Source organism: Carettochelys insculpta, chromosome 3 (assembly GCF_033958435.1).
Source record: "Carettochelys insculpta isolate YL-2023 chromosome 3, ASM3395843v1, whole genome shotgun sequence".
Taxonomy (NCBI): Eukaryota; Metazoa; Chordata; order Testudines; family Carettochelyidae; genus Carettochelys; species Carettochelys insculpta.
The window spans coordinates 163015267-163159445 of NC_134139.1; the positions used below are offsets into that span (position 1 = coordinate 163015267).

Consider the following 144179-nt stretch of genomic DNA (forward strand, 5'->3'; position numbering starts at 1 on the left):
CTATGGTAGATAGGTCTGCTGCTCTCAGCCATGTGGCTAGCCCAGATTCCCGCCGATTTTATATTTTTACCAGAAACCATGGCCAATGCAGATACTTGCTGCACATCCAGAAAATTAAAGACTCTCCAGTGTACAGCTGTGGTCACCCAGAGCAGACCATGGAATATATAACAACTCAAAGTCTGCATCACAAATACAAAGGCAGCATCAGTGCAATACACTCTGCTATGCCAGATGCAAAGATCATCTTAGACATCTAAATGTAAAATTATAGTTGTGGTTCTACATTTACATCAACCAGAAGAAGATTTTTACAATCAGATATGACAGTCTAGAACTATGATAAACAGACAGTGCCTGGTATCGATCAATGAACACACACAGGTGCGGGGAAGGGAGTATAGTTTTAACATTTTTTTCCATTTGGGAAAGGTTTTGTACATGGAAATAAATATAAAACTCAACATACATTTTATTATGACATATATACAACAGGCTGGCTGTCAAGATTGCTCAGAAAGACAGTTTGCCACTCTGTTGATTATCTCTGACTGTTAATGGACCATAAGAATCTCAGCTGAATGAACTGGTGAGGGATTTCTTGACTGATACATTGCTCTGCAGGCTCTGAAAACATAGAGTGTACATTTATTTAATAGTGCAGTCACAGGGCTTTTCGGTGGTATCCTGGTTCCTGTGAAATCATTGGCAAAACCCCCACTGACTTCAGTAGAACCAGTTCAACCCATTTATTTGCAATGCACATTATGAGATAAAAGCATCACCTTTACTGTACATAATGTCCTTTCTTCTATACTGTTTTTATATGTGTTTAATCCCATTTTCTTTATATTCTGATTGATAGTCTCCAGTCACTGCAAGCCAGCTATATGAAAGAAACTATTCTGTATGTCTTGACATAGCTTTGACATATGTCTGCAACCTTAGGCCATCTAGGCCTATCTTTTGACAATATTCCTCTTTGATCACTTTCTCTCAATTTAATTATGAAATTTCAGGCAACACCCAACCACTTCAGTTCTCCCCACCTTTTCCCTCTGATCCCATTTTGTGTGGACCAATGCATCATTTTACTTTGTGTATTAAATTGACAAAAATTTGTGCACTTGATAAAGTTAATGTGTACTTTTGTTGCCACTTTGTAAAATATAGCACAGTACATCTTTCACTCTGGGTACTTGCGTAAAACAGCTGTGAGTCTCTGATCTCTGACAGGGTGTAGAAGTGGGTATCAGAAGGACTAATTCAGTCACTGGGATAAACTGTATAGCATTTTGAACACAACTCCAAAGCTAGTGTCAAAGTGTGTGGAAAGTAACTCTCTTGTCTAGAATGCTTATATCCTAGGATCACAGATGTGTAACTCTGTCAAATTACCTGGTCTTTAGAAGAACCACCAAGACTATTCCCAGGATGAGTATTATGCAAGAGGTATATGCAATAATATAGATTGTTTCACCTAGGAATAATAATAAAAAAACACAGAAAATTACACAAAAACCACAGAAAATTACACAAGTGTATTTTAGTGATAGTGATTCTTTCTTCTGCTGTTGCAAAAGCTTTCACATCGTTTCACATCCCATCAGAGCTGCAGTTCATTTGCAAATTTGACACCATCAACCAAGGATTGAACAGAGACTGGGAGTGGCTGGCCCATTACAAAAACAGTTTCTCTGCTTTTAATGTTCACACTTCCAGATTAGCTACTGATAATAGACCACATCCTCCCTGACTGAACTGACCTGATTTCTCTTCTCTTGGGGTGCGTCTACACTAGCAAGTACATTCAAAATTAGGATTGGAAGACCGAGACCAAGTTCTTTTGAAAGAACTTGGCACCTTTTTGAAATTAACTTTGAAAGAGCTCCCACATTCTTTAGAAGTTGGTCCTCCACTCCCGGGATGGGAAAAGGGCCCTCTTTTGAAGGACAATTTTGAAAGACAGCAAGTATATATGCTTTGCAGCCTGCTCTTTCGAAAGAGCAGGTCCTCCATGGCTGCAATCAGCTGGCAGGCAACGGCACTTCTCACAGCACAAGCAGAGGTCTATGGCTCCAGCATCCTGCCACCTTTCAGCACACAGGCTCCCAGAAGCCCTCAGGCAGGAAGCTGGGAGCGTGCAGGCAGCAGGGAGCCCACGCTGCTGCCCGCACAGCTCCCAGCCATGACTCCCCAGGGGAAGCTGCAGCACCTCCGGCACCATGGCCAGCAGCCGGGACTCCTGCCCACCCCAGGGGCTGTCCAGAGACCAGGGGGAGTCCTCCCAGGAGGGGAGCCAGCCCCCCAAATGTCAGGCCCCCTTCTGGACAGAGGCCTAGCTGCAGGATCTCCTTGCCCAGTGGGAAGACGAGGAGGTCCTGCAGCAGATGGGGGTTGGGTGTCAAAACGCACCCGCCTTTGAGCACCTGGCCAAGGGCCTCACCGGCCAGGGTCACCCCACCCGGACCCTGGACCAGGTGAGGTCGAAAGTGAAGGAGCTCCGGCAGGCATATTGTTGGGCTCAGGATATGGCCAGGTGGTCAGGGGCAGCGCCCACCAGCTGTCCCTACTACCAAGAACTGGACCGCCTCCTTGGGCCAAGGAGGTGGGACCCCTGGCCATGTAAGTGGATAGTGCCGATCCCCCAACTGAGCCAGAGGAGATGGGAATGGGGACTGCGGGGGAGGACACCAGAGATGACGAGGGCTTAAGCAAGGGGGCACTTGGCATTGACATCCTCTTGGGCCCATCCAGCCTGGCCCCCTCCGACCACACCTTGCCCGAGTTCCTGGAGGGACCCACAGGTATGTCTCGTGCATGCTGGTGTCTGCAGGGCTGGGGGAGGGGATGCTCAGTCCCACCTGGGGTGGCTGCAGGCCACCCGCAGGGACATCAGCCCCAGGGCACAGGCAGGCCAAACGGCCCCACCGCCTTGGCCTCACAGAGCTGACGTGTGGCACCCAGCACCATGCAGGCCAGACAGTACCACAGGCTGCCGGGCTGCGGAGGGACTGAGGGAGGCAGAGGAGAGCCAGCACTCCCACAACCCAGATGGGAAACCCTGGATGTGGTCCCTGCAGGACCACTGGGATGGGGTGGGTAGGACGGGGGGGGTGGGTTCAGGGGGTCGTTCACTAGGACTAATGGCCCATTCTTCTCCCCTTTTGTCTTCACAGCTCCAGTAGCCAGCAGACAGACCAGCCCCACGACGGGCCCAGGGAGCCCAATGACCGAGGGGAGGGGGAGCAGCCCAGGCGTTAGGGCCAGCATGGGGCCATTGCTGGTCCCTCTGGCAGTGCCACCAGGCCGGGGAGGAGGAGGCAGGGGACATGGCCCACACGGCTGCCCTCAGGGCGCTGATGGGCATTGTGCAGGAGTGGCTTGCCATGGAGCGGCAGGCATGGGACTGGGTGGGGTCCAACTTGGACGCCCTTACCCAGGCCGCGGTCGGCCACCTGGCCCCTGCCACTGCTCCATCACGGGTCACTCTCGCACCCACACCCCATTTCCCCCCCCCACTGTCCCCCATGCCCTCCTCACCCATGCATCCCCCGCAGCACTTCCCCCCTGCCCCAATCCCACAGCCCCCTTCCCCCCACAACACACCCCCAAGGAGGCTGACCTGGAGGCCCTGCTCCCTCCCCACCTTCCTCTGGTAAGCCTCATCCACCTGGCCCACAGCCTGCTGGCCAGGGCTGGTCAGGTGGAGGCTGAACCCCCGGCCCCCACTCCCCCCATGCCGAGCCCGGCACAGGCGCAGGGACCATGCTTGTGTCATGCCCCTACCTCCCTATGCTACCGGCGCTGGCCCAGCCCCAGTGGGGCCCCTGGACCTGAGGAGGAAGGGGTGGGTGTGGGCAATGGGGCTACTGGCCATCGAGCCCCCTGGAGGGGAGAGGCCCCCCCTACCCCAGCCCCCCGTCTACCCTCTCATGTAAATAGTTCTCCCCATTTACCCTCCCCCCACATGTATATAGTTTCCCCCTAGTAAACGAGGGGCACAGTTTTGTTAAGTAAATAGTTTATTTTTATGGTTTAACCTGTGTCTCCCATGCATGTGTGTGTGTGCTCAGGGTGCGGGTGGGGGAGTGTGCAGGGTGGGGTCCTGGCTCAGCTGAGAGTGCCTGGTGTATAGCCGCATCAGCCAGGGCTGCAGGGGGTAGGCAGCATCTGCCCCGCTGCAGGATGGCATCGTCATATCCCCAATGGGGAGCTCCCACCGGGGTATGAAGGTTCCTTCGGCCATAAGACTTCCCAGCCCTGAGTTCCTGAAGATCCTTGTGTCGTGGGCGCAGCCGGACCAGTCCACGTAGATGTCCATGAACCTGCTGTTGACGTTGAGCAGGGCCTGCAGGACCACCGAGTGGTAGCCCTTGCAATTCACGTAGGCCCTGGAGCTGTACTCCAGGGCCCGGATGGCAATGTGGGTGCCATCCAGGGCCCCAAAGCAGCTGGGGAAGCCCAGCTCCTGGAATCCCCGGATGGCATCGTCCAAGTCCCCGATGCGAACCAGCTGCCTCAAGAGCACGTTGTCGATCGCCCAGATGACCTGCAGGGCATGGGGGGGGGTGCTCGTGAGCGTGGCGTGGAGTGCGGCTTGCCCACCCATGCCCATCCCCACCCCTGGCCCCGGGGTGCCCACCCTTCTCCCGACCGTACCTGTCACCAGGCTGCCCCCGCCCCCTGCATGCAGTCTAGGTGTGAGCTGGGCACGGCTTACCTTGATGAGGATGGCCCCAATGGTGGCTTTGCCCAACCCGAACTGGTGGCCGATGGATTGGTAACTGTCCGGGGTGGCCAGCTTCCATAGGGCAATGGCCACCCTTTTGTGCAGGAGGAGCACTGGCCTCAGGTGTGTGTCCTGGTGCTGGAGGACTGGGGAGAGCCAGTGGCGCAGCTCCAGGAATGTCCCCTTGGTCATTCTGAAGTTCTGTAGCCACCGGTTGTCACCCCAGTCCTCCAGCACCAGCTGGTCCCACCAATCGCTGCTTGTGGGGAAGCTCCATAGGCGGTGGATGACCTGGGGAACCAGCTGGGGATGTTGTGCCCTGAGGATGGCGTCCAGGAAGGTGGCTATTGTGATAGCCTCCCAGATCTGCTGCAGCACAGCAGCCAGGACCATGGCCAGGGTGCTGGCCATGGTTGCGATGGAGGGGGTGCTGCTCGGGGTCCATGGGGGCCTGGGATGCCACCTCTGCGCTCTCTCTCTCTCTTGTGCTGCCCGGGGACAGGGTTGCTGGCCCTCAGCATGTGCAGGCTGAGGTTTGGGGGGGCGCCCTTTAAGGGGATGAGGGGCAGTGGCCCTGGAAGGGCTCGTGCGCCATGCCTGCCTGTGGCACTTCCTGTCCCTGCTCTTTCGAAAGAGCACCCTGGCGTGTGTGGACGCTCTCTTTTGAAATTGTGCTGGGGGCCTTTCGAAAGAACAGACCAAACCTTCGGTTGCCACTGGTGTGTGTGAATGCTCCGTTTTGAAAGAGCATTTTTCGAAGTTCTCTTTCAAAAGACGTTCTTTTGAAACAGAACAGTAGTGTAGACGCAGCCTTGATGTTCACAGCTCCACATAATGGGCCACATCCTCTGTGACTGATCAGACTTTGTTAACTCTGGCCCTCCCCTCGACTGAGACTCCTTCTTTAAACCCTCCTCTGGAGCTGCCCCCCCTCTGCCCTGCCCTCCCCGCCACTCATGGGTGTTACACTGGGCTAAGTGCTGCCTTAAAAAAAAAATCCAGGCTACCCAGAGCCTCGGCTAGACACAGTTTTTGTTTAGGGTATAAACTGAAAGAACACATACACTTTTTCATAAAGACACTTTACACAGACATCAGTTTGGGAAATAGATATGCAATAAGGAAATAAAAGGGTACAGTAATAGGGGAAACAAGTTGTTTTAAAGGAATATTGGGTTTGATTTCCACACAGAGGTCTCATGGGATCTCCCTACTCACTTTCTACAGTCTTGGTTCCCAAAACATCTGCTTTGTTTATGAACCGTGTCAATAGCTAGTTCATCTGGACTCTCACCACTGCAGAGCTACACATTAGGGAGTGACGATACCTCTGCACATTAATAGCAAAATAATATTAATTTGTCAATCACAAGTTTTATTGTTTCCCAAACAGATCAGATTTCTGCTTTCTTAACTTCCCCTTTTTACTAAACACCCTTTGCATTGCATTGCATTGCATTGCATTGCATTACACCCTCCATAGTTTTGGTAGGCCCCATGTTTTCAGGCAGATTGCCTCAGAGGCTCACAGAAGCCCTCAGTTCAGGCACTTTCTCTAGGGCACTTACTTGCTGTTTGTTGATCTACTGTCATCATTAGCCAGCATGGAGAAAAGTGGGAAACCAAATTCCATAGTCTCTGTGGCCCCTCCAGGTGGTATAGCACAAGCCAAACCTCTTTATCAAAACCAGTCCTGTTCCCATGCAGTAAAGGGGAGAAGATGGTGGGTGGAGCCTGGGCCTGTTCTGTTCTCTGTGCTCCAGACCAGGGACCTTGTGAAAGCAACTGCCAACAAACATCTCCAACAGCTGCATGACAGCTTTGATTCCCTGGGCTATTTCCCCAAAGCCCTTCCTGGCACGTTCCTTACCCACTGGCTTTTCTCTCTGGGACCAGCTTGTGCTTGCTCCTCTCAAATACGCCCCAGCACCTTCTCTCCTCAGTTCCTTGCTCACACTGAGCAACCAGAAGGGGAACCCTTTATAAGCTGTCTCAACTGGTTCGTAATTGGCCTCAGGTGTTCTGATCAGCCTCGGGTGACCATATTGCCCTGTCCCAAATACTGTACAGGGAGATATGTGGGGGAGGGGTGGCTCCTCCTGGCTCCCCCAAGCCACCGGCCCTCCCCGAGTCCTGGGGAAGCGACAGCCCCCTAGTGCTTCCCAAGCCCTGGGGAAGCAGCAACCACCAGTCGTCCTCTGAAGCCATGCTTCCCTGAGGCCTGGGGAAGAGACCTGTGTGCTCTCCAGCCAGCTGCTGCTGGTGGAAAAGGTCAGCGGGGGAAGGGCCCAAACAAGAGACAATTAATCCCTTTTAAAAAATAAGTCAGGATGCCTTTTGTCGTCCCAAATACGGGACCATCCCACCAAATATGGGATGGATGGTCACGCTACATTAGCCTGACTCACTTGCCTCTGGCAACCTCCTAATCAGCTCCAGCTGCTTTCATTGTCTTGATTACCCTGATTGATTCTGTCAAGTTCCTGCTAGTTCCAGCCTAGCCTCTGTTAGCTTACCCTGGGAACAGGGACCCATTTAATCTGGGGCTAATATACTTCCCTTCTACTACTCTCCCATAGCCCTCTGGCCTGACTGTGTCACAGCCTCCAAAGTTCTGAATTGAGCCAAGTAAATTTTGTCTTCACACATGAACAGTTTAAATTCAGACATATTGGGTGACAGACATTCTAGCTCCATTGACATCAACGGGAAAACTCCCATCGACTCCAGTGGGGCAGTGATTTCACACATTATGTACAATGATAGCTTGGTAAAAACTCATCAACAAAGTTTTGTTTGCTGTTGCAATTGCTTTTTAAGGAATATGGGGTTAAATGCATATGTTTGAATAGTAACAGCATGTGTAATATATATATATGGAGCAAGAAAACTCACCTTCTTTTATCACCACAGAAGAGTTAAAAGTTTAGTACAAGTTAGCTAAGAAAATTAACAGGGGTACAGTACCACGAATTTACATATAAAATTACTGCAATCACTTTGGTATGAAAGAATCATTCTCATATTCTTTTATAAGCCCCACACTTGTACTGCTCTTAGCACCTGGGGAGAGACTTCGATGTGCAGGTGTAATGTCTCAAACAGAGTTGCTGACTTGCAAATTCACTCTAGGGGAACAGTCCCCAAAGTGCACCATATGGCTGAGATGCTGGAAATGTAAAAACTGCCCATGCTGGTGATAACAAGTATTGTGTGGTGGCTGAAGAGGAGTGTGTCTGGTATGGACCCAAGGAGTGTTGTTTTAAGTGGCCTACGTTCTGTTTCACATCTAAATTTCCTGTGGTGCTAAATGGAAAAAATGTTATATATTTACTAGTCTTTAGAATATTAAAAACAAAGTTAAAGGCAGATGAAGCTTATAATGTATGATTTCATCCTGGAGGTAATCATCCAGCCCTGATATATACTTTAAGCCTCCTATTAATGGTGTCCAAAGATTACAGCTAATGTGGTCTTGAAAATGTGTTGCCGGGTAGGAAACTTACAAAAGAAACCAGAAAAAAATGTGAAATGCAGTGCAAATGAAATCAATGCAACCAATATAAAAAAGAAAAATATCAGTGGAATGTAGGTCTTGCTTGACAGGAATTACTGGACATAGGGCAAGGTCTCATTTTTAGGAGGCAGGATTAGGGAGGTGAATGGATCAGTAAGCTGGAAGCAGAATGCACTAGCTAAGGTAAGCAGGAACAACTAAGAAGCCATACATAATGGATAAGAAAGCCATAGATTTAAAAAGCCTGAAATGTACAGTGACATATAGAGTAAGTCATGGGCAGTGAGGGTACAGAACATGCTACACAGGGGGTCCTAGAGTAACCAAGCCAATCCCAAAATGTGTGACGCAATGTAATGTGTAACTGCACATGAAGGAAGAAGTTTGCTGTGTAATGCAGTATGGCTGTGTCTACACTACCTCCCCACTCCAAAGGGAGGGTGGTAAGTATGGTATTAGAAGATTATTAATGAAGTGCTGTGCTGCATATGGAGCACTTCATTAAGTTAATTCTCCCCTGTGGCAACTTTGAAGTGTTAAACTATGAAGTGCTGGCTCGTGTGTAGCCGTGGCTCACCCGACTGTACTTCGAAGTGCCTGGGCAATTTTGAGGAGTAAAGGGACTTCTACTCAGGCACTTTGAAGTACCGGCGGGTGAGCCGCAGCTACACACCAGCCAGCACTTTGAAGTTTAACACTTTGAAGTTGCCCCAGGAGAGAATTAGCTTAATGAAGTGCTGCATATGCAGCAGAGCACTTAATTAATAATCTTCTGACACCCTACTTACCATCCCCCCCTTCAGAGTAGGGAGGTAGTGTAGACAAGAATGCCTTGCTTATACACATCTCCTACACTTGAGTATGACAAACTCACACAGTGTGGCTTTGCTGTAAACCAAGTAAACATGTGATGAGACTGGAGTTAAACTGAATTCTTGAGCCTTAGCATGACTGGGGACAGAGAAATAGCTCAGTGGTTTGAGCATTGCCCTGCTAGACTTATGGTTGTGAGCTCAATCCCTGAGGGGATCATTTAGGGATCTGAGGCAAATGGGAGGGGGGAAGGATGGTGCCTGGCCCTGGCAAGTGGACTGGACTCCATGACCTCCTAAGGTCCCCTCCAATTCCATGAGATATGAAAGGTGGGGCTAGAAAAAGTGGTGAAGATATGCCCAATTTGTTTCAACTGAGGTCTAGGGTCTAAAATCTGGAAAAAGGGGAGGGTCACTGAGTCCAACCATCCGCTACTCATTTTAAGCCTATCAGTGTGAGCCCAAGTCCATTGATGCAGGCTCTGCAGCTATATTACAGTCTGTACTGAAACACAGATGAATGAAATTAGTGCTACTATTCAAGGTCTGGTACAAAGCCCCTTGAAGTCAATTGCAAGATTTTCATTTATTTCAATAAGCTTTTAATCAGGCCCCCAGTTGGTTACTGATTTTCTTCTTGTTGCTGTAACACAGAGAAGGGAACAGCTCACATCTGCTAGGGCAAATTTCTTCAAGAGCAAGCAGTAAAAGTCTGTGACAGTTTTTAATCAGCAGAAATTGCAGGGTTCTTGTCTCTGCTCCACAGATATTTGTATGGTTTATATAGCAAATGTGTCTGGACTCTATCAGACATAGTTTTGTTTTAATCAGAGGATTTCTTATTTTATTTTGGTCAACATAGTTGTTTGATCTCATGTTTAGAATCTGGGGTAGCAATTTATCGTTACCACTACTTTACATAAAAAGTAGCTTGTTCAGTGACATTTGATCAATACCTCTGACTTCATTGTAGATGTGCAGGTGCTTCCCATATGTTGACATAGGATCAGATCCCCAGCCAAAAGAACATGCAAGAATATCCACTACAACATGACTACCAGCTCCCTGCCGAGGCTAATTTTAAAAAGACACCCTATAATTTATGCTACCATGTCTCCTAGAACCTATGACAACAACAGCAGTACCTAATTATTATGGAGCTCTTTTCATCCAAGAATCTTGACAGACTTAATGTAGTTAAGTATTAGGCCCATTTTATAGACGGGCAAACTAAGGAATAGAAAGATATGATGACTTAATAAGACTATACAGCAAGTCAGTGCCAGAACCAGAAATAAAGCTTGGTCTTATGCTTCTCTACTGCACAGTGTTTTATGAATGAAATTTCCAAGACTATATCTGTAAAAATCATGATTCATGAAGTTATTTGCTCCAACTCACCATTAAATAAAGAGTGTAACCTTGCTATGGGAAGCTTTTCTCCTGGCATATCAGTATGTATCAGCTGATAGTCTGTCTTTCCCCTTGAAATCTGATCTGAAAAGAGGAAAGAATGTTTTGATACAAGTACACTGTTTTGTACAGTAGTCCTAATGGAAATTAGCCACTGTTTATGAGAGACGGCTGTTAAATAATATTGTCCCTATTAAGCTAAATTATTGCTATGGCATTGTATGTCTAAGGTATAGAGGGTTGTAAGTGACTTATAGGACTTTAAGTTCTCTGCCTCCGAGATGCATATATTCCATTTGGATAGAAACAAGCCAATCAATTGCAAGGTTATTCATGTGAGTGGGAGCATGCCGTCAGGGGAGATCAGAAATGGGAGTGGGTTTTAAACAGCTTACTAAATAAGGGAAAATTCTGCTCTCCAAACCCATCTCCTGACTCTTGCACCTTCTGAAAACTGTCAGTCTTGGAAGGAGCAATCTCACACATCTATAAGAAAAGATGTATATCGCAGTCAATGGGCTCAGTGCAAGCCCCGAGATGTATCAGAATGAATCAGGCAGATGTTAACACAACAACAGTGTCTAAAGGAGCTGCTGGAGCAGGCTAAGGAGCTAAGCTAATTTTCCTGGGAGGCATATAAACAGTCTGAATGGCATAGAAGAAGAGTGACTTTGGCAAAGCCTAGAAAATAATTAAAATAACATTTACATAAATTTAAACGAATCTACTGCTACTATCTCCATCAGATGTGATTAAGAGGAAGTGTACAAATTTAAAATTAAAATATGGTATTTTTCTAAATTTTCAGTTTTGACATTGAGAGATGTGTTTCCTCCAATCACTTTATAGTATTGATCCTTGCTGGCACTAATTGCTATGTTCCTTATGACACTGAAGTGATCATTTACAGCTCCTATACCTTTCATCCTGATCCTGAGACTGGCAGATAGGCCCACTGACAAGGGGTGGCAAAGGGAGTAGTTGCCCTGGGTCCCCTCTGAAGTGCCAGGAGCGCTGCTTCACTGCTCTGTGTGACTGTGGGGGGGCCCAGTGCTGGGCTACCAGTGGCACGAAGGGTGACTTCCTTTGGCTCCGCCCCTTCTGCCTTTGTCCCCTCCCCTTCCACCCTTGTCCCCATCCCTTCCAGGTGTGCGGATCCAGGCCCTGCTTCCCACTTTGAGGCCCATGGTGCTGTCAGCCCTGCTGCTAGTAGAGGGTGTAATCCTGCAGATGGATCCTATGTGTGACCACGCACAATCTTATAAACAAATAGGCCACCACATGGGCTGCCTGGCCATCGGTGTGGGTCCCTTTTACATAATAGGGCTATAACAGCATCTATTGCTCTCCTCCATTCTCACTACATCTAAAGCCAAAGATTCCTTTGTTGCTCCTGGGCAATTATTTATTACAAAAAACTCATTGTAAATAATTAACAATAACAAAAGTTATTTGGGATCCACTCACTGATCAAGCACTGAACAGACAGCAGCATGAGTTTCAACAATCAATATCTCCATAATTCCCTGACTGAGAATTTAATATGGCTGCTTAACCATTTAAAATATAATCATAAAACTAGCCCTCTTTGATTTAACATTGCAACTGCTGGAGGTACGGGAAAGGTGGGGGCGAAGGGGTTTATCAATCAGTAACAAACAAATCCCAAAGAACCCATTTCTGCTTAGCTAACATGGAAATATTGTTATAATATAGCTCCAAGGTGGTGGCTGTTCACATCCTTTCAATTTTGTTAATTAAATTTCCATGGAGGTTTTATCCTGATTGTAAAGGAAATGCTACAGGGAACGGCAGAAGGTGATGGGGTGATATTTGGGCCATACTGATTATTGTTGTAAGCCAGGGATTGACCTTTTGTGTGTGTGCGTGCGTGCGCGTGCGCACGCGTGCACATGCACATGGCTTGCACACTGTGGCTATGATCATCGCCGGGAGACTCTGGGTGCTACCACAAAACAAATTATCAGTAATTAGTATAATACTCAGGACCAAGTTATAATTATGAATTTATCAGTCTCTCAGGACTTCTTTTCTTGGGGGTTATATAACTCACTGTAAAATCTTGCTACAGCCTGATACTTAGAACTGAAGGTATATGCCTCAGGCAGTGTTTTCACAACTGTATTTTGTTAGGTAGCCCTACAGTCTTATGAGCAAAAATTAAAATCAAAAGTTTTGTACTTTTCTGCATTATCATCCCTGCTGCTGTAACTCAATTTCAGCCAACAGTTTAAATGAAATCCTGGATCCAGCTAGTCAGGCTTTTAAAATTATCTTTTTAAAATTCAATTAGAAAAGAAGAGCCTTCAGTTTGAAATGCAGAAGAGTTACTACTTCTCGTTAAATATTCTATTTTATAATGTCATTATGTACACAGGGCTGGCCTGTATGCACATGCATATGAACACTTCACTGATGGCTTTTGGTCCAGTGTATCAATAATTTCCCAGTTAAAATACATTCCAACAATAATGTTTTGTTTTTAAAAATATAAAAATAGCTGGTCACATGACTGGATTAATGGTTCTGAGGGAATGAACACAGCACACTGAGCTAAATCGTGAAATTCCTATTTAGGACCTGACTTTGATGCCTTTTCTTGTGTTGTGTGGGATTTTACACTTCTAGAAGCCCCATCGAAACCATGAACTTACTTCTTATGGAATGAATTTACCTCACTGTTCAACATGAGAAAAGGGATCAGAAGCTGGCCCTCAATTTTTATTCAGCCTGCACTAGGCTCAGTTGCCACTGAATCAAACCCTGACCACTGCAGGCCTATTGCTGTCACACACAGTGGCACTCATGAATTGTCAGACAAGTGCACTTGGGATGCAGATTGGCTCCCAGCTAAGCTGTGGGGACCCTCATAGCCCCAGATGGTGACACTCATCAACTCCTTGACATATTGTATCCCTCGCTCTTCGCACACTGAATTCCACAGAGTCCACTATTAACTTTGCATGCAGAAGCCCTTTCCCGGTAAGATGCAGGTACTTAAATATAGGGAAGATAATACCTTGGAAAAACCAATTAGATATCGATCAAATTAGGGTCCAACAAGATGGATGCATTTGAATTCAGCTGGGTTGTGTAGATGGTTCTGAGAATTATCTGCAACAATTTCTATATAAGGTTGATGTTTAACAGACAAATCATAATATCACAGGGCCACACTGAGCCAATTTTAATGGAAATTTCCTGTATTAAGGACAAATTAAAAGTCTGTATCACTTTTGTAATAAAAAATGGGAGTCAGTGTACAACTTTGTATGTATTGCTTTCTAGAGATGAGGATGGTAGAATGATGGTAATCAGTGGGCCACAGTAATAACATTGTATAAATTCACAGGAATGACAGAGTAGACTCTGGGTGGGCAGTGGCTTTATGTTTACTCAACAGAAAAAATAGAGTCAAATAGAGTACAATTTTAAGTGTATCACACTGTAGCACAGAATCTCTATTGATGTTATTCTGTGCTTAAATATTAAGTATAAAGCAACAGGAACGAGAGGCTGAAAAAACACAAAACCCTGATAATATTGGCGGGTTTTAGCTATCACTGGATTAAAGGTTACATATCACATCAAGGTAGGATTCAGAGATAAAATCTGTAGATACTATTTGACTGTTTCTTGAAGCATCTAGTCCTGGAATTCACAAGGGGAGAGGCAATTTTAATTTAGTCCTAAATGGAGTGCAGAATTGGTTCAAGAGATCCATATAGCTGAAACATTTGTCTGTAATGGTCATAATTTAATTAAATGTAACTTTGTCGGGGCTTACCAAGGAAAACCACCATAATAGCATTTCATTTCAAACAGGGGAACAGCACAAAAATGAAGGTACTATTTAAATAGAAATTAAAAGGAATAGTAGCAAGAGAAAAATGTCTGCAATTGGTATGGAAACTATTTTAAAGAACCATATCAGAGGTTCAAACTAAATGTAAACACCACATTTTAGAAAAGTAAGAGGACCAAAAAACCAGTGCCATGGCTAAAAAGCAGAGTAAGAGAGGTGATTATCCTTTAGAATTTGTAAGTCAAATCCTAATGAGGAAAACAGTGGCAAAGCAAGTATAAAAATATATTTAGATGAGCCAAAAAAAAAAAAAAAAGGAATCTGAAGAACAACTAGCAAAAGATACAAAGTGGTCACGAAATGAAATTAATGGCTAGAAGTTTCAAAACTAACAAAAGAAAGCTTTTCTTCATCAAGCGCTTAGGTAGGCCTGTAGAACTCCTTGCCTGGGGAGGTTGGGAAGACCAAGACTTTAACAGCATTCAGAAAAGAACTAGATAAATTCATGGAGGTTAGGTCCTTCAGCGGGTATTAGCTAGGATTGGTAGGAATGGTGTCCATGGCCTCTGTTTGTTAGAGGTTGAAAATGGATGTCAGGAGAGGGTTTGCTTTCCTGATTACCTGTTCTGTTCACTCTTTCTGGGGCATCAGGCATTGGCCTCTGTCAGAAGACGGGATACTGGGCTAGATGGATCATTGGCCTCTGTCGGAAGATTTGATACTGGGCTAGATGGACCTTTGGTCTGACCTAGGGCAGCCATTCTTACGTTCTTATGAGGACAGGTCCATCAATTGCTAGTAGCATAAGGTGATGAGGGATCCAACCCCATGTTTGGACTACCAGAAGCTGAGAGTGGACAACAGGGGATGGATCACTTAATAATTGTCCTCTTCTGTTCATTCCCGCTAAAGCATCGGGCAAAGGCCACTATTAAAAGTCAGGATACTGGATTAGATGACCTATTGGTCTCACCTACTATGGCCATTCTTATGTTCTTAAACTTATGCTCAGAAATGAAATAAGAAGAAAATCTTTGAATGTCTTGACTCAAAAAGGCATCACATATAGGACTCATCCTTCATTTTTTTGTTGAGAAACTATTTGAAGCAAGCAAGCTAGCTAGCTACATTACCATAAAAACTTCCTGTGGAATTCATTACAGTTTCAAAAGCTACTTGAGCTACACTTAAAATCCTCAGCTGGGTTCCTGTTATGTAAATGCTCTCAGAAATGCACTTCTAGACAAGTCCCTAGCATTTTCACAAAAGATTTTACAATGTGACAAAACAACAGACGGTAACAAGGTAATCTTCCACAAGGTAATCTTATGCACCGAAAAGCATAAACAGAACCTCCGCAGTGACCTCCAGCAGAAATGCTTGAGAACATGTCTCATATTTATAATGTCATGGTTAGAAACATTTGCCTTCATGGTGATTCCACTGACTTCAGTTCACCATTGCAATTCATAACTTAACTAATCACTTTGAATAGAAATTTTTAATGTTTGTAGAGGCCAAAGACCACCACTCTGCACAGCCATTTTATCTGGACAATTGCATCCCAGATACAACTTCACTGAAATCAACAGTGTGATGCTGGTGATAAATTTGGCACAATGAAATATTTTATTTAGTTCATAGACCTAACTCACTTAATTGATTTTGTTGTATGGTGCAAGTACGCCAATATCTTACAGTGCATTTTTCCTTCATATCACTTACTGAAGCAGGACTTGCTGTGAAGCATGTGATGGAAGAGTTTGCATAAAGACTGTTCAGCTACTGGGACATTGTTACAGTTGCATTCTACTCGAAGCATGGTGCCCCAGTTGTCAATGTAAGCTGCTCTGCAGTCAGTGCTTCCAGAACAAGTCAGACCATCCTCAATTAACATTTCAAGGCAAGTTTTATCATCATAGCATCTTTTTGTCACATGTGTCCAGCATGTTGACTGAAATACTTCATATTTTTTCCTAGAGGAAACATAGGAAACATACAAGAAAAATGGAGATATGTTATTAAGAGAACTTGAGGGAAAGCAACATAGAAAAATGAACACAAGAGAAGTTAATGTCATGATTACCAGCATTATATTAGTAAAAGACATTTTTAATCAGAAATTTCCCTGTGAACGCTGAATATAAGTCTGGTAGGCAGTCACTTTCTATATAAGAGCAAGAGGAGACAATAATAAAAACAAGGGTGTTTTCATGACATGAAAGGCTCTACACAAAAAGATATCTGTGACTCACTCAGGTATGTTTCAGGGTTTGATGTCTCCTGAAGCCCCTTTCCTGTTAGAACCTGTATTATTCCAAATGCAGGCTGATAATGGGTTCATAAGCCCTGCTGGTTATCTGACTACACCCTGGAAATGTCAGGTTATCAATAGGCTTGATAGAGCACAAAAATCCCTCATCTCTATCGAATTTTTTTAAAGGTATAATGGTACAGAACTGTGTCACTACGCCAAAATTCTGCTCTCCTTGAACTTGATGTAATACCATTAACTGAGGAAAGAATATGGGCTTCAGAAATTAATTTCTCTAAAGATCAATTTACTAACAGCAGAGAGCTTTCAGAATGGAACAATAAGTGGTGAAAGTAACAATTATCTAAGGAGACATCCAGAGAAGACAGCTTGTAGCAAGTAAAGTTATCAGGCTGGACACCATAATGAAACCAAAGCACATAAATTTCTAATGGATGTGGCAGGTGTGTAAAACCATATGTCTGGACAGAACAAACACTGAATGGGACGGATATCAGATAAAGACTACCTAATCCACACAGCAAAACATTTTACAGGCTAAAAGAACAACTAAAACAACTCAACCAAGAGCTATAATAACTATAAAACCACATTAAAAGAGAGTTAGCAGTGATCAAATTAAATGAGGAGTGAGTAGGACTAACTTTGTTGCTTTTTCTCACTTCAATGATCCCATTAGGCAGTTTATTTAATATGTTGACGAGAATAAAACTAGTCCATAATGTGCCATTATTTAGCAACTTATAATTTAGCTATTTGCTTTTTTTCTAATCAAGTTGTATTATATTAAATATTAATGGATTTGACAGAGAAGGGGTTGCTGGATCATTAATCTGTTAAAATATGGTATTCCATGCAGCTGAAGACTATTGTATTACTCAAGCACTGATGTCACAGGGCTGTTAAAAATAGCATGTCTGGAAAATGATAGATTTATAAGGTTCAGTGTAGGCCCCAATTACACAACGCTTACGTTATACAATGGAAGGTTTCTGTCAAAGTAAGTGCCAAGTTTGTTCAGGCTCTTTATTTATAGAAACAGCTGAATACAATTCATAATGTAATTTGATATCTATTTCTACTGACAGTTAATGTTTGCAAACCATTAATATTCAAAGAGTAATGGGTAATTCAACAAGTCTCTACTAAATATGGTTTCCAATTAGACTTTAGTCTCCAACACACAATTCAACCTAGTGTAAAGAAGTGCAACCTTCAGTAACATCAATTTGAATAGAGCTTGCTTATGCCCGTACTGAATGGGATCATTGGTCTCTTTAGTGGTTTAATTTACAGCAAGCTTAATATATAAGACACATTTCAGGTCTTGTCCAATACTGCTAGAATGACCTAATTAAAAACGGAAGTGAGCCAGATGCCCACTAAATAATGGTTAGATTTAAGTGGAACTGTATTTACAGACCAATCCTATTTCTTATTTAGCTATTTTGTAAAGCAAAATTAAATAAAATCCAAAAGCTGGTTCACTCTCCGTGAGTTTGATTGTTTATTAATGCACTGGACTTTTCTCACTTATAGGGGGCTGTCATCCCATGCAGTCAGTTTGAAGGAGAAAAGGACAAAAATAAAAGTGAAAATGTTTTCTTATTTAAACCATTCTCCTTTTGTGACAATTGGGTGCAAAGGATCAGATTACTGGGTTAACGGATAATTAATTTCACCAGACAAGCTTTGCCCCGTCAGCTGCATGCTTCATGCAAACTATGTGAAGGCAAAAGGGCATTTCCCAGGATAAAGCTGAAGTGAGTGAGGTTGAAAATCTCTAATTTTTTGCTGTGAGTGATCATAGACAAGTATAAAACCAAGACTGCATTTTCAGGACTCAAGTTTAGAAAGAACCTTGGTTTTTTACTTGTAAAATGAAAGCAGCTGATATGGAACTTTTTAAGACTGATAAGGAATGGAACCTACAATGTTATTTTTATAATCCTTGTTTGAACTGATCCATGTTTTCAGGAATTGCTAAAGTCTGGGCCATGTGACAAAGAATATATTAAGGATTCTTTTTTTAGGATAAAAGTGAAAATCCACATAAATATTGTAGTGAACTGGCTAATCTATATGTTTTGCTGTTTCCTTTCCTGGCCAGAATCAGAACTTCTCAGCTGTGTGTCATACTTCCTGTATTATTAACTGAGATTTCTCTTAAGCTCATGTGCATTTTCATAGGATGGTCTGAGTTCCAAGTTCTTTCAATGTGACATTCTGTGCCCATTGTGTATAGTGCCAAGATAACCAGTGATTTCTTTCAATGGGAAAATTAAAGGACGGCAAACTCTTCCGAGTAAACTCCTATGAAGTTCAGAAAAAGATTTCTTTGTGGGCATGTTTGTTCTCAAACACCAGCAATGCCATCAATTGACTTTACTGAAGAAAATTCATATCTGTATAAAGAGTTGTCAGTGACAAGCATGTTACCAGGCAAAAGCTGAACAAATTAATAAATCTTTTACTGACCTGCACAATTCATCATCTTGGCACCTGCGAATTACATTTAGACATGAAGGTGGGGGAACTATGTTGACTGAGCATGGCTTGCCATGAAGAAGTTCTTTGGCTTGTTGACAGGATTCGTCAGGCTGTGTGCAGTCACAAAATGTCAACATCTGGGCAACATTAAAGGGCATATTCTGATAGAAGAACCTTATGGCTGTTTGGCACTGTTCCATGTTGCACTGCTTTCTAGTTACTGAACAAACTTTGAGGTATAGAGATAACTGTTTATTACATACTTCATCTTCAATGCATTCCTTGTTTACATCAAAACAGGTTCCATTCTCTGTATACTCTAAAAGGAATAGTGCATATTTTTAATAATGTACATAAAACTAAATGTAAAGATCAATTTAGTGACTTCTTTTTGTGTTTCTGGAGTTGCATTCAAGTCAATGTGAGTCACCTGTGCAAATAGTTGCAGGATCAAGTCTTCATTATACAAGAAAAAGTTATAAAAATTAGAGGTGATCCAAAAATGAATATGTTATGATAACTTGCACTTATTCTTAGACTCAGATTTGACACTAGACATTTATTTTTTGAAATTTTCAGATTATTTGTTTAATTTTGTAGAGGACAAAACCAGAAGACTTGCTATTGGCTTCAATGGGATCTGGATTTTTTTTTTGTGTGAACTTCTGTATTCTCATATGAACAGAAATCTACCTGAAAATCTTGGGGGTTCATTAAATCTCTCATTTTAAGTAAATTTATTAAATATTATTTAATCTATATGCAGCTATATTACCCACTATCACTGACTGAAAGAAAAACAATAATTAGGTTTAAAATAAATTCAAATTTACCGCGTTTGGAAAGAGCAGATAAGTTCCATTGTAATTTAGTTTCCATGTTAATATTATCTAGAAGAAAAAAAACATACAGAAAATATATATCTATATCTATATCTATCTATATATAGCATTGATATATTACACTTCAACTTGGTTGTGAGCTTTAATGCAAAACTTCATTGGCAGCATTGCTAGCATAACCTTCAGATAAAGTTAAAGAGAAAAAATGAATTAGTTGTGTCAAACAGGCTTGTCAATTTGCTTACAAACTGTAAAAACTTTATGATAGTTATTTAGAGATATTAAAGCGAATGTGCAGAGGATCTTTCTTTATTGATACTATCAACATCACACTTCTTGAATATATAGCTAAAAAGTTTGGTATCTCAATGAGAACTGTTGGATGCTCAGCATCTCTCATAATCAAGCCTCTTTGGAGTAAAGATAACCATGATAACCTCAATTTATGAATATATACACACATTTTTAAAGTACTGACTTAATAATGCATGTATTTCAATGCAAAACTACATACATTATTATTAATTGTTATTATTATTTAGTAGCAGCAGTAGAGATGGTAGTTACAGGTTCATCAGGAAAAGTTGATTCTCTAGACAGAATTATTTCACTAAAATGTGAAGAAATTTTCACTGTAACACAGTGCACCAAGATGCACAGCTCCACAAAAGGAAGCCTGCCAGCCCACACAGCCATGACTGTCTTGGAGCTAATGGATTCAGAGTAGCTCTTCTAGATGGACAGCCCCAGGGCTGAGGACCCTGGTGATAAAAGGTGCCTGTCTCTACGACAGCTCCCCCAGTGCCAGAGCTTCCAGGAACTCAGCTGTATAGCTGCAAGTCCTGGGAATCCTGATCAGGGGTGGATTAAGAACAGGTAGGGCCCTAGGACAAGTCACAAGAGGCCCTCCCCACTATATTCAAATATTAATGTATCATCATTATTTATGTTTTAAAATCCATTCACGCTTGTTATTACTCATGATGCATAATAAAATTACACTTAATGGTAAAATATGATTGAAATGACACATTTCACATTTCTTTTGTTCCAGTAAAGCAAATTGTTTAAGCAAAATGGAGTTGTGGAACCTTGGGGCCCTTCGCCCCTGGAAGGCTGGGGCAACTGTTCCTTTTGCCTTTATTTTAAACCACCACTGACCCTGATTCCCAGAACAGTCCTCACACAGGGAGCTACTTTGGAGCCACAGACTCTCGTAACCCAGAAGCAGCTGAGTAAAAGTCATTTTCTTGTCAGTTTTACTGCAGCTCTTGCTAGAATGTCAATTTCACTCAGCCAGGGGAGCAATGTTGTGGAAGCATGAAGAAGTGTTTCTGAAACAATTATTTTAGGTTTCTCATTCCTAGTCTCATTCATTAGTTTCATCTGAACTGAAATTTTTCTCATATTTTATTTCAGCCATCCAATGAAAAACCAAAAAAGATTATTCAGTTAGTTCTAGTAGTAGCAGTGGCTCTGAAAGGCACCATTCGGGACCAGAATTATCGTGTAGTAGGTGCCATACAAACAGAGAGGTGGCTGTGTTAGTCTGTATCTTCACAAAACAGAGAAGCAGTCCTGTAGCACCTTAAAGACGGACAAAATAATTTATTAGGTGATGAGCTTTCATTGGACAGGCCCATTTCTTCAGGACTACATATTATTCAAACTGATTTCACTTGCCACTTAACATTTAAATTATTCACATGCATCTCATCATGTTCCCAACATTCAGCTGTAAATAAGTAATAAAATATACCAACAGTCACACAGACGTGATAATACTGGATTAAAGTTAGTATAGAAAGACACAGTTTTACACATCTTTTGTATGATAATAAAACATATTTTAACTTTTAAACGTATTTCCAAGTAGTACTCACCTGGATGAATGTCCTGATTTTTCTCATCGTCATAGTCTTCTTCGCTAGTGGCAGAAGCTTGAGTATCCTGTGCATATTGTAAACAGGTATTATTAAAGATACTTTTCCATATTTTAGCACATTTTTTTTGAATTGGTTCTGAACACCTGCAGTTCCCTAGCACTGTTTTTTTCATTTCCTGCCATGCTGACAAACAGTGTTGCCTAGCCTCTGGGAGACTGCATTTTGCTGCCTCTGTTCGGCATAGTCTTTGGAAGTTCTTATACATCATAAAGCAGTTGTGGTCTTCTCGGCACCTTTGCTTTGCAATACCACAATCATTTTCAGATTTCCTGGTGTGTTGCAGGCCTTTGGGTTTTGAGTGTGACGTGAAGTTTAATTGACTATCCAGGCTTAAAGAAGGCTCCAATTGCCCTGTACAGACAGATTTTGACAAAGACTTATGTTAGAAAAACCATGTTAGGTTAAAACCTACAAATTCTTTTATAGCTATATCTAAAGAAGTTTATTGACAAAGTTAATTCTCCTCAGAATCAGTACAACAAATGGAATTATACAACACTGATTATGGCTTAAGTAATTTGGATGATCCCTATGGCAGTTGGTCAATAGCATGCAAATTACATACTCATTTAAATTTCTTGCAGATTATTAAGTCGTCTTCATGTTTAGTACATTCCCAAAAGTTTGCATAATATAAACTGTGCTCTCACTGAAATTACTGCAGAGGGACTGCACCTGTTGACCTGTGCAGCTCCCTTTCAGTTCTAGTATTCTGTGATTCTGTGTCATGATGGAATTATGGTCTATGGACAAAATTCAGCCCAGACACAACTCCAGTGATTTCATATAAATTGCAGTAGGGAGCAGTCTGGCACCAAATAATTATTCAAGAAGGTACAATCATCCTCCTATTTGAGTGAGGCAAAACAATTATCAGTTTCAAAGGAGTCAGGAACAGGTCTTAAGTATCAGGGTATCTGTGTTAGTCTGTATCCACAAAAACAATGAGAAGTCCTGTGACACCTTATAGACTAACAGATTTATTGGAGAATGAGCTTTTGTGGCCATAGACCCATTTCATCAGATGCATATAGTGGCATCTGATGAAATGGGTCTTTGCCCATGAAAGCTTATGCTGCAACAAATCTGTTAGACTTTAAGGTGCCACAAGACTTCTCATTGTTTTTATCAGGCCTTAGATTTCCAATACTGTTACCCTGAGTAAGGAATGCAAGATCAGGCCCTTAAAATTTACTTTATTATCTGATTTGATTTGACATGACATGTGTCAGAGCCTATAGACTTTATTCAAGAGTATTCTCTCCGGCTGCATCTACATGGGCTGTGCTCCTGGCAGCATGAGGCAAAGGAGGAGTCTTGAAAATGCAAATGGACGCTCATGTGCATATTAGTGTGACTAATTTGTGTAGTCATATGAGATTACCCTGCCAGCAGAGGCTGCTGTGGGCAGAAAACAAGCCATGTAGACATGGTTCTGCTGGAGACACCTCCCTGTGTCAACAGCCGCTTATGCCTGTAAAATATCAGGCATAAGGAGCTGCTGACAAATGGGGTTTTAGCCAGCAGAACCACATCTACACAGCTTGTTTTCTGCTGATAGCAGCCTCTGCTGGTAGGGCGATCTGGCATGACTATGTAAATTAGCCATATGAATCTGCAAATGAACGTCCATTTGCATTTTCAAGAGCCATCCTTTGCATCATGCTGCCAGCAGCACTGTTCTGTGCTGATGCGGCCACTGTCTCCATATCTTATTCATATGGTTTTTCTGGCGTTGTTTTTAAAATAGCAACTGAACCTAGTTTTCATATATACTTGGGAATGTGAATACGGTAGAATCTCAGAGTTTATAAACATCTCAGGTGTTGTTCCTAATTCTGCAACATTGGTAACTCTGAAAAAAAATTCATAATAGCAGTTCTTTCAAAAGTTAACAACTGAACAATGACTTTATACAGCTTTGAAACTCTACTATGCAGAAGAAGAATGCTGCTTTACCCTTTTCTAATCATTTACATGCAACACAACACTGTTCTGCTGATGCTTGATTGTGTACTTCCTGTTCCAAAAGAGGAGGGCGGTTGAGTAGTCAGTTCATAACGCTGGTGTTAGTAACTGTGAGGTTCTACTGTATTTTAGAAAAGGCAAAATAACATTAAAAATTCTGTTGGGAGATTTTTAGATTTCAGATTCACATATAAGAACTGGAAATGATAACAGACTTCTTTCTGATGAGGGATTACATTCTATCTTCAGACATAGCTAAAATTCCCTTTCCATTATATTGTACTATTATCTCATCAGTTTACCTTTTTTAGTGGTACACTGTTTCCCAAGCAACATTTTGACACTACACAATTCCTCTTTCATGCAGATACAATCCTTAAATTGTGGGTACTGGTCAGCTAGGAATTGGATGGTTGTATTACAGCCAACTGAATCTTTTGCCTTGCAGCTGTTACCTAGGTTTGTCATCAAGAATATAACTATGTTAATACTTATGCAACCAGGCTACATAGGACAAGCCAACTGCAGTCCAATAAGGGAAAAGAGGGGTTTGTTTCTAAATATATCAATTCACAATGCTAATGTCATCCTGGGGATGACATGATGAAGGTATGGGCACAATTCTGCTTCCATTCACCTTGATGCTTATTTTTGATGCCAAAATGCCTGTTATAAAGTCTCATTTTGAGAGCATACAATCTGTTTGTAACAGCTACTACTGACAGAAATTGAGCATACTCTACCATATTTTTGGCTTCCAAATGTAGTACACTTACTGGGTCAGATTCACTACAGTGATACTAAGCCAGCAAAACTTTCTGGTCTGTATTCCAACAACAGGAAAACCAACAGTGACAGAGGGCACAGTGGGACAAAGCAGAGGCAATTTGAGGTCACACTAGGAATAGAGGACAGGCACTGTAGGGCAACTATGTAGGTTAAATTTAGCATTAGGGACAGCAGCCCTGGAATGAGAGGGTACAACGCTTTACCTCAGTATTTCTGCTGTTCAGACTCCAGTCAAATTAAAAGTCTCTGGTTAAAAATATCCAGCTTGTGATGGACTCCAGCCAGAAGCAGGCCCTGACCCATACCTTTCCTTAAGGTAAATCTCCCTCAGACATAGGAGACTTATGGCCAGATAAAGATGCACCTAACTATATAGTTGCATTTACAAAAAGCACATTATCAGGGTTGGTGCTGTTATTTCAAAATAACTACCTTTGAGTCTACACAATGCAACTGCTATTTTGAAATAATTTGGAAATAGTAGTTGACTTATTTCAACATTGGCAGACTTAATTGAGCACAAAATAGTGCCTATTTTGAATAGCTATTTTGAAACAGGTTCTGTTAAGACAGGGAATAGAGTCTACTTCTAAATATGCCATAGTGTGTCCAACAGCTCTATTTTGAAATAGGCTTTATAGCTACATCTATACTAGCCTCTTCCTTTCGGAAGGGGCATGGTAACGAGAGAGTCTGGAAGATGCTAATATTGATGGCAGTGCCTCATTACAAAATGGCAGCCGCGCATGATTCGAAAGTACTGCTTTCAGAATGCACACCACCCATGTAGACATGGAACTTTCAAACGGAACCCCCGGACTTCGAAAGTCCCTTTTTCCTATTTGGTTTTAAGAAGAAGGGGCTTTCAAAGTCCGGGAAGTCCTTTCGAAAGGCCCCTGTTTACACTGGCAGTGTGCTTTCCACAAACGACACTTTCAGATCACGCACAGCTGCCATTCTGCTAATGAGGCACTGCATATTCATGGCAGCACCTCATTAGCATCTTCTGAACTCCCTCATTGCCATGCCCTTTCCAAAAGGAAGGGGCTAGTGTAGAAGTAGCTTTTGTATGCAGATGCTGTATTTTGAAAGAGTTAAGTGCTATTTTCAAATGCATTTTTGTGTACAGCTGTGTTATTTTAAATCAAGGCTGCTGTGTGGACATACCCTCAGAGATCTATCTCACAAGCTGGTGTCTGCACAGCCAATTGTGCTTGTCAGAAACAACTGAAGAGTGAGTGAAAAAGGTGGGATTTACAGATGCAGAAAACCCAGCCTGCTGACTAGCTAGCTCTCAACTATAAAATTTCCTACCAGAAGTACTAGGTATGTTGGCATGGCATTGCCACACCTAGCAGTAAATGTGAAATCCATGTTATAGCTTTCTAAGAATAATGACCATGAAACTAAAGTAACTACAAATCTGGGCTCTTGGATGGCCAGGAGAGAGTTAAAGGAGAGCACTTGGCACATTTTTAATAATTCCATAAGGCACTCAGCTACCACGAGGATGAGAGCAAAAGTAGATAGAGCTACCAAATATTGGGGCAAAATTCTGGTTCTAATGAAGTTAAAACTCATGTGGCACGAACAGATTAAGACAGGTTTGACTAACATGCTAGATCATGTACTAAGCAAGCAAGTTTCTACTCTCAATGTTATTGTGTTTATACAGGTTGTTGATTCAGCTGTGTGATGAGTGTCAGAATATACTGATGTTATTATTTAATTCTTGTTCCTTCTATCACTGATCAGCTGAAGATAACACAGTCCAACTATTATATATAGCTCAAGGTCACTTAGAAAAATAATTTCTGATTTAAAATGTAAACATCAGTACATCTCTGGAACCTACTCATGATTTAGCTTTTTACACACATACACATGCACAGACACACCACACACAAAAACAAAATTTGTGCAGACTGGAAGACTTCTGAAAAATAGTGGAAGCTGATACTTTCTAGGTGATAATAGGTCCCCTGGCCACAGTCAGAATTCCACCATTGTCAATGGGAGTTTTATTAGAAAAGGAAGGACAAAATATGAACCTGAATCTAGTTCACCAAGAAATTCCCTAATGCCTCATGTGTTATGTCATTGGTAGGGCTAAGTGTTTGCACTCGCTCATAGCTTTACTATTTATCAGCACTCAAAGTCACTCCAAACTCATGACAATACAGCCTTGATAGTACATTGCCCCATCATTTAATCTCTTTCTCCTTAACCGCTATGCTTGAAGAGCTAACACTGAATAGTCCTACAGAGGAAGTAAGGTTTTAAGATAGATTTACAAAGAAATATATTGTTGACTGACTCCGAAGAAATTTTATGTGTTGGGTTCAGGAAGGTAATAGGCAGCTTGAGAACTTTTTGATCTGGGTCATTAAAAAGTTTCAGGTTTGCTGTACAACAGATATTAGGCTGAGTTTCAGGCAAAATGTATTACCAGTGGTATTCAGACGAGTATTACCTGAGTCACCCCCAGTTACAAAGTAGACATATTTTATTAATATAAGCTGTATCTAGAACAAAGTTGCATGGAGCTCTGGCTGTACTGACCAAAATTGGTCAAAATGGTAACTATTTTTCACCAAAATATTTCTCCACATTTTAAAAAACAATTGTTTGGTTTTTTACTGAAAATATCAAATGTTTTGAATCAAAGTAAAATGTTCCACCAAAGTTTTGATTTAAAACATCATTCTTTATTGAAAATATTTTCAAACAATCTTGTGACTGGGTTTAATATGAATGTTTCATGTATATAAACAACCTGTAATAAGTATTAAACTGTTTATAAAATGATTGTCTATGCCTTAAGGCAGTAGATATAGATGGTAACACTGGTTTCCTGCTTTCACGTAGGTGAAAATCTGTGTTATGCATCAAGCAATTGAAGGAAGATCAGTCATATTCAGCACCTGCAATTTATTGTGTTATCATTCCCTAGAAATGATTCATTTTGACATGTTGGTGAAAGCTAACTGAACAGCCTTAATATGACACCTCTGCATATTTCTTTCAGGCATGTCAGAATATATTTATTTCATATTCCAATATTCAAAATTATTCTAGGTAACAATTATATTGCCCGAAGTGTACTACTGCATGATTGCTGAATTACAGAAGATTTTATTTTATTAGAAAATGATACCCAAGTTTAGAACGTTAAGGGGTAAATTCTGGAATTGCTACTTAGTTTTCACTCAGGTGTTAACTTGGCAGAATTCCCTGTTGATTTAACTTTCTGAGCTCTGAAACTGCAATCAGTGCATTAAAAATGAGTCTCCATAAGTGAAACTGAAGCCAGAATTTGATCCATACTAAGGACTTAAAAATTGTAGATCTGATTCTGAAATCCCTAGGCTTGTCATTATCTTTGATTCTGCTGTCACAGGCATGATTTTTTACAACTGTGAAAGCTCCTTGTACCAACAGAATCACTCCAGTTCTACATTCCTGTGAGACCAGAATTAGATACAAAATAAATTTATATAATATGGGCAAAGACTTTTGTTGTATTTATATCAATCAAAAATCATTGCAATATACACAGTATCTGTTACCTGAAACGTTACAGGCAACTTCAATGACTTTCCAGACACTTTCACATCCATTTGCAGCACGAATGCAGGGCTCTCTCAGGTGCAGACAGTCGGTGGTCTGGGAAGCAGATGTGTTTTTAAAGTATACAACTAATACTGTAAAAGTAGATAATGATTAATTAGTACTACAGGTTAATATTTCCCTCCTTTCATTCGTGCTATAAATTGTACAGTGCAATTTATTGCAGTTTGTATGTCACGACAAATGAACAAGTTAGCTTTTTGTTATGTAGCAATATACAACATTTCCTATTGTTTTTTTAATCACAAAACAATTATGATCAAGCAAAATTTGCACTGATACAACTCCCGGGTGTTAAGCTAGATCCAATGGGAGCTCTCAGGGTAAATCCAGAGTTGTGTCATTTCAGATTTGTGCTAGCAGAAGTTGAGCCAGGATCTTTTGTCTGGCCCAATGAAAAAAATGTTACATAAGCTTTCAAGCACCACTTTTTTAGTCAATTCATCAGTCCCTAGCCATACAGAAATGGAAAGGCATTGCAGTCCTCATGTAACACACACATCTACTGGATGTGGTTCATGTTCCCACGTAGTGGCACCTAGACCATGTGCATAGTGAAAGAATGAGTCTCCTTTACAGCCTAGGCTGAGAGCCATGTGGATTTAAGTTAAACTGTATAGGCTCATGCACTATGCTCTAGAACAGTGTTTCTTAAACTATGTTCCATGGAACACTGGTGTCCATGAACAACTCACAGGTGTGTCACGAGTGTCTGATGCTTTTTGGGTATCATACACCGATGGTGTATGTTTTCTGTTATTAAAACCAGATACTATGTTACTTCTTTGTTGCTATGATACCTGATTAATGTACTCCATTTTGCTTTTGCTGTATATGTTGCTGCTTGGGGCTTTTTTGGTCTAACAAAACATTTTTGAAGAACATTTTCATAGGTGTTTTGCATAAAAATATTATTGTTTGGTGTTCTGCAGTCTTGCAGGCTGTTTTTACACAGGCCACTGGCATGGTAATACACGGCCTGAAATATGCTAATGAGGCATGGATGCAAATTCCCCATGCCTCATTAGCATACAGCCACATGATTTGGAGTCCGGAAGACCATTCTTCCAGACTCCAAAACACTGTTTAGAAGTGTGGCTCCCGGGGGGGTCTTCCAGCAGGAAGTCCTTCTTCCGGAGGCCCCTTCTTCCCAAAAAAATTTGAAGAAAGTGGCCTGTGTAGAAACGGCCAAAACGTTTAGGAACACTGTTCCAGAGCTCCCAGGTTCAAGTCCTCCTGTGGGCAATTACACCTAAACAAAGGGATTTCCCTTCCACTGCAGTTTGCTAAAGCCAGATGGCACAGGATAAGCACATCAAGCAATACTAAAGATTTTTTGACAGCTGTGGAACTGGAAGATAATACAGTGTATTTTATTACATAAATTGTTTCCTTCTACTGTATTTACATTTTGGGGGGAATGCATGAATTTGGGGTAGAAACAAAATTTCAAATTATTTTTCTACATCATCAAATGCACTGAACTTTAAGCCCCTTTTGAACTGCAAAACTGAAGACAGGAGTCAATTACATGGTAGAGACTTATATCTAAATGTCTCTGGTGGCTTATCTTATCAACAGGAAATTAGATTGGCCTTGGTGGAGTAGAGACAACTCTGAGCTAATGCTTTAATCAGCATTCCTATGGAAAAATGTCCTTTACTATCATAATATGTTTTAATTTTTTCTATTAAATTAACATTCAGACATTAATTTAGGGCCTGATTGGGTAAGTGGCTCAGCACTTCCTGCAAGTGGTTACACTAGCAGTTAGCAGAAGATCACAGACTACTGGTCATTCCAGGTGACATTCATGGAATCTCTATGGGCATTCCAAGGGTGCTGGATGCTCCTTAATCTCAAACTGAAAAGGCCAATGAATGACTTTAACACATTTAACATGAAACAACCAGTCCTGTAGCACCTAAAAGACTAACAAATTTATTCATTAGTTATTGAACTTTGTGAGTAAGATCCACGTCATCAGGTTGGAGCAGATAAGAATTGCTCCTATCTGAAGAAGTGGGTTTTACCCATGAAAGCCCATTACCTAATAAATAAATTTTTAGTCTTTAAGGTGCTACAGGACTTCTTATTTTTGTGAAGTGACAAACTAACACAGCTACCCCTCTGAGACATTTAACATGGATCTGTAAGAGAACAATTTTAAACAACTGCTACTGTTTAGCAGTAATGCCATGTATTGTGGAAACGGTGCATTGCTGTGAGACATTGTTATTACTATAGGGAATGTGTGGGCTTACAAGAGTATTAATATTTAACTTGTCACCACTGGTGGGTGTACCAACATTTACTATCTCATTAGTGACATCACATACATTTCTCTTAAGCTAATTGAGCTTGTATGGAAAAAAAGAATAATTGAGCACTTACATACAACCTTCCCAGCTCCTGGATCCAATCTGAGCTCAAAGCCAAACAACTAGTTATCCTCAGTACTGCCCATCTTTCTGCAGCTGTAATTCAGCCACAAGGAACTCAAGCCTGGCCTTGGGACAAGGAGGACAATGCCACTTCCCCGAGGAATAACTTCAACTTACATATGTACAGGTGTGGTCATGGGACCTGGCTTTTTATTAGTATTGCACTTGTGAAGTCTTTCACCCCTGTGCATTTAGACCTATTTCTGAGCTGAAAGCATTTGGCACACACTTGGACAGTGTAAGCCAGTGGAGAACCATTGTCACAGAAATGTCCTCTGGTAAGGGAGGTGTGGAGTAACTCTGTTGAGTTCTACACCACTGAAGCTCCATGAACACAGGCACTGTATCTTTAATGTCCCTCTTGCAGATTTAGCTCTTCAAAACCCTTCCTTGCCCATGAACAATGGGAGCTGGGACTTGGGGAGCAGCCAGTTACTCTCTTCTAGGTCCTACTAAACTGAGCTGTCCTTTGAAAATCAAAATCTACACAGCCATTCATCCTCTCAAGGGGCTTTGACATGTCTAAAAACATGGCAGTGGCTCTAGATTACCTCTTGACTCCACTGTACTATGAAATGTTAGACCCAGTAACAGCAAAGCATTGATATGCAACAGACCCAACTAATTGTATTAATTTGCCTAGGCCACATCTATACTGAACTGCCTTTCTGGAAGGGGCATGCTAATGAGTGAAGGGGAACTGTCAAATAAGGCACAGATTTAAATATCTCATGCCTCATTGGCATATTCCTCCTAGAACTCACTTCTGGAAGAGCCTTTTCCAGGAGCAAAAGCTGCCGGGTAGACAGGGTTCTTTCAGAAGGAACTCCCCCTTCTGCAAATGTTTGAGGAATAAGAGTTCTTTCAGAAGTGGGGTTTATTTCTGATCAAACCTCATCTGCACAGCAGATTTTGCTTCTGGAAAAGGCTCTTCCAGAAGTGAGATCTCATGGGAATATGCCAATGAGGCATGAGATATTTAAATCTGTGCTTTATTTGAATGTTCTCCTTTGCTCATTAGCATGCCCCTTCCAGAAGGCCAGTGCAGTGTAGACTCTGCAGTAGACATTTGCACAGCCTGCTGTGATTGTTATAGTTAATAATGGACTCCAGATATTTTGAATATTTAGGGAGAATGTCCCACTAACAACCACTTCTCTTAGTGAACCAAGTGAGAGGGGGGTCTATCTGGAGGTAGGTTACAACTAATGCAATTAATATTATGAATATCACATTAGCACATAAAGATCTCAAACAAAATCCATATGTATTTCATTGTGCCTGCATATAGTAACAGGAGCTCTCAGCCCTGAAGAACTTATAATTTAAACAAACTGCAAGAGAGAGGAAATAGTATCATCTCCAACTTCAAGACTGGAAACTGAGTCATGGAAAAATTAAATTATTTGCTAAAGGTCACAGGTGAAATCTCTGGCAGATTTATGAATCAAGCCTAGATCTCCTGCATCCTTTTCCAGTACCTCAGCGATACAAACATTTAGACATGGGAAAAGTAACATAGACTACACAGTGAGAAAGAAGCCATCGAAATCTTAGCAGGACTTTTGAAAGGAGGAGATCTAAGGCTGAAGAAACTAACTGAAATGATGTTATAAGCAGCAGACTACAAAGTTAGTGGCTTTGAGGTACTGAAGGCTGAAAATGAGCAGGAACAAAGAGTTAAATGTATAGGAACAGAATGTCCTCTTACTCTTGTCCATGAGCATGTCATATACCGGCTTTATTGATTTCCCTTGGTCCATTCCAGTCCCAAGGGAAATGTCAATAACTCTTCTTACAGTACTACCTGCACTTATGTTTTCCACTCAGCAAACAAGGGACTGTTTGCTTAGACAAAGGTTCCCATTTGTAGGTCTTCTTGATGGCTGACTTTCTTATCAATGCTCATGCTAGCTCACAGAACAACACTCTTATTCCTGTTTACTGACTTGAGCTTATTACCAGGGATTAGCCCAATCATGATTATGTGCCGTATTCTGCAAAGAGCAGCCCCAGCGATCACACTGGAGTGTGAAGTGAGCACCTGTTCATCCACACCTTGCCGTTTTCCAGCAGCAGCAGCAGCAGCAGCAAAGACAAATAACAGAGACATCAGGCATCCCTAATGGTGCATGTGAAGAATTAAGCTCACTTCACTGAAGGCTAGTACATGCGCCGAGAGGGTGAATCTGACCACACTTCCCACCCCGGAAAGGCTCGAACACAGACACACAGCTCTGCGCCACGCTGGTGTGGGGCTCGGTGGCTATTCAAGTCCCCCTCAAGTTTTGATACTCTGTTATTGTCCTCCTGCTGCTAGCAAATAACGGCCTGACTAGCTGCCTGCACGCAGAGTGAGGACCAGGGATGAGAACGGTAAAAGTACGTTTAACAAAAGAGCCAGGCTGCTCCCCTCTAAAGGCTGCCCAAGCGCACAGGCGTGCGGGGACCGTCCCGTGTGCTAAAGGGAGAGGCAGCGGCCAGCCTAGGGAGGAGGTGATCAGAGGAGGGGGGCTGTATACACCCAAATGAGGTGCACAATACTGTCAGGGGCCTCGGCGGAGCATTGCTGGCCAAGGGAGGGGTTAATTTCTGGGCAAGCTATGCCCACAGGCAAGCTGTGCACTCTGCAGGGGAGTGCCAGCCAGGTGTGCCCCAGCCAGGTGTGTCCCAGCCAAGGGAGAACCAGCCAGGTGCATCCCTCTCAGGTGTGTGCCAGCCAGGGGAGGTCCCGGTGGAGCCTGCGGGTGAGGAGCAGAACCAGGCTGGCTGTCAGCCCAGGGAACTTACCGAGGAACAGCAGCGCGCTCATTGTGCGCGTCGGGGCCGAGCCCAGCAGATCGCAGGTGGCCGCCAGGCGCCCGCTCCGCTCTCCGGCAGTTTTCAGCACCGCTGTGACTGAACAGCACCCGGCTGCCAGCCTGGGCCGGCGATTGGGCGGCGGGGCCCCGCCAGCAGAGCGCACCGAGCCCAGCCCCCTTTGGGCTCCGGCCGCCCAGCGCCGCAGGTGCGGGCGGGGGCGGGCGGCTCAGCCTGCCTCCTGATCAGCCGCGGGGCCACGCGGCTGGGCTGCGCTCCGGCTCCGCCCCATGCCCGGGGCTGGCTGTGCTAACGGGGGCGGGGGACCGGGCAAAGGAACCGGCTGGGCAGCGCGGAAAGAAATGGGAAAGCCCTGCAGCCAGCAGGTTAGGGGACCCCCCAGCAGCAGCGTGTGTTGCCCTGTGTGTGCGCGCGCGTGCGTGCCTGTGTGTTGCCCTGTGTGTATGTGCGTGGCGGGGGGCGGGATTACCAGTGCGGCCAGCCTACACGACCCTCAGGGCTGGGCAAGACCTCTTTCCGCTTTCCCTTTCCTTCGGCTGCTTTGATGCCGGCGCAGAACGCAGCCGGCCTGGGAGGAAGAGACTTGGCAAAGTTTGGGTTAAGCTGCTGTGCTGCCTGGCTGACGTGAAATGCACCAGCGGCACTTTAGGGCAGTGGTTCCCCAGCTTTTTGCATTCAAGCCCTCTTTTGATTTTTGAGAAACCCTCATGTCCCCCACCTCTTCTCTACCATCGTCCAACCCCCTTGTGCCAAACATTCAATTCATAACTTAAAATAAACACAAAAACTTGATATAAAATGTTATTTGAAATTAAAAATAAGCACAAATAGTTTTTCTTGGCCCCTTGTGGGTGCCTGGGGCAGCCCCAGCTGCCTGAGCCCCATGCCACCCAGCAGAGCTGCCCACACCAGCCGCCCACCCACCTGAGACCTGTGCTGCCTGAGCTGCCCACCTGAGCCCCACACTGCTGGGGCCAGCCACCTGCCTGCCAGCCAGCCACCAGGACCAGCCACCCACGCACCTGCTGGCTGCCCACCCCAGCCACCCACCCAAGCTCCATGCTGCCAGGGCCAGCTGCCCACCCACCATCCTGAGCTGCCCAAGCCCTGAGCTGCCGAGGCCGGCCACCAGCCTAAGCCAGCCAAGCCCTGCAATGCTGGGGCCAGGCATCCAAGTCCCACAAGCTGGCCGCCTGCCCGAGCCACTCCCCTCCCACAAAGCCAGGCACCACCAGCCCCCGCTGCACTTACCCCATCCCCCTCACCTGAGCCAGACACCCCCAGCCCCACATCTAACTCCATCCTCCTCCTCCTCCCCCCAACCCACACTCACTCACCTCTGCAGAACGCAGCTAGCTCCACATGGGTCTTTGCTGGCTGCCTGCTTTTTATAGCAGCTGCACCAGGTCACCCACTTAAAAAGGCAGGGGCTGCGAGACAGAAGCAAAGTTCAGCTCTTTCTTCAGGTTGGGGGGGGATGATAGGTGGGGCTGGGTTGCTTCATGCCCCCCCCAAGCAGGTGCACCCCCCAGTTTGGGAAACCATGGAGGGGTAGCTCAGTGGTTTGAGCATTTGCCCGTTAAACCCAGGGTTGTGAGTTTAACCTGTGAGGGGCCGTTTAGGGATCTGGGGCAAATAGATTAAAAAATAAATGTGTCAGGGCTGGTGGTAGGTCCTGCTGTGAGGGCAGGGGACTGGACCCGATGACCTCTGAGGGTCCCTTCCAGCTCTGTGAGGTAGGTATATCTCCACTGGCTGCTCTTCAGGTAACACGACTACTGTTACAGAGACATGACATATATGTTGTAAAATGCCCTTGATGGCACCTCTTGGCTTCAATCTGTAGCATGTGCCTTGTAACCCCAGTGCTATGGCAGCTCATGTCTCTGAGCTCTGTGGAGGTTCTTCGGGCACTACGACCAACCTCACAGTTAAGAGAGGCTTCTTAATGTGTGGGAGGCATCTGGTCCTTCTGTGAGCAAGGAGTCAGGAGACAAGGGGTAAGGAAAACTTTAATGGAACCGTTTTCCACCAAAGATTGGGGTTCAAAACATGTCACATGTTCCATCATTTCGTGTCTGCTGTGAATCTGAACAAAAACTACATTTTGAAATTCTCTGATACCTGTGTGCTGGGTACTTGCTGTCAGATGCCCCCAACAGCGGCAGTATGCGTGGGAGGTAGTTCACAGCCTAGTTCCCTATCTTCAAGCCTACCAGTATAGTTCTCATGTTCTGCAGCTCCTGAGCTCAGCCTACAGCTGTAGCTGAGAACTTTGCTAAAGTTTTCTGCCTTGCCTCAGTGCTTTTGTTTTCTCATTTTCCCCTTTGTTAATCTGATCCATTTTTAGTAGTTTGTAGCTCCTTTCGCACTCTTGTACGCCTTCCTTCCACAGCCCTTTACTCTGAATCTTTTCTCCCTGAGGATGAAAGATTGAGGGAAGGGATTGTCACTCGCATGTAGTCACAGTTTGGAAAATCTCCAGTTAGTTTTCCATAGCCTTGTCGTTTGCTACAAGAACAAGTTCTTGTTTCACAACATGTAACTTGCAGAAGTCCCTCTAACCCTCCACACCTGCTTGAATATTGTTAATCATTGCTAAGCTTCTGCCTGAAATTTGCATATGTTTTAAACTGAAATCAACAGCTGTTTTCTTCTGAGAGCTGGAATATCCCTCTTGGCCCATCAACCAGAAGTGAAAAGGCAACATTATGAACAGAAATAAAAAAATAAAAGCAATTGGACATCAGTGAAACCAGGACTGGATTTAGGCTAATGAGAAGACAGGTGAACTTTACCTAGGATACAAAGAAAAAATAATCATACATGATATTATTGAGAACACAGCAGCCCAGGTTGTTTTATCTATAGATAAATACAGATTTAAAAAAATGAGACCAACTAAAGATGTTTCGTTTTTCAGTGTTGACTAGGTTCAAAACAAAAGATGTTTGCCTCTTCCAGTGTTTAATATATTTCCTGAAAAGACCAAGTCAAAGGAACCCAATAGGGTATACACACAGCTGCATATATAATTTATTGTTGCTGCTGAACATCCTTACCCAACATGGCCATTCAGCAATAAGTAGACAGACCATACAGGTAGAAGTAATATGATATATTTGTACATGCATGATGTAGTTCCAGGCACGATATCTATGCAGAGCGGCAGGCTAGCTTTTCTACACTACTTCTATGATGTTTTGATTCGGTGCTCAGGTGCTATGATAAAGCACTCTCTAAAATACTTAGAGCAGATGTAGATATGCCGGCCTCATCAAAATCAGTTGGCATTTTCCCATTGATTTCGATGGGATCAGAAGTTAGTCCATTTTATATATACTTGGAGAACATTTGAGCTGTTTAATCTCCACATACTACTCACAAGCAGCCCCTGCCAGAATGCATGCTTCACATCTATAGTGCAGCATGCTTCACATCTCTTGGGAGTACTCAGCACTTCCCCAGATCAGGCTGTAATCAGGGTTGCAGGGCAGGGCAGGGCAGAGAAGGATATTGGCTTTTGATTATAGTGCAGTTACATGTTTTATGCTGATCAGAGTACAATAACCCCCCCCCATATATGCAATTTCAACTTGTGCTTAACTTGCATTAATATGAATCAAAATCCTGGGGTCCCCAGGGGTGGGGGGGGGCTGGTGGAAACATAACTTCTCTGCCAGCTCCCACTCCAGCCCCCAGCTCCCCCATCTGGTGGAAACCAGGGAGAAGCCACTCTGCTGTGGCTATCTGCCTGCCCGGCTCCCCCAGCAGGTGCAGCTCTCCCCAGCTTCTCCCAGCTGGAGAAGCTGGGAGACAGACAGTTGCACCATTGTGATTTCTCCCCAGCTCCCCACCACTGTGGGAGCCAGGAAACTGACCCCTGCAACTGGCACCACATTTGAATTATGCAAGGTTGCCCAGGAATGCCATCCTCATGCAACTCGGGAGTCTACCACACAGAACATCCATTCACACCTTCTCCTGTCCCCTCATGTGACTCTGTGCTGGAGGTGTGCCAGGGATGCATTACCCCTCATGGACAGGGCATCTTTAAAAAACTCCTTTCTGCCTTCAGGGCTGTATAGGCTGGAATCTCACTTTACAACAAGGGCATAAGTTTATAACAGGGTGGTGTCTTAACTTTCACTTTCCTAAACTGTGCAAGTTTGGATAACACCGGTAACAGTATTAAATATTAAAGCTTATTGTAAATATAGCTGGAAAATATCTTCAGCTCTGCATGTTGGAATGCTAATTTATTCCCTGGTAAAATATTGTTCTGAACAAAATTCAATCACTCAGAGAAGGACTTTTTTTTTCAAAGATCGTATCCTGGATTTCTGAATAAGTGGCTCTGGGTGAATAAGGAAAAGGCCAAAGTGGGTAGAGGCTGTGGCATAAGAAAGTTTGAAGCCTGGTGGCAGGATTAAGTGCTACTTAACCTCAAAAAACACTTTCCTTGTAAGTGCCAATATTTATTTCTTTCATTTAAAATTATTTCATTTCACAGAATCCAAATCTGGGGCCTAAACAATTGCTGTGGCCATACTACGCCCTTCTTTCAGTGGGGGGCATGCTAATGAGTCATTTCTGCATATGCTAATGATGCTCTACCATGAATATGTAGTATCTAACTAGCATAATAGCGGCCATGTGCACTTCAAAAGTGCCGGTTTTGAAATGCAGATTGCTCGTGTAGCTGGGGGACTTTCAAAATGACCCCCTGATTTCAAAAGCCCTTTCTTCCCATTTGGTTTTGGGATAGGGGAATTTGGCCACAGCCTATCTGACAGTGTCAGCCCAGAAGATGGCTTTTTATTTCTGAAAAGAATCTCCTGGACATACTTTCAATTACATTTGATTATGGCCCCCGAGGAAGAGCTAGCCAGTTTGTCTGAGAGGGATTCCGGATCAAACTGGTGACAAGTTGGTTTGCGGCATCATCCTGTCAAAGGCAACTGGATTAAGTATCCATCAGTTAGTTGTGTCTCATGAGGGCAAGTGCACAAAATTTCTCACTGCGTCTGAGCACAACTGTAACACATCATATACGCAGAGATCTAACTGGTCAATGAACCAATGAAAGGCACTGGGAAGAAGTTTATTAAGGAAAAGGCAAGAAACCCCAAACCCCACAACCCTTTACAAAGTAAGGAGAAAGTGAAGTCAGTTCACTAATCAACCCCAGTCTGAAACCGCAGGGGTTTCAATAGAATAGTAGAACATGAATACATAATGAACAGTTTGTAGTGCCTTGGGTTTTTAAGGCCCAGCACTGGCAAATGGGTGTGGCTAGAAGAAGCCTTCAGTGGACAAAGATAAACAATTGTAGGGATCTAAACAAAAAGGTAGCGGCAGTTTGCGTGCTTCTACAGATGCAGGGCAGCACTGAGATCCTGTGCTGAAATGCAGGGTATCTGAGTCCCATGCAGAACAAAGGCCAGCGTTCAATTATTACATTCCAGGAGTGCGTTTCACCTAAACAGTTAGTGGCTGCAGGGGCATCCCTTGGATGTCTCACTAAAGCAACTATCCCTAAACTAGGATAGCAGATCCAATTCACCACAAAGATGATAGTGGAACTCTTCACAAGCCTTCTCCTGCTTTCCTATCACGGGAAGAATAACAGAATGACAATATATTATGTGGCGCTCTTACAGAGTCCTGGCTTGCTCAACCTTCCCAAAATTATTCACCTTCTACATACTGTCCTGTGGTTGCTGAAGCCAGCATATCATGGCATCATTCAAAAATTGGAGCTTTTGACATTAAACTTTCCCAATCACACATTAGTCCCAGATTCCAGTTTTCAGCAAAGTGGGTAAACTATGTTTTACTTTTCATCTTTCAACTTTTTTATGCTTGTAACAAAGAGACAAAAAAAATGGGCTCTAGGAATTCCTCTTTTTTAATGTGCCTTTAGTTTTCTTCATAAATCACTTCAAATTTTAAAGAAAAATAATTCTATTGTTCTTAACAATTTTGAAGTTAATACAGCTTTCTTGTTGATGCTGGATTGGGATGATTTTTTTGTCTTTCTCAGATGCCTGGGGTTTTTTTTTTGTTTTTTTTTCCCTTGCGGGAACAGCAATAAAACATTTGGCTCAAAAGAAAATTCCATACCAGTGTTGTTTAAAATATTAAAATTACACACATGGATCACAGTTGGTCCTGCTTTGGGCAGGAAACTGGACTCAATGTCCTTCTGAGGTCCTTTCCAGCTGTAGGAGTCCATGATTCTTTGATTCCCATAACTGTATTTTACCTTTAATTATGCTTTTCAGTACTGTGTTGCTTCTTATTCTTTATAAAACCAGTTTAATCTACAGACTAAGGGCTATTTCCCTCTCATTCTCACCCTCGCTCACCATAAATCAGGAATCGCACCACTGAAAACAACTGATTCACATAAGTTTAGCACTGATGTAAATTAAAGGAGGGTCAAGCCCACAGAAATAGGTACTCAATAAATATTTGAGGAGAGGAAAAGTACCATGTGATGAGTGCCTCCATTTGGAACCAAAACTAAAAAATAGTGATTTTCAGAAACAGGGTCAATTTAAAATTTTTCCCTCAAACTGTTTTTGAATGGAAAATTGAGGTTTTAACAAAATGATATTTTTTGTGAAAAGTGTCCACTTTCTGTGTTCAATTTTAATTTTTCTCTGAAAATCTGAGTACCTCCAAATAAAGCAAAAATCATTTTCATCTGACAAAAGAAATCTTTTGATTCTGAACTGCTGCCATACTCTCATATGGACAGTGTAATTTGAGTACCAGATACTCTCACTGTGGGCTAGGCTTCCCTTCCCAGCTAGATACAATCTCCCATGATGCACTGCATGCACGCAATTGACATGAAGTAACTTTTCTCTGATCTAAGGTGACCATGTCTCCCTATCCTAAACATGGGATAGGGAGACATGGGAGGGTGCTCCCCGGCTGCAGCTACCAAGGGCTGCCTCCTGGGCTGACCTCCGCAGCTGCCCCATGCCTCGTCAAGCCAGGAAGGAAGCAGCAGGAGTGCCTGTGTTCCTCCCAGCTCCCCCGAGGCGTGGGGGGTCGGGATCTGGGCAGCAGCTGTGCAGGTGGGCTCCCTGTGCCTGCTGGAGCAGGGAAGGAGGCAGTAGTGGCACTCATACTCCTCCTGGATTTCCCGAGTCTCAGGGAGGTGAGGAAGAGCTTTTCAGGGCCCCCTGCTGGCTCCCTCTTCTTGTGGCTAGAGAGCACATACTCACAGTATGTGGTCTCCTGCCAGAGGCTGCACCAGTGCAGCTGGTGAGGGAAAAGGTCAGTGTGGTGTAGGGGGAAATATGGGACAATTGGCCCCTTTTTAAAAATAAGTAGGGATGCATTTCAGTTGTTATTTCGAAATAACTCTGTAGTGTAGACATAGCCTAAAACACTGCATCAACCTTTCCCACACCTCCTTCTGTCTGGTGGCTCATAGTCATGTGGTGGTCAATACCCCTACATCAATACACCTGCTGTGTCCAGTTCTGGGCCCCCAATTATAGGAAGGATGTGGATACACTGGAGAGGGTCCCGCGGAGGGCGACCAAAGTAATTAGGGGGATGGAACATATGACCTATGAAGAAAGGTTGAGGGAATTGGGACTGTTTAGTCTGCAGAAGAGAAGGATGAGGGGGGACTTAATAACAGCCTTCAACTTACTGAAGGGAGGTTGCAAAGAGGCTGGAGAGGGGCTGTTCACAGTGGTCACAGATGGCAGAACTCGGAACAATGGTCTCAAGTTGCAGTTGGGAAGGTCCAGGTTGAACATTAGAAAAAACGTTTTCACTAGGAGAGTGGTGAAGCAGTGGAATGGTCTGCCCTGGTAAGTAGTGGAGTCTCCATCCCTGGAGGTGTTTAAGTCTCGCCTCGACAAAGCCCTGGCTGGGCTGATCTGATGAGTGTTGTCCTGCCTATGGCAGGGGGCTGGACTCGATGGCTTTTTTAGGTCTCTTCCAGCTCTATTGTTCTATGATTCTATGATTTTATGATCTTTCACCTCCTCTGTCACTTCTAACCTCTAAGACCTTTTCCCATGGTAAATACTCTTACTAGCACCTACATACACTATTACATTTCACGCCTTTTCTATTACTCCAATTTTCAAAAATGCCCAAATCTTCCAATAAGATATTGCAGCCCTCCTCTATACTAGGAATATTTCCCAACTTTGTGAAACCTGCACATTTTATTAGCATAGCCCCGCCTTTTAGAGCTAATCCCAAAAGCAATTGATAAGGAGCTGCACAAGTGACTTCTTCTCAGCCTGACCGTTCACCTTTCAGCATGACCTTCTGTCATCTTCCCTTTGAGCAATTCTCATATTAATCCCTATCTTCTCCAAGTTAAGTAATAATTTCCCTGGCAGAACTATATCAAAAGTGCTACATAAATACAGCTAGAATAGATTCACTGCCCATCCTCTATTTCAGTGTTTCCAAAATGATGTTCTGCGGAACCCCGAGGTTCAGCAAAGTGAAAATAAGGGTTCTGCGAGAAAATTACATTATAATAGCTGACTCTGCTGCAGCTCCCTGCCACCACTGAAACAGTAGAACTGGATTTAATTGGTTTAGCAGCTGGCAGAGTGGTTGGAGGGATCCAACCATTAAACCAACTGAATTTAGTTCCATTATTTCAGCAGCAGCAGGGCAGGGAACTGCAGAGAACCCCTCACTCACTCCACTACCATAGCGGTCACACTCCTCTGGTGGGCATGGCTCGTCTCACCCCAACCACCAGAACACCTCCATGTCAGCCTTCCTTCCACTAGGCGCATGTGGCCATCCCACCTATGCTCCCCAGGAAGCACCACGAATGGGGTAGTCCTGGGGGCAGGTCTGGAGCTGAGAAGGGCTATGCCTGGGGATGCGGGGTGGGTTTGGGGGCCTGGGAAAGGGGTTCCACAAATTTTTTTTGAGTTTAAAATGTTTCCATGGACAGATAAAATTGGGAAACACTGCTCTATCCAGAGAATCATGAGCAAGAACCAGCTAACTAAACACCCAAGACAGAAAATGCTTTGTGCCACCTCAGAGCACTGGTCCATCCTGCCAAGTCTACCAACTGTGGCCAGGCCAAATTAAGAAAGGGGATTTATCAGCTGCAGCAAGACTCCCAAATCTGCAGATAAGGGAGCCCTGCAAAAAGACTGACACTTGTGGTGGCCTAGAAATCTTTTTAGGTCCCCCTTAGCCCAGATCACTGGGCTGCAGCTGATAAAGCCCCTGTGTTCCAGCCCTGCATGATGGAGCAGGTGGGTGGGATGCAGCTCTGTGCGCTGCCATTCCTTCTCTGCTCTTGAAGGGCTGGAGTTGTACACATTGGAAGCTCCTTGAATGGACTTCCCTTGCTTGCAGCTTCCTCCTGTGCAGGTCCCATTGACCAGGTATTGTGGCCAATGGCAATGGTGGAGAGTGGTGCCTGCAGGTGAGTGCAGAGCTGCTTGCAGTCACCTGTACCCTGCTCTTCCTGAGCTTACATCACTAAAGGGGAGCTGCTCCAGGTAAGCCCCCGCCAACTCCCTGATACAGATCTGACTCCCCTTCTAAGCCCTCATTCACACCTGGGCCCTGCACCCTCTAGCCCCACCTGCCCTGACCCCATCTCACATCCCAACCCCCTCCCAGACTCCGCACTGCATCCCACCTGTTACAGAGAACAATCATTTCTCCTCTCAGACTCCTTTTTTCAAAGTTGAAGGAGACAATCTCTCCCACTGCCCTTTTCTCCAGTCCCCCCATTATCCTGATAGTTTTTCTCTGCCCCGTTCCCATTCAAATTCATCTTTTTCACCTGTGTGCAACCACTATTCTAAATGCCTTGTACAATGGCATTAATCCTTTTCCCTCTTTTCTGGAAACACCTCTCCTGGTACATCATAGCGTTTGAATTTGCCTTTTTTTTTTTTTTTTGCAGCCACCATCAATGGGCTTATTATCTCCTGGTCGCTCTCCTTCTCTGATGCATCTGACTAGTTAACTTTCACTTTTCAGCAGAAATTCTTATTAAATAAGTGCACAGCCTTACATTTTGCACTCTTGACTTTCATCCTATTTCTGTTATTTCAGCCCCCAGGGTAATCCAGATCTCTTTGTACAATATTGCAGTCCTCTTTTGTATTGACAATGCCTCCCAGCTTTGCATAAATGGCAATTTTCATTAGTACACTTTAATTTTTTATGCCATGGTCATTAAAATATTTAATAAAATTGGTCCCAAGACTATGTCATGAACAACTTCCCTCCTGTCACTTTTCAGTGGAACTTTCCAGAGTTCTTCCCTTTAGTCAGTTCTTTAGTCACCTTTTGCCGTAGTAATTTTTCATGTGGTACCATGTTAAAAGCTTTCCTGAAGTCTAAATATTTTAGATCTACTGTTTTCCCCTTATCGTAAAAAGAAAAAAGAAACAAAATGAAACAAAACAAAACAAAATACAAAAACACACTGTTATTTTCTCAAAGAAAGAAATTAGGTTGATTTGGCATGATCTATATTTGCTAAACCCCTTCTGCATTACAACCTCTTTGTCATTTACTCTCAATGGATTTAATAATTTTTTTTCTGAAGTCTTGCATTCTACTGAGGTTGGACTAAGATGCTCCTAATTAACCAAAGCACATTAACTTCTCCAGTCACATATTGTTGCAAAATGGATAGATTTATTAAAACACCTTGCTACTGGACTAGCAATTTCATGTGCCAGTTCTTTCAAAATGTTGGAATGAAAAATTAGCAGTTCTTTTTTATTTGGTTGCATTAAATTCTTAGGTGTTCGTTGACCTCATGTGTGGTAATTTCCATTTCTATACGTTCATTTCCACCAGCCATCTTGCCATCATTATCATGTTCCATATTATCATACTTATTGAAAACTGAAGCAAAGCATTCAGTTAGTTTTTGGGCCATGCCTAAGTTATTTTGAACCTCCTTACCATCCTTACTCATAGTGAATAGTAACAGAGAGGGAGCTGTGCTAGTGTATATACTATCAAAACAAAAAAGCAGTCAAGTAGCACTTTAAAGACTAACAGAATAATTTATTAGGTGAGCTTTTGTGGGACAGACCCACTTCTTCAGACCATAGCCAGACCAGAACAGACTCAATATTAAAGGCATAGAGAACCAAAAACAGTAATCAAGGTTGACAAATCAGCAAAAAAATTATCAAGGTGAGCAAATCAGAGAGCAGAGGGGTGGGGGGGTCAAGAATTAGATTAAGCCAAGTATGCAAAAGAGCCCCTATAATGTCCCAGAAAATTTGAATCCTGGTTCAAACCACGTGTTAGTGTGTTGAATTTGAATATGAAAGAGAGTTCAGCAGTTTCTCTTTCCAAAGCAGACTGAAAATTCTTCTTCAATAAGACACAAACTCTTAAGTCATTAACAGAATGGCCCACTCCATTAAAATGTAGACTAACTGGTTTGGGGATCAGGAATGTTTTGATATCTGTTTTGTGCCCATTAACTCTTTGTCTGAGAGAGTTTGAAGTCTGTCCAATATACAAAGCATCTGGGCATTGTTGGCACACGATGGCATATATGATGTTAGTTGAGGAACATGAGAATGTGCCCTTGATTCTGTGAATAACCTCTTTCATACATATATTTAAAGTCCTACTTGACTGCTTTTTTGTTTTACTCATAGTGATGCAACCTCATCCATCTGTTCTTTCACACAATTTAATTTTTAATTTCCTTAGAAAGAGCTAAGTCTGTTTGACTTGTAGCAATTTCTACATTTTCTAACCACCAGGATGTACCTTTCTTTGCTCATCAGTCCACTTCACCATCCCCTGGAGATTGTGGGCTTATGCCACATAACATTTCTGAGGTGGCTTTCCATCAGCTGCATCTGGAGCCTTTTCCTATGATTTTTTTTTCCTTATTTGGGATGACTTCTTTAACCAATTCCCTTAATTTCCCAAAGGTCACTCTTTTGAAATAAAAAGACATCATTAACAACCTGGTTTTGATTAGCTTTCCATTGAGTTTACACTGAATCAACTCATCAGCACTTAGTCCAAAGTCATTTTTTACAATCACCTCTTCTATGATTTCCTTGCTAATTACAAAAAAACCAATTTTAAATGCCACCACTCTTGTGACTTACAGGGAAAAACGATAAAGAAAACTGTTATCGATCATGTCTAGGAATGACTGGGTGTTGCCAGCATTAAGAAGCATTTATTTTCTATCTCTGGGAACTTATATTCTCCTATTATGGGTCAATTCCCAGTAGTGTTTTTCCCTCTGATATTTATCATCATCCTTGAAAATAATAAGATTATTAGAGAGATAAATATCACTACCCATATTTGAGTCTGACTCTGGAGATCTATGAAGACCTCTATTGTCCCAACACAATCTCTTTTGCAGGACTTCCTCAAAGTGATTTAGACCCACATAGTTTTTGTTTTGTCTATACTACCACTTCTTCTTTACAGTTTACGATGAGGTACATTACCCCATCCTCTTGATTCTTCTATCTCTCCTAAACAAATGTTCTCTTCGATGCCGGCCAGGAATGCAGTTACACCATAGTTCACTAATCTCCATAAACTGTTTGAACTCCTGCACTAGTATTCCAGGTCTTCCATTTTATTGCCCAAACTCCATGCATTTGTGTATCATGTGCAAGGGTAATTCCAAAATTCCACTAATGCTGAGAGGAAGAAGAGTTCTTCACAATTAAAAACACTAATGGCATCAGAACAAAACATAAATGTTATTGACTCCTTATTTACATGATACATTTTAGAATGTTACACAACATCTGGAATATATTAAAAGTAAATATATCCAGTATTTACAAAGCATGATGCAAAATATTTTTTAAAAAGTCTTGTAAAGATGTGCATTCTGTATCTTTAGCTCATGATGAGGTAAGTAAGTTTCCAAAAGAGTGAGAATTGAAGAAACACTCTTTTTGGAGGAATCCTTTTTTGTCCAGCTGTGGTATTGTCAGTGGTGCACATTCACAGGTTATTTTGATTATACAGGGCAAAACTCATCCCTGCTGTAACTCCATTAAAGTAATTTTGGTTACAGCAGGGATGATTTTGGCCCATTCTGTATTCTCTGTTTTGCCAGGATCTTCCACAGAAATGTTCCCTGCTTCATCTGAACTTGAAGTCGGATGAATCCCTGATGTACGCATGTGCAATTCCTCTGACTTCAATGGGCTGAGTTTGGCTGTGACTCCTGTAACATATAAAATGGATTTTAAAGTGATTTCACTGCAGATGAAAAGGGCCAGACTACACTCCTCTGTCAATAGTATACAGTATAATAGTTAATAGTAGTTAAAGGTCTATTGACATTGTTTACCAGAAAAATTTATTAACACTGGCTCATCTACTAAGGCTACGGGGAATCTGCTTAAAAATCTCCTGTCACACTATTTCCCTCTGAATTTTCGTATTTAAAATATTTTACTGATAATATTTACAAGTAAATGGCAGTTGACTTAGAACCCTGACTTTATCTTAAAGTATTATTTTTCACCTGAATATATCTGATGCTCAGATCCCCAGAAGATGGATGAAATATAAGAACTTTAAAAGGGAAGGATAAAAAATTATCTTTGATCAAGACAGCCACTCTTCCAACTGTGGCATGTTAGAAGCTACTTATTTAACATTGAGCCGATAAGAAGATCAGCAGATATACTAGCCTGCTACCCCACAGTGTATTATAGATGATTAGGGTTGGGAGAGACAACTAGTCCAACCCTCTGCTCACAGAAGGACTAAACCTACCTAAATCATCCCAGCCAGGATATCAAGCCTTCCTGGACAATCTGTTTCAGTAATTTACCACACTCCTATTCCCCCCTGCCCCGCCCATATCCAATCTAGATTTACCCCATTTTAATTTGAGAATGTTGCCTCTCGTTCAGTCACCTGCCACCATTGAGAACAGCCTGGCACTATCCACTGTGGAACCCCCTTCTGGTAGTTGAAGGCTGCTATCAAATCCCCTGCCTCACTCTTTTCTTCTGAAGACTAAGTAAGTCCAGATCCCTCAGCCTCTGCTCCTAAGTCATGTGCTCCAGTTCTCTAATCATTTTCCTTACCCTTTGCTGGACTTTCTTCAGTTTGTCTACATCTTTTCTCGTGTGTGTGTGTGTGTGTGTGTGTGTGTGAGAGAGAGAGAGAGAGAGAGAAGGGTACCCAAAACACTTCTGCATTTTATGAATTCTACGGCAGTCATGGGCACAGAGGATGCTGAAATAATAATGAACATAGGCAGGAGCAGCATCTGTTGAGACACATTTAGACAGACTTCCCCAGCAAGGACTCCTTCTCACTAGTGTGTGTAGCATTGATAAAACCAACCTGTGCCATCTACACAGAAATAGCCACAGGTCTACATATGGGTAAATTAAAGTTTAATAAAATAATGAGCTGCGGTAGGGGTAAGAAAGAAACTACTAACTTTTTCCAAATTCATTTTCCTCAGAAAATAAAACATTTCTTCCCAGGGGATGAGTGTTTGAATCATCTCCTCATGTATACTCATTGGTACTAGGCAGATATGGGAAATTCATGACACGTGTGTGTGCAATAGGTTTGTAATGCCTGAAAAAGTTCTGGGAATCAGTATGAAAGACACAAAAGATCATATTGCCTTGAAGTGGGGCACTGCCCCACTCATGCAGGGAAGGGGTTGATGCAGGCCAGACCAAACATGTACAGCACTCCAGTCAATGAGGAAAGGATGCCTAGGGAGACAATCAGAGGGCAACTTGATGGAGCAGCCCTATATATAGGGAGCTGCTCAGCGGAGTACAAACATTTGGAGCCTGACCTGGGAAAGTGCAGGACCAGCTCTGACCAAGGAAGGAGGCACCTGGTATGAGCAGGAGAGAGGCTCCAGCCTGACCCCTTCCAGACTGCTGGTCCTGTTATATAGAGGTGATCAGAGTGAAAGTCTCTTAAGAAAAATGAGGCAGTTAAGGGACGGAGAAGGAAAGCAGGACCAAACCTGTCAGAGGCTTCCTGGGTCGGGACTCAAAGTGGGCGGGCCTGAGTCCCTTCCCTTCCCCCTGGAATCGCACCTAGCCAAACCTCAAAGTGGCCATTATGGACTTCAGCATGTCCGTGAGGTGAGGGGCTAGACTAATGGGCCACAGTGGTGGCTTTACAGAGGCAGGACTGTTGTGGGCACTACTGAAGGGCAGCATCCGAAGAGATGCTGCAATCCAGGGAGCGACACAGGTCTGGAGACCAGAGCATGGCTAGAGCAGGGAGTGACAATGGATGACACTCCAGCGAGGCAAGGGCACCCTGCTGAAGACTGAACTAGTTCCCAGGGTAACCAGCAGTGAGTCCTGCCCCTTTACACACCTCTACATAAAGCCATAGCATGCTCACATCTTGAGTGTGGTTGCCCCTTTTCAAAAAAGATATATTGGGATCAGAAAAGGTTCAGAAAAGAGCAACAAAAATGATTAGAGGTATGGAATGGCTTCTGTATGGGGAGAGATTAATAAGACTGGGACTTTCAGGTGGGAAAGAGACAACTAAGGGGGATATGATAAAGATCTATACAATCATGACTGGTGTAGAGGAAATAGTAAGGCAGTGCTATTAACTCCATCTCATCACAAAAGAACTACTAGTCAACCAATTAAAGTAATATGATATGCAACAGGTTTAAAACAAACATAAAGAAGTATTTCTTCACACAATGCACAACTAACCCATGGCATTCCTTGCCAGATAATGTAGTAAAGGCCAAGAATAAAAGGGTTCCAAAAAGAACTAAATAAGTCACTGCAGTCCATCAGTCGCTATTAGCCAGGATGGGCAGGGTTGGCCTAGCCTCTGTTTGCCAGAAGTGAGGTGTGAGCAACAGGGACTGGATCACCTGGTAATGCCCTGTTCCATTAATTCCACTGGACATCTGGCATTGGCCACTGATGGAAAAGAGGATACTGGCGTGGATGGTTTGACCCAGTATGGCCATTCTTACATTCTTATTAAGGTGATATGGGCTGGCAGGGAGGTGGTTGATGCGCATAAAGATACATAGGTCACCTTACACCTGTATTTAGGGGTCATATGGAAATGCTGTTACTGCCTCATTGTGTTTGCAGCTTTGTTCTAAAATAAGAACTTGACCGTGTTCTTCCATTTTTGAGGATACCTGATATAAAAATATGACATGAGGAACACATAACTCATGGCAGATGTTAGTCACGTTGCTTATTGCTCTACTGGAGGGTGTTCAGATCCTATGAGGAGGAGCACAATATAAAAACATGTAGCAAAGACTGAGATAATGTCAAATAACAAATGATTTTTCCAAGCAGAAACAAATAAATGCTTCATCTTATACCTGCTGTCTTCAGTAGGAGCAGAACCAGGCACTAAAAGAATTTCAGAGAGTGGGTCTAATAGTGTGAGGAGTTTTTGTAGATGTGTAGATGCAGACAAGAATCCAAGTAGGATTCCAGAAAAGATTTCTGATTTTTTTTTTTTGCCACGAGATGTCTCTTTTCAGACCAAAACCAAATCATGTGAGGTTTAAATATTTCCATTAAAGTGAAGCATATAATGAGATAGCTAGATGTTGTCTGGACCAGGTGCTTTTCTGCTTTTCAGATGGGCAGTGGCTTTTCTGATTTATTCGTTTGTAGGTCAGTTGCTGTTAATTTGCCGAGGTATGTTTGCAGGTGGTAAATCCGGAGGTTCCATGTGGGCAGGGCAGTTCAGTAGCTCTTCAAAGTGATCCTTCCATCTACTAAGCTGTTCACTTGGGTTTGTTAGCACATGCCCCTCCTAATCCCGTACTCACTGATCCACTGAATATCAGGTCCCAGCTGGTTTCAACGAGGCATTCAGTGGACACTTTTCAAACAGCTAGAGCACTTTAATTTTGCTGATCATGTTGCCTTCCTTTCACACTAACATGAAAGCATGGAAGAAAAGGTCACCACACTAGATGAAGCAGCCTGAGCGATTGGACTGAGCACTAACAAGGGAGAGATCAAGACAATGAGGATCCACCAGTCCAACAACAACATCACCACCCTGGAAGGGGATGACCTGGAAGATATAGAGCAGTTGACCTACTTGTGGAGTATTATGGGCAGAGACAGAGGAACAGACAAGGATACAAACAAGTATATCAGTGCCAGAATAGGGAAATCAACAGTTGCATTCAACACTCTCCATCCCACATGGAGTTCACAAATAATATCCATGAAGACAAAACTGTGGATCTTCAACACAAATGTGAAGAGTGTGCTCTTGTATGGATGTGAGACTTGGCGTACTAAAAAGTCTCCAAATCACAAGCCACGGAAATTCATAAACAGGTGCCCTGACATATACTGTAGAATGAAAATTAAAGCCAAAGACCCCCTATTCAAATCCTAAAGTCTGGAGTAGGCCTATAATCCTACAATACAGAAACCCAGCTAGCATGAGTGGAAAGTTACCTGACTGGGCTCCCCTCATCTCACTATCAAGACACAGGGAAGGTCATCTCAACTCGGACAGGGCCTTGGAGTTTGGAGGGAGGGATAGTTGCCCCAGCAACCACATTCCAAGGAGAGGCTCTGTATATGAGAACAGAGACATGGCATTCTCTCCTCTGCTATCCCAGGCTGGTACACAACACAAACATGTTATTGCTCTATGCTGTTACTGTCTCCTTTGCTTTAATCTTCTAGATAAGCACCCTTGGATGTGCCTGTGTGAAGGTGTCATCCTTACCCTTGTGGATGCCTCATTAATCCAATTAGACACATAGATGTCATTAAATGTCTGCTGCGTTAAGTAATTTGTTAAGGAAAACCAGCTGTACTTGAGATAAGATGTTCTATTAGCTATGGGCAGGGACACTGTGTGACCTTTTCAGATTGTTGGCTTCTTGTGCTCACTTCTTCTTGCTACTAGAACCTATCCAGACTTGGCTAACACCCATGCCATAGTTTCCCCCTGCCTATCGGCATCTGATATAATCAATTGTAATTTATTGTCTGGAAGTGTTCACTGAGCTTAACAATCAAAGTGACACTCCACAGCACTGTGCGCAATAAACCCTCCTGCTTGCTTCATACATGGTGTCCAGACTTTGCTCCAAAATATAAATTTCTCATTAAATGGCAAGACTTTGTTACAAATGAGGAGCTTTGGAACAGAGCAGGAGAAGAACCACTTGATGTTAAAATCAAGAGAAGAAAGTGGAGATGGCTAAACTACACTCTCAGAAAATCATCATCTAGCATAAACTGTCAAACTCTTAAATGGAAACTGCAAGAAAAATGCCAAAAAGGAAGACCTCAGACAACATGGAGAAGATCTTCTGAAATTGAAGGACAACAATTGGGGTTTAGCTAGAAATTTTGTCCCAAGACAGAGTAAAGTGGAGGAGACTTGTAGATGACCTATGATCCACTCAGAGTACAAGAGTTTAAGTCAAGTAAGTTAAAGTATATAATAGTGTCCAGGAATGAACAACAATGAAGCTGGACAGTAGGACTATTAGACTAGATGACAAACTCGTTCTTTAAACCTCATCCTGCACATGTGATTTCCATTGCAGAGTTACCCTGGGATATAAGGCAAAGTTTATAACAGCACCCACTGTGTGAGGGAATTTAAGAGCACAATATCAGATGAGTATATGCCAGCTTGACAAAGACCCAAATTGGAACGTTTTCACTTATTTCTCACCTTTTTTTAAACTGAGCTCACAGGGTAGAAGAACATTAATTGCATCCTTTCTCCGAGTGATAATGGCTTTGCCCATAAACCCAGCCGTTAGGGTAGTCTCAGACAATTTGAGAAGAAAATATCCTCCACTTTACTAAACCAACTAGCTCATCTGCAAAGCTTCTTTTGAAATGATACTTACAATTTTTTATTGACATTAATTCAGGGAATGCAAAAGGTTTGCACCCAAGGCTGGTGAGAGTGGTTGCTCTAAAAAATTCTGCAACATCATGGCGCAGTCAGAGAATCAACACAAAGGTAATATCAGACAGGCAGCCGTGTTAGTCTGTAGCTTCGAGAACAACAAGAAGAAGTCTTGTGGCACCTTATAGACTAACAGATATTTTGGAGCATAAGCTTTCGTGGACAAAGACCCGCTTCATCATAAGCCTCCAGCTTCCATCCAGGGCATACTACATGAGCCATTGTTTACAGCCAGGCACTAAAGTACAACCGTATTTGCGCTGATCCATCAGACAGAGACAAACATCTACAAGACCTTTACCCAGCTTTCCTCAAACTACAATACCCACCTAAGGAAGTGAGGAAACAGATGGCTAGAGCCAGGTGGGTACCCAGAAGCCACCTGCTACAAGACAGGCCTCGCAAGGAAAACAAGAGAACACCACTGACCATCACATACAGCCCCCACCTAAGGCCTCTGCAATGCATCATCAGTGATCCGCAACCCATCCTGAACAATGATCTTTCACTCTCACAGACCTTGGGAGGCAGGGCTGTCCTCACCTACAGACAGCCTGCCAACCTTAGACAAATCCTCACCAGCCACTACAAATCACTAACCAGTGATTCTAGGCCAGGAACCAGGCCCTGCACCAGTCCTCGCTGCCAACTGTACTCACATATCTACACCAGTGACATCATCACAGGACCTAACACCAGCTACACCATCAGGGGCTCCTTTACCTGCACATCTACTAATATAATATATGCCATCATGTGCCAGCAATGCCCCACTGCAATTTCATTGGCCAAGGTGGACAGTCTCTCCATAAAAGAATAAATGGACATAAATCAGACATCAGGAACGGTCATGTACAGAAGTCTGTGGGAGAACACTTCAATCTCCCTGGACACTCGGTGGCAGATTTAAGAGTGACAGTTCTGAAGCAAAAAAAATTTAAAAATCAAATGGAGAGAGAAATCTCTGAGCTGCGATTTATTTGCAAATTTGACTCCATTAACCATGGATTAAACAGAGACTGGGAGTGGCTTGCAGCTTACAAAGGCAGTTCCTCTGCTTTGGGTGCTAACAGCTCCCCACTGGACTCTGACAAAGGCTCACATCCCCGTGCCTGATCTGAGTTGTTTTCAACTCTTTTGATAAGTGCTGTTGATACTGGGGCCATTTCCACCTTGCTGAATAGACCTTGTCAGCTCAGGCCCTCCCTTTTACTGGGACCCCACTCTTTAAAAACCCATTCAACTTCCTGTGCATACACAGGTAATCTAGTTATACTCATAGTCTTGGTCTGCATGGAGCTCTGCCCAGTGCTGCTATCAGCAAAGCTATGCAAAGCACACTTCTCAGGATTGCAAATGGCTGCCTATTTGCATACTCCCAAAGCTCATTACCCCCCTCTGTGAATGTTTGAGGCATAAGGGACTGGTGACAGAGGAGGGTTTAGCCCATGGGTGTCCAACCTTTTGGCTTGCCTGGGCTGCATTGAATGAAGAGGAATTGCCTTGGGCGGCACATAAAATATATAATATAGTTAATGTATATAAATTACATAATAATGTTAAAAGTTTACGATCTTGTGGGGCCGCATTACTAGCTGTCCAGGGCCTCATGTGGCCCGCAGGCTGCAGGTTGGACACGCCTGGTTTAGCCAGAAGAGGCACATCCACATGGCCTCTGCAGTGCCAGCACCCCCTTCTGCCAGCACCGAACTCTCTGAAACCACCCCCCCACTCATGCATCTGATGAAGCGGGTCTTTGCCCACGAAAGCTTATGTTCCAAAATACCTGCTAGTCTATAAGGTGCAACAATACTTCTTGTTGTTCACAAAGCTAATAGAGGCTGATTTCACATCCAAGTCAAGCATTATATATGTCTCCAGATAGCTGCTCTTTACTTTAAGACCAAAACAAGTAGAAATCTAATACGAATAGTTAAATAAGACATTAGCTTCCCATGAAATTACAGTGCACACAGTTCCAAAGTACATTATATGAAATTATGATCTATTAAGTATATAAACAAAGTTGTGGGAGAAATTCTGAAACAAATTTTATAAATGATATTGCTACTGACTATGTTTCTTACCCTGCAATTCTTTGGTCACTGGTTAAAATAAGCAAAGCCAGATTAAATTTTATTTTACAAAGGACATAGGGACAAGTACAGTATCAGGTGTGAACAGGTCCAGTACCATTTGCTGGAAGTGTGCTCATGTTTGCCAGCACAACATGTTCTGAAAGTTTTGGGACATTATCAAAATTGCTGATCTGGGTTGTCAAGGATTTCCGACTTTCAGTGCTTGTCCGGCCCCTGGTGAGTCGTTCATTACGATGACGGTGAATGCCAAGCCAGCAACAAGAAAATGCTGCTTTAAATTCTTCTCTAAATTTTCCTGTCAAACAAAACAGAATGCATGAAAACGTTGTGTTTCAATAAGCTAGTGAGTGGGAAAAAAGTGACTACCTAGTTCCAAAGTGAATCCAAAATAATCAAGGACTCTTCTAACATAACAGATGCAGGAAGGAAGTTATAATGGTTCAGAAAAAGGCACAAAAATCCTCCTTTTTATAAGAATTTGTAGTAGGTACAATAGGAATCCTAAATTAATTTTTACAAGACAGAGTAGAATAGCTCTTATGGTAATATTCATGTTTGTTTGTTTATCTCCCATTGGCACCTTTTCCCACTAATATAATGTTTCTATCAGTTATTATGATATTTTAAGAGCTTCCATTCCCTTTTCACAGTTGAGATCACTACTAGGGGAAATTTGCATGCTCAGTTATCACAACACCAGCCAGAAATCTTGGTTAATAGACTATTGTGTGGTAGAATTAATGAAGTGTTTGGAAATAATAACAGCAAATCCAATTTTCATTAGATTTCCTGGATAGTTTTGCAGACCTTGGATATCCACGTGTGCACCCAAAGTTTTATCCAAAGCTTATCTGAACCACACCTCTAAGCTTCATCCATCTCTAGTTGTGACCAGGCCTGCAACAAACCACACTGCTGAAACAGCCTCATACAAATACTACAGGTTGAATCTCTCTAGTCTGGAATCCTTGGGACCTGAGTAGTCCTGAAAGAGAGAAAGTGTTGAACCATGGGAAGTCAATATTGTCTAGCAGCATTACAAACATTTCTGCTGCTTACTAGGCTCTTGAAAAAAACATTTAGGGTTAAGTTAGAGATAAATAAGAGCAGAGAACACTGAGAGGCAGGACTAGTGGCTGTAAACAAACTTTATGGGACCCATGGGAAACTTGGCCCAACCCAGGATGAGTGGTCAACCAGCTAACTAATTTTATGCTGGATTATGGATGTTGCCAGATGAGAGAGTTCCAGATTAGAGAGATTCAACCAGTCCAGAAGGATCAAAGGCAATATAAGAGACAATGGTAAATAAATGCCATTTTGGAATGTTTTTAGACTATTGGTGTGTTATTAAAGTTTTACAAAGGCACTTTATTGTCACACAAACAAACAGGCAGATATTAAAATACAAAATTATAATCTGTAATATTTTTCTGCTGCTTCATTTACCTGTAGAAAATGTTTGGAACACTTAGCTCCTTCACCAGAGCATCAACAATCCCAGCAACAGAATGATAAGAACACATAGGCTACGTCTACACTAGCCCCAAACTTCGAAATGGCCATTCACATGGCCATGAGCTCATGGGAATAAGGGGACTTCGAAGTAGGCGGGGTCCTTTCAAAAAGGAGCCCCGTCGGGATGAGCTGCGCGGCAGCGAGGCGCGTCAATTTCGAAGTGCTGCAGCTGCCCGCATGCTAATGAAGTGCTGAATATGCATTTCAGCGCTTCATTAGTAAACTTCGGAAAGGCCATTTGTGTGGCCATTTCGAAGTTTGGGGCTAGTGTAGACACAGCCATAGGTTCTTTTTCCTTCATCTAGGTAGAGACTCTTCTGAAATTCAACACCTCTCCCTCCTTACCTCCCCCTCACACAAAGCCATGTCTTGCAGTTGGATTCCTGCCATTGATGGCCTGGAGAGGATTACTTGAAAGCTCTCTCCCCACTCTGCTGTCCTGCTGCTTCCAGCTCCACATATCAACCACCGACCTGCCACCAGATCTGCACTCTCAGACATATATACACTGTCCTCCTGATGGCCCATGATATTTCCCCCTCCCCACATTGCCCAGTACCCCCATAATGGCTCTCTTCTCTGCATGGAGTCACAGGTCTGATCAAATTTGGCCCTGCTGCCCTGCCATCTTGATAGGAGCTGGCCAGGAAGAACTGTATTGAATGACATGGTGAGGCAGTGCATTTGCTCAAATTTGGTGTGTCCACCTCCTGTCATGATGGAGGCAGCTGGGTCTAATTTACAGGTTAAAGGTTGGAGGGGTTGACCTCTGCCTCCATCCCTCATCAGTGCACCCCAAAAAATCTACACTTCGAGCTAGCAGGGTAAATTCCAGCTTGAGGAGTCACACTCACATTAGCTCTGATCAAGCCACTGTGTTCTAAGCAGCGTAGCTGCCGCAGCATGAGGGAATGGCCACTCTGTGTACATGTCTAGAATCTTGGGGGAATCTCCCCATTTCTCCCATATGCTCCATATCCAGGTATGTCTTCTCAAGCTGGAATAGCCCCATGCTCAGAACCGCCCTGAGGCAAAAGAGCACTACTTATAAAATTCATGGGGGCACTTCAGAAGGCCAGGTGGGACTCAACACACGTGCCAGACTGAGGGAAGAGGGACTGTTATCAGGACCTAAACCTAGATCCCAGTGGTCCTGTTGTGCAAGGGCTTGATTTTCAAGGCAGTCTTTACCTTAAGTGCTTCCTCTGCATGACACTTAAACAACACGTGTAGTGTGTAGCAAGGAGACTCACCACTGAGAAAGTTATAAATGATAGGGTTTGCTGCACTGTTGGCATACACAAGCCAGTGGGAGAATGTAAACCAGGCATACACTGTCTCTCTGTCATCAGCATAGGTAAACATCCCCAAAACCCTGCAAAATAAAGAAGAAAAGCCAGTCTGTAAACCTGAGCGTTAATACCTTATTATATTCTATCTGCGATGCCACAAAGCCCTGATTTAATGCATCCAAGACATTACAAAACCTCTTCCCTACCCAACAACCAGCTTTCATGATGGTTTTCCACAGCGCAGCAGCCACAAGTAGATTTATCTTCGATGCACAGATGTTATCTTGGTAGATAACAAAAGGGAGTTTATGCTGTCCATGACAAGGGTGGGTAAAGGTGTCTTTTAGCCAATATGACAATCTCCCAACTGCTCAGTTCTGGGCCAACCTCTTCGGGCAGTGGGGCTGCAGTAGAGTTAGGAAAGCGGTGAATGGCTCTGGTCACCTGTGTAGTCTCTGCTGGCTGTCTCCAGCAGCATCCCATAATGTCTTTGTGCAGCAGAGGCTGTAGCATTTAACTACTATAGACTATATAAGAAATTTCCATGTTAACTTTTTGGTTACAAGCTTACCTCCAACACACTGTGGTAAGGCAATATCAGTACACAGAAAATAGAAAAGTGGCACTCATCTGACATTTGCCAGAGGGCTTTCAGGTAGGCAGTGTATTTGTAGCTGTAGTGATTCCAAGATATTGGAGACACACAGCTGGTGAGACAATACCTTTCACTGAAACATTTTTTTTTTGTGAGGGCTGCAAACTTGTGAGCTTACACAGAGCTGAAAAAAGGCTCCATATAAGATCCAAACCTTGCCTCTCTCGCCAACAGATGTTGGTCCAATAAAAGATATCACCTCATCCACCTTTTGGTTCTAACTTCGGTCAGGACAACACAATCAGTTTGGTTTTGGTCCTGTTTTACTTCATGTAATCATGCCAAGACTGTGACAACTACACTCATCACCTTCTCAGCTATACATGTCATTGGAATTTAGACAGTACAATTTCTACCCAATTTGTCAGTGTGTGTGTGACAGGGTCCCCTACCATTTTTCCCGTCCATGGGCAGAATAAATTCTGTTATATGCACCAAGACACGTGTGGATGTGCACCGCCAATTGAAACACAAACTGCTCACTGCGAGTGGCTGTCAGCACTCTGTTAATCAGCTGGGCAGTGCCTGAATCTCTTTTGAGCAGCTGCCCAAATGCTCAGCTTGCAAGGAACACTGTTGTGTGTGCATGTCTCTGCGTGTGAGAGCTAACTAATAGAATGCAGAGTGTTTATTGACGACTCTGCCTGTCAGGCTCAACTACACAGAATGAATTGATTTGCCTATCAATTACCGATTCATTGATTAATAAGATCAAATTGTCTTTTGATTTTTATTAAATTTATTACAGGAGCATCTTTGGAGCTTGGAAGAATTCTAAAACTTTATATTTTGTTTTGGGTAAACAGTAAAAGCATGCTTGTGTCTGTGATTTTGGTAAATCTGTACAGTCATATTCAGATCAGTTACTAATATGTGAAACAATATCCTCTGAGCCTAATTTTGCCATACACATTCACAGTGAGTCATGTAATATGTTGGCTAGTCTCACTGAATTCTGCCCCACCCAGGCTGTGGCTACACTATCCCTCCCTTTCAGAAGGGGCAAGTAAATCATAGCTGTTTAAAAATGCGAGGCACTGATGTGACTATTCAGCACCTCATTTGCATAATGACAGCTACCTGGCCCTGTCAAAAGTGCTGATTTCAAACTAAAAATAGCTGTGTAGCCAGGGTTCCTTCAAAATGGTGCCCTGATTCGGATAGCACCCTTCTTCTCAAATTTTTTTAGTCCAAAATCAGCACTTTTGAAGGGCCAGGAGGCAATCATTATGCAAATGAGGTGCTGAATATTCATATCAGTGCCTTTATTTGCATCTTGAAAGGCCATAATTTACATCCCCTTCCAGAAAGAAGGAGTAGTGGAGCCATGGCCCCAGTATGTTACAGTCCTGGAGCCCACAAAAATGTATATTTGAATGTGTAGGTCAATGAGATTTCTTGCATAAGTAAATGACCCCCATCATGAACCTAGTTTTTATAATCTGCCCTATTAATTGTTTAGTTAACAGTTTGCTTACAGATGTACACAGAGCTTCAGTTTCTTTTACCGTAACATATGTGGGTATTTTACATATTTCAAAATTATCAAGAAGAATAAAGACAACCACTTAATAGAGAAATGCTTTCAGACAGAAAATCTTCCCAACACTGCTTACTGCTGGTGGACAAACTTTACCTTTTTAAAACATTGAGGATACTAATCGGAAGATAGCAAAGTGCAAAAACCAAGAGAACCACCATTAGCATACGTGCTGTTTTCCTCCTGGCTCGAATCTGTTTTATTTCAGCTGCTACCCTGCTAATCCTTGCATTGGTTGATTGTCCGTGCCCCTGGGGCTCTGCTAAAGACGACAGAGGCTTCCATTTTCTTTGAACTACTGATGAAGTTCCTGGGATCTAAAAGTGTAAATAATAAGTGGAATTTTCGTCAGTGCTGTTTGTCTCTGGGAAATTCATTACTATGAAAAAACAAAAACAAAAACACAAAGCATTGTAGGGAGTTAATACAAGAAAATTAGACCAGCTGATGTAAAGCTCCATGCTAACACAGTATTTGATGATGATGAATCCTTTGAGCTCCTAGTGTATTTAGTAGTTTGCCAAATACTTGAATCCAACACTGCTGTTCATTTAAGAGAATAAACAGTTATAAAAGGCATTGCTAAGTCACAGCTGGGATTGGCTATATGAGTACAGAAGTATGCACATATATCTGAACATAGGTAACTGCCCACAGGCCAACTTGGGCCTGGGATCTCTAGAGCTTTGTGCAGGCACCTCTGTAATTTGAGCTAAAGGCCAGCTGGATCTCAGCTTAGGCTGTAGAGGACACTCATTCTTTCACTGTGAAGAGGCCTAGGTGCCACTAAATGGGAGAGTGAAGCACACATGGGTGTGTGGGTTACACATACACGGCTTTAGCTGCTCTTAGCACTTTTAGATATGTGTACTAAGCCTCCATAAGGCAGTCATGCTCTCCCTATTTATTGGGGGAATAAACTTCTTTTTTTCTTCATCGCAGTTGTGGCCCAGCATTTTCCTTATAGGCTGCGTCTACACTAGCAAAGGGGGCTCTTATGAAAGATCCTGCAGAGCTTCTACACGCAAAACGCGTTCTTTTGAATGTAAATCGAAAGAATGTGGCGCTCCTTTCGAAAGTGCTCTTCCTTTCCCATTCCAGGAAGAACACCCCCATTCAAAAGCTTCTTTCAAACGGAAACTTGTGTAGATGCTCTGCAGGACCCTTTTTCTTTGAAAGAGCAGTCCTCATGGGGGCTGAGTTTTTTGATCCCTGGCCTGCTCTTTCGAAAGAGCGGTGCCTGCGTGGATGCTCTTTTTTGAAACAGCAGCTCACTCTTCTGATCTGCTTTCCTGTGCATGGACGCACTCTTCTGAAAGACATTCGTTTGGAAGAGATCTTCCGGAACAGCTTCTTTCAAAAGATTGCTGTCTTGTAGACGTAGTGATAGAGATTTGCAAGAGGTGTGTGTATGTGTCGGTTGGGGGGAGGGAGAATTATAACAGGATGTATGAAAAGTTAGGTTACTCCACAACATGGGTAAATGGCTAGGCGCTGCTCTCTGGAGACTGCCAAGCACAGAGAGCCTGCTGGTGGAGGAGCTGCTCAAAGAAGAAAGATGGCCAGTGGTAGCCTGCGCAGGCAGTGTGGAGTTAAAAGGAGATTTTAGGTAAGAGCAGGTTACAGAATAAAGGGAAGAGGTACTGGCTTAAAGGTTTCTTAATAAGTAGAAAGGTGACCTGTGGAGTAAGAGATGGTCATTTTTGCCTCCTCAGCTTTCTGACTGGTGCCTTGATAAGACTAACTGAAAGTGCACCTGCTGGGTACCTCATGCTGCACGGACACCCCTTGGAGATGGGATGGGAGAGCTGGGCTAGCTCACTTCGCAGGAAGGCTGGGGTTGGAGAAGACTGCATTTCCTTAGTCAGAGCAGCTACCTGGGGGCCTGCATGGTTTCAGCACCAGTGCAGACATGGCCTCAACCAACTGCCCTGGGAGCAGCTCTGGTTAATCAGCTAACTGCAAAAGATGTCTGTGCTCTTGCATAGAAATAGGTACACGGGCCAGGTCCTCTGTCACAGTATGCTGGGTCAATTCCCTGCTGCTGCCCAGTACTCCTGTGGGCCCAGTGCACTATTACCCCAGGTCTCATTGCTGTAATTTCTTGCAGGACACCAGCATTTGTTAATCACTCCTATGGGGGAGGTGCTGGTCCCTGCCTGGAAGCAGAATTGTCCAGACGCTTTAAAAATCCATGAGGTGGACTCCAAATAATCATACAACTGGGCTGATCATGTGACTACAAGATCTTTGTTTGAATCAGCTTTCTCCTTACTGAGATGTAGGACAAAGCTGCCCACTTCTGATTTGTGCATGATCCTTCTGGACTGAAAGTTCAGCCTGAAAAACACACACAAAGTATGTCCACCCTCCGTTTACCAGCTGCTCAGGAAACTTAACTGGCCTTCTCTTATCACAGGGGGTTGGGAGCTGCTGATTTTGTATCTTCTTCCACACCACCTCATCCAGAACTCTGGCCCTTCACCCTTCTCTCTTTTTGCCACCCTGCAGTGTACTTTCCAACACCTGCTTCTACATTTTTTACTTCATAGCCTCTTAGCCCTCACTTTCTCCTTCTGTGATGCCCCCACGACTGAAATCTCGGACACGGCTGTTAGCAGAAGGCAGGCGTTGGTTTCAGTAAATATAAAAGCAGTGGGATAGAATTTTGAGGAGTAAAGGGACTTCAAAGTTGCCCAAGCACTTCAAAGTACTGGCGGGTTAGCCTCAGCTACACACAAGCTGGCACTTCAAAGTTTAATACTTCAAAGCTGCCACGGGGGAGAATTAGCTTAATGAAGTGCTGCATATGCACCACAGCACTTCATTAATAATCTCCCAACACCTTACTTACCATGCTTCCTTCGAAGTAGGGAGCTAGTGTAGACACAGCCAAGGGGATCAAGGCCAGACTGAAAAGCAGATGTTTACATTTCTTTCTAAAGCAGGGACAGTATTATTTTCTCTCCATCTATCTCACCGTCCCTCCAACTCAGTTTTACAGTAGCCCTCTGAACTGGAGATGAGCATCACGTCACAAAGAATCTCATGAGCATGCATAATGAAAATGTCAGACTGTGCAGGAACACTTGTTTCTCTGTCCAGTATTCTCCCAATGTTTATATCTCCATTTTAAATCCATCTAAAGTCACGAAGTTTCAGCTTGTTTTGTATAATTCAGCAGGAGGTTTCTGTGTTATTTCTCCCAACTAGCTAATCCATTTATGTACCAAGAGAATGTGTTTTTCCCACCCTCACATAATTCAAACACGTAAAAATGGTTTTGTGTGAATTTCTCCAAAATACTGAAGAAGTGAGAACAAGTATGAAAGGCTGCAGACGGAAAGGTCGACTTTTTCAGAGAACTTTGAGGGGCTAATAATATGAGTGCAATATTAGGTCCTGGTTTGGTAAACTGTTACATGTATGGCTTTACTTGTTGTGCAAAATTACCTGGTGACCCTTAAGTGAACAGCCACACTCGGGCATGTTAGGGTGAATTGCATGGGCACTTGAACAACACGGTGAGGTACATGGGGTGGAGGCAGGGTCCAGAGACCCTTTTAAATTGTGATAGGGAAATATGCCTTAGCACAAAAGGCTAAACCACAAACTCCAGACCAAGAACTGAGGAACCAAGTGAACTGGGGAAGTCTAACCCAGTTAGCAACGGAATTTACTGAAATGCTTGTAGACTGCACTGTCTGCAGCCACCCCCCCGCCCCCGGTCTCAAATTGACAAACAGGAAAACCCTATACAGAAAAGAGCCATGGCCTCTGACCTAGCAGCCCAGAGGCACCAGCTGCATACCTTAAAAAGGAAAAAGAAGTATGGGATGTATGGTTGTGTAAAAAGGGGAGGGGGCTGAGAGGGGCTGCAGGCAAAGAGAAGCAGAAGCAACCAGGATGTGATTTGTCAGGCCTCGGGTGGAGCCAGCAAACGGCAGATCATAAAAGGGGGCAACAAAGTAAGGAGGAGGAGGAACTCCCGAACCCTGGAGAGACCGGATGCTGTCTGCGACAAGGACTGATCACCCTTCACTGCTCCTACACCCCTGCTCACGAGTTAAATAGACTAGTGTGTGAAAACCTATTGGTACCACGAAGAAATGTGTAACAATATAGGTTAGATAGCCAGATGCAGTGTTTTATTCTTTGTTCCTGTACCTGCTCAGCTACATAAGTAAAAGTCAGCAGTTGAATTTTATCTCTGGCTTTTTTTTTATACCCTGCCATAGCTATCAAAACAAGAAGCAGTGAAGTAGCACTTTAAAGACTAGCAAAATGGTTTATTAGGTGAGCTTTCGTGGGACAGACCCACTTCTTCAGGCCATAGCCAGACCAGAACAGGCTATGGTCTGAAGAAGTGGGTCTGTCCCACGAAAACTCACCTAATAAACCATTTTGCTAGTCTTGAAAGTGCTACTTGACTGCTTTTTGTTTTGATAGTGTATAGACTAGCACGGCTTCCTCTTTGTTACTGCCGTAGCTATGTGTATGTCTTTAGTTTTACGAGTCTGTATGGGTCATGTGTAAGGCTGAGGCAAAGACACCCCAGGACCCCCCGAGAGGGCTTTGACCCAATGACCGGGAAGTTCTGAAAGCAAGTTGCCTCATCTGGGAAGCGTGGTCCGCTGAACCTTTGTGTTCTACAGAACAGAGTGGTGTTTGTGTCTGTACGTCACTTTCTCCTATTAATCCTTAAGTCCTATCCCCTGAAACTCAAAACTCACACTTCTTGGGGACAGATAACAGCTCTTAGAAATCAGGATAGATAACAGCCAATGAATTCCACCAACGTGTGGGCTATTTTAGAGAACTACTGGGAGTTAGAAAAACCCCAGGGGGTGTTTCTTTTCCTTTTGGGTGTAATCCTATTCCTCCTGTTAGTAGTGTGGTGTAAGCCACAGCTATAACTACGTCAGTTTCGTTATAAATAGCACAATCGCTCTCAGTGGAGCAGGCCATCTCTGAGAAGCAGCCCTCCCTTTTCCCCAGTTCAACACTTCACCCACCTCTCACCTCCACCCTTATTTGGGACTTGGAGCACAGCATATTTGCTCCTCACTTGTGAGCAGTGCCACCAGCTTCAACAGGTCTAGTCACATGGGTGATGTATTGCACATGTTTAACGGCTTGGAAGATCTTGGACTTAGTTTGGGGTTGATCCTATTTTAGGCAGGGGGCTGGACTAGATGATCTCCTGAGGTCCCTTCCAGCCCTACAATTCTATAATTCTATGATTATTTTTAAAAGTTAAGATTTTTCTTTACAGGAGAACGTGCCCTGCATTGTTTTTTGTTATTCTGCAATAATTATTTTCAGAGTAGATACCTATATGGACATATATATTCTGGAATAAGACTGCCTTTTTCCCTGGGGTAGTTTAATCCTCTTCTAATAACATGGGGACTATCTATCAAGGTTCAAAGTGGTACCCTACTCTACTCTGAAAAAAATTCCCTGTGTAGTCCAGCTCTTAATGTAGGACATTTCATTTTTAAGTACTTGATTCAAGTTTGCTGTGACTTTCCGTTTAAGAGTCATAATGACAAACAGGAAAGCAGTGGGTTGCTTTATACATAGTGATATTTATTATATTACAAATGGCTTTTTAAATAAAAGAAGCAAAATTTGAACTCTGACATCACATCACTGAGGATTAAGAGCCTTTTGGTCAAGATCCATGATCTTGTCAATTTAATATCTGAAATCAGTTCCCACCATTCTAGTAGATTTATCCTGCTCCAATGGAACAAGTCACTGATTTACTGTATAGCATCCTTTTCCATCTCACTGCTGAGAAACTACACAGATAGGTGCTATACAGTAACCTGAATGCTTTGGGGAGCATTTCAATGTTCTGTTCTACTAATACCAATATTGAAGCCTTTCCTTTTATTACAATTTTACCTTTTCCAAGTTAACAAATTAATGGTGAAAACTGATCAGAAAACAGAAAAAATGTGTGGGCGATTTTCTTGCCTCTTGATTTTGTTAAAATAACATTTCAACAAATGTTTTCTGACAAGTTTTATTAATCTTGCATCCAAGTTGAATATATAGAAAGGCAATCTTGCCTCAAGACTTTGTATGGCTTGTTTCTAATGAATCTGTAGATATGATTGATGTTTCTGTGGTTAAAGAAGACTTATCTGCTTTTCAATGCATCTAATAATAAAATACAGATTGTTGTATAATGTTGATCTCCATGTATATCCTATAAAGCTGACCAGTGCAGTAGGAGTTACTACTGAGAACATATCTAAAGAAAACTGTTTCTGTTCTATCTCTACTTTGCAGGCATTATAAGAATGTCAGGAATTTGCCTCCTTAAGGTAGGAAGCAAATAATCCATAAGATATTGCAGGCAAAAACAAAATTACATACTTACAGTCAGGCTGCTAACGAACTACAGCCTGATGCAGACATATAAAGCTTGGCCTACCTATATATTCCTGGTACATATTGTAATCACCCACATTCCAGCATAACATACTTTTCCCATTATTATTAAATGAATCACATTTAGCTGAGACAATTTGTAGAATGCAAATAAAATCCCTAAAATCCTCAGTTGCTTTAGACCACCATTTACAATGGTCAGAACTTCTCTAGAAGTTGTAAAACTGTTATTTTCACCCCCACATGATATCAAGCTGGTTTTAGAACAGCAGGAAAGCCCAACATCACAATCTTTCTTTTAAAAATCAGAAGGATTTTGAAAACAAAACCATAATGGGCCCAATACATTGAAGCACATATATGTAATTTTCTAATTATTGAATGTGTGTGGGCATGTCTAACATAAAGCCATTCACTTGTACTGAGGTTGTTCTTACTTTATTTCTTCTCTGTGATTCATAAAAGAATAACATTCCTGTGAACAAGAGGGATCCTGCCCATTAGTAAGCCAAGTAGGTTACTTTTGCCCTTTGTTTTTCATAAAGCTCCTAAATTCTGAGATGATAAAAGCATGTTTGCAAAGACTGGGAAGAAAGATATGATCAATAACTTGAAGAGTGGACAGAGAATAAAACACCCTAGGTTGTCTTGTGACTGAGGGAGGCTAACTTTTAACCACCTGAAGAGTCACTTTAGAAAGAGCCCTACTTTTAAAACAAACTGCTTCAAGAGGTTTTTTGTTAAGGTCTTGCAATGCCTTGACTGTTAGTACTTTGGTTTTCATTGTGCATTTCTAGCAACATCATTAATACCTTGTAGTAAACAGAATATTGTGAAGGCATTCTGTTAAAAAGCATGATTCCTTTGTAATGGCAAATGACGCAGGTTTCCAGCACCAGGGATTGAACCTGTGATCATAGGGGGCTAAAGCCCTGTGCTCTACTGCATAAGCTAAAGGCCACCTGCCTCTCAACCAATACTATAGAACACTGGTTTCACTCACCCTAGTATGCAGTCTCATGCCTTTGGTACTATATCTTATTGGGAATATTACCAAAGAATAGATTCAGAACAATGCAGTGACACTCAAAATAAAAATAAATTGTGGCATACCTACCTCACTTAAAAGGAGTCCTGATATCTGCAAGGCAATTCAGCTGTTAATAGGTGTAAGTGATGTTAATTTCCCTTAATACAACCCCTTGTACGCTTTGGCTGTTTCTACACATACCACTTTCCTCCAAAAGTGGCATGCTAATGAATAGCACGAAATATCCTAATGAGGCACAGATGCAAATTCCCGGTGCCTCATTAGCATAATGTCACATGGTTTGGAGTCTGGAAGACGGTCTTCCAGACTCCAAAACGCCATGTAGATGTGTGGCCACCAGGGGGTCTTCTGGAAGGAAGTCCTCCTTCCAGAGGCCCCTCTTCCCACAAATTTTCAGAAAGACGTGAAAATCTATCTTATACTTCCCCTCTTAACCATGAATAACTGCCCTCTTGCCATTGCTTCTGTGAGGTCTGAAGGTAGAATGTCCTATAGGCCGTGTCTACACTAGCCCAAATCTTCAAAATGGCCATGCAAATGGCCATTTCGCAGATTACTAATGAGGCACTGAAATGCATATTCAGCACCTCATTAGCATGCCACTGGCCTCAGCTCTTCGAAATTGCCACTTTTCACTGCCATGTGGCTCGTCCACATGGGGCCCCTTTTTGAAAGGACCTCATGAACTTCGAAATCCTCTTATTCCTATCTGCTGACAGGAAAAAGGGGATTTTGAAGTTCCCAGGGTCCTTTCGAAAATGACCCTCATCTGGACGAGCCTCATCTGGAAAATGGTGACACATATTTCAACAACATGAGTTGTTACAAAAACTTCAGCATAGTTTTGAGATTGTAACAAATGGAGAAAAAAATGTCAACCTTCAAACTCCTTTGCAGCCCTAAGAGATACAGAAATATCTGCATAAAATCAACCTCTCAGAGCAGCAGCTACTGCCTTGCAAGAGAAACCTTCAATCAGAACAACTGGGAAGACATTTTCTTCCGTTAAATGATCTTGTTGTCTCTGTCCCTGAAATTCTCCACCTACTGGACTCGAGCCCAGGGAGCTTTTCACTCTGCTGGGCTGCCATTATTTCTGAAATAATCTGCATTCTAGTCTTTCGTAACTGGACACACGAAACTGCTACTCAGGTGTGTTGGTTACAAAGTTTGCAGAGATAGGACCTGAGTGGCATGATGGAATTTCTGGAGGAAAAGGCTGTCGAGTCAAACAGGACAGCATAAAAAGACTATAAATAAATGACTTACCTGGCGGCACCATAGTTTTCGAAATATTTGTAAGTAGGCCAAAACCATTAGACAGAGTGGTGCCACATATGTCATCAGAAAAAAACACGTGTGGTACATTTTGGGGTAGACCTCAGCTGGAAAGAGAATCAAAATAGAAAAAGAATATACATAGTTTAAGAATTACTTTCAGTCAAATTAAATCTGCTGGGTTTATGTTTAGAATGGGAAGTATACACAGGCATCCAATGTCAGAAATTAGTCTGTTGCTTTTAGATTCATTCTGTTTATATATTTTAAGCAGGCTTTGGTTTCATGTTGGTATGCCACATTGGTGTATGAACTGCTAAGACACTTTTTTTTTTGTTCGACATGTACATTTTGAACCTGTGCAGTATGCTGGTATTATCTAAAAGTCTCTAAGTATTGAATAATGGATAGCTTGTTACAATGCTCTGTGCTCTGTATTGCATTTTAATAAGTCATTGAGAGGAAAAATGGCCTAATGGTTCAGGTGCTAGTCTGGGCAACTAGAGTCCCATGCTCAAGTCTTTGCTCTGCCACAGACATCCTGTGGGCATGTCATTAAAGGCTTACCCCGATAGCCTAGGGGGGTGTTGATTCTAAAATGCACTAACATGTTGTGCATGAAGTGGTCTGTGTTGCCCCAACGGCACACACCAAAAGCTCCCAGGCACTCTTTAAGGTTGCATTTTTCAAACAGAACTAGCACTGCAGGCTACCAAGATTTGCTGGCCACCACTTCCATCAACTTCCATTGACCAAAAATAGTGAACCTTGGCCAGTGAGAGTTGCAGGCAGCCATACGTGCAGATGAGCAGGTGAATGAAGTGTCTGGTGGCCTTTGGCTGGTTAGCTGGTCCATGTTAATGTTGCACAGGTTCTAGCTTGTAGTGTTGAATTTCTTTAATTTTAATTCTAAAAAGAAAGGAAAAAAAAACGGTTTGAAAGAGATGAGTAACTTCACCACATTGGAACTATCTGGCTGGAGACTACCCAAAAATCAAGGCCGCATGAATCAACATGGCTACTTCTACACTAGAATCATCTGTCTACAGAATAGTAACAGAGAGAAAGCCAGAGAGAAACTTATAGTAATAGTAACAGAGAGAAAACAAATGGACACTTCTGTCTACAGAACTTACTATTGGAAGAGATGTTCTGACAAAACTTCTATCGAAAGATTGTGTCTAAACATAAAAATGGATCTCTCTCTTGATCCTCTCTGTTGACAAAAGGGTCCTTGGAGCATCTACATGGCATTTTTGTTGACAGTTTCTGTCAACCAACCACAATTTGCGACTAGATCCTCTGCAAGTTTTTTTGACAAAACTACAATTTTGTTTACACAGCTCTCTAGTGTAGACATAGCCTATAAGTCTAGTAGCAGGTATCATTTATTTCAGTGACCTTCCAGTGCTTCAGATCAAAGATCAAATTCTGCTTTCCCTACTCAAAAAGCTCCAACTTCACCATCCAAACTACCCAATGCCCGATCAACCCTAAGGCTCTCGTGGCATCCCATTAATATACAATACTGGAGCTCAAGTGATTAACTTGAGTGTGATTTGCCTCTTAGTGCATGGAAGTCCCAAAATTTCTGCAAACTTTTTCTTGAGTATTTCCATTCTCGGCTGCCAAGTCCTGGAAGCGTACCCTGTGTGTTGTTATTTGTAGAGCTGACATGTATATCCACCAGGGGTCTCTAAAAGGCTTTACACAGGATGAACTGAAACAAATGAAGCCTTACAGTACTCCTGTGAGTTCTCACTAAGCCATACAGCAGGATATTAGGGCTGCACAGATGTGCAGCACCAAGGATTTGGAGAGCAGAGAGGTAGGGAGTGAGTAGCAAGGAAGATGAAGCATGCAGGGCTGTGGCTGGCAAGAGGAACCTCTCCTGCACCCCAGCCCTGGAGCTGCTGCAATCCCAGAGAGGTGGGGAGAGCTGCTCTCCCCCTACCCAAGTATTGCTGTGGAGACAAGGGGCTGTGGAGGGGAGTCCTCTCTTCTTGCCTCAGCCCTTGGGGCAGCCTGTACCCAAACTCCTCATCCTTAGCTGGCCTCACTGAAAATCCTGCATCCTCAGCCAGAGCATCCCACCCATCCTGCACCTGAATCCCCTTCCCCCAACCAATACTCCAAACCCATCAACCCCACCCCTACTGCACATCATTGTCTTATAGCAGCACATAACAAAGTTAATTCTGCACATGGTTTTAAGAAATTAGAGGGAAGATTGCCTGAGAGGCAGGGAAATCCAGTCATTCATGTTTCACTGCTGGAGAAATTAAGTGTACATGATTTACTGAAACTGCAGGAGGTCAATGAGGGAGCTGAGAATAGATTCCTCTTACTCCCCAGCACTGTCACCTGCCCCATCAGACCTCTGAAGGCAGTAAGGTATCATCAGGAGTTGATGGCTTCCAATTTTGGAGTCTGAGTAAAAAGCAAACATTAAAGCAGCCTGGCTAGGTACAAAGCACTGATGGGCCAGGACGGAGGAAAAGCCAGTGTTCTCCTTTGAAGTTCAGCCACCTGCAAAGTACTAGTGGGCTGAACATCAAAGGAAACCTGTGTTCCTCCTCAGCCCAGGGCAATGAGCTTTGCAGAACTAAGACGCGTGAATCTGTTTAGCCTCTCATGCTAACATAAAGCTTTCAAGCTGCCTAGTAATTACTGCAGCAGGCAGGAGGGACTGGTCTGGGATGCTGGTCATTTATCAGATGGTTTAATCCATGTCACAGTACTCAGAGTGCTGGTGAGTGAGAACATCCATTAGTGTTCTGCATAAAAACAAAAAAGCAGTCCAGCAGCACTTTAAAGACTAACAAAATAATTAAGAGGTGATGAGCTTTCATGCGACAGACCCACTTCTTCAGATCATAGCCATACCAGAACAGACTCAATATTTAAGGCACAGAGAACCAAAAATAGTAATCAAGGTTGACAGAAGGCAGGGAGGGGAGTCAAGAATTAAATAAGGCAAAGTATGTAAAAGAGCCCCTGATTCACAAACCTGTCAGCCAGCCCTTTAATGGAGTGGGCCACTCTGTTAATGACCTGAAAGTCTGCGTCTTACTGAAAAGGAATTTTTCACAACAGTTTGAAAAGACAGGCTGTTGAACTCTCTTTTATATTCAAATTCGACGCATTAACACATGGTTTGAACTGGGATGGCAATTTTCCAGCGCATCATAGAGGCTCTTTTATTTATTTTGCTTTATCTAATTCTTGACTCCCCTCACCCTCCTTCTTCCCCTCTACTCTCTGATTTGCTCACCTTGATAATAATTTTTCCGATTTGTCACCCTTGATTACTATTTTTGGTTCTTTGTGCCTTAAATATTGAGTCTGTTCTGGTCTGGCTATGGACTGAAGAAGTGGGTCTGTCCCACAAAAGCTCATCACCTAATAAATTATTTTGTTAGTCTTTAAAGTGCTGATGGACTGCTTTTTGTTTTGGTAGTATATGCACTCTCTCTTTTACTGTTCTGCATAAAGATCAGTAGTGACATTTCAGCTGCTTAACTGAAGACACTGACACTTCTAGCCCTGCCCAGATAAGCTGAGGAGGGGATGATGAAGGGAAGAGAATGGTCCTTAGACCACTACATGAGTAGTCTCATCTTTCTCCCACCTTTCACTCAACTGCAAGTGGGAAAGTGGAAGGAAAGGTGTTTGGATTTGAGGAGCGAGGGATGGGGAACGTGCAGAATGGGATTGGGGCAAAGGTATGAAAGTACAGGTTAGAGGAAAAGTAGTGGGATAGAAATGAGGACAATTGAGGGATGATGTTATGGATGATCAGCCTCAGCTCTTTGATCTATCAGCTTTTCATGGACTGTTTGCCCCACACGGTATCATTTCTGGAATTATCAGACATACCATCTTTAGGCAATGGCTTTAACGCTGTGACACACAATTTTGTGGGTTTGCTTGCACCTTGTACTCCACTGCACAATTTGCAGCTTGAAATTACTGCCGTGACATATTCAGACCTAAAGTAATGTGCCCTTGTTGTGTATTCATAATTGCATCTGCTGGCTGACAAAGATGTGTCTTCACCTCTTTTTATTTTTAGCTGACGCAGCCAAGACGTGTTTAACTCTATCTATCTATGTGTGTACAATGCTGCACTATACTGTAAGTTGCCTAGGAGGAACTCGGACACAAATCTTCCCTTCGCCCATTCAGCAACAGTGAAGATTTTCTCCACATTCTCCTGAGTGCTTGGAAAGGTTTCGGTTAATATAGATAGGCTGCTAGTCTTCATATCAATAGCTCCAAAAGAGTGTGGTTAGCTGATTTGGACACATGGTGGAGCCATTTTAATTCCCATTTTCATAATCATGGCTCTGTATCATCACATTCATCATATGGTAACTGTTTTAAAACCCATGGATAAGAAAGATTACTTACATGATTCCGCCCAGTTCTTAGGTGGGATTCTTTTACATTTCCAAATAATTGTTTTTTAAATAGGGCTAGGACTGAAAAGTCCTCAGCCTTGAATTGACTATGAATGTTCTCCTGGTTCAAAAGTGAAAGCCAAAAGAAATTAGAAAGCCCTTGGGGTTGACACAGGCTGAGTAATTGCATTCCTTGTTTTATTATCAATACTCAGATGGGCACACTTAGCTATCTATTAATAGGCGTTGCCACTCTTTTCACTGGGAATGAGTCCACGTAATTGTAGGAAGGGGCTGACTGAAATAGAGTAACAGGGAGGATTCTTATTTGAGCTGAATCTACCATTCTCCAGTAAGGTAATTCACACTAGGATTGCATGATCAAGTCTCAGTTGCATATGAATTGTATTTGATGGCAGTGAATGCCCCTGGTTAGCTGAATGAAAAAGACAGCAGTACAAATGAGAATTGTGTTACATTTCAGTGGAATAAAAAATGCTTCAGGTTTCAAAAAAACATTGAGTCATGTATGTTTATATCCAGGGTAAGACATCCTATCTTGGAGGTGAGGATCTTTTGAGGTAATTAGCAGTTCAATCCCATGAAGAACACAGTGTCCTCCCCTCATCCCAAACCTGAAAACATCTGCCAGAAATTCTTCAAACACAGGCCAAATCATCTTCTCTGCACACCCACTTCAGTCAAGTCCCTTCCCACCTCTCACGAAACACTGTGAAATGTGACAGGCTTTGTAACATAACAGATACGGGACATTTCTGGGCCCGAGGAGGGAGTAAATTACACACTTTGGGGCCCTTTTTGGAGAACATCCTCCTTCCAGCTCCCTGGAAGTTATACTGAGGAGGTTCCAGCTTAAGTCCCTCTGCGGATTACCTCTGCAGTGCAGCAGCCAGACATTGGTGTGAGAAGCAGCCTCTACAAGAGGAGCCCCCCAGAACCAGTTAGGGCCCAATGGTTGACAGCAACATTTCACATATGGCCTGGAAGCCAACGGGCTGCCAGTGAAGATTGTGGAACGGTGACATCACATGGCACTGTCAAGATATGTTACGCAACGATTGAGCGGCTGCATCTTTTAAAACTTTCTGGTTTTGAAACAAAAAGCAGTCAAGTAGCACTTTAAAGACTAGCAAAATAGATTATTAGGTGAGCTTTTGTGGGACAGACCCACCTCCCCAGCCCATAGCCAGACCAGAACAGACTCAATATCTAAGACACAGAGAACCAAAAACAGCAAGCAAGGAGGACAAATCAGAAAAAGATAATCAAGGTGAGCAAATCAGAGAGTGGAGGGGTGGGGGGGAAGGTCAAGAACCAGGTCGAGCCAAGCATGCAGACAAGCCCCTACAGTGACCTGGTTCTTGACCTTCCCCCCTCACCCCTCCACTCTCTGATTTGCTCACCTTGATTATCTTTTTCTGATTTGTCCTCTTTGCTTACTGTTTTTGGTTCTCTGTGTCTTAGATATTGAGTCTGTTCTGGTCTGGCTATGGGCTGGGGAGGTGGGTCTGTCCCACGAAAGCTCACCTAATAAACTATTTTGCTAGTCTTTAAAGTGTTACTTGACTGCTTTTTGTTTTGATAGTGTATAGACTAGCACGGCTCCCTCTCTGTTTCTGGTTTTGGTTTGATTTAATGTGCAGATCTCACCGTGATGAGAGAAAAACATGGATTTGATCATCAGGTCTGCATTCATAAGAAAGGAGTAGAATCTCCAGACTAGATGACTATTTCCCAGAATGTCCTCACTGGTAACAAATGACAGGCATGCTCCCTCAGGTAGAAGTGCCAGTACCCGTCGTGTCACATCTTCTGGATGTTTCCATCCTCCCATGAAATTCACTGAAGTTTTATTGAGCCAGCCAGCTCCCACCTCTGCCTCCAGTTAAGACATTCATCAGGACTAGCTGGGTTGGAGGAGGTAGAGAACTGGCGCCGATATCATCGATATACTGAAAAAACCACAGCCCTCCAGTGGCTGTATATACACACTGAACAAAAGAACGGGACTGCTGTATTAATTCTGAGTAAATGAAAGGGCCCAAAGAGTCAAAAATATTAACACATTTAATGTGCAACATTAAACAGTTGCAGACAAGGTGCAGGGTGAAGTATAAAGAGATGGCAGCTGGCTTAGTATCATACCAAATGTAGAATTAAGTACATTTAAACTCCTGGATAAAGATACAGAAAGGATAGAAGAAGAGTTGTAAATGAAAAGCATTGAATTAGATGTTTATTTTAGCAGTTTCCAGGTCCGCTTCTCCCTTTAGCTGTAGAATATATTCATGAGGAACACAAAGCAATTTTTCTGTTACTTGACAGTCTTTCAGATGGTCTTAGCTATAGTAAAAACAATCCGTTGGGGGAAAAGGGAAGAAGTGGTTTGATATAGGCTGAAGTTTCCATTAGGTGAAGTCTGATCCTGATTTCCTGAAGATAAAATGAAGACAGACACATGCAAAAGGGGAGAGGAATGACCAGCAATGATGGCAAGTACAGCTTCCACCTGTGACGTTAACATACTTGCAATGTCATTGCTAGAGGAATATAGGCACAGCACAGTCTTATCAGCACTTCAAGACCTGGCTGCCTTCTAGCAGCATTGGGCTATTTAGAGTGCTGTTTTTAAGGCATGTTTCTGGTCTCTGATTGGTGCAATGTTGTGCAATATGCCACCTTGGCCAGCTAAGCTTGGCTAGCCAGAAAGCAAAAGGAGAGGGACAGGAAAGAAAAGAAATAAGGTAGGGGAGGAAATGAACACACAAGGGAAAGGGCTGACAAAATCCCACATCCCAGGGAGTGGTTAGGGTTTACCTGCAGCCAGTGGAGGCTGTGATGTCCGCTGGGTAGATATATTTGGCCTGATCTAGTTTGGACATTTTTCAGGTTTAGGATAATAAAGCCCCAAATGTGTTACATACAATCATAGAATGCTAGGACAGGAAGGGACCTTGAGAGGTCATCGAGTCCAACCCCCTGCCCTCACGGCAGGACCAAGTATTGTCCAGACCATCCCTGATAAACATCTATCTAACCTGTTCTTAAATATCTCCAGCGATGGAGATTCTACAACCTCCCTAGGCAATTTACTCCACTGTTCGTCCACCCTGACAGTTAGGAACTTTTTCCTAATGTCCAACCTAAACCTTCCTTGCTGCAGGTTAGGCCCGTTGCTTCTTGTTCTATCCTCAGAGGCCAAGAACAAGTTCTCCTTCTTCCTTCTTATGACACCCTTTTGGATACCTGAAAACCACTATCATGTCCCCCCTCAATCTGCTTTTTTCAAAACTAAACAAGCCCAGTTCTTTCAGACTTTCCTCATAGGTCATGTTCTCTCGACCTTTAATCATTCTTGTCACTCTTTTCTGGATCCTCTCCAATTTCTCCACATCTTTCTTGAAATGAGGTGCCCAGAACTGGACACAATACTCCAACTGAGGCCTAACCAGCTCAGAATAGAGTGGAAGAATGACTCCTCGTGTCTTGTTCACAACACACCTGTTAATGCATCCCAGAACCATGTTTGCTTTTTTTGCACCAGCATCACACTGTTGACTCATATTTAGCTTGTGGTCCACTATAGCCCCTAGATCCCTTTCTGCCATACTCCTTCCTAGACAGTCACTTCCCGTTCTGTATGTGTGAAACTGATTTTTTCTTCCTAAGTGGAGCACTTTGCATTTGTCCAGTGTCCCAGGAGATGGTTTGGGGGTGGCAGCCATGGTGATACAGCTCACTTCCAGTTTACCTGTCCTTCATCCACCAGCTGCTATTACACAGCTTTTCATTCTCCCACCAGTCTTTTTTAGGGCTCCAGAAGGAATAGCGGGTAGAATAGTCCAGTCCCATATTTTGTTCACCAGAGAGGCCTAATTTTCTACACTCTAACTTTGGTTTATTAATGATCAATTCCATGTTTGGTTTACCAGGCATGATTTTAATAGTAATCTTACATTATAATATTTCAATGTAATTTTATATTAAAATGCCTTTTTTTCTAGACTAATCCAGTCTGTGAGACGTCCTTTTGCACCCTCTCCATTAACATCTATCTCCACAGATTACTGTGACACTTTACAAACTGTAGCATACTTTTTACAATTGAGCTTACAGTTAAGCAAATTGTAGGTTCAATTATTATACCAGGACTAAGATGTAAACTTCGAAAATCATATCAGAGAGCCCTCGTAGTTGAAGGGCAAGGTTTCGCAAAGGAACCCATCGTAATAATTCATGAAAACACAATCTGATTACACTGTAACAAAGCCGATCACAGTGATGGACTGGGCTTTTAAAAAGCGCAACCTTGAGAAAGTACCTGATTGTATTTTACTCTGACTTTATGCTGTTGACCAAGGGTGTTTTTGTTACATGTCTCAGCAAAGCTGGTATTACTTCTCTGGGTGTGAATAATGATATTATCATGGTGGTGAGTGTATCCAGTGTCAAGACCTCAGTGTAAAATCCACATGCACTGTTAGTGCTAGAATTATTCCAGGGTCCCTATAGTTCAAGGAAGTGGCCAGGACTAATTGCAACAGGAAGTCAGACTACATGAAAGCAGCCCAAAATCCAATGCTTCAAAGTACAAAAGTAATCTTGAAAGACTGGCTTGTACTTTTTTATATGAAATCATTTGTAATAGGTCATGTTTTCCAAATAACTTTAGTAATGTCCATTCCAAATTCCAAACTGTTGAATGAACTGCTTCCTGTAGCGCTGGCAGGTTTATAAATTCTGTAGTTGTATGAAACTGGAATTCCAATTCCAAGAGATTTCTGAGGAATTTATGTATACAGACAACTGCCAACATCAGCCTCCCAGGAAAATGGATATATGGGCTACACTCTGAAAATAAAGTCCCTAGGCTTGATTTCTGTGGTTCTTGTACACATCTAACTTCCTTTGATCAATAGGAATCTGGGATCATTTGTTCTTATGGAAAATATTAACATAGCCAAAACACAAAGGGGAGGAGGTCTTATTTCTCATCCCCCTAAACTTGGCTTCCAATTTACTTTGAACAATAGCAAGGCAAAAGAAAGATGGAATGTAGCAGTTTCTGAAAATCAGTTGTTTCAAGAACCACCATATAATTATAAAAGGGCTTAAAGCACTGTGGTATGCATATGCAGTCCTATTGCATCTTAACATGATATTTTCATTATATCATACCTAATTTTCATTCTTATGATCAATAACACACTTACCTCCCCACTGCTCATCACAAACTGTGAACAGGATGGTTCTGTTAGCTAATCCTGGGAATACACTGCTGCACTTCATAACAATAGCCTGAGGAATCATTATAATGCAGGACACAATCCAGATAACGACAATGCTATTCCTTGCCCTCTTGGCTGTGCTTTTAAACATCAAAGGGTGACAAATTGCATACCACCGATCCAAAGCGATGCAGCTAAGTGTTAGTACAGACACTGAGACTGACACAGTCTAAGGAAACAAGGAAATATTGTGTAAACTTTTCTGATTTTTAACTTTGAACATGATTAATATTTTTGACATCATCAGACATAAGTTTAAAGTTGATATCCCATGAACAGGGGATGTTAAATGGTGATTCCAAGAAAAACAAATCCCTTATTGTATCACTTGGCACAAAATTCCCCTAAACTTTCGTCTGCCAGCTTAACTCATTCGCAGCAGTGCCGTCATATGTGCATAGTCCCACTAGAATCAACAGGACAGGTCACAAAATGCTCAATTTGAGTACGTATAGCAGAATCAGGCCTCATAAGAATAAAACTTTCCATCTCAAATCTTGAAACTATTTGTAAAAGTGTATATTTTTGCAAGATGAAAATAAAGCATTAAACCCCTTCACTGCATCTTGCTTTGTTGGATATGTTAACTTGTTTGATATACTGTGAGCCTATATATCATTGTGTCTTCCTGAGTTTTCATAAAAACAATGGAAAATCATTGTCACATGGAAAATAATCAATGTGCAGTTGATCCGACTGGATCGTTTGATTTTTCCACTGGCTACAAACAATAACAATTGCTTATTCTCTTCCGCTTAAGATACTGAGTGACAGTTTCATGCCTTCTCCACATTCAGCGAGCTCTTCCAAACCAGGTGCAGGCCAACAATAAAAGTATCCACAAGAATCTCCTGTAGCAGTGTTGTGGCTCTCAAATAAGTTGGAGAATTCTGATTCTGTGCAGAGGAGCACAGGGCACACACATAATCACTGATCAGTTCATGGTTCTATAGGCCATGCTGCTCCCTTTGAAATATTCTGTGCACTGGGGGGCTCTGACTTCAGCTACGCCACTGCAAAGCCAGATTTCAACAGAGTTACTTTGGATTGACATCAGTGAAAAGCTCCAGAGATTTACCACACTGGAAACGACACACTGGCCCATTTAGTCAGCTAAGGAAAGGAAGGCACAATTGTTAATCACTTCTCTAATAACAATGAATGGTAATAACTGAGGCTTAACTGAAGAGTATGAAAAATTTCCATGGCCCATGGGGATGTTTGACTATTTCTACATAACAAGTGGTGAGACGTAAGGAATTCTGAACTCTACTTTCTGACTACAGAGGCCCTGATGCTCTGTCATGCTGCACCTTGTGTAGTTGTTATGCTCATGCAAACTGAGTGAAAAATACCACTGTTATGATAGTTTAATGTTTTTGTCTACTTTGTATTAATTTAAATGACTACACAAGGTGAAGAGGGTCACAGACTCTGTCCCACTATGTTTATTGCCCAAAAAGTAACAACATTTTATCTAGCTGGGCATTTGGAAGTGGACTCCCCTTAAAACACAGTGTTCAGCTGCGCCACAAGGATGCCCCAGATAAGTAGATTCTAGTGTGCTGTTCCTTTTAACAAAAGCAGGGGTATGGAGAACAATACCTGTAAATAGGGGATCACCTTGCAGAGAGTCTGCCCAAAGAACCAAGTTTCTGTGATATCCACTACTAATGTGGCTGGAAGACAAGTGATTGTGACAAGAACATCAGCCAGGGAGAGGTTTACTATGAAGTAATTGGTAACTGTCCGCATGTGATGGTTCTTCCACACTGCAATACAAACTGAATTTGCAAAGAAGGGTTAGTACATTGGAAATAACATATAAGGATCATTTCAATGAGCCCACACTTTATAGGAGTGACTAGAAATCAATGGATGCAGAAACTTTTTCTGAAGAAGGTTTAAAATATGTATTATAATGTGTTAAAAAGTTAAGTTTCTTTTACAGTGAACAGCATGGAAACCTGTAGAAACAGCTAAAAACTAGAAGGAGCCAAAGTCATGTGGTAAATCAATTCTCCAAGGACAACAGCTCAACAAGTAGATCAATCTATTTTATTTACATTATTTACGGGTACAACAGTGCAGTAAATTGTGTGTACTATAAGGCTTGTACGAATTAGTTTCTTTTTCCTATTGATCCAAACTGTAAAGCTTCATAAACCAGGCTAATCACTCTGAGTCCATTTGAGTGCAGTAAATCAATAAGTCAGTAAGCCAACAATGTGAAAATCTAGGTTGTGAAAACCAGCTTGAGGGGGAAAAACAGGTCTGTGTAATAACCTACAAAATAAGACCCAAAGAGACTGGGTTTCTGAATAGTTTTGATTTCTCAAGTGTTAAACATTTTCCGTTCCTCTCCAGCTGACATGTTCAGTGACCCACTCTACCATCTCAATAATTTTACCACACCAGCAAACGTATTTTTGTCCTGAGCAGAAAAGTGTTATGTCTTCAAACCTGAGGTTGGATGTAAACTTTCTTTCATTTCAGCAATTCAGTGTTTGGCTCAGTTTAGATATATTAGCTAGACAGCAGATGTGGTCTAAATCAGGGGTGCTTAACCTTTTTGCCCTCACACCTCCCCTGAAAGTGAACTTAATATTTACACCTCCCGTCCTTCCCCATATTAATCAATGAACCAATCAACATCAATCAAGACAGTCAGAAGACAATTGCGATAAATTTTCTGGGAGGCACCTCACACCTCCCCTGTATCCCCTCTGCACTTCCCTTGGGGAGGCACACCCCACAGGTTAAGAACCCCCAGCTTGAATGCTCCCAATAGTTGAAGCAGGGTTTCAGAATGTTGGTCAGGAGATGGTGCTGGTCCCAAGCTCCCTGAAGCACAGTGTTCAGAGCTCAGGTTTAAGAAGAACACCCTTGATTGAGTGAGATTATCTCTTGCTTTAGTGGTTTAAATTGCAAAAATAACTGTTTCACCCCGACTATTTTTACTTGCTACATAAAATCAATATATTTGTAGGATCTGTGGTTGGTAACCATGAAGTATATGTCAGATTTGATGCAGCAGGTTAGACAGGAGATGCACGCTGTGTTCTCTCACGAGCCTAATTCGCAGGAGAGAAATGGTGCAAATTTATACCTTTGATGCTGACACCACTTCAGACAAACAGGTGTTAACACCCAGGTTTAAGGTGCCCTAAGTCTCTGTTCCATGCGTTTTCCTTTTGTTTTGGAATTTTCCTTAAACAAAATTAAAAGTGACTCAGCAAAGTGAGGAGGAATTGCATTTCACAAGCTCTGAACTTCTGACAAATTGCTTAGTGGTTGTTTCTCTATTAGTCGGTCTTGTCTTTTCAATCTGTAAATTCTTTAGCACAGGTCATATTTCCCTCCATATTAGTGTGGTGCCAGGCCTGCCGATGGGGAGGTGGGGGGTGGGGCACAAGGGATGCAATTACATCAGTGCCCAGAGAGTCAAAGGGGCCAGGAGATCCTGGCCACCACTGCCACTACCATGACAGTGGCAGGATGCCTGGGCCCCTTTAACTTCTTGCAGGAGCACTGGAATGCTGCTCCACATGGCTCTGCGGGTTAGGAGGGTGAAGCACCATAGCATGGGAAGCACTGATGGCTGACTACCCTCAGCTCCACCCCTTCCACTCCAGGCCCACCCCCCGCAACCTTTCACCAGGGCTGGCAGTGGCTGTGAGCCCCATTGCATGGTGCCTGGCCTTATGGGACCCTCACTGGGGCCTTGAGACGTTACCATAATAATTAACAAGATCCCCAGCAACCTACCCCTGTAAATGTTCAAAGGAAACCAGTATGTGTGATAGGAGGGTGCTATGAAAAGCATTTGGAGATATCTATCTATCTATAATACCTCTACACAGCAATGCACTAAACTGGTGTCTGTCCTCCCAAATCCTGCCTATTAACTGAAATGTCATTGCCCACCTGCTCAAGTGTATGATGTTTGCTGTTAGATGTACCTTTGAGAGGAGTAAATCTGAACACATAAATCCTTCAGGATTTGGCTTGTGAGAGTTACATTAGTTAGATGTTGCTATTTAGTGGGGAAAACATTAGACTCTTCCCAGCACAATCAGCTGGACACCAGCAGTTGAGATTACTTCTTACCGAACTTGACTGCTCTAGTCAGTGCATCAGGTAATCTGCCCCCTGTCATTCTTAGTGACTGCCATGCACAAGGTCTTCAAGGAATGCTGGGTAGAGTCTCCAGCCATCTTGCAATGTCAGTGGGGCTACCGAGAAAGAACCTCTGTCCTACAGTCCAACAGGTATTTTGTTTGGGAAAGTGAAAAGAAACCTCAGTACATCACTGAATAGGCCATAAACAATATATCGGGGAATTACTTCCCACTTCCATGGCAGCCACGTCTACAAGGAACTTAGCATCCATATATTCCTCAAAGAGGTATGCCAGGGAAGGGCAGCCCTTGGAAGCTCCAAAGATAGAGTGGTATGAATTAGGTAATGCTATCAGCCCTTGCTGCCGCGTACAGCTGAGGGAGTATATCTTTGTCACCTGCTCCCAACTTGGGGGCAGAGCAGGGAAGCCAGTGACTTCTATCCCCAAGGATTCCGGAGTTGGAAGAGAATGGATCTGATGCCATAGCAACCCCAAAGTAGATGATAGGCAAAGTCCTTACTTGTCAGATTGGGTGAAAAAATTTAAAAAATAACCAAATGTTACTGAAATTGACACTTATTCAGTGTACACAACCTCCTCCTCTTGTGATTTGTTTTTAAATGTACTGTAAATTTATAGTGGAGCCCCACTTATCAACTGAATTAGGACCAGGGTCATATCAGATAATCAACAATTGGGATAAGCAGAAAAGTTGGTGGAAAGCTTTTTAATTTTTATTTTAAGATTTGAGAGGGCTCAGGCAGGGAGCCCAGCAGCCCCAGGCTGACTGCTGGAGCCTGGGTCATTGTCAGGCAGCAGGTGGTTTGGTTAATACAGAAAGCTGAATAATGAAGACTTGTATAAGTGGGGTTCTACTGGATATCAATAAAATGCCATGTTCAACCAGTACCAATTACTGCTGAGGATAGGAAAACTAAAGGTCAGCATTCCATTCAGATAATGGAAAAGCACAGATTTTATTGTGGAGGGGCAGAGGTTAATCAAAGAATTTTGGGAGTTTTATCGTAGAATGCTAGGAATGAAACAATGAAAAGAGCCCCAAACAAACCATGATTTAATCACAGAATCATCGAATCAAAGGGTTGGAAGAGACTTCAGGAGGTCATCAAGTCCAACCACCGGCCCAAAGCAGAACCAATCCCATTGTAATGTTACATATAAGCTTTGCACAGAACCCTAGAGTTCTTGCAATGCAGAAGAAGGAGTTGAGAGAGACAGAGAAAGTGGAGAAGGAAGAGAATTTAAGATGAGAAAAAGAGGAAAGGAGAAGAGATTAAAAAAAGAAAGTATCAAGATAGGGAAAGGAATAAGTCACCTGCTTTAAAGAAAGCGTCCTTTAAAACCACAGTTCTACCCAATCTGTAAACTCATCACTTCTATAACACTCCAACCTCCCTGCATTTTTTTTTTTCTGTTTTAGTTTTGATTTTACCAAAGGAAACAAGAAACTAAAAAGAAGTGCTGTTCTTCTCTTTGCCACTTAGTGTCAGTAAAAGCTTGGGAACTAAAATGAGTTACGCTGTTCCCTGTCTAGGAGTAGTAGTGCTGCTCCATCAAATGAATCCATCAGAAGACTGTTTCTAAGAGGATTGATTGCACTGAGTTTGAAGTTTGGAGAAGAGATGGATTGCGGAGTCCAGGCATTATTCACACAGAATGCAAAACGTTTCACTGTCTTCAACGGAAGCACAATGAGCAAAATAGATTACTCAGCAAGAATGCTAATTTTTCCTGAACATATTTATAAGCACAGAAAATATGGTTTATAGGGAAATCTCATGAGGGATTTGACTTGAATTTACAAGTGCACAACAAAGCTGTATAAAAGATCAACCTGAAGACAGATAATCTGAAGTTCATGTTGTGTAAGTGCCAAAGGCTTCAGATACTTCATTATATTCCTTTACAAACCTTAATATGTGACAATATAGTGGGGCTTTTGGATCATGTTCTCTTCAACGAGACGTGTGCTCCCAGTGGTTTTAAGTGTCCTGAGATATTTTAATTATATTTGTGTAAAGCTACATATGCAATCACCGCAGTTCATTGTGTATGAAGATGAATATGAAAACAGCATAAGGACTACAGGCAAATGTAAAAGATTTAGAAGTACACATGCTGCAGTCCTTCCACTGACTTCTACTGCATTCCTACTGCTGGTGTATGATCTAGACACTAACTCTAAACCAGTTCCGTAAGACGTCAGGAGGGTCCACCTGACCTCTCATTCAATGTGTTTCCTTCCAATTTGACCTCTAACTGAAATAAAACCATAACCACTTTTGCATATTTTTACCATAACTGCCACCCTTTTTATAATGAAAGGTGCAGTGCTGAGTTATTCTTTTGGCAGATGCGATGTATGAATGTGGATATGCACAAAGCATTATTATTTTCGTCTTTTGTTATAATTTGCTTCCTTTACTTCCTCCTATCCAATTTAGTCAGTGACATCACAAATCCCTGGTTGAGCTCTTACAATAAACTCCTATGGATGCGATTCTGGTGTTACAAACACTGGTCGGTGTCATTTCCAAATGTGTCAGTTAGGAAGAAAAGAGGGAAAGCTCCCATTTCACAAGTGCACGTTTTGATAGTCAGCAACACTGGGATAAATGCCTTTACTGAACATTACCATTACACCACTTTTTGCTGCTCCACTTGAGGAGCCCTGTGTAAGTAGCATAGCTAAGCTAACTGTGATCAAGTTAAGTCATTTTCTAGCTCCGCTTTGTTCTGCTCCTTTACGTCTAACAAATGAATTCACAAAGTGGCATACCTGCAGTGTAGGCGATACATAATGAAAAAACAATCCACAATCACAGAATCATAGAATTCTAGGGCTGGAAAGGACCTCAGGAGGTCATCTAGTCCAGGCCCATGCCTAAAGCAGGATCAACCCCAACTAAATCACTCCAGCCATCAAGCTGGAACATAAAAACCTCTAGGGATGGAGTTTCTCCCACCTGCCTCGGTAATGCAGTTCAGTGCTTCACCAGCCTCCTGGTGAAATAATTTTGTCTAATTTTCTCTTCCTCTGGAACTTTAAACCATTGCTTCTTGTTCTGTCCTCCATCACTACTGAGAACAGCCTCTCTCCATTCTCTTTAGAGCACCTTTCAGGAAGCTGAAGGCTGCTATCAAATCGCCCCTCAGTCTTCTCTTCTGCAAACTAAGTCCAAATCTCTCAGCCTCTCCCATGTGCTCCAGCCCCTTAATCATTTTCATTGCCCTCCACTGAACCTGCTCCAATGTGTCCACATCCTTTCTATACCAGGGGCCCCAGAACTGGATGCAAGCTTTCATGATGGCCACACTGAATTGGTCATCAATTGTAGTAACTAAATAACACTATAGCAGTGTTTGCAGGATAAAGGGAATTTACTTATTATCTAATACTGAGGTAATATTACCTATGAAAGATTATTTGGAAAGACTGTATCATTACCTGCAATGGTTTTTAGTGTTTTTAGTGCATACATTTTACACAAAACTGATTTTACCATCTTCTTTGGTAGCTATAGTATGATTTTTCACAGGTCTATATAATTGTTTGCAAATATTTATATAAGAATGACAGCATACATTGGGATACATTTAAAAATCCACAATACTGTGCCAGACTTTGGGCACACTTACAGATGCAAATGACATCACAAATTAGTTAGCTAGCTAAATGACACTGTTTCTGAAATTGATTACAAAAACAATATGAGCTGCACCTTTTATGTCTACTTGACCTAAAAGAGTATTCAGAAGGCAGTTAATTAGTAGGTTGTGTTAAGGGAAGTCTGCTTTAAATTTATTCTAATCAGTGACCCTGAACTGCTTCTTTCTGATACAACATTCTAATGCAAAAAATAACATTCAATCCAGAACCAGAGCTCAAATCTGAAAACAAACCAAAGCCATCTTCATTTATAAACATTTGGTGAACCATAATAACAGTAAGCTCTTGGATTTCCTGATGCAGCTTGGAATGATAGCAGAATGTCACACTCATTGGTTATCAGAGCACACTGAAACAAGAAGTACTGGAAATACTGCAAGAAAGTCTCCCGCAATAAACAAATTTTAGTTTTGCTACTAAATTTTCTGTATTTAGACAAACTGTACAACCAAATTTTGAGGAGTTCTGATCATCATCAGTTAACTTTGCAAGAGGTGATTTTTTGTTATGATGAAATCATCAGCTCTGCTGAAAAGACTATAATGTAATGAACATTCATGTTCTTGTAGTAGAATACACAGAGATATGGAAAGAGAAAGTGCATGAAACACACCTACACATTATCAAACTTTGTAATAGTGTTGCATTCACTTCTAAAAGTAATTTCTATGGCCTTTTAATCCCATTCAATGGCACAATGGGAAAAAGAAGCACAAGTTACAGTTTCAAGATGCAAAGTACAAAGTACAGGTTAAACCTCCACGGGCCAGAATGAGGGAGTTTGCCAGACCAGGGGACTTCAATTCTGGATTCCCAGCCACCGACCCCTCTGTTTGGCTCTGCTCCTGGCCCAGCCCCACTTCTGACCACCAGCTCCCCAGCCACCGGACTGGCCTCTTTCCATCCCTACCCTGGTCCACACTGGATAGCTGACTGGCTCCGCTCCTGGCTGCCAGACAGGCTCTGCTCCTGGACTAGTTCCTGGCCACCAGACTGGCTCTGCTCCCAGTCCCAGGTGGACTCCCAGCAAGTCCCCACTGCCACTGCAGTTCTCTGGTTCAAGGGCTCTCTGGTCCAGCAACATCTGTGGTGCTGCTGGACCACGGATGTTGCCACCCCAAAAAGTCCCAGACCAAAGAGGTTCAACCTGTACAACAACTGTGTGATGTTATGCTGGAGAGGACTATGATGATGTGTAGTAGAAGTAGTGGACTTGATGCTGACAATTAGAGAGGCATGACAAGGGCCCCACTCCTTGCGATGCAGCTTTCATGATGAATGCAAGTCAGGATAGGAAGTAAAAGAATCCCAAGTCATAGGGAGCCAATGAAAATCTAATCTGTCCATTCTTTCCCAGTGCATTAGGAGGCTGTCTGCAAAGAGGTAATACTGCTGCAGTGACATTTGGCTCATGTTTTAAAGGCTAGAAACTTTTAAAAATGATAGTTTAGATACTAAACAATTCTATGACAAAGGATGGACTGTATGGTAAAGTTTGTGGCCAGTGAATCACAGTATACAAAGATTGTGGTTAAGGATAGTTGGTTCAACTCTGGTCCTTAACTATAGAAAATCCAGTTGAAACACAGGCAAAGCTCCATCATCTGCCCCATACCAATCAGAAAGCTTCATAAACCAGCATTTCTGATCTAATTTGAAAGTCCAGTTTATAGTCCAGTTGGTGTGGGGTCGGCAGCCTCCCTCCCTGGTTCTGCATTGCTCTCCAGAAGCAGTAATATGTCCCTGCTTTTCCTGGGCAGAGGAACAGCCATGGGGCTCCATGAGCTGCCCCTGCCTTACCCCAAACACTTGCTCCACAGTTGAGAACCGCAGCCAAGGGAAGCTATAGGAATGGCACCTGTGGGTGGAGGCATCACACAGAGCCACCTCGCTGTGTCTCCACCTAGGAGCAACAGGGACATGTTGCTGCTTATGTGGGGCTGCCTGAGACGAGCATTGCCCAGACCCAGCACCCAAAATCTTTCCCATGTCCCAGCTCCTTGCCCTGAACCATCCTCTCACAATCCAAATGCTTAACAAGAATGTTTGACCAGCTGGCACACCCCCACTGCCCTAGCATGCCAGAGAACAACGTTCTTCTTGTATTGGGTACGTGTCATGCAGCTCTCACCCCACACAAGGCCTGTGCTTGGGGAACGTCAGGGAGCGCTAAGGCCTCAGTGCAGATGAAATCCAGCTGGAAGAGGAGTTGGATGGAGATTAAAGAGTGGAGGTTGGCAAAGGAGAGGGCTGCAGCTAGGACTGACATCATGAGTGGGTAGAGGGGGCAAATGACCTCAGGGCCAGCATTTCAAAGGCAGCATTTCAGCCACTGTGGCTGGTGTTCTGGGCCCCTTTGAAATGCAGTGGAGCACTTCCATGAGTGGCGCAGAGGGAGCGGGGGGGGGGGCGGCGTGCAGGGCTGATTGCCCCAAGCCCTGCCTCCTCCACCCTTGTCACCGCCCCATCCAGAGGCGGAGAGCTGGGCCTCCCTCCCACCTAGCTCCCAGGCCTGTGGCACCTCTCGGCACTGCTAGCTGCAGTCACGCTCCCTGATACAAGTGGAAGGGGACTGCTGGAACCCAAAAAAGTCAGAGTAGGAAGCAGATCAGGGAAGGAGCAGCAAGGGCTGAAAGGGATAAACCTGAATTGCTGGTTTGGATTGGAGCCCAGCGTAGAGGGTGGGTTTGGGTTCCCCTAGCAGCTGCTGGGAGAGAGGCAGCACGGTGGAGATGGAGATTGTCTGAAACGTTGAGGAAGGAGACCTTGGTGGGATCTGGGAAGCAGCAGATAACTGTGACATAGTTGGAGGTTTAAGCCACAAAGGAGAGGCATTGCAGCTCTGAGCAAGTGAGACAGTGGCTGAAGAACATTTGCCTGGGGCAGTAGGCCAAACAATTTCCAGACAGGGCACAAGGAGTGGCAAGCTAATTCCTCACAACAGCCACAAGGAACTGAAAATGCACTGAAAATAATCAGCTGCTGCTTTGCTCAGTTTCCCTTTCCCTTCCGACACACACACGTAATAGACAGTGTGCACAAGTGTTTGATGTAGTACACAGCATAGTAGCCAACTGAATGAACAGCAAGAGCTGCGTAATAGCAGTAAAACAAGAGAAGAAACACATGAATAGGCAGAGGAAGGAAAGAGGAAATGGGGAAATATTAGAAGAAGAGTGGGTAGGTGGAATTGAGGTCTGGCATTTTATTATCCATTTCAACATTCAACAAAAAAAAGAGGAAAAGAAAAACAAAAAATGAAAAAAGCAGAGTCTGCTCTTTCTTGAGGATGTAATGCTATTCGTACTTCATAAGCCATTTCAGCTTCTCTCGTTTTGTTTATGATATCAGTGAACAATTTTCCTCCCTAAAATAATGGAATAAGAGAAGTTGAAAATGGTTTACGAAGTACCAATAGCATCAGACAGAAAGTAAAGTGCATTTGAAAGTAAATTGCATTTCTACTTTGTTTATTTCAGGAAAGTCATCAGTGAGCTTTTCAATATTTTAGCTAATGATGCAAAAAAAAGGGTGGGGAGCATGTTAATTAAATTTGCTGAAGACAGTAAATTGATGGGGGCAGATTGCAAACAGCTGTTAAGATGAGATAACACAAAAGCTACGTGTACACGTGAAGCCTACATCGAAGTAGCCTATTTCGATGTGGAGACATCGAAATAGGCTATTTCGATGAATAACATCTACACGTCCTCCAGGGCTGGCAACATCGACGTTGCGCAGCACCACATAGAAATAGGCGCAGCGAGGGAACGTCTACACGCCAAAGTAGCACACACTGAAATAAGGGTGTCAGGCACAGCTGCAGACAGGGTCACAGGGCGGACTCAACAGCAAGCCGCTCCCTTAAAGGGCCCTTCCCAGACACACTTGCACTAAACAGCACAAGATCGAGCCGACAACTGGTTGCAGACCCTGTGCATGCAGCACGGACCCCCAGCTGCAGCAGCAGCAGCCAGAAGCCCTGGGCTAAGGGCTGCTGCACACGGTGACCATAGATCCCCGCAGGGGCTGGAGAGAGAGCGTCTCTCAACCCCTCAGCTGATGGCTGCCATGGAGGACCCCGCAATTTCGATGTTGCGGGACGCGCAACGACTACATGTTCCCTACTTTGACGTTGAACGTCGAAGTAGGGCGCTATTCCCATCCCCTCATGGGGTTAGCGACTTCGACATCTCGCTGCCTAACGTCGATGTTAACATCGAAATAGCGCCCAACACGTGTAGCCGTGACGGGCACTATTTCGAAGTTAGTGCCGCTACTTCGAAGTAGCGTGCACGTGTAGACACGGCTAAAGAGACCTCTACTCAGGAAGATATAGTCTTCTGGCAGCTTGGAGCTGTTAATTGGGCACCTTTTCTGAGAAGCAATCACTAAACTTTCTAAATATCTGAACTTATCTAAAAATAGGAGTACAAAGTAAGTTAGAAAAGTAATAAAAACACAGAGATGCAAAAAGAATAAGATAGATGGAAACCAATAATGCTGAAGTCCACAGCTGACAGGATATGATAACCTTGTACTATGACATGCTGGCAAAAAACGTCATGCAGTTTCAGGCTGCCTATGCAAAAGCATCACATGACCAGTCATAGAGGTGATTACCCTTTTTATATATGGCATACTCTGCTCTGTGCTTTTCAATGCCCGAAAGATGTCAACAGACTAAAGCAAATTCCCAGCAGAGTGACAAAAGGAGTAACTAGCTAGATTGCATTCCCTTTGTGCCATTCAGAACCTTAAAGTATTTTAATATAGGTATGTCAGAGTGCTCTCAGCCAAGTCCACATGCAAAGGAACCACCACCTGCTTCTGGGGCTTGCTAGGTACTTACACAGTTAATGGAATGGTAAGACTGAAATAAAATGAATGAGGAAAAATGCAAGGATCTATTCTTGATTGCCAAGCTAAATGACATTTATTAGTGTGAACCAGTTCCCCCAGGTGACACACTGGAATTCCTTACTATATTCAAAAATATACACGGGTCAACAATCAACAGGATAGTTTGTGCTCAGATCGAAACTGTGTAAACCAGAAATTCAACCTGTGCAATAATGTAAAGCAAAGTGTGTAGGGTAGCTGCCAATAGTACTGAATTTTGTGAACTTCCAAAAGCTGTTTTGTAATGTGGATAGAGAATCACTGTGGTGGATAATACAAGTCTATAGAACCGCAGTGAAATCATTCAAATTCTAAAAAAGATTGTATCAGAACATTCAATGTGCAGTTCAGATACACGCGGAACTAATTGACTGGTTTAATGTTTTCACTTGTGTCAAGCAAGATAGCATCTTCTTCCACATCACTATTGACTTTGTTACGTAAAAGACTACAAGTATGGAAACAGATATTGAACAGGTAGATGGTGAGCATGGAGTCTGACTTTGCAGACAATATCTGTCTTAGAAATAACTCAGAAGTTAGGCAGAAAGCCAGATGGTTTTGCAAATTCTGACAAGTAAACAGGTCTTTTCAATGAGTCAAAGATGGAAGTTCTGAAAAGTAATTTACCTGTCAATGATTTAATCTACTTGGAAGGTAAAAGTTTGAAAACACTTATTAATTTCACTTATATCAGGATCTGTCATCATAATATTGACAAGATTGTGTTTGATGTAAAGTCCACAGTAGGAAAAGTAAATGCTGTACTAAAAAAACAAACAAAAAAACCCCTCAATACCTTATGCCCATTTAATGTGATTGGCAAAAATATCAAACATAAACTCTTTCAAAGAAATGTCCTAAGTTTCCTCCTAAATATGGCAGTCCTAGGAAAACAGTAAGTCTGTGAAATGTAAACAATGCAGCTTTCAATGAAGATGCCTACTTAGAATAATCAAAATAAAATGGACTGATGAAATAAGTAATTAAGAAGTCATAGAATAGGCACAACTACCTACAATAAAAATATAATGGAAGAAGAGATGGACATATCTAGGGCATCTTTTAAGAAGACCCAGTACTAGCTTACCTAACCAAGCATTTGCTGGTGATTCCAGGGATTGAGAGACTGATGTAGAGACACACTACATAGCATAACAATGTGTGTAGTATGAGAGAGAGAGAGCTATGTTAGTCTGTAACTTCGAGAACAACAAGAAGTCCCGTGGCACCTTATAGACTAACAGCTATTTTGGAGCATGAGCTTTCATTGGCAAAGACCCGCTTCATCAGATGCATGAGTGTGTGTGTGGGGGGGGGGGTGGTTCCAGAGGGGTATTTAAAGAGTGGGGTCCCAGTAAAAGGGAGGGCCAGAGCTGACAAGGTCTATTCAGCAACGTGGAAATGGCCCATTATCAGTAGTGTGTATCAAAAGAGGAAAAAACAAGTCAGATCAGACAGGCCAATTGTCAGAGTCTAATGGGGAGAGATTAACACCCAGGGCAGAGAAGCTGCTTTTGTAAGGTGCGAGCCACTCCTGGTCTCTGTTTAATCCTTGGTTGATGGAGTCCAATTTGCAAATAAATTGCAGCTCAGAGTTTTCTCTCTCCATTTGCTTTTTAAAATTTCTTTGTTGTAGGACTGCAACTTTCAAATCCATTACTGAGTGTCCAGGGAGATTGAAGAGCACTTGAACAGCCCTCCCTTTTACTGGGACCCCACTCTTTAAATACTTCTCTGGAACCTACCCCCCCACCTCATGCATCTGATGAAGTGGGTCTTTGCCCACGAAAGCTTATGCTCCAAAATATCTGTTAATGTGTGTAGTGGCATTATTTGACATCAACATAAAACACTGGAAAAAAAGCCCAAGATAGGGATGGATTGGTACAATCTGACTTCTGTCTTACACCTCCAAAGCCATTGGAAGATGACTCAACTGATCAGTTTTTCATATCCATGTCTCATGTGCAAAAATTATTGCAGCTAATACTAACTGACAGTTATTGGTCATCTCTGCAGAGCTGACAAGTTCAGAGTCAGTCATCATTGTATTTAATGTATTTATTTAGATTTAAATAATAGAAAAATGCCTGTGCAAGAGCCCAATGCGATCTGATGCACACTAGGGATCTTTAAACATGCCATAGAACACATCACAAACATGCTCAAGCCCTACATGCTTCAAACATTACATGAGGTTTTTATCTTCATGGCCCATACTAAAATCAAGGGAAATTCTTTGGCTGAAATACTGTGCAACTTTGAAACTGTATCCTTCCAAATATGTCTATGTAGTGACATGGGGCAATGCTCAAATGGGTATGTAGGTAGAGACAGAAGGATCATGCAAAGGAAGCAATACTTCTCCACACAAGCCGAATGCTCCTGCAAACATCCACGTACAAATGCATGTGCATAAGACATTGCAAGCCAAGAATCAAACCACATCACTATTCAGCATCATGACTACTGTTCTGATCATTAAAATCAAACAAGCCAAAAAACATGCTCCTACAGTTACACTGAAACCTCTGACGGGCCTGTCCTTGGGAAGCAGCACCCAGAAAGGAGTTCCAGATCTGAGAAGCATAGCAAATAAAGGTGTGTAAATGAACAGCTAACAACTACCCAGGTAAAGCCTTGTTTCACTATGTTTCAGAAAGTGGTATGGGCAGGAGGAACTGGGAAGCAGTAAAAGTATCTAGAGCCAAGATATCACAGAATCACAGAATCACAGAGCTGGAAGGGACCTCAAGAGGCCATTGAGTCCAGCCCCCTGCCCCAAGCAGGATCAACCCCAACTAAAGCATCCCAGCCATGACAATGTTAAGCCAGGACTTAAAAACATCCAGGAATGGAGATTCCACCACTTCTCTAGGCAACGCAGTCCAGTGTTTCACCACCCTCCTGGTGAAGTAGTTTTTCCTAATATCCAACCTACTCCTCTCCTTTTGTAACTTCAGACCATTACCCCTTGCTCTGCTGTCTGTCATCACTGACAACAGTTTCTCTCCATCCCTTTTAGAGCACCCCTGAAGGAAGTTGAAGGCTGCTATTTAATCACCCCTCAGTCTTCTCTTCTGCAAACTAAACAAGCCCAAATCTCTCAGCCTGTCCTCATAGGTCATGTGCTCCAGCCCCTTAATCATTTTCATTGCTGTCTGCTGAACCTGCTCCAGAACATCCACATCCTTTCTGTACTGGGGGGGCCCAAAACTGGACACAATACTCTAGATGTGGCCTCACCAGTGCCGAACAGAGGAGAACAACCATTTCTCTAGATGTGCTTGAAATGCTCCTCCTAATGCACCCCAATATGCCATTGGCCTTCTTGGCTACAAGGGCACACTGTTTACTCATACCCAGCCTTTCATCCACTGTAATTCCTAAGTCCCTTTCTGCTTACTGCTGCTTAGCCAGTTGGTTCCCAGCCTATAACAATGCTTGGCATTCTTCCGTCCCAAGTGCAGGACTCTACACTTCTCCTTGTTGAACCGCATCAGGTTTCTTTTTGCCCAATCCTCCAATTTATCCAGGTCACTCTGGATTCTCTCTCTACCCTCCAACGTACCTACCGCTCCCCCTAGTTTTGTGTCATCTGAAAACTTACTGTGGGTGCAATCCTGTCCCTTATCCAGGTCATTAATAAAGATGTTGAACAACACCAGCTCCAGAACCGAGCCTTGGGGCACTCCACCTGAAAGTGACTGCCATCCGGATATTGAGCCATTGACTACTATCTGTTGGACCCGATGTCAAGCCAGCTTTCTATCTATCTTACAGTCCAGGTACCCAATCCATACTTCCTTAACTTATGGGCAAGAATGTCGTGTGAGACTGTATCAAAAGCTTTACTGAAGTCAAGGTATATCACATCCACTGACTTCTCCATGTCCACAGAGCCAGCTATCTCATCATTTGAAAAGCTAATGAGACTGGATAGAGAGGTGAGTTTCTGTTCAGTGAGCTATACTGCAATGCCACCAACATGTAAGTGTGTTAGCAGAGAGACCCAGTGACTGAACAGGCATGGAAAATTAGCTACTTTATTAGCTGCAGAGAAAGGTTTCTCCAAAACAAAACACAGGTACAGCATAAAGCTGAGATGAGGGAGCTTACGTTGTCCCTGCTAATATCGTATCTTTTCATGGGGGTAAAAATGGAGGATTTAACCACCAGAACTGTCACTTAGAAACTTTTCACATGTACTAAATTAGCCCAGAAAAGCCCTATTCTGTTCACATAACCCCCTCCCCCCAGAGTTCAGACATACTGTACAGGTAAGCCTTTGGCTGCCTTATTAATTGTGAGCAGCGAAAACCAAAACTAGCTGAAAGTTTGTTATTTGCCTTCTGGGTAACCTACCAAGCAGATGTAGCTAAGGGCATGCCCAGGGCATTTTCCCCTGTCACAATGAGATCCCTTTTGAAATTTCATTTCCATGGAACACCAACAACCACAAATAAGTGCTCATTACTTGTCAGTAAGAAATATTTCACCCTCAGCACTGTTACGGAGAAGGGAAAAGGAGACTGTCAGAGAAGTCCCACATTGCTACTGAGTGGTAACATACGTGTAACCCCACCTGTGAGAGGAGTCAAAACATGATTGTAGCCCATGTACTCGTAACCTTTAGGAATATGGTTTTTTCCACTTGTGCAGGATTCAGTTTTCTTCTTTTGGCACTGACCATATTTCCAGCAGAACTAACATCTTTCAGAACAGCACTAGAGGAGGACTAGCTAGTCTGCCTCATTTTCTTCAGCACAAAGTGTTTGCCACTGTAGCTGAATGGAGTTTGAGTTAAACTGCAATAATCAGTGTCAAAGTCACAAAATCCCCTGGCTTGTTCTTGTAGACAGGGGGACACAAATCATCTTCGAATGGCGTTATTTACTAAAGTGGGCAGTGACATATACTTTATTTACAGAGGTTTTCATGAATTGACATGCTTCTTCTGTTATAGTCTCATGCCAAATACCCAATAAAAAGACAGGACTATACATTGGTTAGCCTTTGGTAACTTAGCTTGTAGCAGCGTCCCAGAAAAATACAAATATTGGCAGTGTTTAATTACTGAACTGATAGAATTGGTACTTCCCATACATAAATATTGTCTTTTCCAGTGCACCAGCAGACAGATTACGCCCCACCCTACTATTATGCCTGCTGCAGCAGCACTGAAAGATGTGCTGAAATTCACATATATTTTACTAGGTTTCAAATGTGAACATAAGAAAACACAGTAAGTGTGCTGATAAGTCTGTTTTTCTGGGGCCCTGCTTTCAGACAGGACACATCCATTACAGAAGTAATGGCCAAAAAGTTAACTGATGTATAGCCGGTGACACTGACAAATCAGCTAACCTGAGCATGACTGATGACAGCAAAAGGTGTTGCAATTCTATCAGTATAATTCACTGATATGCATGGGTAGTGGATGAGCTGCTACTTGGGTAGGCAAACTGAGCAGCCCATGGCCCTGCCCATGCTTCTTTCCTGCTCTGTCCAGCTCCACGCCCACCCACTGTCTCCTTATTCTCTTCCCTCTGGCCTCCCTCTATGATCACCCCTTCCAGCCAAATTCCTGAACCCAAATGGAGAAAATGACATTTAAACTCTTCAAAAGTTTCTTTCTAAAGAAAATGGAGCATTTTCTCCACTGAATGCCTGTTTGTGAGGACTGGACATTCAGAAGGTACCTAATTAAAGCACTAAATTTGGTAATAAAAATATCAGTCACTTTATCCAGAAGTTTGTCAAAGATTTGCAAAAACTTTTCATTCAGCTGTCCTGTTGAATACATTAAATATTATGGAATACATGATGCAGCTTAAATGTACTTTTAAGCCTTCATAAAATAATAAATATGTAGTAATCCAGCATGAACACACTTAAACAAAGACAGGATTTTAAAATAAACAGTGTGGTTTAGTGTGTTCAGAACAAAAGTTCATTGCTTGTAGAAAAAGGGAATGCTCACTTATTTTGTCAGATCTCCATAATAACAGACATTTTTATGAAATTTCATCATCTGTTTTTTGTGTAGCAGTGCTATTTCCAAATAAGCTATTTCAGAATAATTCTTCTGGAAGAGCTTATTTTGGAATAAAGCTGCTGTGTAGACATACCCTAAGGTACTGATGGAGGGTTCTCTTAAAACTAGTTTATCAAATAGTCAGAAGTAAAGAAAGGGAAACTCGTTTGTTCAGCTATCTGGCAGAAAAGGAATGTTGTCCCTTTAGGGCTCTCTTAAACTCAGGGGTGATGGACAGGAAGACTTTGGAAGCAAGTTTTTGTACTATAGTAATTAAAATATGTCTTTTAGATAAGGGTGGTCTTTTGAAGAACACTCAGTGGCTGTTTCTACACAGGCCACTTCCTTTGGAAGTGACATGCTAATACAGGGAGCGGAAGATGCTAATGAAGTGCAGATGCAAATTCCCCACGCCTCATTACCATAAACTCACGTGATTTAGAGTCCGGAAGACCATTCTTCTGGACTTCAAAACGCTGAGTAGAAGCGTGGCCCCGGGGGAGGAGCAGGCGCGGGGGTTGGGGGGTGGAGCTTCTGGAAGAGGCTCCTTCTTCCCAAAAATTTTCAGGAAGAAGGGGCCTCCAGAAGAAGGACTTCCTTCTGGAAGCCCCCCCGGCAGCCGCACTTCTACAAGGCGTTTTGGAGTCCGGAAGAATGGTCTTCCAGACTCCAAATCACATGACGTTATGCTGATGAGGCACAGGGAATTTGCATCTGCACCTCATTAGCATCTTTCTCTCCCTGTATTAGCATACCACTTCCGAAGGAAGTGGCCTTTGTAGAAATCGCCAGATTGTGCATCTAAATATACATGCAAGGATCTTTTACAGATGTGATTTTTATAGCATTCAGCAAGAAGCTAATGAAATATTTAAAGCAAATTTAAAAATATTACAGTAATGCATGACTGTTTTTGTCAGCAAGTTCAGAAACTGACAGTATACACCTCTGGAATGGCACATGCCTATTAAATGGCCTAATTACCACTTAATGGCTCTTTTGCAGATTCAGTGCCATGCTAGTAGGTCTGGCAAGCTGGAAGGTTTTTCACTTTTCAGTTAACAGATCCACTTCGGTGGAAGATTCATCAGTCTGAAAGCTGCAGCAACCTGATGTGGAAGCCTTCAGGAACGGTCAAAATACGAATAGAAAGAGGAGAAAGGTTGAACACTAAGACCCAGAGAAGGCTTTACTTTCTCTGGCCTCTTATACTTGCTGCGCATGCCTGCATGTGATATCAAAGAGATTTACTAAATTGGCAATCTCTAATCGCATTCTTTTGTAATAAGACAAATCAAAGGTAGATGTGTTTGTGCACATGTATCCTGCTAGAAATTTCTCAATTGAATCAAATTAGCTTTTAGATGGTGAATCATTTTGAGGTCTTAATTGCTTTATATTATGTATGCACCATGTTCAGGTAATCTTAAAGTCAAAAATGTGAGGCACTGCAGGAAGCTAATAATATTAGCTACCTCTTCAGTTTACTGAGCCCTATTATCATGAACAACTGGCTGTTACCTTATGGCTATGTTTATGCAGAGCTCTGCTGGCAGAGCTATGCAAAGTGAGCTTCTCGGGATTGCAAAAGGCTGCCCATTTGCATACTCCCAAATTTCACTACCATAGCCATGTGAGTTTGTTGCCGGCAGAAGGGGGTGCTGGCACTGCAGAGGCCATGTGGATGTGCCTCTTCTGGCTAAACCTTCCTCTGTCACCAGTCCCTTATGCCTCAAACATTGACAGAGGTGAGTAATGAGCTTCAGGAGTATGCAAACAGGCAGCCATTTGCAATCCCGAGAAGTGTACTTTGCATAGCTTTGCTGAGAGCAGCACTGGGCAGAGCTCCATGTAGACCCAGACTATAACTAGATTACTTGTGTATGTGCAGGAAATTGAATGGGTATTTAAAGAGTGGGGTCCCAGTAAAGAGGAGGGCCTGAGCTGACAAGGTCTATTCAGCAAGGTGGTAATGGCCCAGTATCAACAGTACTTATCAAAAGAGTCAAAAACAAGTCAGATCAGACAGGGGGATGTGAGCCTTTGTCAGCATCTAATGGAGAGATATTAACACCCAGAGCAGAGAAGCTGTCTTTGTAAACTGCAAGCCACTCCCAGTCTCTGTTTAATCCATGGTTAGTAGAGTCAAATTTGCAAATAAATTGCAGCTGAGAGATTTCTCTCTGCATTTGATTTTTTAAATTTTTTTTGTTTCAGGTCTTTGCCCATGAAAGCTTATGTTCCAAAATATCTCTTAGTCTATAAGGTGCCACAAGACTTCTTGTTATTCTCAAAGCTACAGATTAACATGGCTACCTCTCTGATACTTGTCAGGAAATTGAATGTTAACTTCAAGGTGGTAGGTCAGCATGTGCTCAACAAAAAAGATCCCCAGTTACTTGTTGTGCTCAAAACACTCAACCATCTACTTCAGCTATAAAAGTGGAACCTCGATGCCTAACCTTGTATCTCTACTCTGCTGCAAATAACTGGGAAAAGAGTCAAGCTGTAGGACTGTGATCCCCAAATATTTACTTAGCACACTCTGTAAATGGAAGGGAAGTCTTTAATGGACTCCACATCTAGATGCATTTGGATTCTAACATAATTATAATTTCAGAGAGACTTTTTCAAGCCAGAAGAGTCATCCATCACCACCACATATCTCCTTCAAGGTCTTTATATACACCACAAAGGCTTACAACCTGTCCCTTTCCTTCCCTTTCCTTTCTGCCACATGTACTCAAAAACCAATTTATTCTCAATACAAAACCTTGATGGTGACATCATGTTATTTTGCATTAATATTTCAACACACCTAACTGTCACGTAGTTGATCCATTTGGAAAGTGCTTCAGGTTTAAAACTGAAGTCGCTTTTAAGGTTTCGTGTAGCATCCTATCTTATTCTCTCTGCCTCACACACACACCCCCCATTCCTCCTGGAGTCCTTCCCTGGTGTCACCAGCACTTGGTAAGCCCCATAAGACACTTTAATTTGCTGCAGAAAGCAGGGGTTAGTGCGAAATGGCATGGATGAGAATGTTGTCTACAGGAAGGGCATCCAGGAGATTGAGCCCTTATTTGTCTCTGACGGCTAGTGCTAGTGGTAAATAACAATGAAAACCTCTCTAAAGTATCCCCCAGTATTGTCAACATGTAATATATTGACCTGATTTTATGCGCTATTTTAAGAAGCACCAATTATTACAAAGCACCCTGGGTCTGCTCTACTGGAAACTTTTCCTGATAATACTAACCCTATACAGCTTTGTTATTCCTTGTAGTGCCAATACCATGTATTGAGGGTTTATGAGTCTTCTCCTTTGCTTAGCTTTTTGAGCTCAAATACTAGAAGATCATGTTTGGAATGGATGTGCAAGATTCATTCTCCTGCAGCTAACCACGTCGCTCACTAAACTGAAACGTCATAGAAACAAACTTACATTCCCTAAAACAATGCAGAATCGTCCTACTGGTTCTGGTATGCCTTCAATAGCAAACTTTAGAATTCAGGGGTCTTGCTTGTATCACAATTGTTCTTCTGCCTCTAAAAAGGGTAAGGTGATAAACAGTAATTGCCTGGAGATGAAAATGAGAAGCTGACACATAGCATGCTAAATGGTCTCACAGTGAACATCGCTTCACATATAAGGAGTTCTATATTTTAATAGACTGAATTCTTTAAATTTAATAACCAGATTTGCATTCCAACACAATGGCTTGATAGCAGTTTCTGATGATTTAGTACTCTCAGTACCATCGAATGTCCTTATCAACCTTCCTTATTAAAATTAAAGATGGATGGCAGAGCAGAAAATGTCCAGTTCTGATGTGAAAGATGAGCAGTCCAAGAACTGTGGCACAGGACCTCAAGAAGCCCAGTGGATACCAATCACAGTTCAAGTCTCAGTCTTTTCACTTGGTTGGTAACTAACCAAGGGATTATTCAGTCCAGTCTAGTGCTACTTCCTGACAGATACTTTTTATCTTCCACTTGTACAAGTGTGGTTGAGGTAGATACAGTAAACCTCCCTGCACTCTTGAGAAAGCATGTGCACAATTTTAATTCCTGCATTCCAGGGACGGCAGGGAGAGGTCTTTCATGGCATCCTAGAAGGAAAAAACAATCCTGGATGGATGGAGGTGGGACCAAATCTTGGATCTTCCTGCTTCTCACTGGCCCAGCAGCATCAGCTAGGCCCAGGTAGGTAAAACCATGCAAGTTTGTAATCGGTAAATATGCATCTTGTATATGGATGTGTCCTATAAAGATGAGGCAGTGCTTAGCTAATTACTGATTGAGTATTTACACCTGGAGATCCAGCCAAGAGCTCATTGCCTGTAGACTGCAATCAGTTCTGGAGTGTGAGGTTCCTGTTGTGCTAAACACAGAGGAAGCATAAAGCACCAGCAGGAGTGGTCACTCACAGTATGAGGGCAGGGGATGGCTGGGCAGCAGGAATCCATCTTGAATCCGTTAAGAAAAAATAAGCTGTAAAACAGCAAGGAACAACAATGCCATACTGGCACCAGCATAGGCTGCATTCTTACTCACAGGGAATGCAAGTGCTACTTTTTCACACTATAGGCTTTCGCTAGGATCATCTCTCCCTTTAAGAAGACTATGGACACCTTTCTACAGAGCATATTAAGGGAACTAAGTGACAAGCAACACAAACAATAAGCCTAGTTCCTTGTTGCTCAGGATCAGAGTAAATTATCCTTTTCTTTTGAGCTTAACATACTTAATCTGCTTTGGGAAGATTCTACACAATTTCTGCTAGTCTTTGCTAGTCTGGTTTAGTTTTGTTCTGACAACTTGACGATGGGCACCTGATGAGGTAAACAGATTCATACATGCCTAAGTACAGTAAATCCTCGAGATATGAGCAATCAAGTTGTGCATGTCTCAGGTTAACATGACTGCCACCCCTGACAGGAGTGGGGAAACCTGACAGTTGCTGTCCCAGACAGGATCAGGTTCCTGCCCCTGTCAGGGACAGCAGCCACTCCTTTCAAAGGTCGCAGCTGTGAGTCAGGCTGCCGTCCCTGACAGGAGTGGTTTCTCAGTCACCAGAATGGCAGGGAGCTGGGAACCAAGTGGCAGCTGGGCTCCCAGCTCCCCTCTGCTTGCAGAGCCAGGAAACTGAGCAGGGCAGCAGGCCTGGTTAAGTGGAGGGGAGCTGGGAGCCAGGCTGTTCCTAGTTCCCAGCTCCCCTCCCCCGGATGGAGCCAGGAAACTGACCAAGGCTGCTGTCCTGCCCAGTTTCACCTCTCTGCAAGCAGAAGGCAGCTGGGAGCCAGGACCTGAGCGCTCCCCACTGCTTGCAGGACATGGGAAACTGAACAGCTGGTCAGTTTCCTGGGTCCCACAAGTGGCAAATATTGGGGAGACAGGAACCAGGCTGCCCCCTGGTTTCTGGCTCCCTGGCACTCTGGGAGCCAGGAAACTCAGCAGCCCAGCTGGGCTGGTCAGTTTCCAGGCTCTCGCAAGCCCAGAGAAGCTGGGTACCTGGCTACAGCCTGGTTTCCATCTCCACTCAACTTGCATGAAAATTTGAGTTCCGCTGTGGATTACAGAAACGCAACCCACACATAACTCGAGGGTTTACTGTAATTATAATGCAAATATTTCAGCTAAAGAATTGTTGTTTGCATCAATATGAATGTTGGATCTTCCTTTGTGATTAGCACATGATAACATATAATATTAGAACCAATTAAAAGCAATACAAATCAATTAAAATTCAGAACCTAACTGTGTCTCTGCAATTATCCATGCAGCCCAAGCAAGTTAAATCTACATATGATGGAATATCACAGCCTCATAAAACAATGATGATGCACAAGTGTCTTGAAAGAAAGACTGGAAAAGAAGAACCTAGATGCAAAACGTAAGAAGAGTCAAAATATGAACTATTGCTCCACTGTTCCCCTCACTATTGCTGCTGACTACATGAAAATCCAGATGGACATTACTCAAAGTGAATTGATCATCAGAACCTAATTGGTTCTCTGGCTTTCATGTTGCATTTGCGCTCATTTATAAATATACTATTTATGGAGACTAATTTATTATCAGTTCCTCTAAAAGTAAAATGGAGATGGAGTCAAAATTACCAAAAACAATTAATCAAGACACAGCTGTCCAAGGAATAATTTGTATAAATTATTACAATCCCTGAGAAATACTCAAATTGGTAGTGATGGCAAAACATGAATTTAATTATGTTTATGATCTAAATGACATTAACAGAGCCGAGAAAATAATTACCATGCTAGCAGACAATGAGGGAAGAAAGCAAGGCCTTATTCTACAGAAATAAATACGAGAAACAGCTGTTAAACTATTTGAAATACAAACAGTGCTGGCCTTCAACTGTAACCCCACGGAGCATTTGCTAACTTCTGGAACTCTGGACCCAGCATCTAGGGGATTCTCATCTCTGGACTCTGATAATAATGGCTGTCAGAGTCCTCTGACATCCATTCTCAGCATACTTGTTGTAATGGGTGGCAGCAGAATGAATTAGATACTCCATCTGAGGCCAATAGAGAGCTTCTGCATAGATTAATACAGACAAGCACTATGCTGGTCCAGTTATGAGCCAGGGCTGTTCAGCCCTTCAGGGTCTGTGTATGTCTGGTAGTGAACTTCCTAGCCCAATCCATGGATCTGTGCTAGCAGAACTCATGCTACTGCACAGAAAATAGCAGTGTGGATGTTGCTTTGTCAGGGCAGTTCCACCAGGCTTGAGAGGCTGAGTTCCAGCCAAAGCCACTGTGTTTAAACAGCTATTCTCAGAGTGCTAACATAAGCTCATGGGTGCACATCTGCCAGCATGGGCTGAGAAGCTCACCCCCCAGATGCAGTGCAGCCTTGTCCCCAGTGGGTGGGGCCAGCCTGGCTCAGATACAAAGAGGCTCATTTTCATTTCAGTTTTGACTTTTGAACGTGGGTGCTGACAGAGAAGCAGAACAGCTCAGGGAAGATCTGATTAACCCCCATCTCCACAAGGGGAGTCTTTGAACCGCTGTGGGATCTGCTACCCCTGGCAGTTCCAGCCCTGCAGAGACCAGTGTTGAACACGGCTGAGTATTGACCTACCAATGAGAGCCAAGAGACAGCTGAGATCTGCACAGAGCTCTGAACTAGGGAACCAGGAGAGGACTCTGCCCCACCCCACAGTGAGCGACTAAGAAGTTTTGTTTAAGCCAACATTCACAGCACACTAATATCCAGACATCCTCAGCATCCCACTTGCCTGGGAAGCAGGCAGGGCAGAGACGGATCTGGGGAACAGTTCTAAATGAAGGAGGTAAGAAATTTGTTGATAGTTTAGGACTCAGTTAACCATAACCCTTTCCTTCCTCAGATCCTGTTTTCCTTCCCCCTTCCCCAAATCCCCCTTTGTTATACTGTTGGGTGTGCCACTTATTTGATGGGAGTTGTGCTAATGTACTTTGTTGCAACACGTACTGGTTTTATACTCCTTGCCAGCAGTGGTAGCTTGAGTCATTTCCCCAGGGGCAGCACCCTTTGTATCTTGCGCACAGTGAGGGGTCACCTTGGATGGGGCCACTGATTGTTCCAAAAAAGAGCCAGGGACTGGGTTGTGGGTGGTTGTGCATAGTGGCTGAAGTAGGCATCAGGCAGCTGGAGACTGGAGACCAGGGTGAGAGGTGGAGCCAGAAGCCAGGAGTTGAAGTCCAGGGTCAGAACTGAAGTCAGGAATCAGGGAGGCAGGTAAGAACTGAAGGGAGGCAACAGAGGTACAGGGCCAAGGCTGTAATAAGGTAGGAGAAAGCGAGCGCACGAGCTATCACAGCCCTGTGGGAATGAGTTGCACAGCTGCTGAACTGACACTGCTGTTGCATTGAGAACTGATCTTCTGGCACTTCCTACCAATCAAGTGGTGTTGCCACTCAGACAGCCTTCTACCAGCCAGCTGCACTTGACCATTTCCCCAGAAACTGACTGCTGCAATTCTTGGATCCTGATACACCCATGCATGGAGAAGGGAGAAGTGACTCCAAGTAGCGAGTACCAGGGTAGGTGGCTGATGCACACTGTGGTGGAGGGCTACAGAAATACAGCACCACAGTGACCAGAACATCCTTCACAGATGGTCTGCTCAGTTTACACAGGTCATACAACAGAGGAACTCTTTAACTTATTGACAGGGAACACTAGCTGTAGTACCCAGGGACATTTGCCATAGAAGGAAAAAATAATCCCACAGCCTTAAAATCCATGACCTTCTTCTCAAGTTTCCTGCAAGACCCACTTCACACTGCAGCAATACAAAAGACCTGGCAGTTACAGATAGCTAGATTGTGAGGCAAAAGGGACATGTACAACCAAACTCTTTGTAATAACAACTGTAAAATGTAAACAGAAATAAATCATATGTTTGATTCAATTACCCTTCCCCCTCCATTTTCATATCACTTGTCCTTTCTAGACCAAAATAGCTTGGGGACAAGGACTGAACTTTCCTATGTGATTGCACAGCATCTGGCACAATGGGTCCTGATCTTGACTGGGACCTCTGAGCACTACCGAAATATAGATAACAATGCAGAAGCTGTCTGAAATATGCTTCATTATATGATGTCCTTCATAGTCACATTCTTACTCTGGCTGTGGTAAATAAATCCCTGTATTCATGTCCGAAGAGCAGTGACATGACAGCAGAATATTCTAAAGACTTCACAATCCATCCTTAGGTTCAAACACTCAGCAACTGATCTTCTGGTGCTCTGCTGCATGCCATGCATCCATTTCTTTGCTGACTATGCCCTACCACAATGATCCTCCACCATTCCTTCTAGAATAGTGTGCCCAACGGTATTTCCATCTCTGCACCCATCATTGTCAAAGTACAAAAACTTACTTCTGTTGATTTCTACAATCAAGGCCTGCTTCTCTAATGTGAGCACTTTTTTTTTCCCGCTCAGGACATTCACAGAAGGCTTTGCCAGCACCACGCATCTTTCATTCAAACTGTGGAGTTAGCAATGGCTATGAATTTCAAATCATCCCAAGATTATGGACCAGATACCGGTATCACTTGCACTGAAGCCAAAAGAGATAATCAATGTAAAAGTAATTTAGGTGAAAGGGGATCAGTGCTTAGGAATTTCTCAAGTTTCTGATTTTCTACCACTCGCTCTCTATGACTAACACCATGACCAAATGTTCAACTGAAATTGTATTGGGTTCCTAGTCTGGTTAAGAGGACTGGTGAAAATGGAAAAGAAAAGAAAACAGTTTTAATAAGAATGCACTATTGTCAGATTTTAAAATGGTGCAATTTGTTGGGACCTTCATTGAAGACAAGGGAACTATGCCAACACACACCAGCTAAGGACTCGGGTAAACATATGTAACTGTAGGTCACATGTGACAGCCTGACTTTTACAGCAAAGTGTTTTTTGCTACAATTCCTAATACAGCTCTGCACAAGTTCCTCTTTAGAGAGACAAATGCTATAAATGAAGTATTAAAATAATTTTGTTGCAGAAAAACTAGATTTATTTAAGAAAGGAATTTCAGTTCGTTTGAGACTCAGTAAATCTCTGGCTTCACTAGCCATGTCTTCTTCAGATACTCATAGGCTTTCAGGTCCAGCCACCTGTAAGTCTGCACATTACTGTTCAAACTTATTGCTTATTACCTCGTGTCTCAGACACAGTGCAAGTACCTCCTTAAAGTGCCCTCTCAAAACATCCAGTATCTCTGCAGTGGTTCTTGCAATTCTCCAGTTCCACCTTAAAATTATTTGTGTCAGTGATGGGCCAAGAGCCACTCATGCTAAGGCGAGGAAAAACAATCTTAAATGCTGGAAGTTTGCTAAACACTGGCAGCTACTGTACAGAGTGAACACAGAACATTATGTTAATTCTTAATGCAGGAACATCTGAGTGTTTCATTTTTTCAGAGAATATGTTCCTGTTGCTCAGCCTGTGGTCCAGGAACCACTAATGGATCCCACACATTGGGGAATTGGCAATTGGAAAATACATTGGATCCATAAAAGGGTTTATTTTACAAAGTGGACTACTAGGCTACATCTTGTTCCTGGTAGTCCTCCTTTATCCTCTTCCCCTATTCTCCACCTGGGAAGTTGTGTGTTTTTTTCAATAATTCCTCCCATTCCACCTTGCTCAATGGATGTTTGAATTTGTTTTTAAATCAAATCACTTTGTAGTGCTGCTTTTATTAACTCCTTTATCATACAGTTGAATTCAAACACACCATATTGTTCATTCACTTGCCTCCTATTTTCAGTCATTTCCTCCTGAATGGTAGCAAGTCAGTCCAAGACGATTTATTCTTGTGGCTGCACTTGCTACTTCATGGGTCAGAATTCTTTTCTGTGTGGAACTCATGATACTAATTGGGCGTGCACACTTGGATTGTGACTGAACCCCAAAGATGTCTGGGCATTTGAACTCCCCCATGAGTCCAGTATCCTGTAGTTTCAAGTACTTTGAGCTTGGGTCCCTGAGTGCAGCTTTAATTCTCCTCCATGTGTGTGGCATGCTTGACTTTTCCTAGAAATTAAGCCTTGGATATAACCGCTAACTTGTTTCTTTACAGCTCTGTGCTTTATTTCCTTAAATCAGTCCTTTATTTTTCCTCAGATCTACCCTTTGGCTTGTACTTCTGGTTCTGAGGATGTTGACTCCTCATACATCCCTTCATGTCCAGTCTCTTCCCCCAAGCTGCCTCATTCTCCTCAGCTTTTTCTCCTTATTCCAAAGCCATCTCCCTTCTCCTCCCAGCACTCTTCTCTCACTTCAAACTTTAGATCTGCCACTATACACAAGCTCCTCTTCCTCCATCTTCCTTTCCCACCAAATTCCCTCTCTGCATTCGCTCTCCAAGCATTCTCACTGTTCGCCATGCCTCCATATTCCTGCTTGTCCTTCTGTGCTGCTCCCTGAACATTCTGGTTCGGCACCATTCCTCCCTCCCTCCACCTCAAATGTGTCAGCCTCTGATACCTCTTCCCTCCACCTCCTCGTTTCCTTGGCAATCTTCTATCCTCTCGACATATTTCAATCTCCCTTTACTCCCTTTTCGCCATGCCCTCTGCCCTACCAACCTCTCCCCACTACCCACCTGTCTTAAATACATTACATTGTCCTTCTAATTGTTCTGCATAACATCCCTCCATCTCTTGCCCTAAATATTGCCTCTACTTCCAAATTTCATCTTTCCCACCCCCATACTATTGCATGCCTTTTGCCTAACAACTCTCCCTGACCTTCAGACCCTTCAGTCAACCTTCCCACTTCACAGTTTCTCTTCCCAAACTTCTCATTCTTTCAACTACTCACTTCACTCCTCAAATTCTCTCCTTATTCCCATACCCCGCCCCCCACATCTTTGATCACTTTTCCCAAAGGCCATTCCAACCCCTGGTTATTTCACTTCCCCATTACTCCTCTCTCCTCAGCTTCCCCTATCTTGACTCTTAACATTGGCATTATTCTTTGCAACTGTCAGTCTTGATGTTGATTTTCTCCATCCCTTGCTTCACATCCTCCTGGCCTCCATCCATCACTCCAACATCCTCTTTCTCTGTTGCTAGATTAGTTACAATACCTTCAACCTTGCCCTTTGCTCCGCTTCACTTTCCTGCCCTTTCAGACTTCACACCTCTACTCTCTTTTCTTTGCCTCCTCTACCCCCACCCCAAGTTCACCTCCCACAAATTCCCCAGGGAGGCTGCCTCCAAGTCCCCCCAAGGTGGTCCACCCTTCACTTTTTACCTTATAGATATCTTCTGAGTAACACTGCATGAAGTAGCAGCTACTGTTCTTTGTTTCCTACTAGCTACCTCTCCTACTCCACAGATGAATGAAATTTGGGTGGGAGTATGTGGAGAGAGACATAGATATTTCCGTCTCCTCTCCCTCCCTGGCTGAAAGTTGAGAGTGCCCCACTCTGTATAGTTATAGCCTTAGACCCTAGCATTCACTCTACACATAGACATCTATTCAAACAGTTGATCCATGAACAAGGTCTTGATCTCACCTGCTTTCCACATTTGCCCATGCCAGGAGTGCTCCTGTCAGGTGAGCAATGACTGCCAATCCATTTAAATGTCAAAGTTAAACTCTGCCAGCTGAGTTGAGAATGTCTGAATGAAAAGCGGCATGATGACCAGGCACAGACATGCTGTCAAGAGCAGCTGTCAGCACTGCATGAGGGGAAACATCTGTCTGTAAAGATCTGAATGGGGCTGGAAAATTTCAGCACCGTTGCCAGCTGGACAGAGATTAGAGAACAAATATTTCATTGACACAATCTTCCTACTTTGAATGAGCTTGTTACTTAGGGATTCTAATTACAATTGCAACTAATTGCCAGGAAAGAGCTAAAAAGCTGGATGTCTTAATGTAGTTCTTGAAAATGTAAACACTCATAAAAGCTGCTTTTAACTGTCTGAAAAGATTATAGTCATGGTGCTACCAGCCTGTTAAATGCCACAAGCATGCCAAATGACATGAAGAGTTAGCAATTTTCGTTTCAAAATAAACTGTCAGGTACAAACACATTCATCCCATCTGTTTGCCTAAATCTAACTTTCACTCTGAGAAACAAGAAACAATGTTCCCAACTGTCACCGCTATGTTGCTGAGAGTTTAACTCACCTATGTTTTATTCATCATTTAATCAGTCTGAAAATCAAACCAAACAGGTTATATTATGACTCTTCTGAGGAGAAATGCAGAGTGTTACTCACCCAGGATGTTTCCAATGAGAGACACAATGAAAACAACAATATACCCTGCAATCAGGACCCATTCATATTCTTTGGGATGCAAATATTCCCTCCATAGGTATCTCAGAAATTCCTCATCATCATAGTCAGCAGAAGGGATTGAAAAAGGTTCCTGCGTATCATTCCGTTCCGGAACAGACGACCAGTTCCTATAAGAAGGGAAATCATCATCCAGTTCGATCTCGGACATCACTGATGGTAGGCTGGGTCTGGATCAAGCCTTCTTAGTACTTCCAGTTTCTCTGAAGCCCATCCGTTTACACTTGTGCTGTGCAGACACACACCCAATGTGAGGAGCAAAAGCAAAAATGCAATGAAAAGTTACAGAGTTAGTGATCAGAGAGGCTTTGACAACTTCTCCCACTACCTTGGCAGCACTTCCCAGCAAAGCTGCACACACAGCTGCTCTGGGAGAGGGAATGAGGACCCAGCATCGGAGGCTGCTGTGACAGAGGAGCCAGCACAGCACATGCTTACAAATGCATCACTCTGGCACAGACTCTGCAATACACAGCAAATCCTTAGGGGGAGAAAGAGGAGCGGGCACTTTGCTTCCAGATGTGAGAGTATATGTGATCCAACCTGTAAGCAAGTGTGTACTTACCTCACTGCCTAGGTATACAAGGGTACGCTGCCATGTGGCTCAGACATTTAGGAATCCTAGATGTACACTCACACCTGTCCTTGATTCTCCAAAACTGCCCTCCCTGGCTCAGCAGCCCCTTCTCTGTGCTGGTTCCCTTCCCCTCTGCCTCCTCTTCTCATGCCTGTTTCTGTGACTTCCCTTCCTCCCCTAGTTTCCCCATACAGTCTGCTCTTTGTACTCCCACCTGCATCTCCCCATCCTCTTCCAGCCTTAAACATCACCAAATTCAACTCACTTTGATGCGAAAAGAGCAGTAGAAGTGCAAGAGAGATGGAATGGGAGGAGCTAATGAAATCAGTGGCTGGTGACATTGCTTGCCCTATAAAACTTTTCAAGTCCTGAATTTTTCTTTCTGCAACATCCCAAAGGGTGTTCTGCTTCAGCAGCATGTGTACTTCTGAATCTTTAACCTGAGATTTTGATAGCAGCACCCAGTCAGCTGGTGCATATGTTCTACAAAGCCTCGTTCCCCCTACCAAATATATATAAGATTACACATCTGAGCTATCCTCTGTTACATTTATCCTGGGATGGAACTTCCAGCATGGGTATTCTCCTTTTGCCTGGTTGTAGTCAGCTTAGTCGGGAGGAGTTGTTTCTGCCCTTTGAGGATTTGTTCTGAACTTGACTATCTGGGGTATGATGAGATCCCCTTGTTTAAATGCTGCTTTGCCTGCTGGGAGGTGTGACAAGGTGAGGCCCGAGGGCTAGCTCAGAAGGGGAGAGAGGCAACACCTGCCTAATGAACAGAGGGCTACTTCAGGGCAACGAGGAGCAGCTGACCTAGGGAAGCTGCTGAGACATGGCTGCTATCACTCAGTTAGGGCCAGCTGAGCACACTTGAGGCTGCCCAGGCTGTTTAAAAAGCCTCCCCTGCTGGAAGAAGGGTAGAGTGGAAGAGGAAGTTGGAGGGAAGTGAGGAGGCGAGAACAGAGAGAGAGAGAGAGAGTAAGCAAGCAAGCAAGCAGAAAAGAACACCATCATTGCAAGAGACCACACCAGGGAGATGAAGCGTTCCCACAGATAGTGTTTAGACTCCCCTGCCCTGCCCTGGGTTACCAGAGGTCCCCTTCCGCAGCCCCTTCAGCCAAGGGGCATAGGGGCAAATTGTGGCTAGGATACATGGGGCCCAAGCTACTGTGGGTCTGTGACCAGAACAAGGGGCTAGTACCCAGGAGTGAGGCTGACCAGCCACTGAGGATATCCCAGTCAATGTGGAGCACTCCTAGTATCTTTGGTGTGTAGGGGACCAGCTAAGTGTAAGATCTACCTCTCATTCAACAGAAGATCTCATAAACAAGGGAAAAAGGCAAACTGCTGATAATGGATCAAACCCCAGGGTCAGGTTCTGATTGGAGGACCACTCCTGAGACACCAGTACCTGGGCACATATTGTTCCTCATGATCTCCAGATCCTGTTCTCCAAGACACTGGAAGGACACATAGGCTGGTATCTTATCTTCTGGATCTCAGTAAGAAAAGCACTGGGAGATGCGACACCTGTCTCCATGATGGAAGTACCAATAGCCCAGTATTGTAACGCTAAAGGTACTAACAAAAGGCACAGCAGTGATAAAGCTCCTTCCAAGAAGTCTCAATCCCTGACTGGTAGAAGGTTCTGGAGACCTCAGGTGCCAAAGGGAGTAATGGTGAGGCTCCGCATGATTCTAGTAGTGGAAAAATGTCTAAGGCTCCCTCTCAGAGCCATGCTTTTGCCAAAGATACCTGATGATTACCTTTTCTGTTTCAAGAGTTCACGTCTATATGAAGAGATATTCTACTTCAAAATGGTCTACAAGCCAAGACTCTTCTGTAGATGCAATACCCATCACAGTGACTATTACATTGGTACCAACAGAGTTTGGATGTACTCACTCAAATGCTTCACCAACACATTTGAGAAAGGTCCTGAAATCAGTACTAATGCTGGCCCCCACAGGATTGTGTCCAACCCCCATTTTTGTATAGCTATAGCAGAAGTTTAGCTTGTCCAATGATCATTTACAGATCAGTCAGAATTTCCATGACATGTGCACCAATATGTTCCAGATCCCAGACTCACCACTTTTCTTTAAGACCTTCTTTTACCCCAGTGTCAACAATCCATAGTGAACAGTTATCATCCCCTCCCCCTGAAAATGTTGGTGAGTTTTCTAATTTGAAAATTTCAGTTCCATTATGGAAGATACCATTCTTCTGTCTATTGTGAGACATCAGAGGACTGATGACCTCATGCTCTGTCTCCCTCATGTGAGCAATGGTGGAGGGCTCCTTCTTTTCCTTTTGCCAACAATTCCTAAGTGCTCTGAATCGCTCTTGCAGAGCAAAGAGGCAGACCCATTCCTCTGAGCCCTCAATCACACCACACCAATCAACACCAGCAGAGGAATTTTTGGAGGAGCAGAAGGCAAGAGCATATAAAGAGGTAACAATTCACATAAATATCATCTCATCATGGGATGACGCTCTAATTCCTTAACCACCTTCCACAGAAAATAGACAATTTCAGGAGCTGATGAAGTGTATGTTGGATATATGTTTCAAATCCCTACTGCAAAAGTCTAAGACTGTCATAATAAACTTCTGGACTTATTACATGCTTCAGCTTCTGCACCTGCAGCCCTCCATGTTAATGTGGCTTCATTAGAGCCTGCTAAGACCATCTGGCAGACTCCAACTACGGAATCTGCTACCTGCAAATGTGCCAACAAAAATATTACACTCTAGCCATATACCTGGAGTTTTCACTGAATTCCTCGCTTGTGAAAGCAGTAAAGGAGTGTGATAAACAACACAAAAAAGTCTTCCTATTATAGCTTAGAGAAGAAATTACTCCATCTCTTTCAATGCAAGAGCTACTTCTCTGCAATGTTGCATTTCAAACCACAAAGTGCTCATGTCAGAATACAGCATCTGAATTACAATGATTTCCATACCTTTATGGAGCATTTTCCAGGGGAACACTGCAAACAATTTAAGGACATAATAAATGAATGGCAACTCTTAGTGAGATTATTACAATCCTCCTCATGTACAGCTGATATGGCAGCCTGGTCCATTTCCACCATGATCATGATCTGATGCAGGCATCCAGCTTCCCTAAGGAATAGCAGAACATTGCTATGGATTTCCCTTTGGATGGCCACAAGTTGTTCTCTAAATCAACTGTTGAATTTTTTCACACATTGAGTGATTTGAGGGCTACACTTTGATCTCTCAAAGTTTATACATCTGTAAGTGAAAGGAAGTTTAGCATATCTCAAATGTCCAATTAACCTTCATGTCTCGAATTTGCACTGGCCACCTGAGCCACCAGCCAAGAGACCAAGATATTCTCAATAAACAAGCTACCCAACTATCACAGCTACTTCATCCCAGTCATCCACATAATCCTTCTTCTGCACTATCATCCCTGCCCCCACCACTCTTGATCATCTTTCCCTTTCCCAGCCTGCATGAGAGAAAATAACACCCATCAACTGGGCTTTAGAAGTAATAATATAAAGTTACCCATCCATTCTGCCTTCATCTCTACCTCTCAGCCCTTTCCCAGTGCTTCTCATGGACACATACCGCAATCATCTGCTGATATAGGAAGTTTTCACTACATCCCAGGCCTTTGAAACCAGTTGAGTCTAGCACTAGGGAGTGCATTCTTTATTTCATTGAAACGGCAAAGATTATTTAATTGCACTGACTTGGTCAAGAGAAGTTTGGTAGCCTTACTTCATTAAACTTGCTTTTCATTCAGCAGTGAAACTTCCAATCTGTTACATCTGTTGTCTCACATGATGGTCAGGCACTTCAACCCAATCTCTAAGTTTGACTCAAGGCAGAGTTTCTACATTGTATTCATCAACCAATGACCCTAGCAGGTTGCTGCACACCCAACCGCCCCACTGTATAGCTTCTAAAGATTAGGTTGGTTGCAGACCTGGGATTGTGCATTATCCATTCCCCAGGGATTCCTCAGGGAATCTATTTATAGTCCACTGAAATTTTCTGTAGAAAAGGTTTACTTTTGGTTCTTAGTTTCCATTACAGTAATCTGAACGGGAAAAAACACACACTTTTTTTTTCTACCAGCTCTAGTTATTAAATTTTATCGTGTTCCCAAATCATATGAGCATAATAGCTTATCCTGCTGCCTTTTATTGTTTATTTATCCATTTTATTACACCATCTCTATCAAGATTATTGTGATTTAAATCCCATTCTTCTGGTACATTCATGTGAACTATAAATGTCTCTGATGCATTAAACTCTCAATTTCATATTTATCAGAACCAAACTTCTGGAGCAAATGACATTTTCAAATTTACAAGCTTTCAGAGAATATAGAAAGTCTGCACTAAGAAGCTTAAATTCCAATGTATATCTGTCCACCTTTCCCACACTGACGCTAATGTCTGGTACTTCATTTAGGTGAAAGAAAGCCAACTGATATACACACACCTAACCCGTAATAATTAAATATCCAAAAATACTGAATTAAATCTATCATGTCTAGTAAAATGACTTTCAGCTTTTAATTTATGATGTCACACACACAATATGATATTACGCAATATAAATAAGAATACACATTGATTTATGTTTTAAAGCTTTTGATACCTCAAAGGAATTGCCATCATTCAGGTGGAGGTATGCACATTCTAGCCCCACTTGACTGTCCAAGTTTTATTGTTGCGACATTTTCTCTCTGATACCATAAATTTTATAATAGACATCTATTTATAACACAAAGAAGCAGCATCTCTGAGGTAAGTGGGGAAGGAGGAGGGAACAGTCAAGTGGGTTTCCTGGGTGAAGAGGAGAAAGTGGAACAATCGGCCCCTTCTCTAAGATGCTTGTACGCTAATGCCAGAAGCCTAGGGAACAAACAGGAAGAATTAGAGGCCCTGGCACAGACAAAGAAGTATGAGGTGGTTGGAATAACGGAGACTTGGTGGGACAATTCGCATAACAGGAGCACGGTCATGGAAGGTTATAAACTGTTTAGGAAGGACAGACAGGGGAGAAAAGGAGGAGGAGTTGTGCTCTATGTGAGGGAGCAGTATGATTGCTCAGAGCTCCAGTATGAGGAAAGAGAAAATCCAGTTGAGTGTCTTTGGGTTAAGCTTAGAGGTGGAAGTAACAGAGGTGATGTTGTAGTTGGTGTCTGCTACAGACCGTCAGATCAGGGAGATGAGATACATGAGGTTTTCTTCAGGCAGCTAAGTGACGCTTCCAAATCACAGGCCCTCGTTCTCATGGGAGACTTTAATCATCCGGACATTTGTTGGGAGACCAATATGTTGAGGGAGGCTCTCTAGCAGTACCGCAAATTTGACAGCAAAGCTAGGCCTTCCCCGAGTGGTAAGAAGATGCAACAAAGCAACCCCCTACCACCTTTTAGGTCCCACCTCCACGGCCTATGTCGGGGTGCACCCCCAGGTGATATGGACCTATGCTAGCTCCCCCCGAGGCAGACTAGAGCTAGGGAGAACAATGAGGCAGACAATGGAGTGGCATGAAACAAAAACAATCAATTTATTAAAACTCAGGGAAGGAACGGGGATAGTATTGCAAATTATTATTCTAGCCACAATACACACTTACTTGAGTTAAAACCAAGGTGTTCATATTAACACTAAAGTAACATGGCTTAGAGGTAAATTGTTGTGTAGAGGTGGGTTTGAAAGAAGTTGTATAGAGATAAGTTGTGTAGAGGTAGGTTGTTGTATAGAGGTAGGTTTGAAGGAAAGTAATAAATATAATAACATAAAAATATTAATAACTATATGAATATGTAGGTGTTTTTTTCTAAAAAATAAAGGAGGGGGAGGGCGTTACTCCTCTTAGCCCTACCGGGATCGGGTCACTACTCCGATCCAAATGTCTATTATAACAGGCTGATAGAGGATATGCCTCTTCATTGGACCTAGTAAGAAAATAAGGAAAAGGGAGGCCACGCCTTCACCTTAGTGTGCATTTTTGTAATAAGTTGCTAGTAAGTGACTACCAATTCCTCTGTAAGTAAATATTATTAACTAACAACTAATATCTACAATTAATATACTAAAATAATTTAACAAATGTATCTTATTTACTACTAACAATTCTAATAATTTAACTAATTAAACATTAAAAAACCCTGTCTATAAATATGCCTATAAATACCAATTAATTATAATAATAATAACAGTTCTAAATTGAACAAACTTGTTAAGTGTCCTTTTTTAAATTAGAATCCAGCCAGAGGCCAGCAAGGCCCGGCCTTGGGGTCAGGCCCCCGGGTACTGCCCCTACCTTGCCAGGCAGGGACACAGCAAGGGGATCAATCTTGCTCCCCCACTGGGGGTCCCGTTGCCACTGACTGGAGTGGCGATGTGGTGTCTGTGGCTCTACGCAAAGCGTAGGCCTGTCAGTGAGGATGCTTCTCTCAATTGGTGTGTCACGTGCAGTGAATGAGTCAGGTCTGGTGAGCAGGTCAGGTCCGGCGAGTGTGATGGTGGACCCTGGGTTTCACTGAGCCAGCCACGCAGTACCTGCACAAGTGCAGGCCAGTTTGACAGCTGGTAGCTTCCCCACAGGGACACCACTTGCTGCTGGTGCTGCTGTCACTGCTTGCCACAGGAGCACGGGTGATGGGCAATCTTGCGCTTCCGGGCGAGTGGTGTGCAATCTTGCACCTCAGGGCAGGTGGCAGTGTTCAGCTCTTCTCTCTTCACTCTTCGCCTCTTCAGGCTAGCCTAGGGACTGGTGGATGTTCCGTGGAACCACACCTTCCCGTCAAAGGCTGCAGAATGGGCTGAGAGCCCTGTTTTTATAGAACGTTCTCATGAATATGTATGAGAGTATTAGCATGCTGGCAAAGTCTTCAAACAGGTCCTCACTTTGGTGGAAGGTTCTGGAAGTTCTCCAGACCCACCCAATCAGAGCACTGTATGCAAATCTAGAGTACCCATGATTCATGAATATTGATGATTTAATGGAACCTTTTCAAGTTGCCGGGGGAGCTAACGGTCAAAAAGTAACCGTTGGAGTGCTGCTAACTGGCAGGCTATGACAATTTGAGGCTTCATGTGTCTGAGGAGTTTTTTGCTCACAGAGCCCTTTCTCACCAAAAGCATGCTGTCCCTGACTCATGGGGGCGATTATGTCCACAGTGATGTTTAAACATGACACAATAGAGCAGCACACAGTCAATCCAGGAAGTTTTTGGACAATGTTGGGGATAACTTCTTGGTACAAGTGCTGAAGGAACCGACCAGGGGTCGTGCGCAACTTCACCTGCTGCTCACAAATAGGGAAGAACTAGTAGAAGAAATAGAAGTGGGAGGAAACCTGGACTGCAGTGACTATGAGATCATAGATTTCAGGATCCAGCCAAAAGGAAGAAAGGTGAGCAGTAACATACAGATCCTTGATTTCAGGAGAGCAGACTTCAACTCCCTGAGAGAATGGATGAGCAGGGTCCCTTGGGAAATGAAGAGGAAGGGGAAAAGAGTTCAAAAGAACTGGCAGCATTTTAAAAAAAGCCTTACTGAAGGCACAAGAACAAACCATCCCGCTGCATAGTAAGAAATGCAAACATGGTAGGCAACCAGCTTGGCTTAACGGGGAAATCCTTAGCTTAAATTCAAAAAGGATGCATACAAGAAATGGAAACATGGACAGTTGACAAAGGAGGAGTATAAACATACAGCTGGAGAATGCCAGGCAGTAATCAGGAAAGCGAAAGCACAGTTAGAACTGCAGCTGGCAAGGGATGTGAAGAGTAACAAGAAGGGCTTCTACAGGCATGTTAACAATAAACAGGTTATCAGAGAAGGTGTGGGGACGTTACTGAATGAGGGAGGCAATGTAGTGACAGATGATGTAGGAAGAGCTGAAGTACTGAAAGCTTTTTTGCCTCAGTCTTCATGGACAAAGTCAACTTCCACATGATGGTCCCAGACAATGCAGTACGGGAAGGTGGAGGGCAGCCATCTGCGGGGAAGGAACAAGTTCTGAGCTATCTAGAAAAACTAGATGTGCACAAGTCCATGGGTCTGAATTTAATGCACCTGAGGGTACTGAGGGAATTGGCAGAGGTAATTGCTGAACCTTTGGCCATTATCCTTGAAGACTCTTGGAGACCGGGGGAGATACCAGATAACTGGAAGAAGCCAAACATAGTGCCCATCTTTAAAAAAGGAAAGAAAGACTGTCCAGGGAACTATAGACTGGTCAGCCTTACCTCAATCCCTTGGAAAATAATGGAGGGAGTCCTCAAGGAACATATTTTGGAGCCCTTGGAAGAGGGAAAAGTGATCAAAAGTAGCCAACATGGATTCACCAGGGCAAGTCCTGCCTGGCCAATCTGATTAGCTTCTGTGATTAGGTAACAAGCTCCGTGGACATTAGGGAGTCAGTGGATGTGATATAGCTTGACTTCAGCAGGGCTTTTGATATGTTCTCCCACAACATTCTTGTCCATAAGTTAAGGAAATATGGATTGGATCCCTGGACTATAAGATGGATAGAAAGCTGGCTTGACGGATGGGCCCAACGGGTAGTGGTCAATGGCTCAATATCTGGATGGCAGTCGGTTTCAAGTGGAGTGCTGCAAGGCTCGGTTCTGGGGCCGGTGTTATTCAACATCTTTATTAATGACCTGGATGAGGGACTGGACTGCACCCTCAGCAAGTTTGCAGATGACACAAAACTAGGGGGAAAGGTAGATATGTTGGAGGGTAGAAATAGAATCCAGAGTGATCTGGATAAATCGGAGGACTGAGCCAAAAGAAATCTGATGTGGTTCAACAAAATGTGTAGAGTCCTGTACCAAGGATGGACTAATCCCAAGCATTGTTATAGTCTAGGGACCGACTGGCTCAGCAGGAGTAGTATGGAAAGGGACCTAGGGGTTATGTTGGGTGAAAGGCTGGATATGGGTAAACACTGTGCCCTTGCACTGAAGAAAGCTAACGGCATATGAGGGTGCATTAGGAAGAGCATTTCACTTCAACAGATGCATCAAACAGATCCCACTGTGTCTTTGGAAGCAGGACTGAGAAGTTCCTGACAAGTAGCTCGGCTGTCTTCAACTGAAGTATATTGTGGCAGTGTGAGAAAACAGAGAGGAAGAAAATAAATGAAGGGGGAAATGAAGGAGAGAATGCAGGGGAGACAGGCTTGTAGAAGAGGCAGGCTGTAAATCCCTATAACCATGAATATTAAATGAAGGGTGAGTAATAGCTTCAACATCCTGGATGTCTAGAGCACTACACAAAAAATAAAATAACCAAAACAGTGATTTTTAGAGAAAAGAATGTGATAACCTGTACACCTTAAAATGACCCATATCTTTATCCTATTCACCAAGGTTACATCTACACTAGAGTGCTACTTTGAAGTAGAGTAGTTCAAAGAAGCGATATCTAAATATGATACTTTGATGGGTAACATCTACACACCCTCCGGGGCTGGCACTATTGACATACAACATCAAAATAGTGACTTAGCATGGTGAAAGGATGTAAAATGAGAGCATCTACACACACTAGTGGCCCCTTTCAAAATAAGGGGCCACGAAAGCCTGCAGACAGGGTCACAGAGCAGAGAACTACATCTGGGACAGCAGCAAGCTGCCCCTTTAAAGGTCCTCTCCCAAACACACTCGGCCTGCGCAGCACAAGGCCTGCGGAGCAGCCCTAAGCCTCACAGATAGAGTCCTCACAGACATGGACCCAGAGCAGTGGCAGTAGTAGCAGCAGCTTGATGCCCTGCAGGCTGCCACCCGTGGAGCATCCTGAAATTCTGGAGCCACATGTCATCGTCCCACTCTCCCATGATGAGGTGCTCCTTAGTGCAGGGGAGCCCTTCCCAGGGGCAGAAGGGGAAACCCCAGATCATTGGGCCCTCCTGGCCTCCCCTCCCCTCTGGGTGCTCCGCTGGCTCTGGAGCCACCCCACCAGCTCTGAGTGATGGGACCACCTAATCATGGGAGGGTAGGATGCTGACATGTGGCTCTGAAATTTCAGGATGCGCTGGCAGACATACCTGGAGCTCTTCCAGTGGCTCTTCCATGGAGAAGTGGGTTGTGATAGCTGTCTGGAAGCTGGCCACTCCTGACAGCTACCACTATGTGGGACACCAATTTGGTGTGGGCAAAGACACAGTTGGGGTTGTCATCATGGAGGTAAGGAGGCCCATGCACGCACCCACTGGGGGGGGCCAAGGAGGGAGGCCAAGGTGCCAGATGGAGGTGGGGACCTACATCCCTCAGAGGGATAGCCCACTGCGGGACACCACCAGGCCCCTCTGTCTGGTGGCCGATGTGGCATACCCGCTCCAGCGCTGGATCATGCACCCCCTACATGGGCCACCTCACTGCTGCTAGGAGTGCTACACCACCCAGCATGTAATTTTGTTTTCATGTTTTTGTTAATCTTATACCTTTCATTTCCCATAGCCGTACCCCGTAACAAAAATATGAAAACAACATTACATGCTTTTCTCTCCCACGCATTCGCCACTGCACACAATCTCCAGTATCTTCCCAACCAGATGAAATGCTGAGGAAAAGTCCTGTGGTGAGAGCCTGCAGGCCTATAAACACTAACAGACTTATGGTGGTTCACTCCTGGCTCCCTGGGCTGTCCCTTACACCAAGGGTGCAGCAATATTCAGTTTACTCTTAGTCCCAAAGGACCAGTCTATTACTCAGGTCAAACCTCTTACTGAAATCAACACTGGTAGCTAATTCCATAGGAAACTATTTGAAGTTTTATTAAACAGGAGAGGGGAACAAGAGAGTTCTTTAGAAGGCTAAAGCATGGAAACGTATATACGCAAGTTATGATTTTAATTTTCAAAATGATAATCCAAGTTTTCATAGTAAGTTTTATATGTCTTTTCGGGCTAACCCAGGATAAGCACGTGTTAGTCAGTATCTTCACAGAACAAAAAGAAACAGTCCTGTAGCACTGCAAAGACTAACAAAATAATTTGTTAGGTGAGGAGCTTTTCTGGGACAGACCCACTTCTTCAGAATTTCCAGATGTGAAGAAGTGGGTCTGTCCCACAAAATCTCATCCCCTAATAAATTATTTTGTTAGTCTTTGACATGCTACAGGACTGTTTTTTTGTTTTGCCAGGATAAGCAGTTGGAGCTCTCTCGCTGATGCCTAAAACACACCTTCCTTGAGAGTCCAAGCGGCGCAGAGATTCCTAGTTTATTTTGTTTGTTGTTTTTATTCCTCTTTTCCTACATGCTCTGGGGTGTAAACTCTGCTGATAACAGGAATCCATTTGCATAACTAATATTCATGGCAGGGAAAGCAGAACTACAAAGTCCTTATACCCTGGGGGAATTATGTGAGCGTTTGTTGTGCATAATTTCCTTTCCCCTCAAAGAAATGGGCTTTAGTGCTGCTTACCACTAGAGCTGGCAGATCCCAGCTCTCACATAGAAGACTTGGGGATGGGGAGGAGTAGAGAGTTCCTAGAAGCTGACACTCCTCCCACACCTTGGGGGAAGAGGCAACAGCATGCAGGAAACTCCACATAAGCATCTGATCCAGAAGCCAGCTGTTTCCCCTCTTGGGTAGTAGGTGGGGTGGGTGTCTGGGCTGGGATTACCATGGCTGGGTTCTGGGAGACAGGGAGCAGGTGTCTGGGCTGGGAGGGTACAGCCGGGTTCTGGAGGGTCTAATGGCTGGTCTACATTAGAAACTTACATCAGTACATCGGGGACTGGGGTACGGGTATCTGAGGCAAGGGACCTCCCACAGTTGGACTTGGGCAGAGGTGTTGTGAGTGTCTGTTCCCCACAGCTGGGCTCTGGGTGGGGAAAAGGGGCCCAGAGATACACAAACTGAGTTGTTATAGAGATTTCTTCAGCATCCTACTCTGAGGGAAATTTTGTGTGCACAGAAATACCCACTGACGGTTATTTTGAATTAAACTATGAACATAACTGAAACTGTGTGGTTGCATAGTGGTATTTTGACCAATGTGCAGAATTTTAAAATACTGTGTGCTCAGCTTTTAATTTTTTAGCATGTAATTTCCCAGGAGTAGCTCTTTGTTCTTTTTACCATCCCACTGAAGTCCATCTAGTGTTGATGGATCTTTCCTGCTGGGAAGGAAGGATGTAACAATGTCCGTTTGCAGATTGGGACTTCACACTACTACCTCTCTTCGGTTGGATGATTTATATATAGTCACAGAGGCTCATAATACAACCACTCAAATATTATGTTAGAATGTGGCACGCAGATATTGAAAGTGAGATTAATTCATGCAACAACTCACGAGTGTTAAATAAAGTCTAAACCCTAATGACACAAAGACAGGTGAGGTAACAAAGACAGAATTTGATCCAATGAAAGCTATTCCCTCACCCACATTGTTTAATATCCTGGGAACAACAAAACTACAACACTGTATAAATCTTAACTCCACCTACCTTCTTATAATTTGAAAACCTATTTCAACAATACTGACACACAAGTGAACCAGATTGGCTCCAGATGTGTATTTGTCAGTGTTCAGTTGAGACATGGGTAGGTTGGCATGAGCTGGCATCTGTCTTCCAATATCACAATCACTACATTCCACAGTGAATTCACACAGAAAAATATAGAAGATAAAAGCATCATATCACTCATGGGCAAACACTTTTCACAAAAAGATCACCCTTTATCTATCCACTCAGTCCTCAACCTAAAAGGAAATCTTTACAACACCTTAAAAGATGTGCCTGGAGCCTAAATTAATTACTTTTCTAGAAACTAAAAAAATATGGACTTGATAAAGACACTGAATTTATGACTCCATAGAAGAGTTTGTAACTGAATAGCCTTCCAATGTCCTACAACAGCAAAGGTGTTAACTGCACACCACATTGTGAATATTCTCCTGCAACACTTGTTAATTTCTTACCCTTACCAATCTGTACAGCCTTTGACACTGAGTGTAACTATAGTGTAACTACCACTGTATAACTATACTTTATTAACTATAAAGTAGGAAGGGTAAACAGAGTCTGGGAAAATGATGGAATAACCAGGTCTGGAAACTGCTAAACTCACAACAAACAAGCCTACACAGCAGGAAAAGGGAATGGGTGTTTTTCTTCTACTTATCTCGCTGCACACCATCAAGATATTTATGATCTGGAATGACTGGATGGCAGCAGGTCAGGCAGGATCCTACCTAAATGCACACTCTAACCCCTTTATGTCATGGTCCATGGTTGTTAACCCTCTCTAATAAAATGATTTATGACTGCAAGAGTGTTTCCCTTTGATGATGAACCTTCTGATGTTACCCAGTCAGATAAGCAAACTTTCACTTCAAGCGAGTGAGCAGCTGCCCGAGAAATCCTGTCACTCCCAGGAGTTGCACCCGCTGCACCCTCTAGGTGACCAGATGAGAGAAAGAGATCCCCAAGCTGCCCGAGCACTCTCTATTTATGGATTATGGTTACCTAGCAACAATTTCCCATTGTTTCTTGTTTTTTAATGCCTTTTTTTTCCAGCACAAGGAAGAAGAAACCCCCTTCAAAACAGAGGTTGCCCTGTTAAAACAAAACAGGATGGTGAACCCAGACCTGAGTAATCAAATAGTTCTACTGTTTACAGAAGCTTTTACAAATTCACATTAACAGTAGGCATTGTCTACATTAAAGTGCTACAGCTGCATGTCTGCAGCATTGTAGCTATGATGCTGTACCATTTGGAGGCCTGGTTTATTCTAGGAAATTAGCTTAGGATAACTCACTCACTCTGTGGTGTGAAAAATCCACTCCCAAGCAACACAGTTAAATTGAGCTAACTCTAGGCGAAAAGGGTGAATTTTGCTGTCTACCTAGCTGCTGCCTCTCAGGGAGGTGGAGTACCTTCACTGATGGGAAATCTCATCCCTGTAGCATAGCCGCTTCTCTGAAGGGCTACAGAGTTTTGAGTATTCACAAGCACTAAATGTAAACTCAGTCTACGTTACATCTACACTTCGAAACTTACAGCAGCACAGCTGTACCACTGTGAGGTCTCCTGTGCAGCCACTCTTTGATGGTGGGAGAGAGCTTACCTGGTGGCATAATTAAACCACCCTTAGAGAGCACATTAGCTACGCTGGCAGGAAGTGTCTCCTACTATCACAGAACTATCCGTACAAGCAATTTTTTTCATATTCCTTACCAAAGTTTTGCCATCAAAAGCCTGATTAGCTTAACACGTATATTGAAGCAGCCAGAAGGTGGTGTACATCACATTAGCATTAAAACAGGCACTGAACAGGTTCATTCTGCCTTATACTTAAGGAAGAGGGCAAAGCTGAGGAGAAATAAATAAAGCACAAAAATATATTTCCTTTTTTAGAATGACACTTAAAATTCCACAAAGCAAATGAATAACGTGTGTAGATAGATACAATGGGCTGTGAGCAGAGCTGGACAAAAGTGATAAGAACATTTTGTAAAGGCAAATTGAGAAATAAAATTTTTCTTTCCATTCAAAATATTTTGTGAATATTTTCATTTTTTAAACATTATTGTTGTGCATGTCTCAGATGCGTGTAGATAGCCAGCACTGAGCTAGCTCTCTGCCTTCCTCCTTGTTGGACTCTGGCACTCCCTGATTACATAATAAATCCCTCAGTCCAAATCGACTGTTGTGTTTGGAATAGGAGTTGAGGAGAGACTCCGCAGCCCATGGGTGCTGGTTTGATCTCAGCTCCAAGCTCAGTCATAGTCAAACAGCCTCAAAGAGAAACTAAAAACTGACCCGTTTCTGGGAAGTAATCTGTCCTCTCACACTGAAGGTCTGAGCAGTCTTAGCTCCTCATTGACTCAGCAAATGGTCTATATAATTCCACCATCCAGAAAAACCCACTGGATTTTGCAGGAGTTTCCATGCTATAATGTCCCACCCTGGACAATAAGCAGGCTGAAAATGGTGTTTGGGAATTCTGGAGCCATTGTTACTGTACTACAGAGGTTAGGATCCGTAGGGGTACTTCTCTAAACCCATTTGGGAATAAGCATGAATTTATCAAACAGTGTATCGCAAATTCAGATACTTCTTCCCCAGGAGTAAATTTGAGGAGTGCCTGCTAGGAATGTGTGTGCCACCATTTCAGAGTAACTGCACCTATATTTCCTTCTGTGTGGTATCTTGAAAGCTCCACTTACAGTTTTCTAGCTCCCAGCCAACCCCTTTGTCTTGGGAGGAGGCCTACACACCTCCCTACCTTATAATGCAAGATTCCCATCAAGGCAATCCTAATTTTAAGGAAACTTATTTATTCAAAGGTAAAAGGAACATGGAGAAGGCATGTCAATATAAAACAATGAAAGAATCTGCAGGCATGCTCAAAAATTTACTAGAGGTCACGGCCAACTCCAACTAAAAGCTCTGGCAGATGTCAGTCCTTGAAACCCCACAAATAATTTTCCTTTTGACTAGACATTCATTTCAGTCTGTAGATGGAGTACCAGAAAGGCAGGGCAGAGGGCAATTTGGGTCTTGATCTTGGATTTCTGGGAATGAGTAATCACCTGTCAATGGTACTCTCAAAGCGTAGCTTCAGGAGGCTGACGTTTGCATGACAGAGTTGTCATATTACCCACTATCCAGGGATTCCCCAGGAAGCCCATTTAATATGTTTTGCTCCAAAAGTCCATTCTTGTCTAGCATATTTCAGAATAATTCTTTCCAAGGTCTCACATCTGTCATAATGTGTACTGAATTGTCATTGCTTAAGTCCCTCTGTCTTTTAAAAGGAATCTCTTGGATGACTTTGGCACAATTTTCACTACTCTAAGATAACTAGTTAATTTGTATTTCTGACCATAGGTACCCTTATACTAATACCCTACGTGCTACTGCCATGCTAATTATAAAGTATACTTTGTGAGGTATCCTATGATAGCTAATATATTGGATAGCAATATCATTGTAAAACACGTATTCACTTGTGTGTCAAGTTATGGATTCCCTCTAGATAATGTTACTAGAACATGTTTAAGACAAAAACAGCCTAGCCTCGGCAAGTGCGATAAGCATGTTCGTCCTAAACAATTTATATAATAATCTGGAGTAAACTAACCCATCAGGGGTTATAACAATCTGAACTAGAGAGAGAGAGAGATTGATAACCCAGAGTGACACACCATCTTGATATGTATTTTCACTTTCTTGATTTGTAACCTTTTTCTATTTTACTCAGGATCGCTTAGCCCATACTCTTCTGTTAATAAACTGTTTTTACTCTTATTGTACACCAGTTTAGCGCAGTGTCTAAGTGGAAGTTTGTATCACAGGACCAGCTTTACAATTAATACATGTGTGGGTACAGCATCTTCATTGTCCCGCCTCCAACTACAACTGACTTTTATGTTTACCATAAAAATGAAACTTTAACGCACTTATAAGTTTTAAGTGCCCACAAATGCTGGCACCTCCAGGCATGTGCTTTCTGTGCCGACCTGGAAATCTGGTCCAGTTACCTCAATAAGTTTTGATGTACATGTTGTATAAAGCCTCCGCCCAGTCCAATACAATGCAGATGTAAGTCCTGTAGCTTTCTGTTCTATAAGCTTTGTTTCGCAGCAGCTGTTGCATTTATATGAAGTATTTGTGGCAGGGACCTCTTACTCCATGCCTCTTTCAAGGGGGTATGCCCCGCAGAGGCCCTCCTGCAGCCTAGTCTTTCAGGCCTCAATGGCCTAGTCACTCTTATAACAGTTTGTGGTCCCCCTTCCTTGGAGTTACGGGGTGGGGGTGGGGGGACCCAGGCCCTCCCTCTCCATCAGACCCCTCAACCCCACTGGTGGTGGCGGTTGCTCCTGACCATCAGCTCAGCAGAGAATCCTTCCACAACATGCCAAGCTCACTCACACAGCTTGCTGGGTCCCTGCCCTGGGCTACTTTCTACCCTTGTCCAGACGCATAGCACTGCTCAGGTTCTGGCTGTTGCTCCCCAAGCAGCTGTTCCCCCAGGACTGCTGATCCTCCAGAGGTAGGACAGGAGCGCCTTCCCCTGGGTGGCCATCCCCAACTGACCAGCTTCTCCAGCCTTTATTCTAGGACTACAGCTGGAGTATGCCCAGCAGGGCCATGGGTTTCCCTTTGTGTGAGTGAGGAAAGTGTGAATGTGTGTATGTGTGCAATACAATCAGTCCCTGAAGTCAGCCTGCCTGGACAACCAGCTGCCAGCAGCACCTTGATGGCCAGAGAATAATAGGAGCTGAGCCCTGCAAAAGAATCCACCCAAGAAAGAGAAAGAGGCCCCATCAAGAGAAGACCAGAATCCCATCTTCTGTTAGCTGATGACTCATGGTCATACAGAGTGCTGGGGCAGTGGGACAGGACAAGAGCTATGGACTGAAACAAATAAAAAGATCAGAGGGGTAGCCGAGGTAGTCTATAAGTTGCCACAGGACTTCTTATTGTTTCTGAAGATACAGACTAACAGATGTTTTGGAGCATATAGTTTCATGGGCAAAGGCTCACTCCTATTATTCTCTGGCCATCAAGATGTTCCTGGCAGCTGGTTTTGAAAGAACCCTTCTTCCTGAAACAAATGCAGAAGAAGGGCTTTTTCAAAAATGGGGTTTATTCTCAAAGGAACCCCGTCCACATGGCTGTTTTTGCTTTCGGAAAAGTCTTTTCCGAAAAAGTGATCACTCGAGATTATGCAAATGATGTGTGGGATTTGTAAATCAGCATGTTATTTGCATTTTAATCTCCCTCATTTGCATTCCCCTTTCAAAAGGGGAATGTAGTGTAAATGCAGCCTAAGGTGATAGTAGGACTAAAAACTGCCGTCTGCAAAATAAACTACTCTACATCTTGAGTTTTTGCTAATCTTTGCCATCTCCTCAAATATTGGTTATATTTTGTATTCATGTGTAACCATTAACAACATATTTCAAAAAACCTTTGACTGGCATGTCTGTGGATTAGATAATATTGTCATTGCTATTCATAATCACAGCTCAATTAGAGAGATACTGGATTAGATATTTAATCTGCCTGCCTACATTTTGAACCAAAAATTCAAGCTCACAAAAAGAGAAGAGAAAAATGATGATCAAACAAAACAATATTACTCCAGATAAATGGACACTATAACAAAATAGAAAAAAAAATATAACCCTTCACTACAGGTCATATTTCTGATCTTGAAATTGACCCAACCTGAATTCTAAATGAGTCTTTAGTTTTATGAATTAGTGCCAAATTGCTCTCTTTCATTCAAGTCACCTAGCATTTTATGACTCAAAGGTGCTATTACTCTCATGCCCAAATACCAGTCCTTAATGCTGGGCACAGTTTTTTTTTCCTGCTTTCCCAGTAGAAAGCCTTTGAGCCCTAAATAATTCGGTTTCTGTCTCCTTTTAAAATATTGGTGTGTCAATGATGTAAACTAAAAAAAACACCAATGCAAAATGATTATCTGAGTTTCCCAGGTATCTTGTCACTTACATCTAATACTTTTAGATGGTTAAAAACTGTTTAAGGATCTATTCTATTTCCACAGAAAGCAAGTGGATCAGCCCCCTAGCCCCAAATCCTGGAATCATATCTGCATGGACTGACCTCCCTGCTGTGCAGAACTTCATTGATGTCAGTGTGAGGTTGGACGGTCTCGAGGATCCACCACTTGCAGAGATGGTTGAAGAATCGGATCTTTATTATGTAACATCCTCAAAGCAGCAACCCTGCCTTTCCACACGATCACACAGCACTGAGAAAGGACAAGTAAAAAAGTGTAATCCTTCTCACTGAGGTTACATTTTGAGACACCAGTAGGACAGTTAATTGCTTGCTGTGATGATCTTTCTGTGGAATCCAGCAGTTTGCCTCATTGTATAATGAACTCCTATATGGAAACGATGCTAGTGGGCAGATAAACCTGCAAACAGAGAAGCACATTCCAAATGGAGAGTGCATAGTAGTGAATTACCCTTTTTTAAGCAAATGGCATCTTACTGGTGTTGTCGAAGCATGTTTGTGATTTGTGAAAGTAAATGTTCAGTTTTTCAACACTCTCGGGTAGCCAAAAAAAAAATAGAACAGCCAGATGCCGCCAGTAATTTCTCCTTCTTGCATGAAGCCCTAGGAAAATTAAGGCTGGGATTTCTAAAGGCACCTAAGGCAGTTAGGTGTCCAAATTGACTTGAAATTAAGTGCCTTGAATAAGGCAGCTTTTTAAACAGGGGATTCAAAAGCTACAGAAGTAAACCAGTAAACCACAGTGGTCAGATGAGTTTCACTGACCATTAGTTGTTTTAATGGAACAGCTGGTGGCACTTTATTTAGGTTCATTGTGGATCATGTAGAAAACTGATATTTTGTTGTGTTTTTGTTCTACATATTATTTTATGCCCAGACAACCTTTAGTCTATTCCATCTCAGAGATGTAGCCATGTTAGTCTGTACCTGCAACAATAACGAGGAGTCGTATGATACTTAGAGACTAATAGATTCACTTTGGTATAAGCTTTTGTGGTTAAAGCCCACTTAATCAGATGAGTTACAATTGAATAAGGATCTTAACTGGTGAACACACCACAAAGACAATTTTCCCTTTCTTTATAGTCTCCACAACAGCTGCTGAAAATGAGACACATCCAGAGTGATTTAATTAGACTCATTAACACTGGCCCTATACTTGACAAGTACTTCCTTTGTTATTCACATATTATATATATATATATATATATATATATCCTTCCTCTGTAATTTCTTCTCCAACTCATCTGATGAAGTGGGGTTTACCTGATAAATCTATTAGTCTCTAAGGTGTCACATGACTTCTCCTTTTATTTTTTTCAAGACTATTCAGTTATTCTCAACATAGGATTCAAGGAACATACATGTTGTTTAAATGTACACTAACAAAGGTGAGGCTATATAGAACATAAAGTGGTTATTTAGAACTAAATGTATCTTCACCCAATTCTATCTGCCTCTTCAGAAGCACAAAGATTTTGCCATCCTAAGTAAGAGTTCTGTAGATTTCTCACCAGATGTTTCTAAAAAGCATTTAACTTGCTCCCAAGAAACATTTGGTGAGTAAATGAAGTAGTACTATGACAGGGCAATGTAACAAATACTGTTACAGATTATAAATAGGAGTTGAGTCATATTTTTAACAAATGAGTTTACCAATATTACATATTTAGTTTTTACGGCATCAATTTTCAGATATGCTATTATAAAAGCAGCTGTTTGCTTTCCTTTCAATAAACTTTTTCCTAGGTGTCAAGTAATTTTCTAAGCACAGTTTAAACTAAACAGGCAAGACTATATTCCGTATACTCTATATATATTAGAATTAAATTTTGCAGCAATATTAATCACACTGTTCTATAAAACCTCAGTTGTACTCATAAGAGGCAAAGAAAAAGTAACAAAATATCAAATTTTACTGCATCAATGCAGTATCATCTGGTGTTTGCTGAGGATTACCTCTGGTGAGGGATTGTGCATAGCAAACCTGATAACATAATGCTTCTTCAATCTTCAGGTAGCCTGGAAAAATAGTTCTAAGAGATGCATGAACTAGTCTTTTGCATGCCCAAAATATTGACATATTAAATACCAGTAGTGGTAATTATCCCTTTGCTGATCAGATTTAACTGAATCCAGGGAAAGTGCTTACTCATCATTGTCAAACAGGGAGGCGGATGATGGGATGGGGGAAACAGAGGAGTAGCTATTCCTGCCTGACCAATCTAATTAGCTTTTATGATGAAGGAACAGACTCTGTGGGCACGGGGAAGTCAGTGGATGTGATATACCTTGACTTCAGCAAGGCTTTTGATATGGTCTCCCACAACATTCTTCTCCATAAGTTAAGGAAATATGGATTGGATCCTTGGACTATGAGATGGACAGAAAGCTAGCTTGATGGTCGGGCCCAACGGGTAGTGGTCAATGGCTCAATATCTGGATGGTGGTTGGTTTCAAGCGGAGTGCCACAAGGCTTGGCTCTGGGGCCGGTGTTATTCAACATCTTTATTAATGACCTGGATGAGGGACTAGATTGCACCCTCAGCAAGTTTGTGGATGACACAAAACTAGGGGGAGAGGTAGATTGGTTGGAGGGTAGAGAGAGAATCCAGAGTGACCTAGATAAATTGGAGGACTGGGCCAGAAGAAATCTGATGCGGTTCAACAAGGAGAAGTGTAGAGTCCTGCACCTGGGGCGAAAGAATCCCAAGCGTTGTTTCAGGCTGGGGACTGACTGGCTCAGCAGCAGTATGATGGAAAGGGACCTAGGGGTTATGGTGGATGAAAGGCTGGATATGAGTAAACAGTGTGCCCTTGTAGCCAAGAAGGCTAATGGCATACTAGGGTGCATTAGGAGGAGCATTTCGAGCAGATCTAGTTGTTCCCCTCCATTCGACACTGGTGAGGCCACATCTTGAATATTGTGTCCATTTTTGGGCCCCCCAGTATAAAAAGGATATGGATTTCCTGGAGCAGGTTCAGCGGAGGGCAACAAAAATGATTAAGTGGCTGGAGCACAAGACCTATGAGGGTAGGCTGAGAGATTTGGGCTTGTTTAGTTTACAGAAGAGAAGACTGAGGGGTGATTTAATAGCAGCCTTCAACTTACTGAAGGGGATCTCTAAAGGGGAGGGTGAGAAACTGTTCTCAGTGGTGTCAGATGACAGAACAAGGAGTAATGGTCTGAAGTTGAATAGGGAGAGGTATAGGTTAGACATTAGGAAAAACTACTTCACCAGCAGGGTGGTGAAGCATTGGAATGCGTTGCCTAGAGAGGTGGTGGATTCTCCATCCCTTGAGGTTTTTAAGTCCCGGCTGGACAAGGTCCTGGCTGGTATGACTTAGTGGGGGTTGATCCACTTGAAGCAGGGGGCTGGACTAGATGACCTCCTGAGGTCCCTTCTAGCCCTGTGATTCTGTGATTCTGTGACTTGTTGTCACATTCTGCTGTTGCAGAAAGAGAGAATTCATGTTGCTCTGTCAAAATCTAAGCATCACCTGTTCCCTTTGGTCCCCTCTACCTACAAAATGGGGAGGGAAACATCAGCGTAACCTGAGAAGAAATCTGTCTACTCCACTGGTCTTTTGGGTGTCAACCATACCAAGTGCTTCCCACACCTTACTGGAAACCAAAAGCTTTGCTGCTCTTTATCCATGTCTTAAAGCCTCCAGCAAGTTCTGCAATGAAGTTATGTACATTCAGTATAAAGAGTTGTGGCCCATTGAAAACTGATAATGTGGAGGCAGTGTAAAAAATGAATTCAACACAAAAGACTATGAAACAGTTGTTAAATTTCATACTTCATTAAGACCCTCAAATGTAAAAAATATATATATCTTAGTCTGTTGCAGAGTTTTCAACTTAGTGTACTAAATTGAAATAAAAACTAGGGGCTCTTGACATAAAATTAAAGTCTAAAAGCTAGGTACTCAGAGCTGACTGAAGATTGGGCTGTAATTTGGATCTCAAAGCAGAGTATGCTCACTCCCTTCCCATTCCAATTTCTGCCTTGGCTCCTCCAAATGCTTCCTTCCCCTTAGCCAGCCAGCGTTTGGTCCCTCAGTGGCTTCCTTCTTCTACAGCTTTTAATTCATGATGGAGCACAGTTCTGGAGAAGGTACAGGTGGGCAGTTCAGATTGTGTTTAAGGCATTGCACTGAAATTTAGAATGGTTAGATGTAATTTATAATCATGCTAATCTGCCAGTATGAACTTGAACTTAACTAGGGTAACAGTGCTGCTGTGGGTAGATGCTTCATGCAGAGATAGAAGGGTTTTTTTCCATCACTGTTGGTAATCTATTTCCCTAAGCAGCAGTAGCTAGGCCAATGGCAGGACTCTTCCACTGGCCTAGCCAGGTCTACTCCAGGGGTTAGGTTGGTATCACCACTGTGCTCAGGTGTGTGTATGCACCACACCCCGGAACAGCTCAGCCACCCTGGCCTAACTTTTAAGCACATCACAGGTCAAAGTCTGCTACCCACCTGCAAGTTGGGTTTGTAGATTTTTTCCACCTGAGAAGTGCATTTGAAGTATAAATAAATTAAAATAATATATGTGAAGCGCTCCTTGTCCTCCTATTTCTCTCTAGCTGCGTGTGTGGAGTATAAACATAAAATAGGCAGGAGAAAGGGCCTTTCACTCCTTTAGTTTGACAGCCTGTAATTCACTAAACATATTCTGAGGAAAATATACCATTTGTCTTTTAATTATGCCTGAAGTTGATCAGCTTTGTATGTGGCTCAGAAAGAAATGAAAAAGCTCTAGCTGAATGCAAAATAGGATGTGGGCATGATTAAACATACAGTAAAATGTTCAGAGTTGTGAAACATCTTCTGTTTTCCTCCCAAAGACAGGCTATTAGGCATTCCTTTAGTTACTGAACTCACGCGGCCAACAAAGTTCAACACTTTGAGGTCTAAAAGCTTAATAAGAAACAATAAAAGTTTCTCAGGAAAAGCTGTTACAATACAAATGGAACATTGCTGAGTTGGAACTGGGATGAAGAAAACATAGTCCAGGTAAAAACTCAAGTGCAAATGGATCGGCATTTTATTATTAGTTTCATAGCATGATAGCTAAGCACAATATTTTAAAATAAATAAAATATTAGATCCTGCCTTACAAACTTATGGTTGAATTAAGACTTAGCTCAGGTTGGGATGATTGCACATAAGAAGAAGAAATAAAGCTAATTCAGTGGAATCCTGATCAACCACTAGGGCTCACAGGAGATACATTAATACTATAATAAATAAAACCACAGGTTGAACCTCTCTAATCCAGAACTCTCTCATCTGGAAACATCTGTAATCCATCATAATTTAAATTAGCTAGACAACCACTTAACATGGGCATGGCCAAGTTCCCTATGGTCCCATAAAGTTTGTTTACAGTCATCAGCCCTGGTTCTCAGTGTTCTGTACTGTCATTTAGCTGTACTTTAACCCTAAATGTCCTCTAAGAGCTCAGCAAGCAGTGAGCAGTGGAAGCATTGGTAATGTGCTAGAAAATATTTATATCCCTTGGTCCAGCAAATTCTCTTATACAGCACCCATCAGGTCCCAAGGGTGGCACATGAGATAGGTTCAACCTGTACCACTAACTTTGGCAATAGTTATTGAATATGCTAGTTGTTATGGGTGTACCTTCTTTAGAGTCTGTAAGGATTCTTTTTAGAGAATTAATTAACTTAATGGCTGGGTCTACACAGGGCAGCTTTGAAATTGAAATCCTGGAATTAGCTACTGTGCCCTTCAGTAGTCAAAAGTAAATGGTGACATTTGAAAGAACTGTCACATACATATCCCTTGGAGGACAAATCCTTTCTCTTCTCTAATGTATTGTAACCTTTTCAAGTAAAAAACATTTGTTTTATCAAAAGTAAACATAGATGGGCCAGAGCTTAAAATACTTATTAACATGTACATGCCATTCATCATGTCATGCCTTAGCTTATTGGATGTGTGGTTCTTGATATTATCTGCCTTTGGAGGTTTAAGCCTGATAAATGAATTGTTTCTTTCCCTTTTAGTCCCTAGGCCAGAGAGTAAGAGTAGTTCAGACAGCAAGATTAGACATTTATATGACACGAAGGGCTTCAAAAAACCCATGTCTGAAACCATTACTTATTTTGTGCTTAAATTTCAATGAAGACCTCTGTTGAGTATGCAGCTGCAGTCAAAAAAAGAAAGAGGAGTTGCATAAGGAATGGGATGGAAAATAATGCGGAAAATATTACAATGCCTTTATATAAATCAGTGGTACTGCCTCATCTGGCATTTATTGTGTGCAAAACTGGGTGCCCCAAAGGATATTGCAGAATGAAAGGGAGTTTGGAGAAAGATGACAGGAATACTCAGTAAGGGTAATGAGTTTCATATGAAGAAAGGCTGACAAAACTGTGACACATATAAGAGGGGACCTGATAAAAGTGTATAAAATAACAAATAATAAAAAGGTGGTTGGTAGAAGGAATAAAAATTCCCAAGAGTATGGGGACATTTAATTAAATTAAAATATGGAAATTCAAAACCAACCAAGCAAATACTTTTTCACACTATATTTTGTTAGTCTTTAAAGTGCTATATGACAGCTTTTTTGTTTTGATAGAATAGAGACTAACACAGCTATCTGTCACTTTTTCATGCTATGTATAAATAGAGGAACCCTGTTTCTGTTTGCCACAGAGGCAATTCCTATGTTCAAAACAAGAACTCTACACAATTTACCCTCAGGCATGTTTTCACTTACTACTCTAAGTGTAAATCTACACTTGCAGGTCAATGGGGTGGCAGTTGATCTTCCAGGATTTGATTTAGTCAGCCTAGTGGGGCCACGCTAAATCAAACCATCAGGACTCCAACCATCGTTGACCCTTGCACTCCTTGCTGTCACTTAGAATAAGGAAAGTTGATGGTAAAGTTTCTCCTATCAATCTCACGATATAGAGATGGCAGGAAAAATTGTTTTACCATATGTCACCTCCAGTTAGGCAATTCATGTAGCCGAAGTTGCATATCTTAAATTAATTTTTTTTTCACCTTAGTGTAGACATTGACTTATAAAATCAGGTCAAAATGGAAGGCTGCTGTTGAGCTGAGGCCAATCTGACTATCAGAGAAAGTCAACCTAAGACAGTCAACTCCAGCTACAAGAATAGCGTAGCTGAAGTCAGCCTACATTAGGTCAAATTTCTGTGGCATTCCCACTGTGGGATGTCTACAGGAGAAACTCTCCCATCAGCTTCCCTTACTCCTCACAACCCAGTGGAGTACTGGGGTTGACAGGGGCACCACTGGTGTTCGATTTAGCAGGTCCTTTCTCGATCAATTAAAATGAACCCTGGGTGATCAGTCTCTGGAATATCAGTCTCCGAGTAACTGAAGATAAATCGTGTGTCGCCACTTTTAGAAAGACAGAAGTTCAAAGGGAAGGAGTAAAAGGAACATTACTGTGGTTCTTGAATGTACTATTCACAGTTTTCCCTGTGCATTCACAGGAAAGCATCTGGCATCTGCTTTGTTTTTCTGTTGAATTGACAGCTGCATATAAAGTTGAAGAGGATTAATTCACAGGAATTTCAACTCATATTTGCATGACAGGCAGCAAACGAATTTTATGTGGGTGGTGAGTGGGCAAGGAGATCCCACAGAGACTGGCAGAAAGTTATCCACTAATGTTCAATTTGTTCTTACTCAGACATACCCTCTTCAGACTACATTGGAGGAAGAGCTGTATTACCTAGGAATTTTTCCAAGTTAGTCTATAGGAAAGCATGCTATTCAATGAATGCACAGTGTTCCTTATTCTGTTATTGTCCCACTAACAGCCATTTGTCTGGTACTCTGAGTATATATTGGAGGGTAAACAGAGCTTAAGGAGAACAAGAATGAATTTCATTCCCAGTATCTTCAACCCCCAGAAAACCACTAGGTTGTTCATCTTTCTCAATATAATTCTTTCACTAGAGACAGGTTTTTGTTATAATATTTCTATGGTCCTAGCGAACAAAGGAAACCAGGGGTATTCGCATACAGGAAGGTTGCAACATTTGTGAGTTTAACATTCACGAACTCCATCAATCGCAAGTGGCTAATGAAATTACAGTACTGTAAAATTACTAATTTTTGAACAGAACTGCTGTGAGGTGAAATTCAAATTTGTCGCATGCCAAGGTGTGATTGTGAAGTGGAACGTCTGAGTGTCACTAGTGTGCGAGCCTCAGCATCCTGCCAAACAGCATTCCACCTCTGCGTGGTCTTGTCCTGTCTTGCAGAAAAATGGCTGAGATAAAAGTGCTAGTGATCACAAGGAAAGTGCTCCTAAAGAGAAAAGGGCCAAGCACGTGAAGTGAAAACTGAAATTATTAAGGAGTGGACGGAACAACTCCGAAGTTGGCCATCATGTTCAGCATGAACGAGTCCATGATACACTATATCAAGAAAAGGGAAAAGAACATTCATGTTTCAGTAGCAGCAAGTGCTACATCCACAACTAAAGTTACCCATCAAGTGTGAGATAAAATATTATTAGAAACTGAGAGGGCACTGAATATATGGCTGGAAGATATGAGGAAATGAGTGCCTATCGATGGGCGAGTCATATGTGAGAAAGCAAAGAGCCTATACGAGCATTTTCGCATGGCAACAGGTGGGGAAGGGACTATAGAAGCTACAGCATTGATGTTTGTTGTGAGAAAAAGTTTGCTCAGTAATTTTAAAATAGGATTTTCATTGCATAACCTCAAGGTAATGGGCGAATCAGCACTGGCTGACTATGAGGCTGAAAAGAATTTCCTGGTGTGCTAAACAAGCTCATACAGCAGAAGAACTACAGGCCAGAACAAGTTTTTAATGCTGACGAAACTGGCTTATTTTGGAAGAAAATGCCCATATGGACATACATTTCCAAGACAGAGAGGCAAGCAGCAGGGTTTAAGGCAGCCAAGGACCAAGTGACAATTCTTATGTGTGACAATGTGGCAGGCTTCATGATAAAGATGGGTATGATCTACCAGTCTGCAAATCCCAGGGCATTACAGGGGAAGAATAAGAACTTCTTGCCCATATATTGGCAAACAAATATTGGCTTGGGCCACGGCAACACTATTTCTGGACTGGTTCCATAAATGCTTTGTGCTTGAGGTGAAAACATCTCGCTTCGCAGAACCTTGAGTTCAAGGTTCTATTACTAGTCGACAACACCCCAGGCCATCCACAGTTTAGAGTTTGCCCATCCAAAAGTCAAGGTCATCTTTCTCATCCCAGCACCACCTTGCTCCTCCAGCCTCTTGACCATAGGTTAATATGCACCTTCAAAGCATGTTATCCTCAGCATACATTTGCTCACATAAGAAATGCAATGGACATGAATCCTGACCTTGATGTTAGTAAGTATTGGAAGCAATACGATCTAGCCGACTATATTCATAATACCAATGTTTCTTTGGATGAGTTGAAACCAGAAACAATGAATGCTTGTTGGTAACCTTGATGGAAGGAGATGGTGGATGACTTCATGAGGTTTCCTTCCAGAGATGCAGAAGTGAAATGAATTCTGAGTGTTGCTCAGCAAGTGGGTGGCGAAGGTTTCACAGACATGGTTGAAAGTAAGATAGAGGAGCTGATTGAGGGGCATGCCAAGGATCTGATGGCAGAAGACCTGGAGGAGATGGTAAAAAGTGCAGAAGAAGACGAAGATGACAAAGTTGAGGAAATAGACCAAGCTAACTGGGACTTGCATAAATTTAGTGAAGTGTTTCAATATGCAAAGCTGCTAACGCTCATCTTCTCTGTGGTCTGCTTCCTCCAATATTGATCCTGCTGATCTACCAGAAGGACTGGAGGAACTTCCTGAACAGCAGTAACCTGAGTTCATCATCATTATGAGATAAAATGATATTTGTGAAAATTCAGCATGTGTGAGGGTTCTAAACACCAAACCCTCGTGAGTGTCGTGACACCTTCACACAACACAATCCATTGTCGGATCAGAGTCTCAAGATCTCTCAGCAAATAAACCAGGCATTGATTCCATACCAGGAAATGTATAAGGAACTCCAAAAAAAAAAATAAAACAGCTGCCAGTCATGATGATCACTAAGAGAGAACTGCTCACATTGTCTTCACAAGCATCCTTTCCCTAAGCTTTGCAACACAATTCGCAGTCAGCACCTGCCTCACAGTTGCCTCTCTCATCTATGTCTTCTAGTGTAGACATAGCCAATAACAGGAGAGTAATCTACTCAATGCACTTCATCTCTTTCTGCCCTTCTGCAACTATTCTGTTAGTCACCTTTGTACTTGTAGATTACAAAGGGAGATTTGTGAACTGGAGTTCATGCTCAGACTCAATACATTAAATATTTGGCTTAATAGACATAGCAATTACCTCATGCATTACAAAGACAGTACCTTCATCTTCATAATGATTTCAGGCAGGACACTATGTATGCTGCACTCCTTACCATCCCCCCTTCAGTTCTATGTATCTGATTTGTCAGTTTTTATTTCAATTGTTTTGGATCTCAGTATTATAAAACTGTCAGTGCTGTATGGAAATGTTGTATCTCCAGATCTGAGGAAGTGGGTCTGCCCCGCAAAAGCTCATCACCTAATAAATTATTTTGTTAGTCTTTAAAGTGCTACATGACTGCTGATTTGCTCAGCAAAAATGTAGTTATTCTACAAACCATCAATGAGCAGTGAGTGTCGTGACCCTATTGCAATCTATACAACAACACAAAAGCTTCCTTTTGTGCTCAGTGTTAATATGACTGTACCACAGTACCACATCCATTTAGCATATCTTATTTTTATGGAGACATTCTGTAACATAAGCCACAAATATATTTATATTTCCTACTTAAGGAAGCTGTAATATTGAAAAAAGGAAACTTCAAGGCCTTTTACATGAATCTGAAAAGGGTCCTGGCTTCCAGTAGTTTCAGATTACATGAGCAGTAAAAAAAGACAAATACATCCTTTCTAACTGTCTAGATTGTAAGCCAGTGATGTTTCATGTACTACACCCCAGACTGACCACTGGAAGGAGAACAAATTGCCAACGCTTAAATTTTTAACTTTGTGTTTGAAAGCATTGTATTAGTAATTATACATACTTCCTATTGAATAGTAACAGAGAGGGAGCCGTGCTAGTCTATACACTATCAAAACAAAAAGCAGTCAAGTAGCACTTTAAAGACTAGCAAAATAGTTTATTAGGTGAGCTTTCGTGGGACAGGGGATGGGAACTTTCTGAGTCACTATAGGGGCTCGTCTGCATACTTGTCTCAATCTAATTCTTGACCTTCCTCCCCACCCCTCCACTCTCTGATTTGCTCACCTTGATTCTCTTTTTCTGATTTGTCCTCCTTGCTTACTGTTTTTCGTTCTCTGTGCCTTAAATATTGAGTCTGGTCTGGTCTGGCTATGGTCTGAAGAAGTGGGTCTGTCCCACGAAAGCTCACCTAATAAACTATTTTGCTAGTCTTTAAAGTGCTGCTTGACTGCTTTTTGTTTTGATACTTTCTATTGTTCAGCTTCTAGAGCTTCTTCCTATATAAGTGAATTGTCAGTCCCATATCTCTTCAAATATAATCCCTGTGAGTACCTATATCAGAAGAAACCAAGCTTTGCCATTTCACTCCCCTGGTCTGTGAAATGCATAATCATTATATAACATGTTGTACATGCTGAGTTTATCTTAGGTGAGGTGGTGTCTTTTTTTACCTCAGTTTTTGGATTTGTTCTATAGCTAGGATAACTAATCGGTTGCTAGCTACTCAAGGCAGGTCTACACTACACAGTCTGTCAAAACCACACCTGTGACCTCCATAACTATGTGGCCAAGAAGCTAATGCAGAACCAGCTGATACGGACAAGTAGAGGTGCTGATAGCCTGCATGCGCCCCGGACAAGGTGGGAGGAAGCCAGCTCTGCCCTCCTGGAAGGGGCAAGGCCTCCAGCAGAAGGGGTGGGGCAGGGACCACCAGCCCTCTGGGCCAGCCAGAGCACAGCAGAGCACCCCCAGTCCTTTGAGCTGAGCACAGTGTACAGTGCAGCACTCTGGAGGCAATTCAAAGGGCACAGGGTGCCGGCCACTGCCACAGCAGCAGAGGCGGCAACCAGGAGTCCCACGTCCCTTTGAGAGGCCTGCAGGCAAGAGTTCTTTTGTTGAGTTAGTGTGTATGTCATTTGTGAAAGTGGTGAACTATGCAGTCAAAAAAGCTTTCTTTGCTACTATAAGTTGAATCTCCATTAAGGACCCCATTACAGCTACAACAATATAGCTACATTGGCAAAGACTTTTAAGCATAGATTAGTCCTTAGTTGTGCTACTTTGTTATGGTGACCCGTTTACTAGAGACAGTACTTAAACCACTACATTGAAGCTGAACTCCAGGGAGGTTTCGCTTTGGATTAGAACACTTTCTGCACTTTGAAACTCAATGCATGTCTACATTGCCCTCAGACCTGTGACTGCAGCCCGTGTAAATGTGCCCAACCTATCTGGGGGGTCTGGTTATCTTTGACATTAGCAGTGAAGCATGGATAACAGCAGAGGCAGACTTGCATAGCCAGTGCTGCTATAGCTTTTTGGCTCTTCTGGTTTTATGTACCTGTAATAGCAAACATAGCTCGGAAAATATCAATGGGGTTGGCTTTGTGTTTTGAGCATTGGTCTGCTAAATCCAGTATTGCAGGTTCAACCCTTGAGGGGGCTGTTTAGGGATCTGGGGCAAATAGATTCTTTTTTAAAAAAAAAACAGGGTCAGCAGTGCTGGTGATAGATTCTGCTGTGAGTGGAAGGGCTGGACTGGGGGACCTCTTAAGGTCCTTTCCAGCTCTCTGAAATAGGTCTATCTCCATGTATGCTCCCTTGGCATAACAGCATGTTCTACCACTCCCAAAAGATAGGATGCATTACCTTCCAGGTTGATGACTATATCACAATTACTACCAACTCGAATTAGCTAAAAATTATTTTAAAAAGAAAAGAGAGTACTTTGTTAAAAGAGCAGTACACGTGCAGACATGTCATGGAGCACATTGCAAGGGAACGAGCTGATCTGGATTTTAACAAGCAGCATCTACTAAGTCCTCTCTGACATTTTATTTGGCACTCTGGGATGAGGGGTCATCAGCTAATCTGCTGTTAAGGTAACACAACAAATACAGTGATGGAGACCCTCTGTGACCCTCCAGGCAGGTGACTTGCAAGCCAGCAGCCATGCCCTCTGCACAGCTGCTCCCAGGAGCTTCCTTCTGAGGTAAGTTGTGCCGGTGACTATATTAGCTCCTGTCAGTTACTGTTCCCTGAGAGTCCCCCATCAAGCTCAGTGACAACACAAAGTGACAGTTACATGCAGCATAAGGCAAACGGGCTACAGAACCACAGAGATAGATTAAGCCACTTCAGGTCAATTATTCCACAGAAGTAGCCCAAGAAACAAAATAACATTTGTATTTGGTTTCTATTGCAAGAGTAACACAGGTGGTCAGCTCTCATTCTGGACATTCTCCGACAGGGCTCGTCAGACACGCTAAGCTCTCAGAACCCAACATTTACAGCTACATCATTTAATTTCCAAGATAAACAATCTTTTGCCAGTTCCACTGTGATGCTCTGCCTCCCCTTAGTAGCCAGCGATTGCATCTGTCATCATTTTCTTAAAGCCTGTGTGAGTCACAGGAACCTCCTCACTTGTGAGCTGAGTACTGAACTCTGGAATTGACAGTCTGGCTATGTTGTTGGTGTCCACTGTCCAGTGGTCACTTGGATTGGATGATAAAGCAGCATGGGATCTGCTATGGTGACACACCAGTATGCGTGCAGGGTGTACTGACATATCTAAGTTTATGGTTTGTCTTGTTTGGTAACCTTTATATTGTGGGACAAAACTAAGTGCTGGATTCTCATCCCTGAGCCTTCTGTACCCAACACAGCTCCTAGAAGTGCTTCAGATCTCCTCTAAGTTGTGCTACCTAGTCACAACCCCAAGGAGGTGCTCCTGCAACCAAAGATCACCGGATCGCAAAGGTGTTCAAGTGTGCCTAGTCATTATAGAGATAAAAGGAGCTCCTACCCACCCCCACCCGAGTGCACCCACGAGAAAGTGTGAGTTTTAAAAATCTATAATAGGAAAAACCTTTTAAATGCACAGCTTTCAAAAACTCATTTTTGGATTTCCATCTGAGGCTTACAGAGGAATTCTAAGACGGTGTGAGCAGCGTCATGTGAAACTTGAAGAAGAAATTTGGTGCTCCTGATGAAAGCTGGTAGTGGACAAGTTTCAATCTATTGGATCTCCTACCGGTGATTTTAGTCTTAGAGGAGTCAACAGGTTTATTAATCTTCCAGAGAAAAACATACCCTAGCTGTTCAGTGGAGCTGGAACACTGGCTGAACACTAGGTTGACCTTGTTTCTGACAGGATCCTGTGTCCAGAAAGATGACCATGACCTCCATATCCTGCTGGCAGCATGGCCTGCTTTGGCTATGCAACATCCAGGGGAGGGATAGCTCAGTGGTTTGAGCATTGGCCTCCTAAATGTGGGACTGTGAGCTTGGCCCTTGAGGGGGCTGTTTAGGGATCTGGAACAAGTATATTAAAAAAAAATGTGCCATTAATGGTGACAGGTCCTGCTGTGAATGTAGGGGACTAGACTCAATGACCTCTGAAGGTCCCTTCCAGTTCCATGAGATAGATAGATATCTCCATATTATTTACAGAAGCTGTGTTGCTTCCAAATAATCCCACCAAAATGACCATTCCTTAAAAGATGCCAGGCTGACAAGGTACTGCTTTGCAGATGGAGTGTGATCTCACCAGTTGAAGACAATGACAGGTGCAATTTCTGGCATAAAAAATTGCTCTCTCTGGATACTGATAGCTATATGGATTGTAACTATCAGATTCCAGCCTGGACTAGCCATATACAATTAATTTCCTGTTTAAATGCATGATAAGAGCTGGGATTTTCAGATGTTATGAAGTCAGTTACCTTTGTTAATGATTCATTTAATTTAATTTAAATGATTTTTTGAAAAAAAACTTGAGAATTTACCTTTACACCAACAGTACCAATTCCTACTTTCCAATACATTCACATGAACACTATCTATTCCAGCATACAATCTGCCAAAGTGCCATTTTACTCTTCAACTTCTTTTTCATTATATTTAAAGGAACTACATATTGCTGTGTTCCTGCCTACTGCAAGACTTAAATCTGTCACCCATGTTTCTAGAGAGTTTCTTTGAAACTAGACTTTTATATTTCACATAGTGGTTCTCCAACATGGAAGAGAAATTAATTTTGTTTCTACTGCTTCATTTTTATGTTGCTGACCTTCTTTAAGGGGTTGACCAATTACAACTGAGAGGCATACAATCTTCTAAATCTCACACTAAATATTTACTTCATCAACACTTAGTTTTTACTAAAGCACCTATAGTAAAATATTGCAAC

At 42.8% G+C, this 144179-nt stretch overlaps 2 protein-coding genes across 2 annotated transcripts; both read right to left on the reverse strand.

Moving 5' to 3' along the window:
• Positions 1–554: 554 nt before the first annotated feature.
• GFRAL (GDNF family receptor alpha like) lies at positions 555–33496 on the reverse strand. Its single transcript, XM_074988886.1, has 10 exons — positions 33475–33496; positions 28180–28314; positions 24124–24276; positions 21791–22204; positions 19899–19955; positions 19054–19384; positions 16026–16276; positions 10463–10558; positions 1399–1480; positions 555–627 (listed from the first exon to the last, which is right to left on the reverse strand). The coding sequence occupies exons 1-10, from the start codon at positions 33494–33496 to the stop codon at positions 555–557; spliced, it is 1614 nt and encodes a 537-aa protein (XP_074844987.1).
• Positions 33497–46529: 13033 nt separating this feature from the next.
• On the reverse strand, positions 46530–109750 carry HCRTR2 (hypocretin receptor 2). Its single transcript, XM_074988887.1, has 8 exons — positions 109522–109750; positions 79608–79786; positions 77928–78171; positions 68282–68397; positions 59653–59873; positions 57323–57444; positions 54646–54846; positions 46530–46723 (listed from the first exon to the last, which is right to left on the reverse strand). The coding sequence occupies exons 1-8, from the start codon at positions 109748–109750 to the stop codon at positions 46530–46532; spliced, it is 1506 nt and encodes a 501-aa protein (XP_074844988.1).
• Between the last annotated feature and the right edge of the window lie 34429 nt (positions 109751–144179).

Excerpts from the sequence above, each read along its gene's own strand:
- GFRAL (XM_074988886.1), bottom strand. The coding sequence starts at position 33,496 with ATGAGCGCGCTGCTGTTCCTCG. Across the intron at positions 19,385-19,898 it reads ATCTGCTCTTTCCAAACGCG|AGTATACAGAGAATGGAACC; the intron begins GTAAATTTGAAT and ends TATTCCTTTTAG. Across the intron at positions 16,277-19,053 it reads CAAGATGATGAATTGTGCAG|GAAAAAATATGAAGTATTTC; the intron begins GTCAGTAAAAGA and ends TGTTTCCTCTAG.
- HCRTR2 (XM_074988887.1), bottom strand. The coding sequence starts at position 109,750 with ATGTCCGAGATCGAACTGGATGATGATTTCCCTTCTTATAGGAACTGG. Across the intron at positions 68,398-77,927 it reads TTGTGATGAGCAGTGGGGAG|CTGAGGTCTACCCCAAAATG; the intron begins GTAAGTGTGTTA and ends TTCTCTTTCCAG. Across the intron at positions 57,445-59,652 it reads ATCCTCAATGTTTTAAAAAG|GGTTTTGGGGATGTTTACCT; the intron begins GTAAAGTTTGTC and ends TTTATTTTGCAG.